Below are 144,179 nucleotides of genomic sequence, written 5' to 3' on the forward strand. Positions count from 1 at the left end.
CTCAGCCTCCCGAGTAGCTGGGACTACAAGCACGCCCCACAACGCCTGGTGAATTTTTATATTTTTAGTAGAGACGGGGTTTCACCATATTGGCCAGGCTGGTCTTGAACTCCTGACCTCAGGTGATACACCCACCTCAGCCTCCCAAAGTGCTGGGATTACAGGCATGAGCCACCACACCCAGCCATAACTTAAATTTTCATCAGCATTAAGGATTAGATAACAGCTGTCTAAGTAGCATACAGTATGGGTAAAAACATTGCCCAAGGCAAACTAAATTTCACTTTACTTCAAATTTGCTTTGTGTTGTGCTTGCTTATTCATCAAGTCATGGTATATTTTAACATGGTATCATTCCTTGTCAACTGTGAGCACAGATGATAGACTTTTAGTTTAAAAGAAATAAAACAAAAGACAAGAATAAATTAAATATATGCAAAGTACTAGATTCTGAAGATAACGAGAAGATGAACAAAATCCATGGGACTTGTAAAAGTATATAAATACATTTTTTTCCTAATTCTTAAATTGGGCACTTGTAATAGAAATAGTTAAAAACAAGCAAAGACAAATATTCTGTTCTTTACCCAAGACAATCAAGAGACAAATGTTCTTTGATTTATGATGGTTTCATAAGAAAACTTAAGCTTCATTTAGTCATTTAATGAGTTCAGCTTTGTCAATTAAAATAATTAAGGAATCAGAGCATTACCTATATACATCTAGAATAAAAAGTTTCTTCCTATTAAAAATGCTTTGAAAAGGTTACTAATATGTTTAAATACCCAAATAATTTGTTACTAATATATCACAAGGAATATCATTTTATTACTGTAATCACAAAATCATAATTTCTGTACAGGAATGTATAAGTGAACATTATTCAAAGCATTGATAATTCACTTCATAAAGAGGGTAAACATACTACAGAACATATTGTAAAGAAAAAAATATTGTAAAATTTTCTGGTCTTGCAGTGCACTATTTAGTGCAAGTATTTAAGACACAATAGTGTTCAATTCAGCAAAGTATTGCAGAATGTCATGCCACAGTCCACTTAATTCAAAGAGGGTCAGGACATGCAGCTTGTAATAAAATGTCAGAGTGTGTGTGTGTATGTGTGTGTGTGTATATATATATATATATAAAACCACATGTAATTCATAAAATATATAGTGGTTTATTTAGATGGTTTTAAATGATTTCACTGTGGAATTCAACATAACTGGAACAACATCGACAGTCTTCTTAACAGCAATAATCTTATTGCTAGGCAATGGCTTTGGCTTCAGGTAGGAATGCTTCCCAGTATTTTATCAGCTGTGAATGAAAATTAAAATAAAAGTTATTCTCATTACCTTTTTGTCATTTATATGCATATATCCTGTACAGCATTAACAAAAATCTACATAGGTCGGGTGGGGTGGCTCACACCTGTAATCCCAGCACTTTGGGAGGCTGAGGTGGGTGGATCACCTGAGTCCAGGAGTTTGAGACCAGCCTGGCCAACGTGGTGAAACCCCATCTCTACTAAAAATACAAAAATTAGCCTGGCAATGTGGCGCGTACCTGTAATCCCAGCTACTCGGGAGGCTGAGGTAGGAGAATCGCTTGAACCCAGGAGGCAGAGGTTGCAGTGAGCCAAGATCACACCACTGCACTCCAACCTGGACAACAGAGCGAGACTCCGTCTCAAAAAAGAAAAAAAAAAAAGGAAAAAAAGGAAAAAAAGCAAAAACAACATAAAAAAACTATACAAATAGCTAACTAACAATGACTAATATTTACTAATGTCTGGGTTTTTTAAATTGTTTTCTTGAGGTGGAGTTTCGCTCTTGTTGCCCAGACTGCAGTGCAATGGCATGACCTCGCCTCACTGCAACCTCCACCTCCCAGTTCAAGCAATTCCCTGCCTCAGCCTCCTGAGTAGCTGGGATTACAGACGCGCCACCTCGCCCAGCTAATTTTTTTGTATTTTTAGTAAAGACGGGGTTTCTCCATATTGGCCAGGCTGTTCTCAAACTCCTGACCTCAGGTGATCCACCCGCCTCAGCCTCCCAAAGTGCTGAGATTACAGGCATGAGCTGCGCCCAGCCAATGCCCAGTTCCTAAAGGAATCATTTTAATTTCCTTATCTAAAGTCCATCAATATAGTTCATATATAAATTATTTAAAACATTAATTACTCCTGGCTACTTTTATTTTTGGTGTAAAATAATAGAGTTCTTTTAATGTTACAATTTTTTATTTTATGCAAAATTTTACCAGAACAGTGTTACCATACAACTTCAATGACCTTTTCCAGCATAAAGTGATAAGATTTCCCAATTCAGAGCATATTGATAGTTTACGTTATTGCTAGACAAGAAAAATGGAATATAAGGAGGAAGAAAATATTGAACAAGAAAAAAAAAACGACTGGATAGAACTAGCTGTCAGTCTTCCTTGAATAGTCCAGAGAACAGACTGAAATATAAACTGAAGTCATGTTTAAAACAATTCCTTTAAAAACAAGGTTATATGACTTATTTTCACATTTTTTTTTTTGTTTTTTTTATTTTTTGAGACGGAGTCTCGCTCTGTCGCCCAGGCCGGAGTGCAGTGGCCAGATCTCAGCTCACTGCAAGCTCCGCCTCCCGGGTTCACGCCATTCTCCCGCTTCAGCCTCCCAAGTAGCTGGGACTACAGGCGCCCGCCACCTCGCCCGGCTAGTTTTTTGTACTTTTCAGTAGAGACGGGGTTTCACCGTATTAACCAGGATGGTCTCGATCTCCTGACCTCGTGATTCGCCCGTCTGGGCCTCCCAAAGTGCTGGGATTACAGGCTTGAGCCACTGCGCCCGGCCTATTTTCACATTTTTAAAAATTTAACTTTATGAACTATTTAAATAAAAGTTAAAGACAATTTGAAGATATCATACCACTTAATTCAAAAACAACCTATTATATTTTACACAAATGACATTCTAGATCCACATGTTTTAAAACTGGAAGAAAAATTCTATTCAAGATATTGAATTACTTGACCTGTTACTCTAATTTACATTAAAATATACAGGAAAATTTTCTGCGATTATCTTTTTATTTAATATACCATTAAAATCCATGGCAAAGTAGACAAATGCCACTTGCAGCATTCAACCACCACCAAACCCCAAACAAAATAAAGCAAAAAGAAAACAGTACAGGTTTTTTTTTAATTCTGAAAAACTGTTTAGTTTAAGTTCTATTTGTTATGGAAGAGAAGAACTTATTATGAGAATTTACTCAAACAGGTCTAACCAACAAAGAAAACAAACTAGAAAGACAGTGAAAGAGGAAACTTGCCCATGAGGTTTCTGATGGCCTAAAATTGGGAAAAGTCGATCTCTGCCTTAGTGTTAAGCAGAGGCAAAAAAAAAAAAAAACAAAAAACCGAGATAGTTTCCAATGAGTTTACCCTTTTATCCTTTACCATCACTGGCTTTCTGTCTTCCATTTCTTATTCTTGAGTTTAAAAGCCCAGTTCATTAATCATCTTTTTAAAATAAGGAAGTATACCAAAAACAAATTCTGTAAGTTTAAGTTATAAACAAAAATGGCTTACCTGTTGTTGTGTTTGAACTAGTGATTCTAAGTACTTGATGATAACGGTTTTAAAATCCTTCACTCGTTCTTTCTGTTGAAGTACATTTTTAAAAGTCTGTTAGTAGAAAGCTAAATTCAACTTTACCACAAAATTGCAGCAAAATGTGACCATGTTGTTAAGATAAATGCAAAATTATTATACATGCCTCAAATCTTCCCACTTCTTTTCGAATCGTTTTAGATATCTGTTCAAAATCTCTTTCCCCTTGTTGCACTTTCGCCTCCCACTAATAAAAACAAACAAAGAAATATTTTATGCTTATCTCAAAAAAAAGTATAGTACTGTCATGACTGCTCACTTAATCACAATACCTGAAAATTCTGAGAAAGCTCAATATTGGCAAAGCACAATTTAGCATCAACAGAAATTGTATAACTTTCAACCAATAGAAATGCATGTTAGCTTAACTTCCATTAATATTCCACAGATTTGCTCAATATTAAGATATTTCAATACTGTACTTAACAAACTATAATATCCAAAGCTTAATTAAATATAACTAAGAGGAAAGATTTTGGGCATAAAATTTACCACAAAATAAATTATCAGTGTTACAGTGTAATTTTCTTAATTACTTTTTTATATCAGTAATTATTTCAGAATATATCAATACTATTAAATCCAAGGATATGTGTTCATCAAAATTTATATGCTGATGGAAATACTTTAAATTAGGAAAATTACATGATAAACATTTTAAAAACATTTTTGTAATGGTAAAATGATCAGATTGGAAAAAAATGTGGAATTATGTTCTACTGAAGACCATCAATAAATATTAAATTCAGTACAGAAACAACAAAATGTTGTGATTAGTGAACAATGAAACAACTAAAATAACTGAAGATTTAAGCAATGAAATGATAATTTTTCCCACTGTGTAACCAAAAGACTGGTACATACTCTTCAAAGGGCAGGTACATTTATTTTTAGTAATATAAAGGTTGTCCTACCTCTTCAATTTCCTTATTGAAGCATGGTAAGAAAAGTGTATAAATTATAATAAACTTACACAAATTCACTAAAATACCATATATAATACATATATATGGGGGATAATGTTGCCTGGACAGTTAAATGTGGGAGAGATCTAGCTCCAAAACCATTTTTAGACAGAAAATAATAATCTGAAATAAAATTAACCATCTAATAATAAATGTGTAATTATTAATGTAAAGGTTAATTTTAGCTGTTTCCCTTGTATGCTTCTTTATCCATTCCATAAGTAACAAAGGGCTCTGGAGATTTTAATAATCAAAATGTTGAAGTAATTCTCACAGTTCATAAAAATATGCAAAAATAGCTACGTGTTGAATGGTTTAGAAAAAAATTATGAAAAATTATGTATATATGAATGACTCATGAAAAACTTAAGAGATAAAGCATTTAGTAATCACCTCTCTGATTTCATTTTTAGCTTGCTGTATTTTATCTGGTTTGTTAGCAACCATCATTTTTGCTTCAGCTTCACGTTTTTTAAGCAAAGTAATTTGAGCATCTTCCCATTTCTGCCAGCACTTCATTCGATGGTCAAACACACCCTATAAGTGAATAACATAATGCTATTAAGTAAGAGTAACATTTAAAATACTTTCATAACACTAGAAGTGTTATCATACTGAAAGCAATAAAACCAAGTATTTAAGTTCTATTCTAATATACTAAGATACTGAAAGTATGCCAATATCAAAGAAAATAATCTCCATATTCATTTGCTTAAAACAAAACAAAAAAAAAACCCTGTCACTGCATGAAATATGTTCAGAATAAAACCTACATTCAAAACCCATTTCATCACTAGCCTTTAGGCTAGTGTGGTTTATAAGATTTATAACAGCATTTTACTCTTCGAAGAAAGATGTCTTTAATAGGAAAATGCTAGTGTCATACCTACACTGGAAATTTTCCCGTTAAATAATATCAAAAGCATATTAAGTATTAGAAACATGTCTGAAATTGAAAAGACAAAATGAGAAAAACTCATAAGATATGTGGTAGAATAAATTACCATAGCAAATTAAAAAAGGCAAAGCAATCAAAAAGTAAAATATAACAAAATGAATAAAAAGACAGTCTTATACAAGATGAAAAGGGCAAAAGATGAAAAGAGGACTATATATATATTTTTATATATACACTGCAGAACTAAAGAAATAGACAAAAAGATCCTAATATAGTAAGTCAACCAAATCCATGACTTCTCTCAAGGAGTCTGGCAGAGCAAGAGCAAGTGAATAGAGAAAATAAATGAAATATGGGCAAATTAATTAGAAGTCTCATGAAAAAAATGATGGATAGGATGGGAGAACCCACTAAGAATCCCCTTTCTGGCTTCATGTTAGAGAAATATTAAAATTATTTTAGTAATTACTAATCAAACATTCATGAAGTAAACATTAATAAATTGGGTGAACCAGGAAGCACTAAACCCAAGTTATTTTAATTTATTACAATTTATTACTTATAAAAAACTTTTTGAACCATGAAGTAGTAAAAATACATGTTCCTTTAGGGATCTGCTGAAGAGAAAAATATGTAGTTAGTGTATTTTTAAAAAGCAGGCTTTGGAGAAAATCAAATTTGGTTCTAATTTTAGTTTTGTCACTCTATGACCATGGGTAAATTCACTGAACTTCTCCAAGCTGTAATGCTCCCAAATATAAAAGGTGGGAAGTGATGTTTACATTTATGGATTAGAAATAACATGAGGAGTATATTATTGCATAGTGTCTTAACCTAGTGGATGCTTAATAATCAGTAGGCACAGCCATTATGGATTACTTCTAAATAACATACACACGGAAATGTAGTTAACTGTTAAGCTTTCTATTAAAAGTGCAAAGAATAGCTTAGTATTATGGAAAAAATGTATAATTAGACAGCATTTATATCATATGGCAATTTTTTAAAATGTGATAATAGCATTTAAAAATCCAGTCAACCAGAAACCAAAGTATTTTTCCAAAAGAATTCTTAAAGATCGTGAACATTTTAAATTAACTAGGACAACAGATATCCACGGCAAACTAGCAATCAAAGTACCTTATCTATGGGTATTTAAATCCACTTTGCTGTGTCTTCTCAGATACTTTTGCTTACATTAAGTGAATCTTACTGTCCCCTTTGTCTGCTTTTCTTATATTTAAAGTACCACATTTTCCCTAAAACATCCCTTATTATAAATTAACTTTGCTTTAGTCAAATTCAGTTAGGCTAAAATCCAAAAGTAACACATCTAACATGAATAGATTCAGAAAAAGTTACTACCATTTGAAACAACAGTGTTCAATTCTTTGGCTTTCCTGGGCCACACCAGAAGAATAATTATCTTTGGCCACACATAAAATATACTATCACTAAGCGATGAGCTTAAAAAAAAAAGTCATGAGATTTTTTTTTTTTTTTTTTTACTTTTTTTTTGAGACAGAGTCTCGCTCTGTCGCCCAAGCTGGAGTGCAGAGGCGCGATCTCAGCTCACTGGGAACTCCGCCTCAGCCCACTGCAAGTTCACACCATTCTCCTGCCTCAGCCTCCAGAGTAGCTGGGACTACAGGCGCCCGCCACTATGCCCAGCTAATTTATTTTTATTTTTATTTTTAGTAGAGATGGGGTTTCAACGTGTTAATCAGGATGGTCTCGATCTCTTGACCTTGTGATCCGCCCACCTCAGCCTCCCAAAGTGCTGGGATTGCAGGCGTGAGCCTCTGCGCTCAGCCATGTATGACAGTTTGTGAATTTGTGTTGGGCCGCATTCAAAGCTGTCCTCGGCCGCATGTTGGAAAGGCTTGATTTAAGACAATCTCTCTCACCTCACACACACACACACACAAACACACATACACACGACTAACCAAAAAGTAATGTAAGATTTTAGGCCTAGTCTTGCTTTAGGGGAACAGGGTCTTATCTTTTCTTCATTTATAAATTCCTCTGTTCAGTAACAATTTGATTCCTTAAAATATGTACCAATACAAGGAAAAAGTTAATGTACATGCCCTTTAATTCAATATTGGCTTAAGTTCTCAATGTATATCAACTGGCTTTGCATTGATATGCTAAATCTAAACTAATTTCGTCCCTGTCCAATTTATTATCTTATAGTATTCCAGAACAGGACATGTTTATTGTGGTACACATGTAGGAGCTATGATAAAAGTAAGACTACTAAAGTCAGGTTATTTCAGGAAAAAAAAATTGATCTTAAATATACAAATTAACTTTTTCTTCATTTGTTTTCTTACCTTTGTAACAAAATAACAGAAAATAAAAGAAAAAAAGAACCAGCACCAGTCAAATTTCTAATAATGCTATATTAAACCAATTAAATCATAACAATGTTTCCCTTTGCATGTCAAGATACTAATCCACTCTAGTAGAACCATTATAAGAGGGATAAGTTTACAGGGATCATCCATTTAGGACCTCCATTCCTCTGCTAATTTATGGCATACATTTGTATGCAAGCTGCTCTCAATTAGACAAGATTCCAGATGTCTAACAGTTTTTTTGGCCCATCAGGAAATTTGAAGCTACAATTTCAATTATCATATTATAATTCAGTTAATCTAAAAATATGCTGCCCAGCTTCATGGAGTTCTGAAGAGGTGCTGAGTATCTACAGACAAACAACAAAGCGTTTAAACCCCTTGGGGAACCCATCTTTTAGTTAAAATTTTTTTTTAATATGTTTTATAAATTGGGATCCCCTACAAAAATTATTTATGAAAAGTTCTAGTGCTAAAAACATTAAGAACTATTGCCCTCGCCGGGCGCAGTGGCTCACGCCTGTAATCCCAGCACTTTGGGAGGCCGAGGCAGGCGGATCACAAGGTCAGGAGATCGAGACCACGGTGAAACCCCGTCTCTACTAAAAATACAAAAAATTAGCCGGGCGCGGTTGTGGGCGCCTATAGTCCCAGCTACTCGGGAGGCTGAGGCAGGAGAATGGCGTGAACCCGGGAGGCAGAGCTTGCAGTGAGCCGAGATTGCGCCACTGCACTCCAGCCTGGGCGACAGAGCGAGACTCCGTCCCAAAAAAAAAAAAAAAAAAAAAAAAAAGAACTATTGCCCTCAATCTCTAACCCTACTCTAGTGGTTCAAAGAAGCCCAATACATGACAATGCTTATAAGGATACAGCCAAAACTTATAGTTCTAAACTTCAGAGACCACGTACTATACAAAAGAGGAAAACAGGACTTTCCTGACACAACGCCAAGCTTAGGCAATATTTCGAAATGTGTAAAATTTAGCTTTTTCTTTGGTGTTCCAATTTCTGATGTTCTTTGATCCCAACAATGGCTCTATATTAATCCCCAAAGTACTCCTAATTTGAAGAATTGTCATCAGAAAAGTACACTCGATATGGATAAAACCAAAGGTTAATTAATATTAAGCAGCTATTCAAAATAGATAATAAGCAAACAAAAACTGGGCAAAGGACATTAACAGTTCATTCATAGAAAAAGAAATGTAGGGCCGCGTGCGGTGGCTCATGCCTATAATCCCAGCGCTTTGGGAGGCCGAGGTGAGTGGATCACAAGGTCAAGAGATGGAGGCCATCCTGGCAAGGTGAAACCCCGTCTCTACAAAAACTACAAAAATTAGCTGGCTGTGGTGGCACACACCTACAGTCCCAGCTACTCAGAAGGCTGAGGCAGAACTGCTTGAACCTAGGAGGCGGAGGTTGTAGTGAGCCAAGATCGCGCCACTGCACTCTAGCCCGGCGACAAAGCAAGACTCCATCTCAAAAAAAGAGAAAAGAAAGAAAAAGAAATGTAAAATGGCTTATCATTTGTAAAGATGTCTTGATTCACACTAAGTAAATGACAACTTATAAAAAAAAAAAAACAACCTTCATTCTTGGGTGGTAGTAAGAAGAAACGTGTAGGTTTAGGTAGGTTAGGGTACAAAGCAAAATCTTTTTGAACAGTAATTTGGCAATACTTATTGAAATTTAAAATGCATATACCCTTTGGTCAGCAATCCTACTTATAGAATCTTTATGTCCAAAGACTTACCAAAATACTTGATTTTTTAAAAGACTAGACTATAATTCAAGGTGTATCTAAATGTTATATGATGGAATGCTATACAACCGTTAAAAAGACATCTACCTACATTGATAGGGAGACTGCTCTATTAAGTGGAGTGGGTGTAAAAAGCAGACAAAGAACACTAAACACAGTATATTCCTTTTTGAGAGAGGAAGAGAGGGAGAGAAGGGGATGGAAGGAATAAATGGACAGAGGGGAGAGAATTAGCTTCATGTACATGCATAGCTAATTCTGTAAAGACACACAAGAACCTAACAGTTTATGACTGAGGTCAGAGACTACAGGTTGTAGTTCTGCAAGGAAACTTACCTTGCTGGGCTATTAAAACTATCATGTATGTGCATTATTTTTTCAAATACAAGTGAATTAGTTCAAAACAAAGAATATGACAAAAACAAAAACTGTAAAAATTACCTGTCACCTCATTCCATAATATCTCAATTCCTTTGTGCAGTTGATCTGGGCTAGGTTTCAGTAGAAACCAATCTTAAAGAGCTTAATTTACCTGAAGGCGGCCGGGCGCGGTGGCTCAAGCCTGTAATCCCAGCACTTTGGGAGGCCGAGGCGGGTGGATCACGAGGTCAGGAGATCGAGACTATCCTGGCTAACATGGTGAAACCCCGTCTCTACTAAAAATACAAAAAACTAGCCGGGCGTGGTGGCGGGCGCCTGTAGTCTCAGCTACTTGGGAGGCTGAGGCGGGAGAATGGCGTGAACCCGGGAGGCGGAGCTTGCAGTGAGCCGAGATCACGCCACTGCACTCCAGCCTGGGAGACACAGCGAGACTCCTGTCTCAAAAAAAAAAAAAAAATAAAAATAAAAAAAAAATTTACCTGAAGGCAAATTGACCACAACTCTTTAACTCTTTCAGTCAATGAAATCATTAATTCAGTATTTCCACAAATGTGTTCCATATATGTAAATAGACATTTGTTGGAAAATAATTCTTGTTCAAATGAATTTAGAAGCCTCTGGATTAAAATTTGTTTTCTTTTTCACTCCTAACCAGTTCTGAGCTTTTAAAATGCATTCTGAATCTTGCAAACAGGGATACCATATACAAAACTTAGCTAACTGTAATCCATCTTTTGGTGCCAGTGTTCTATAGAAAGTATTTTGGAAAACATGAATATAACTATAATTTCAGGAAATATAATAACACAGCAAAAAGACTTAGGGTATGAGGAAAGCTGTTTTTGAGGGATCAATATCCATTATACAGGCAGGCCATCACTGCCAGGGGGTCTTTTTCCAGGCTAGCTCTTATTAGCAGATATGCATTCTTTTTTTTCTTTTTTTTTTTTTTGAGATGGAGTCTCTCTCTGTCGCCAGGCTAGAGTGCAATGGCGCGCTCCTGGCTCACTGCAACCTCTGACTCCCCGGTTCAAGTGATTCTCCTGCCTCAGCCTCCTGAGTAGCTAGGATTACAGGCATACGCCACCATGTCCAGCTAATTTTTGTATTTTTAGTAGAGCCGGGGTTTCACCACGTTGGCCAGGGTGGTCTCGATCTCCTGACCTCATGATCCGCCTGCCTCAGCCTCCCAAAGTGCTGGTATTACAGGTGTGAGCCACAGCGCCCGGCCCAGATATGTTTTTTTTTTTTTTTTTTTTTTTTTTTTTTTTTGAGACGGAGTCTCGCTCTGTCGCCCAGGCTGGAGTGCAGTGGCCGGATCTCAGCTCACTGCAAGCTCCGCCTCCCGGGTTTACGCCATTCTCCTGCCTCAGCCTCCCGAGTAGCTGGGACTACAGGCGCCCACCACCTCGCCCGGCTAGTTTTTTGTATTTTTTTAGTAGAGACGGGGTTTCACCGTGTTAGCCAGGATGGTCTCGATCTCCCGACCTCGTGATCCGCCCGTCTCGGCCTCCCAAAGTGCTGGGATTACAGGCTTGAGCCACCGCGCCCGGCCTAGATATGTATTCTTACAGACACTGCCCAATTCCCCTTTTTTGACCCACAGGTTTGTTGGAAGTGTCACACTTTTTTACAACAGCTCTCATGCTATTGGGCGCTCTGGTAAGAAGTGAGAGTAGGCGGCACAAATCTGTAAACTGGATCTCTGTATATCACAAGCTGCCTGTATATAATGAAGCATATATACTCTGACAACTGCTATCTATATTAACATTTCTAAATACTGAAAAATTAATCACCAACAGCATAAGGAACATTTAAAACAGTAAAATTGGTAATTTTACCAAATAAAGCACCATTCTGAAGTGCTAAGAATGCTCTAGTAATAAATGTCACCAGTAGCTTGAGAACAGAACTATCAATATGCTCACTCTAGATCAATAAATATGCTCACTCTAGATGAGTACTAACTTGATCACAGACTTTAGCTGAAAAAATTTTGCATAAGAAAGGAACAAGATCTCATTAACGTTCTAGATGTTTTTTTTTTTTTTTTTGAGACGGAGTCTCGCTTTGTCGCCCAGGCTGGAGTGCAGTGACACGATCTCAGCTCACTGCAAGCTCCGCCTCCGGGGTTCACGCCATTCTCCTGGCTCAGCCTCCCGAGTAGCTGGGACTACAGGTGCCCACCACCATGCCCGGCTAACTTTTTGTATTTTTAGTAGAGACGGGGTTTCACCGTGTTAGCCAGGATGGTCTCGATCTCCCGACCTCATGATCCACCCGCCTCGGCCTCCCAAAGTGCTGGGATTACAGACCTGAACCACTGCGCCCGGCCAACTTTCTAGATGTTTAAATTCAAGGTAAAAGGTAAACACCCAGTACCCACCAAACCCCATGTTGTTAATATCCATAACAAAAATTCAAAGATTCTTAAAGTATCCTCTGAAACATGATACACTGAGTAACGTTCAGTTCAGTTTAACTGTCTGAATACTGCAGATATCTGTAGAATACTAATTTTTGCTAACTGGATCACTTTCTCAACTATTCAGAAATTGCACTATTATATTTAAGTATTACCATTCAGTAACACAATTTATGATCTAATCTAGTCCCATCTCATCTATAAACACATGGTGACTATACATTTGAAGATACAAAGTCTGATTATATCCAAATACATGAAAAAGCCCCCATTAAACACATTCACTGCAATAATCGTTTTTAGTTTTATCCTATTTATTACACAGTCAGCTTTACTTATGACAATAGAGTCCAGTGAGTAGTTTCAGTTAGTGCTAGAATGAGCAAATAAATGCTATTAGTTAGTTCCAAACTTGTATAAGCAAATACGTAAGTAAATGTATGTTTTCTATCTTATCTGTCATTCCTTAGACCTGTTAAAAACATTAATTCTATCTATTGTACTGTGCAAGTTATAGGGAAGAAAGTATTAAGTTATGTATAATTACCTTGAAACCACTTTATTATTGCTAGTATAGGAGGAATTTAGACATTTAAACACATAACTAATAGGAGACAAAATACTTTTTAAAGCACACAAGTGAGAAGAATGCAAGAAAGGGCTTACTTTCACTGCAGCAATAAGTCGAATGTAGTCACTAAGTAGTTCTGAAAACATATAAAAATCAGCAAAAGCTTGTTCTTGATGTAACTGGTCTATCTTCTCCTCAACCTCTGCAAGCTGAGACAAAGCTCTAGATAAAGCAGTATGATCCTCAGAATTACCTAACATGGCAGCACTTTTAGCAAAGGCAGCTGTGTTGGCTGAAAGTTCTGAAATTTAAAAAACAGTATGCACTTTTAGTGTTTGCTAGCAAAATTTTAAAATATTGTATTGATTTTTCCACTTTTCTCTAAATTTTACTTATTCACAAGTTGCTCAAATAATATTTTAAATTAATTAACATGAAACAATTAGTCATTAAAATGCCTCAGGCATAAATGCCAAGTGCTCAGAGATCTACTGAAAACACGGACAAATCACTGCTTATATTCCAAAGGGATGAACTATGTTTAAATTATTTAATATAAAAATCTGGGCCGGGCGTGGTGGCTCAAGCCTCTAATCCCAGCACTTTGGGAGTCCGAGACGGGCGGATCACGAGGTCAGGAGATAGAGACCATCCTGGCTAACACAGTGAAACCCCGTCTCTACTAAAAATACAAAAAAAAAACTAGCCGGGCGAGGTGGCGGGCACCTGTAGTCCCAGCTACTCGGGAGGCTGAGGCAGGAGAATGGCATGAACCCCGGAGGCAGAGCTTGCAGTGAGCTGAGATCCGGCCACTGCACTCCAGCCTGGGCGACAGAGCGAGACCCCGCCTCAAAAAAAAAAAAAAAAATCTGCCTCCTGTTTTTTCTCCCACAATGTTCACTGTTTCTCTGTCCATTCCTAAAAATGAAATATATTTTTAATATGAGAGGAACTGGCAATACTCATAATTGATTTATACCACATTTCTGGCCTTTAAACATTTGTCATTGAAAATAACGTTTATAATTTTTAATGAGAATATTATTTAGCTAACAGGAGCGAAGGTAAAATTATATACACAATTAACATAAATTTTATTTTTTTTTCCTTTGTTGTGCAACAATCTCAGTAAAATATTAGAATTTCTAAAAAGATTTAGAATGTGATCATTTCAGATATTTCAAATAAAGAAAAGTAGATGTTTACAGACTGAACACTGTCAATGACTAACAATTACATTGCCTGGAAATTGCTCTGTTGCTCTACATTATGTAAAGTTCTCCAAAAGAGCCCATTCCCTAAGAGATATATAATTCAAATGGCAAAAGCTATTACAAACTACTTTCAATAATAAATTTATTAGTAAGTTTCTATAATTATTTTAATAAAATGTATTGCTGGTAATGTTACATATTATTTGCTTATTAAATATCTTGGACAATTGATATTTACATTGTTGGATTCTTTAAAAATAAACCAAAAAAACTATAATTTCATTGTGAATTAAAATATTGCAACTCAAATTTTCTAGGAATTTTCAGCAAAACCCCCAGATCTGTCAATATTGTAGTTCAAAAATGAAGAAAATACTTCAAAGGGCATAACAGGAAATAGAGGCACAAAACAAATATTTCCCAAAAAATTTTCAAAAAGCAATTTTCAAACCTCAAATTTTTTATTATAATCAAAGTTACTAATTGATGACATCTTCATCCATTTAACTGTAACTATACTTAACAAAAAGTTAATCAAGTGACCAAGTTTTAATCCAAAATTCAAATATAGTTTTCTTTGTTCTTTTTTTAGCTCACATTTGTACCAGTTAACAGTTTTCTAAGCTCGTTATTTTTCTACTTCCAAACTAGATATTAAATCAAAATAGAACAAAAAATTTTAAATAATAAAGTAGAACTAGAAAATATTGTCTTAAAACGATTGTTTTCTCTCTTCTGCAATGACTTCAGCATATTTATTTTCATAAAATTTACATAAAATATTTTCGTTAGTTTTATGGTGCTAACCACATAAGTAATAAGGCAAACAAACCTTTTCTATGACAGACCAAGGCTTCAACACTGGCATGAAGTTTCCTAAGTTGCTGATCCAGATTCTCAAATTGCTGCTGCTTTTCTTCAAACCACTAAGAAAAAAATGAAAAATGGAGCTAATTTAGGAAGAACAAACCATTGTAAATTAGGTTACCAATACCAAGCTACATTCCTTGTTTTAAAGCAACAAATTAACCATGTATAACCATGGTGGCCAACTGATGTGGCTGAGAACTAAACTCAATAAGCAAATTAATATCCTATTTTCCACTTGTACAGCTTTAAAATGCAATTGTTGGGCTCATTAATTCATCTCATTATTCAAGTCGAAAAATCAGCTCTTACTGCATCCGATTCATTCATCTTGATTGTCATTTTGTTGACAGCGTCGGCAGCCTTGTTCACCATCCTCAATATTCCTGCTCCACTCAGAGCCTGTGTATTAACTGCTCTAGGCAGCTGGAATTGAATGACAAATAAGGGCAAACAAACCGGTTAAAAGCCTGGAGGTTTAACTGGGCACAAAAGTGATCCCCCCTCCTTCCCACCCGCCCCCAACAAATTTAAAAAAGGAGGTTGTATTTTCTTCACTCTCATACATTTCAGTAGTGAGATCTAATTTCTCAAATATACTACTTGTACATTCTCAAAGGAAAACTTAAAAAATAGACTTTCCATTTGCTTTTCTTCTGCACGTTTACATTTAGATGGAACAAACACCCTGTTTGTCAAAATATATTAAGAAATTGCCAAGTACCCTAACACTGGCCACCTGTTTGCTAACAGAAATAAACTGTTTATAAGGAAAGAAGAAAGTCTTGAGAAAAATCTCCTTATGCTCAGTTAGCATTGTGTGATTTTGAGTTTTTAAAAAATTCTGCAACTCAAGTAAATTAAAGAAAAAAACTCAAACTAGAACTCAAATTGTTCTTAGGAGCCAAAATTATACCAAACATTTCAAACATAAAGAGCATCATGGTTATAATTTAGGCTCTTTCAAGTCACAAATTTGCATTTCAAAACCTTAATAAGGATACCAAAATGTAGACAAGCAAACACACATTCAACTTTCTCTTTTTCTAAAATGAAGTCTGAATAAACTTATTTCAACATGATGCCTGAGGAAAAACTTAGGGCATTCAGAGTTAGACTACTTACAAACCACTCTCTTAAATCTTATTTTAAGTGTTCAAGAAAGGGACTAATCATCCTACAAGTATCAAAGCAAAGATATTTTGCTACTAATTTAGCAGGGTAATTAAAGCACTAAGGAAAAAAAAAATAATAATTGCTTTATTCCATCTATTGACCCAATTATTTACTATATATAGAGTCATATAAATTACAATGACAAATAATGAGAACATTCATATACAAAAATTTAATACAGAAATAATACCTCTGAACTTTCCAAGAACTGCCTTAAATCAGGATCCTGTAGTAAAGTTGGATGTTTTACTGTTCTTTGAAGATACCTAGATTTAAGAGTAAAATTGCTCCTTTATTAGTAGCATCTTGAATTATATTTCAACAAAATGATAAAAAATAGAAATACTAGGAAAAAAGGTGTCCTCACTACTTCCTATTAGTCTGATCTCACTGTAATTACTTAGAATCCTACAGCAATTTAATAATTAAAAAGGTTTTTGTTCATCTTTTGAAAATTGATATACTATCCAGTTTTCATAATTATGTAAAAAGAAAAATGGCAAGGGGTGGGAGTGGGAGAGGATAAATAACTTACCAAACTTCTCATTGCAAAGCATTAATGTTGTAAAGGGGCATGTGAGTTTGTTGAATAATTTTATCTTTAGATGGAGTCATTACATTCTCAACTATAATTTTAGAGTTCTAAGAAACATATTATTATTACTATATATATTCCACTCAACCAAGTTTTAAATTGCTATTATCACCAAAATGGGGAAGAGTATACCAATTTTTTTGCATGTCAGCATATTTAAATGATCACAATTAGCTTGAGTCCTCGCTTGACAAGAACTAAATTTTCTTCAATATTTTCCCCATACCTCAAACAAGAAATGGGGAAAGGATTCCCTATTTAATAAATGGTGCTGGGAAAACTGGCTAGCCATAAGTAAAAAGCTGAAACTGGATCCCTTCCTTACACCTTATACAAAAACTAATTCAAGATGGATTAGAGACTTAAATGTTAGACCTAAAACCATAAAAACCCTAGAAGAAAACCTAGGGAATACCATTCAGGACACAGGCATGGGCAAGGACTTCATGTCTAAAACACCAAAAGCAATGGCAACAAAAGCCAAAATTGACAAATGGGATCTAATTAAACGAAAGAGCTTCTGTACAGCAAAAGAAACTACCATCAGAGTGAACAGGCAACTACAGAATGGGAGAAAATTTGTGCAATCTACTCATCTGACAAAGGGCCAATACCCAGAACCTACAAAGAACTCAAACAAATTTACAAGAAAAAAACAAACAACCCCATCAAAAAGTGGGCAAAGGATATGAACATACACTTTTCAAAAGAAGACATTTATGCAGTCAATAGACACGTGAAAAAATGCTCATCATCACTAGCCATCAGAGAAATGCAAATCAAGACCACAATGAGATACCAGCTCGCACCAGTTAGAATGGCAATCATTAAAAAGTCAGTTAACAACAGGTGCTGGAGAGGATGTGGAGAAATAGGAACACTTTTACACTGTTGGTGGGACTGTCAACTAGTTCAACCACTGTGGAAGACAGTGTGGTGATTTCTCAAGGATCTAGAACTAGAAATATCATTTGACCCAGCCATCCCACTACTGGGTATATACCCAAAGCATTATAAATTGTGCTGCTATAAAGACACATGCACACGTATGTTTTTTGCGGCACTATTCACAATAGCAAAGACTTGGAACCAACCCAAATGCCCATCAATGACAGACTGGATTAAGAAAATGTGGCACATATACACCACAGAATACTATGCAGCCATAAAAAAGATGAGTACATGTACTTTGTAGGGACATGGATGCAGCTGGAAACCATCATTCTCAGCAAACTATCACAAGAACAGAAAACCAAACACCACATGTTCTCACTCATAGGTGGGAACAATGAGGACACTTGGACACAGGAAGGGGAACATCACACACTGGGGCCTGCTGGGGGGTGGGTGGGAGGAGGGATAGCATTAGGAGATATACCTAATGTAAATGACGAGTTAATGGGTGCAGCACACCAACATGGCACATGTATACATATGTAACAAACCTGCACATTGTGCACATGTACCCTAGAACTTAAAGTATAATAAAAAAAGAAAAAAAAATTTCCCCATACCTCTTCAAAGGTATTTATTCAATATTTCTATTTTTAAGGCTTTGCTGTTTTTGGTAAATATCTTATCTAAATATGACACCATATAAAATCAAATAAATGAATACCACGTAAAATGAATAAAAATGAAAAAGTGAGAAACACCACTATGAAATCAATTTCCCCTTTATTAGAAAAGCTCACATGTGCCTGTCACCCATAATAAATTACCAATCATGACTTCATAAAAGGAAATAAGGTCAACTATTTGATGATTCTCAATTATTCATCTAATCCCATTAAAAACAACTGCTATCTTTCCCCAAGTTAATAACTATATGCAGTAATATTTCAGTTATAATATTTTTACTCACAATTAATAACACATTTATTTCTTTAGAATAAATGTAGTCAGTAATTTCTTCTACCTTTTTATAAAATTATAAAATATGCCTAAAATTAACGTTTCCAAAAAAGGATAATCTTCTCTAAAGTCAAATTCTATACATTGATCAAAATGACTATTTTATCAGTATCAAAATGGTAACTTCTGTTTTTATATATTTAAATAAAATATACAGCATACTAAACTTCATTTTAAGTCAGTAGTCCACATAAGAAGTCATTATACTAGATCCAGATCATTTAACAGATATCTGCAATATAACCTATGCTATGGTTTAAAAGTTTTTGCTGCCTATATTATGAAGCCAAAAAAATGGATGCAGCAAGAACATTAACCCTGTAGGTTTGAGAAATGTTGGTATTTCCCCACTTGAATTTGACTTACAATTTTAACACTGAAGTTCTGTCACAATATATAAGTTATTTAGTTTTTTAGACTGAGTACTACTTGAAGGCAGTTTGCATAAGTTGCTCATCTCAGTGCATACCACAGCTAGGTAATAGCAGGAACTCAGATACTTGTAAAAAAACAAACAAAAACCCAAGAAAGACAAAACATCTAGTACTTAACCTCTAAGAAATATTCCGGCTGGGTGAGGTGGCTCATGCCTGTAATCCCTGCACTTTGGCAGGTGGATCACAGGTAAGGAGTTCGAGACCAGCCTGAAACCCCATCTCTAGTAAAAATACAAAAATTAGCCAGGGGTGGTGGCATGCACCTATAGTCCGAGCTACTCAGGAGACTGAGGTAGGAGAATCGCTTGAACCCAGGAGACGGAGGTTGCAGTGAGCCGAGATTGCGCCATTGCACTCCAGCCCGGGTGACAGAGAGAGACTCCATCTCAGAAAAAAAGAAAAAAAAGAAGAAAAGAAAAAAATATTCTAATATTTCAAACCTAAGTGGAAATACCTTGTATCATTTATATTCTAAAACAGCTTTCCAAAGTGAGTTCTGTAGAATACTAGTCTCACGTACTATTCCATGAAAAAGACTGTAGAATACTAGTCTCACGTACTATTCCATGAAAAAGACTGATTCCATATCAAGAAAGTTTGAAATATATACATATTCCTGTCTTTTAAAATTAGTATCAAACAGCATTTTATTAAGTGTTGTGAGAACTCCTACAGAAAATAACCCTAGTTGAACTCTGTTAAACCCTATGTTAACAAAACTCAATTGACTATAGATCTTTTTCATTCTACCACGTATTAGCATTCTGAAGAATCAATTTTGAAAAACGATATTCCAGAAAAAGGGGGTAAAATCTTCCTTCTCAAAGGCAACATGAAATAAAGCTAAATACATATACTAAATACATATACTAAAATATACATGTATGTATTTTTTTAGTTTATATATTTTTTTAGTTTAGTATTTTTTAGTTTTTTAGTTTATATATTGTTTATATTTAGTTTATATATGTATTTTTTAGTTTATATATATAACATATATAACTAAAAATGTTAACTAAAAACATAAACTAAACATATATAAACTAAAAATATAAACTAAAAACTAAGAAATGCATACATAAATATGCTTTTATATATATATAAGCCTATATAATGTTGAAATTAAGAACAGAACTATAAAATGGATTTTAAAACAATAAATATTTATAAACGTACGCCAACTCGGAATTAAGACCAGAGATGGTTGTAATATAAAGGAAAGACACAGGACAAAAAGGGTAAATGAGTGTAGGAAGAAGACAGGAAAAGAGGTATAGGGAGAAATTGAAACACTGAAAAGAAACAGAAATGGAATTGATCAATACCATCCAATAAGAGGTGCTCAGTAATTGTTCTTCAAGTTTACTTCAAGTTACTGATGAAAAATCACTCAAGGCTTTCAAATTCTTATTTACTTACCAGAAACAAAACAAAACAAAGTAGGTTATATAAAATGCTTGAGAGCAACAGAGTTACAAATATTTATCTTGCTTGAAACTAAAACACAAGTGCACACAATGGGAGAATAAAAAGGTAGAAAGAGCCTGGGACTTGGATGACATTCACTTGTTCATTCAACAAATACTTACTGAGCTCTTACTACCTATTTAGTACAGTTTTGAGTACCTGGAAGACATCAGTGAGCAAGAGACTAAGATTCCTTCCCTGGTGAAGCTTACATTTTAGTACAAGATAGACAATAAACTATAAACATAATAAACATACAAATGATAAAGTATGTGACAAGGTGGCAAAAGCTATGGGAAAAAAAGACAGAACAATGGGGTAAATATCACCAAGTATTTAAGACGTGGTTGGTGGCAATAAATATAATAGGTCAGAAGAAAGCCAATGACTGAAACAGGCTTCACTTGAAAGGCGTTATTTGAACATATGAACTTGAACAAGGAATGCTATTCAGATACCTAGGAACAAAGAATTCTAGGCAGAAGGAGCAGGCAGTTGCAAAGACTCTAAGATAGGAAAATGCCGAGGGTGTTTGAGAAGCAGCAAAAAGGTTAGTCTGGCCTAAAGCAGAGTGAGTGATCACAGAGGATATGAGATCAAACGGGTAACACAGTGAGGCGTGCAGGTAATATAGAGTCTTGTAGTCCATTAAAAGGACTCTGGCTTTTACTGAGTAAAATGGGGACACGGGGCCAGGGTGGGGAGGGGTTAAAAATGATCTGATTTATATTTTAGAATATAAATATATGTAAAACTACTGTAAGTTCTATATTAAAGTAGAAGTGCCAAGAATGGAATCAGGGACACCAATTAGGAGACTACTGCAGTTAATTAACACCTTTGGACTCAAAGCCAGTAGACTGGTGAGAAAAGGTTGTATTATCAGTTATCAGAAAGAAGCAACAGAATTTCCTGGTGAATCAGATAATCCTGAACAGCTGCCTACCTCAAACTCTCTGATTTGAAAGAGTGGATTAATTAATCTACATTAACTGTATAGGCCAGTCGGATTTTTAGATGCTTGAAATGAACACAATCCTGACACACTTACATTTTATTTATTTATTTATTTATTTATTTATTTATTTATTTATTTAGAGACGGAGTCTCACTCTGTGGACAGGCTGGAATGCAGTGGCACGATCTCGGCTCACTGCAACCTCTGCCTCCTGGGTTCAAGCAATTCTCCTGCCTCAGCCTCCCAAGTAGCTGTGACTAGAGGCACGCGCCACCACACCCAGCCAATTTTTTTGTATTTTTAGTAGGGACAGTGTTTCACCATGTTGGCCAGGATGGTCTTGAACTCTTGACCTCGTGATCCACCCACCTCAGCCCCACAAAGTGCTGGGATTACAGGCATGAGCCACCACGCCCAGCCTCACATTTACACTTTAAAGTGGAATGCATCTAAGTAATTTACCTAAGGTCACACAGAAAGTATGTAGTGTTAGTACAGGTTTCAACTGAAAAGGAATTATAAATCTTATACACTTATTATCAGGCTCTAAATTTCTCCTTCTGTATTTGCAGATGTGTATCCTTACCTATAAAATATACTCAATATGATCTAAAGATCTGAAGCACTCTCAAGAAAACCAAGCAAGTGATGTTAGGGCTACTCTTAAGTAGTAGTCTCTGCTTACACTAGTGAGTGTGGCACAGGGGAATACTTGGGTATTTAACCACTCCTTTTCTCTTCCTAACCTTTAATACCAGATATTTATCCTTTCATTCAAGATAGTAATCTGGATCATCTAAGTTTGAACAAATACATAAATATCACACTATTAAATAAAATAATACAAAGAAAAATACTTTCCTAACCCACCAGATCCAACTAGGTTGAGTATCCCACAGATGTACCTGTTTGATGTTTAAAGTTTAAGAAATACCACAGAAAAATCACTTTAGAAGAGCTGATTATATGAAAGGGCAAGAAAAATGCAGTTTTAAAATCCTGTACAGATTAAAAAATAAATGTGTACAGGAAAATTAGCTTGGGTAGAAGAACTAAGATTAGATTAAAAGAACCATTCCAGTTCCTTTGCTTCTATACCTTTATGCCTATATTTTCTTCAGTGATTTTTTTTTTTCTAATTGAAAATGAACTTTTCCCTCATACTATACTGTTTCTTTTTTTCACTATTGTAAATTCCACTATGGCAGCATTTAACAAGTAGAATTTATCAGTAAAGAAAGTGTCTTTATACACACACTGGGTCAAGTTTCAATATCCCTTAAAACTCTCCTCAACATTTCATACTACATGAAGGTATGGTAAGTACTATGCAATGCAGTCAAGTTAGAAGAAAGGTAAACGTAGAATCAAATTATATGTCCTTGGTACAATAAATCTTCATTAAGTTCCTTATCAAGCATGCCATCTGAAATACTTCAAATTTACTCATAGAAAAATAAGACTTGAAAGGTCTCTCAAAGGGTCATGGTTACATTTTCAGGAAAGACTAAGTGAAATCAAGGTAGACCATTATCTACCTTGATTCTTAAAAATATTCAGTCTATGACCTCTCCTACAATAGAATCAATTCAAATGCCTAACCTAAACTTCTCTTGATGCAATTTAAATCCTTATTCTGGGTAACTGCTGATTCTCACAGACATAATCCCATCTTTAAGTCTTCTCTAATATAAGATTTTAAACTACATATTCTTTAGCTTTTCTTAATGTAAATTGTTCAAATCTAACTTCACTGTGCCATTTTTCTTAAAATTTAAACAATTTACTACTGAAAACAAGAAATAAGTTGCCTTGAAATAGTTTTAAAAAATAATTTGCGACCTAGAGAAATAGATACCACCCCCAAGACCTGTCCTATTCACCTTAACCACTGATTTTAAGCCAGAGAAAAATAAAGAGCAAGCAAACAAAACAAAAAAAAAATGAAATTAGAAAGTTTCAAGCCTAGGTAATTACCAACTTGTGTCTTAAATGCTGGGCTTTAAGATAATTTATATTTGTTTTCTCACTTTGTCAGCACAGCAAGGAAGGAATAATTTTAAGACTATGGAGGTGGGGTTCTTCCCATCTTCCCATTCCTCCCCGTTTTAGTCTGCTTCAATGAAGACAAGTCTTCAAAGCTATAGGAAATGTGTAGAGTCAAGTACTCTAAAGGAAAACACAGCATATATATTAGCCTTTAAGTATAGCTGTCCCTCAGTATCAGTGGGGGACTGGTTCCAGGACATCCTACGGATACCAAAATCTGCAAATGTTGAACTCCCTGATAGAAAATGGCATAGTGTTTGCATAATCATCTGTGGACATCCTCTCATATACTTTAAGTCACCTCTAGACTTATAATACCTAATATAATGGAAAGACTATGAAAACAGTTGTTAAGCTGTATTTTTTAGACAATAATGATCAAAAACGTCTGTACATGTTTAGTATAGATGTAATTTTTTTTTTCAAATATTTTCCATTCACGGTTAGTTGAATCCACAAATGAGGCACCCACAGATATGGAGGGCCAATTGTATACAGTCAACTCAAGCAAAGACTAATACTTTTGTACATTCAAGTAAAAATCAATTATACAAAAACAAAGGGGCACAAACTGTACTTCTCACTGTATTTAATAATGTTCTAAGTAAAAACTCATCAGAAAAATTAATTTAGATGAACTATAATTAGCTATACTATCCAACACAGTACATGAATGTGGCATAACTTCCTAGAAACCTAAATAAGACCAAAGTGGGATTATTTTTATCCAAAAATTTTTATTTTTCCCCCCATTCACAACTTCCATGTTTTCCAAGTTTGGTAGTTTCTTAGTACTCTTGGTGACTACCTATGATATAATTCTATCCCCAGCTAACTCATGTCTTTATATGTTTTCTATTATATGCTCCTGCTTGTAGCATGTAATAGAAAAATGGGTGTTATTCTGTTAGACTACTGATGAGGATTAAAAATTATACAGAATAATTATACAGTATTTTGTTGAAAGAAATAATTTTCTTAAAACAGTTTAAAGCAGTCTTAAGGGCCATCAAGTGGTACCTTGGAAAAAATTTAATCATTAAAACACAATTGTGCCATATAATGGAATTACATTTAAAGTACAAACATGAGAGTAATAAAATATAGCTGTCTAGAATTACCTTTCAAGAGCTGCTCTCCGTTTTTCTACAAACTCAGTGGATGATGAGTCTTCTTTACCCACTTTGACCTTGGTCATCCCTTTGAAGAAGTTGAATGAGATTCATGATTACTTTATATTGCTGTGAAAGTCTTTTACAATCATTTCTTCATAATTTAAAACACACTCAAAATTTGAACTTAACAGCCCTAAACTTGTAACTGGTATCTTACTTAAACAGCAAAAACGTTTTGAGGAATTAAATCTCATATGTTAACATATTTACTTGGTAAATACTTAACACATGAGAGAACAGATAAAATGTTTATAGTTTTCTGATCCGTTCTGCTTTTGTTTACAGAAAAGCTTATATCAAAAAGAACCTTTATCTGTTGTATTTTATACTCCTGGTAAATTAAAAGGTGTTTCTAACCCAATATGCATAATGGAATTTCAAATGAATAAATTTAAGCTCAATTAACATTTTCATTTATCATGAGCAATAATTAAAATTCTTTACTTTGGGATGACAAAAATAAATGTAATCCATGAATTTGTTGTTTTCTCTCCTGCAGATTATAAGAGCATGTTCTTGTTTACTTATCATAGCTAGTTTTATAATGGTTGAAAGAAAAAGCTCTTTCACAGAGTCATTTATAACTTCAGATTTAAAAAATAAGTCATGTTAATTATTTCTGTATGGGAAATTTAATTTTAGACTGCAGATTTTTCTCTTTTATTTTCCTGTTCTTTTTCCTTTCAAAAATGTATTCTGTGGAAACAAAGTATTGAATATATGCTATACCATGAAAGAACCTTGAAAATATGACTCTAAGTGGAAGGAATTTGTCACACACACAAAAAAATCATCTACTGCATGACCCCCTCTACAAGAAATGTCCAGAGTAGGTAAATATTTAGAAAAAGAAAGTAAATTAGTGCCTGCCTAGGGCTGGGGAGAATAAGGACATTAGGGGATGATGGCTAAGGGATCCCAGATTCCATTTTGGGGTAATAAAAATATTCTAAAATTGACTGTGGTAATGTATGCACAACTCTTAATATATTAAAAGCCAGTGAATTGGATACCCTTTTTTTTTCTTTTTCGAAACACAGTCTCATTCTGTCACCTAGGCTGGAGTGCAGTGGCATGATCACAGTTCACTGCAGCCTCTCTATATTCCAGGCTAAAGCAATCCTGAGTAGCTGGGACCACCAGCACGCACCACCATACCCAGCTAATTTTCTGTAGAGACAAGGTTTTGCTATGTTGCCCAGGCTGGTCTCAAACTCCTGGGCTCAAGCAATCCAACTGCCTCAGCTTCCCAAAGTGCTAGGATTACAGGCATGTGCTACCACACCCGACCTAGACACTTTAAATGGATGAATTATATGGTATGTAAATTATATTCCAATAAAGTCTTTTAAAAATGGATTATGTAAAACCATACAATTCTTCAGTTTGGTACATCTTCAGTTTGGCACAGTCATTATTAATCACCTATTAATGTTTTGTTTAAAATTCCAATGGAATGCAATGGCTTGAAAAGGAAAACTTAAGACACCTAAAGCTACCTCTGACTGAACTACCGGATATGGGATGTGAATTGTTTCACAAACTGTATTTCCCTGAAAAAAAATCTCACCACTAGGTTGTTCTTCACTGAAGTTAAAGACCTTCTATCCATTCTACTTTTTAGAGGTAATCGTTAAGGGACATTGTGACCAATAAATAAATAAATAAATACAATCCCAAACAACCTACCTTAACCAGTTAACTTTTAATACTTTTCAACTTTGTTGTTCTTTTCTAATAGTTTAAATGGAATAGCGTTCTTAAGCCAATGAAGGTCCTACCAAAGTAGTAAGTTATGTGCTAATGAAGACTCTTCTCCCTTCAGTGGCAGTTATAAAGCTTCCCAGCAAAGAGAAGTTATGACTTTTTCCACGCCCCCTGCTCTAAGTGTAAGTTACTTGAAAACCACCAGCTATGTAATTAGAAGTTCAAAGATCAATTTGTCACCCACCTTTAATAATTGTTCAAGACTTTACCATACTTCGAAGAAATTGTTTTGCTTGGCTTCATATTACTATTTGACTACATTTATTTTTTTCCTGGCAATTTCTCTATATATAAACTGTATTACATGTAGTTGCCTGAAATCCTTTTTGGAATGGTGGAGACTGTGTGTGTGTGTGTGTGTGTGTGTGTGTGTGTGTGTGTGTGTAAAATTTTAAACAGGCCAGGCGCTGTGGCTCATGCCTGTAATCCCAGCACTTTGGGAAGCCAAGGCTGGCGGATCATGAGGTCAGGATATCGAGACCATCCTGGCTAACACGGCAAAACCCCGTCTCTACTAAAAATACAAAAAATTAGCTGGGCGTGCTGGCAGGCAACTTCTCTTTGCTGGGAAGCTTTATAACTGCCACTGAAGGGAGAAGAGTCTTCATTAGCACATAACTTACTACTTTGGTAGGACCTTCATTGGCTTAAGAACACTATTCCATTTAAACTATTAGAAAAGAAGTAGTCCCAGCTACTCAGGAGGCTGAGGCAGGAGAATAGCGTGAACCCGGGAGACAGAGCTTGCAGTGAGCCAAGAGAGCGCCACTGCACTCCAGCCTGGGCAACAAGAGCGAGACTCCGTCTCAAAGAAAAAGAAAAAAAAAGAAGTTTTAAACAACTTAATCCACGTTAAATGTATTTCAGTTGGGTGTGGTGACTCATGTCTGTAATTTCAACACTTCGGGATCGAACCATCCCTGTAGAGGGGGGATTGTTTAAGCCCAGGAATTTGAGAGTAGCCTGGGCAACACAGTGAGATCCTATCTACCAAAAAAAAGAAAAGAAAAAATCAGCTGGGCATGGTGGCAAACCTGTAGTCCCAGCTACTACAAGAATAAAATAAATTGTATTCTTGCTCTGATACCCAGGCTGGAGTGCAGTGGCTTGATTGTCGTTTACTGCAGCCTCAAACTCCTGGGCTCAAATGATTCTCTTGCCTGCCTCCTGAGTAGCTAGGACCACAGGTGCACATCACCATGACCAGCTAATTTTTCAATTTTTTTTTTTTGTAGAAATAGGGGTCTTACTATGTTGACCAGGCTTAAATGTATTTTAGATGATTCTACAATAACACAAGCATTATGTTATTTTTAAAAATTGGAAAGTTTTCTATTTTAGGTAAAAAATTCAAGCAAACTATAATTGTGGTGAAATAACCATATTGAAATTAGGATGCAGAATAGAATCATGATTAAGAATAGAGGGTCCGGAGTTAGAAAGCCTACATTCAAAGCTCAGCTCTGTCACTGACTTGGACCATGTTACCTAACCTTGACTAACCTTTGTTTCCTTGCCTGTAAAATAAAGACAATAAGTTAACCTCATAAAGTTGCTGAGAGGATCAACTGATAGAATGTACATGAAGTACTTACCACAGTACATCAGCACAGTAAGCATTCAGTGAATGTTAGTTATTCCTACGCTTTAATCCAGGGGTCCCCAACCTTAGGTCATGCACCAGTACTGGTCCATGGCCTGTTAGGAAGTGGGCCACACAGCAGGAGATGAGCTCTGCTTCCTGTCACATCCGCAGTGGCATTGGATTCTCAAAGGAGTGTGAACCCTATGAATTGAGCATGCAAGGGATCTAGGTTGTGTGCTCCTCATGAGAATCTAGTGCCGATGATCTGAGGTGGAACAGTTTCATCCTGAAACCATGCCCCACCCCAACCCCATCCGTGGAAAATTGTCTTCCATGAAACCTGTTCCTGGTGCCAAAAAGGTTGGGAACCACTGCCTTTTTTTCTTTTTTTTTTTTTTTGAGACGGAGTCTCACTCTGTCGCCCAGGCTAGAGAGCAGAGGCGCAATCTTGGTTCACTGCAAACTCTGCCTCCCAGGTTCGAGTCATTCTCCTGCCTCAGCCTCCCGAGTAGCTGGGACTACCGGTGCATGCCACCACGTCTGGCTACTTTTATTTTTATTTTTTGCATTTTTAGTAGAGACAGGGGTTTCACCGTGTTAGGCAGGATGGTCTCGATCTCCTGACCTTGTGATTCACCCGCCTCAGCCACCCAAAGTGCTGGAATTACAGGCATGAGCCACTGCACCTGGCCAGGACCACTGCTATAATAGGCTAGGCTGGTCAGATACATGGATAACATAAATATATCTGTGTCACTGTCCCCTATTAACATCTGGAGCCAGTCAGAATCAGTAACAGAAAAGGATGCTCTTAGGATTTAGTTTCTAACTTCTACTTTGAATTTACATGTGGTATTTATCATACTGTAATAATTCATGGAACACTGAAGATTATTAAGGCAGAAAAGCAGTTGGAAACATAATGACCTTAGGCATGAAAATTTAGTTTTTAAAATTTTTTTGTCAACATATAAAGATTAACTAAGCATATACAGCTACCAAAATGAGATAAAATAATATGTTGTTTTACCTCTTTTGGTATGTAAAAATGTTGCATAATGAAGTCAAAAAAAGACATTAATAAAAAAAACTATGATAAATAAAACTTAAGTTCTCTACAGAGATAACAGGATGCCAAAAATACCACAATAGTTTAGAGTAGAAGAAATACGATTATTAAATTATTAGCAGTTCTAAAGTAGAAGAAATAAGATTATTGGCCGGGCGCGGTGGCTCAAGCCTGTAATCCCAGCACTTTGGGAGGCCGAGGCGGGTGGATCACGAGGTCAGGAGATCGAGACCACCCTGGCTAACATGGTGAAACCCCGTCTCTACTAAAAATACAAAAAAAAACTAGCCGGGCGTGGTGGCGGGCGCCTGTAGTCCCAGCTACTCGGAGGCTGAGGCAGGAAAATGGCGTGAACCTGGGAGGCGGAGCTTGCAGTGAGCCGAGATCGCGCCACTACACTCCAGCCTGGGTGACACAGCGCGAGACTCCGTCTCAAAAAAAAAAAAAAAAAAAAAAAAAAAAAGAAATAAGATTATTAAAGATTAGCAGTTCTAAAATACAGTTCAGAATACCTGGAGGGTTTCAGAGACCCTTAAGGGGGACAGGTGGGTGGGTACAAAGTCTATTTTCATAATACTAAACTATTATTTGGATTTTTTTACTCTCATTATTTCATGAGTGTTCAGTGTAGTTTCACAAAGGTAATATGATGTGTTATTTCAAAACAAATTGAGTGCAGAAGCAGATATAAGAATACAATTATCCTCTATTAAGCCAGAAATTAGAGATTTGCAAAAATGTAGAAGAAAAAAAAGTAAGCCACCCTTATTAAATTTGTCTTGCAGAATTTATTTCACAAATGTTTCACATATGATGAGTTTATTGTTATTTTTAAAACAATAAATAAAAATTTTTAAATGTTTTCAAAGGAAATGTCCATAAATATAGCCCACATAAACAAAAGTTCCTTAGGGTCCTGAACAAATTTTAAGAATACAAAGGGGTCTTGAAAGATCAAAAAGTTAAAGAACCACTAAACTCAATTTTTGAATTAAAAAAAAAAAAAAGAGGCCGGGCGCGGTGGCTCAAGCCTGTAATCCCAGCACTTTGGGAGGCCGAGACGGGCGGATCACGAGGTCAGGAGATCGAGACCATCCTGGCTAACACGGTGAAACCCCGTCTCTACTAAAAAATATAAAAAACTAGCCGGGCAAGGCGGCGGGCGCCTGTAGTCCCAGCTACTCGGGAGGCTGAGGCAGGAGAATGGTGTAAACCCGATTGGCGGAGCTTGCAGTGAATTGAGATCCAGCCACTGCACTCCAGCCTGGGCAACAGAGCGAGACTCCGTCTCCAAAAAAAAAAAAAAAAAGAATATCACAAATTCATCTAAATACGTTAGGTTTTGAAACCATAACAGGTACTAATAACATTGCTTTATAAACCTAATGTTTAAAAAAGTAAAAACAATAATTTAAAAATCAGTAAATTTTGGCTGAGCATGGTGGCTCCGGTCTGTAATCCCACCACTTTGGGAGGCCAGACAGGAGGACTGCTTGGGGCCAGGAGTTTGAGACCAGCTTGGGGGGAAAAAAACATCAGCAAAATTCTTTTTTTTTGAGACGGAGTCTCACTCAGTTGCCCAGCCTAGAGTGCAATGGAGCAATCTTGGCTCACTGCAACCTCCGCCTCCCTGGTTCAAGTGATTCTCCCACCTCAGCCTCCAGAGTAGCTGGGATTTACAGGCAGGAGCCACCATGCCCAGCTAATTTTTGTATTTTTGTAGAGACAGGATTTCACTGTGTTGGCCAGGCTGGTCTCGAACTCCTGACCTCAGGTGATCCACCTGTCTTGGCCTCCCAAAGTGCTGGGATTACAGGCGTGAGCCACCATGACCAAGCCAAGATCACACCACTGCACTCCAGCCTGGGCAGCAAAGCGAGACTCTGTCTCAAAAAAAAAAAAAAAAAAAACACTTTCAGATTAATCTAAGTATAAAGAAAAGTAATGGTAGTGCTCACTTCGGTAGCACATGTACTAAAACTGTGAACAATACAGAGAAGATAATTACTTTAGAGGGAAAAAAAAGAAAAAGGTAAATAAAAACGTATGACTGAAAAAGCATTGAATAAAATACTACAAAATTTTGAGATGACAGATGTCTGTTAATGGTGGGCCTATGGAGGTTTCCTCCTCTTTTGTAATTTTCTGCAGTTTCTTAACTAAGTCTTTATTGCTTATAGAAATACAAATGTGGCCAGGTACAGTGGCTCACGCCTGTAATCCCAGCACTTTGGGAGGTCAAGGCAAATGGATCACAAGGTCAGGAATTCAAGATCAGCCAGGCCAATATGGTGAAACCCCGTCTACACTAAAGATACAAAAAACATTAGCCAGGTGTGGTGGTGTGTGCCTGTAGTCCCAGCTACTCGGGAGGCTGGGGCAGGGGAATCACTTGAACCCAGGAAGCCAAGGTTGCAGTGAGCCAAGATCGCACCACTGCACTCAGCCTGGATGACAGAGTGAGACTCCATCCCCCACCTCCCCAAAAAAAAGTAGAAGTGTTTTTAAACTCTAAATTGAGGTACGAAATGAACTAAGATGAGTTTAAACAGCTCTTATATGAGCCAAGGCTAGTGTATAGCTGAGGGTCTAACACCTCCATCCCTTAGAAAAATGTTAACATATTAAGAATAAGTATTCTCTGATTGTGACTCAGTAAAATGGTAATCTAATGACCCTAAAAGGTTAGGGTTTCCAACTGCTTTTAACTTGGTGAATTTCAACCCCAATTTTTTTTTGAGACTGAGTCTCACTCTGTTGCCCAGGCGTGATCTCAGCTCACTGCAACCTCCGCCTTCTGAGTTCAAGTGATTCTCCTGCCTCTGCCCACCAATTAGCTGGAATTACAGGCACGTGCCACCATGCCTGGCTAATTTTTGTATTTTACTAGAGACAGGGGTTTCACCATGTTGGCCAGGCTGGTCTCGAACTCCTAACCTCAAGTGATCTTCCCACCTTGGCCTCCCTAAGTGCTGGGATTACAGGTGTGAGCCACCACACCTGGCCTCAACCCAATATTTAACATTATTGTATTACATAAACAAAAATCCTCAAGTGTTAGAAAATAAAACTATTACCAATACATTCTTCAATCCATGCATGATTAGTATAAATGAAATATTTAAATTCAGTTATCTCTATGCATTATAAAATGTTGACAGTGAATGATTAAGAAATCCACAAATCTATACAGTTAAAACTGAACTAGTAACAGTAACAAAAATTAATTTTTGAAAAATTTGTGCTTACCTACTATACTCTTTTCTGGAGCTGGTGGCACAATATAACCAACATGTAAATACTTGCTTGCTAATTTGCTGTGCAAACCAAGAAAGTCACTGAATCTTCTTTTCACTGAAAATTCACTCTTACTGAACATGGAAAGAGATGTCTACAAGTGAAGAAGAGGCATTTCAAAGTTTGAATAGTAAGCAATTATTCCACAAGTTAATGTTATACATAATTGTGAACACACACATATATCTACTTTGAAAAACAATGCAGAGTATCTAACTAATGTGGTATATAGGTTTCTAACTAAAAAAAACCTAAACCATAGATTTTACAGAACCTTAATAGGACAAAAAAGTATTTGCATTATTCTATCTTAACTGATCTTATTCACTCTATGTATGCTAACAATTCTTAAATCTTTACATCTGGCCCAGGTATCTTTCAAAGCTTCAGTCCAATATATCCAAATACCCCTCTACTTAAATCTCACTGGCACTTCAAACTTACCCTATTTCCCCCTGCTGGAACATAAGTTCTATAAGATGCCGCCCTTGTCTGTATTGTTTACTACTCTACCCCAGTGCTTGCAACAAAGTTTGACACCATGGTAGGTGTTTAATGAATATTTACCCAATTAATTAACAACTGTCATCCCCATCCTCACCGTGTTCCTGCCCCTGTTGCCTTTCTGCATGGATTACTCTCACAGCTGCAAAGTCCCTCTAGTCAATAACCTAGGCATCCCTCTCCTTCCTCATCACTTACATCCAAGTCCTGTCAATTCTACCTCCTAGGTAACTCAAAAAGACACTTACTTCACTCATCTCCAGAACCATTTTCTTAGTATAAAGTATTACTGCTCACAGCTAGAATTGCTGTGACAGACATTCTCTTTTAAGATTTGAAGGTATACAATCCTTTAATCATTGCAGTGTCCCTTTAACTGGAAATCCTGACCTCTACTTTGACCCTCCCAATTCATACTGAGGCCAAAGAAATATTTCTAAAACAAAAACCTAATTGTGCCACTCTTCTCTGAACTTCTTTAATGGCTCTCCATTATACTTAGGATGAAGCTAAACTCCTTAAAATGTGGCTGCTCATAATACACGAAGTCTTACTGCTAAACAATTCAATCATGCATCACTTCTAAGAGATTCTAGAAAGCACAATGCTTTCCTGACTTTTGGCTTTTGCACAAGCAAATTCCTCACCTGGAACAAGCATTCTTCTTCTTCCCTTACTCCTCCCCATCATTTTCCACACCTATGTCTTGGCTTAGGCATCTTGAGGTCTGAATTAGGTCCCATCCTGCATACTCTCACTGAACACTACATATCAAACCACTCACAACTCATTGTACCTATTTCTTGGCAATCTTTATTAGGTGGTACCCTTTATAAAGACAGGGATCACTTCTACCTCAATCATAGCCATATCCTCATACTACACATAATGAGGGCTCAATAGTTTTTTTAAAAGCACAAAAAGCTCACCTTTGTTGTTACTCTATATGCCATATAGGCATTCATGCCATCACCTACAAAAAAAGTCAAACACTACTATTAAAATCACGTGCATAAAAATAAAACTCATTTAATACTATACTGATGAAGAAAAACAATACTAAACCAACAAACTAATAAAAAGCAAATACAAAATATCATAAATATTGACTCACCAACTTTCTCTGGATCTGATACACCAATTTCTATGTCAAAAATATCCCCATTTGCTTCTTCTTCAATCTAGAAAGTATAATTTATTTTTTGGCATTAAAAATTATAATTTAAATTATTGTCATGACACTAATTTTTATCATCTATTTTCTGTAAGAGTCACTGTCAAAACAAATAATTTAGCCACCCAGCACTTCACTTTTGAAAAACAATTAAAACTTTCACATTTCCTGACTTCACAAACAAAATACACACACACACACACACACACACACACACAGAGAGACACGATAAAGACCATCTGGAGAAGTAACAAGTTTTTCTTTTTTTTTAAAGACAGAGTCTCACTCTGTTGCCCAGGTGGGAGTGCAGTGGCTCAATCTCAGCTCACTGCAACCTCTGCCTGCTGGGTTCAAGCAATTCTCATGCCTCGGCCTCTCAAGTAGCTGGGATTACAGGTGTCTGCCACCACACCCAGGTGATTTTTGTATTTTTAGTAGAGACAGGGTTTCACCATGTTGGCCAGGCTGGTTTCGAACTGCTGACCTCAGGTGATCTGACCACCTCGGCCTCCCAAAGTGCTGGGATTACAGGTGTGAACCACTGCGCCCAGCCCAAAATCTCGTGTTAATTCCTCAGATGCAGAAAAAAATGTTTTAGTCTTTTTGTACAAATATTGTGGGATTTTTTTGTTCTATATACTGAATCTTGAGATTCAGATTATTAAAAAATTACCTCTTTAATTAATTTTAATACTAGCATTTTTCAAAGTTCTGTCTCTACCCCTTAATATCAAGGAGGTAGGTACTCATTACTTTTATCAGTAGAACCTTACATACCAGCAGAAGTGATTATACTGAAAAGCAACTTTAGTATCAAGATTTCTCGAATTATCTAATAAACACATGTTCTTCTGGAGGCCAAGGAAAGCATTATAAACCTCAATGAAAAAGCAGTAAGTGGGAAAAATGATAACCCTATGTCGAGACTTCAGAGAAGCCCTTGTAAATGCCATTAAAAATAAGCAATTCAGACCATCCTGGCTAACACGGTGAAACCCCGTCTCTACTAAAAAATACAAAAAACTAGCCGGGCGAGGTGGCGGGCGCCTGTAGTCCCGGCTACTCGGGAGGCTGAGGCAGGAGAATGGCGTAAAAACCCGGGAGGCAGAGCTTGCAGTGAGCTGAGATCCGGCCACTGCACTCCAGCCTGGGCGACACAGCGAGACTCTGTCTCAAAAAAAAAAAAAAATAAGCAATTCAAACATTAGCTCTGCAGGAAAGCTTTGTTATTCTCAAGCACAAAGTTCAGAGATTATTCAACTTTGCAAATTTTTCGAGGCAATTATTAATAGTCTAACAGTATCTAAATGAAAAGTGTTTTGAACCATAATTGTTTTATTTCAAGGTCGTCTTCTTGTACAGATATTTTTAAAGTAAAACTTTAAAAAATCATTACATTAGACTATATAAATTTTAAGTGTACAGTTCAATAAGTCTTCACAAAGTGAACACATCTTTGTAACCAGAACCTAGATCATAAATAAGCATCATCACTACAGCTCAGGAGGCCCTCTAATGCTTCCCCTCCAGTTACAACCCATTCTTTACCTGCCAAAATAACCACTACCCTGACATCTAACACTGTACCTTAGTTTTACCTGTTTTTAAAGTTCATATATTAGAACTACATCAGTGTTCTTTTATGTCTTATTTCCCTTAATATTATGTTTGCGAGATTATTCATATTTTTGTATGTGGTTATTTGATCATGGTCATTTTAATGACATTATTTCCATAAATGACTTTTAAATATATAATTTTGCCATTGAAATAACCTCATTTTTCTTTTCCAAATTCACCTTGTCAGAAATTACTGCCAAATCATGAGAATGTTCTTTAACTGATATACATCCTCCCTTCTTTTTCAATAGCAACCTTTAAGTATTAATAGTATTTATTACAAATTTTATCAAATAAATTTACACAAAATACCACTTTATTGTGATTAACAGTTTTCAAAGCACTTTTATATATCATCTGACCAACAGAGAAACCCAGGGAAACACACGCTATTATCATAAAATCAGAAATCACAAACTCCTTCACTTAACAAGGTAAATGATACACCCAGGTCACTGGGTAGAGTGGGGGAGATGGAAGCCAGATCCCATAACTTATTTAGTCCAAAATTCTTTTCCCAAAATGTCTGAAAGGCTTTGATTAGAAATGACTAACAGCAGAGTGATGTTGGGTGGGGAAAAAAAGATATATATTTACATATTAATTTAGAATACATTTTCCTGTACCTCTTCCCTGGATCTATCAAAGATCACGGGAGCAGACATACTCTTTGATTCAATTCTAGGAGCAATTAGTGTCGTAGGAGTGACAGGTGTGACTGCAGGAGAAGGTTCCGAGGATAGGATAGGTTCCCTTTCAGGGCTGTCCAAAGAAACTTCTTCTGTGGCTTCTAGACATAGATTAAACAAGTTAGTTAAGAACACTGGCAAGCAAACCCCCAATATTCTACATAGCAGTTAATGGATTATAAAAAATATTTTTATATTACCCACAAATAAAAAATAATATCATTTAAAAATAATTGTGACAAAGGAATTTTATGCATCCTTCCTTAGTTATTTACCACAACTTTAAAATCAACTGTAACTTTGTTGGTTTTAGAAAGAATCCTATTAAGTTAGCTTAATTATACTAGTGGTAGGGATAAGGCTGAAAGAAAAGCAATGATGTAGATGATTCCACATTTGTGTTTGGATTTGTAACATCTTACACTTGCGGTAACTTACCTTTCAAATATTTATTTACACTAATATTATGATTATTTTATACATATAAACACAAATTTTATGGTGGAAGTCTGCCCACAACTATTTTAACTTGGATTAAAAACTGGTTAGGAAAAGCTACAAAGTTAGTAATCTAAAGCAATTAATTGCTAAAGATTACTGGATATTAATTGGATACACAAATATGATACAAAACAAATAGGTGTTTAGGTCTTAAACTAAAATGCCCACTCACTTGAAAAATCTAATACTAATAATTTTTAAAAAATCAAACCAAATCAATACTGAATGTCTACAGGCTACATAACATTGTGCTAAGTGCAACGGAAAAACACACAAAAATGTAAAATATCATACCTGCCCTCAGAGAGTTTATAATCTAGTTGGGGAAAACAAGACATAAGCATGTGGGATGTTAAATAATAATAAAAGACTTAAATAATAGCCAGGCAAACAATGAAAAGAATGTTATAAGACATGTAATTGCTACATAAGCTATAGAACAAACACTGCAATTTGAGTTGAGACAGGAGACAAAAATCAAGAACAGTTTACAAAATGGATCTGAGAAGACTGAAATGGGTAGAGAAAAAATGAAGGAAGAATTCAATGAAAATGGAATAATAGCATATGCAAAAAGCAGAGCCAGGAAAGGGAAAATTACAATTGATGGCCATAATGTAAACCACAACTTTGCTGGTTTGTAGAATTGATACTAGGAAAGGAAGGCAGGACCTCAAGGAAAACACAGGACCAGGCCAGTGGTTTCTAACCTGAGGTTCTTAGATTCTTAGAGGTTCAAGATGGTGGTAATGATAGTCAGTGAACCATTTTAATCTTAATACCTCAAGGTATAGCAGTAATAGCATATTTACCTGAAATAAGGTTATACATGTCAACATTTTATCAAGCTATGTTTACTGGTTATCTCATATTGATGAGATCCTTACTTAGTATAAATGATCTCTTTTTCATATTAAAAGCGAAAATGATCAATAACTAAAAATCTTTCAAACTACCGTAACCAGAAGAAGGAAAATGGACTATAGATGTTGAAACAGGATATAGATAAGCCTACCAAAACAAAATAAAAGCTTATATGCAACTTTAGGCTGTGATGATTAATGGTATTTATTACTCTTTTTGTAAAGAAATGAAACCAGGCCGGGCGCGGTGGCTCACGCCTGTAATCCCAACACTTTGGGAGGCCGAGGCGGGCGGATCACAATGTCGGGAGATCGAGACCACGGTGAAACCCCGTCTCTACTAAAAATACAAAAAATTAGCCGGGCGCGGTTGTGGGCGCCTGTAGTCCCAGCTACTCGGGAGGCTGAGGCAGGAGAATGGCGTGAACCCGGGAGGCGGAGCTTGCAGTGAGCCGAGATCGGCGCCACTGCACTCCAGCCTGGGCGACAGAGCAAGACTCCGTCTCAAAAAAAAAAAAAAAAAGAAATGAAACCAATGAGTAATACGATAAAGTAAAAAAGCAGTATATCAAAGCTACAAGTGTGAGATCTTTACAACAATAAGCAAAACAGCAAGCACCAAAGAAAACAAAAACCCCAGAATCTGAAAGAGACACTGCTATTTGGCAACAGACTCACAGGCAAAATATTGTGAGAGATAGTAACTTTACTGAGAAATCAGTATAGATGAAGTCATTTAAACTTTTTAATAACATTTTACTTTACTGATACTGAGTTTTGTGTTATTTACACTAACAGGCTGCTTCATTCAAAAACTGTAGGATTTAGATTCAACATACTAATATATAATCTGTCTTAAATTTTCTTCATGACACCTTTTAGCTTAATTAAACCAATATATTACAAATTCACAAGGTTTAATTTAAAGCAGACCTAAAGGTTCAGGAAGATGCTTCATAGGTGCTAACTATAAAGATTAAATGTTCCTTGGAGACATGCTTTGAGACATGTATAAACAGATTATGTCAATGTCACTACAGCAATATCTATATTCTTTCCTTTGGTATAGGAGGAACAAATCAAGTATAGTTTTCTCATTACTGAACAATAGTTTTCACCATCCCAGTAACATATGCTGCTTCCTATTACAGTTTCCTAGAACCATACTCCTCCATAGAAGGAGGAATGCTACACCTGTTAAAATGTATTATAAATAAGAACCAAGTGTACTATTCATTCATTCATACAAAAATCATCAGATTAGGTCTTCAGTCACTTAATGATGTCATTATGAAATACAGCTGAGTTTAAGATGAAAGCTAAAGCATAGAAAAGGTTTCTATTTTTAGGTTAACAAAGGAGACAGATGACTATGTTTATTGTTCTTTAGTTACCATCTCTCTCTTTTTTTAAAACAAACACTGATATTCACCATATTTGATTCACAGAATTTAGTATAGACTGCTAGGTAGAATAAAACACTATAAAGATTTTTCTGGCTGGGCTCAGTGGCTCACCCCTGTAATCCCAATAATTTGGGAGGCCCAGGTGGGAGGACTGTTTGAGGCCAGGAGTTCAAGACCAGCCTGGGCAACACAGCAAGATCCTATCTCTACAAAACATGAATAAATTATCCAGGTATGGTGGCACATGTCTGTAGACTTAGCTACTTGAGAAGCAAGGGTGGGAGAATTGTTTGTGCCCAGGAGTTCGAAGCTGCTGTGAGCTATGATGGCACCACTACACACTCCAGCTTAGGTGACAGAGTGAGAACCTACCTAAAAATTGTTTTCAATTTTTATTCTAACCAAGCTAAGTGGGCAAATATCACTGTATAGTGCTCACTTGGCTAACTCTTTGATCAGTTGTGCATACTGTCAAGAAAAAAAAAAACCTCACATGTACACAAACACACACAGACACAGTTCTGTTGTTACAGTAAGGTTTAAACATGCTCATCTACATAGAAATCTGAGATTATTGGGTGAAGGAATCTTTAAGAAAATGAATAATTTAAAACCTCTTTGTATGACCCTATACTATTAAAAGAATACACAGAATTCTAGATTAGTACTTGATAAGTAGAGAAAGAACTTGTGTCATATTTTAGCATAAGATACAAATACCATGAAACAACTTTGAAAGATTGCCTGGAAAAAAGTCCACGAAAGGACATAATAACAAATACTGTAATATTACAACTTTGGTTAATTGTGATTTTAACTCTAAGTTGTTAGGTGGCTTAAAATTTTAAAGAGAGAACATGATGGTGTGTGGTATCATACTTTTAATTTTGTGACACAATAAAATATGTGAATTCATCTGCAGTGACAACTTCTCATGGACTGAATCAAGGTGTAAATTATATGGATTTTTGTGATGGAGGATTGTATCTTCAAGCATGTTTGTACAAAAACACAGAATGGTTTGAATATTGAACCACTATGAAAGTTGAGAACATAATTATTCATTTTTTATCTTTTTTTCTTTTTCCTTTTTCATGTGAGATGGGTAATGTGCCAATACTATAGCAAAGTTTGAGGGAGGCACATCTCACAGATTAGTGTGAAGTCCCAATCTTGAGTTAAAATGTTTAGTGTGAAAATCCCAAGCTTATGAGCCACAAAAGAATCCATTCATATTAAGTTTTAACTCAATGAAAGCCAGTTTAGGTAAATTAGGCTATTAAACACATAAAATAAAATTTACCATTTTCATTTTTGTGTCATTAATTTTAAGGAAGATGTTGCTTTTTAATATTAAAACATTAATTTTAATTTTAAAGCAGATAATTGTTAAAAAGAGTCCTTTTTTCTTAAGTTAGGATGAACTACACCAAATCCTGCCCCTGTATCAAAAACAAATCCCTTAAGCATCAATTTATTCACCTAAAAGTGGGTCAAATAGAACAGATGGTAAATGGCACAGCAATTTATTAAAACAGCTTTCAAACATAAATATAGAATAATTTTTAAATCCATAGTTTAATTTTGCTTTGTGACAACTTGTAAGCAGCAAAAAAGTACAATCATTGCTATTTCCCAAAGTATGAGTATCACAATCATTAGTCTTTTGCATCTAAGTACTGCCCCAATCAAATTATAATATATAATTTATTCTCAAATGCTTACAGCCAGAAAGAACCACATTTTTGCTTCTCTGTGACAGTGCACATTTTTCATACAGTGATGTGACTGGAAATTCCCCATCCTTCTAAGTTGTTACAAGAGCTGCCACTAACACTTTACACAGAATTTCAGTTTTGTTTTAGATATTTTCTATCTAATAGAAAATATACTGCAATTGACCATTATTAAAAAATAAAGACATGACAATTACCTGCAAAAAGATCTTCTCTGTCATCATCTAATCCAACTTCTGTGGGTTTTGGGCCATTGGAGTTTGCACTAATATCTTCTGCAGGAAGACTAGCTGGTTCTGGAGATGATGGACTTGACTGTTACAAAAGAACAATAATAGGTAAAGGATTGGCATGTTTACCTGTTATAACTCTGTCACCATGTACTACAGAAATAGAACATTCTCTTGGTAAGAATGGAGGAAAGAACAAGAACAGCTATTTATATTTCCTCCTCTGAGAGTAAGAATGAACTAATAACACACTTTTAACTCATCATCTTTCTTAACAAAAAGTCACTTAAGATTTAAAAAAGAAAACCTTTTTTTCTTTCTATTTTTGAGAAAGGGTCTCACTCTATGGCCCAGGCTGGAGTGTAGTGATGTGAGCTTGGTTCACTGCAGCCTTGACCTCCCAGGCTCAAACGATCCTTCCACCTCAGCCTCCAGGGGAGCTGGGACTAAAAGTGTACATCACCAAACCTGGTTAATTTTTGTTTTTTGTTTGTTTGTAGAGATGGGGTTTCACCACGTTGCCCAGCTTGAACTCCTGAGCTCAAGTGATCCTCCCACCTCAGCCTCTCAAAGGGCTGGGATTGCAGGTGTGTGCCAACGCCCCTGGCCAGAAAACCTTTTCTAGTCATCCTTTTTAGAGGTACTAGTTTGTCATACTAAGTTATAATTAACAAAAACCAAATTTAATATTTTACACAGTCATATACAGCAGAACCAAAACCATATCATGTCCCTTGATTTTCAAAAATCCCTAATTTTGTTTTTGTTATTGATATGTTTGTTTTTTATCCTGGTGGAGGCAGATATACCCAAACACCAAAATTCCACGTGACTCAACAGATCCTGAAAACATGCTGCATGTCCAAGAAGTTCAAAGCACTGCTTTACTATAAGAGGAAAATTTACTACTAGTTGAATTAAGACCAATTATTCTAAAATTTCTATCGCATCAAACTGAAAATGTGACTTCTCAAGACATTTATATTTCATATAAGCTAATGACTATTCTTGTGCCCTTTTTTTTTTTTTTTTTTTTTTGAGACAGAGTCTCACTCTATTGCCCAGGCTAGAGTGCAATGATGCAATCTTGGCTCACTGCAACCACCACCTCCACCTCCACCTCCACCTCCACCTCTCAGGTTCAAGCGATTCTCCTGCCTCAGCCTCCTGAGTAGCTGGGATTACAGGCATGCACCACCACATCCCGCTAATTTTTGTATGTGTGGGGGGGGGAGGGGGCAGGGGTGGGGGGCAGTCTTGTAAACTGAAGAATGTGGGGAAAATCCCAGAGAAAAACCTAGAGAAGGGGATCCCCTAATTCTGAGACTGAATGTGTGCAAATCTCAGGGTCAACCCTGAGCAGCACACGTGTAGCCAAACAGCACAGCAATTCTCACAGACTGGAAAACTCAATTGATACTTGGGTCACTGTCAAAGTCCCAGATTAAGACCTGAGTGATGCCTGCATGAGACAGACCCGAAGAAGCAAAAGCTTTGAAAACTGAACTGAGATTAGAACCACTGCCCACAGAAGGCAAAACAGAATTTGTAATCTGAACCTAAGCAAGTTGATTGCCTGACAAAACAAAAAAATAAGCAAAAAATCCCAATAGTCTCCAAAGGATTATAACAGGATGCAGAGTCTACACAATATAACATTTTGGATGTTTAAGATATAGTCCAGGCCGGGCGCGGTGGCTCAAGCCTGTAATCCCAGCACTTTGGGAGGCCGAGACGGGTGGATCACGAGGTCAGGAGATCGAGACCATCCTGGCTAACACAGTGAAACCCCGTCTCTACTAAAAAACACAAAAAAATAAACTAGCCGGGTGAGGTGGCGGGCGCCTGTAGTCCCAGCTACTCGGGAGGCTGAGGCAGGAGAATGGCGTAAACCCGGGAGGCGGAGCTTGCAGTGAGCTGAGATCCGGCCACTGCACTCCAGCCTGGGCGACAGAGCCAGACTCCATCTCAAAAAAAAAAAAAAAAAAAAAGATATAGTCCAAAATTATTTGTCATAAAGAGTCCAAAAAATGTGACCAAATCTTAAGAGAAAAAGACAATCAACAGATGTCAACCTAGAAATAACCCAGATGTTGAATGTATTATTTTTAAAACTTTTAAAAGCATTTCTAACTATACTGTATGAAGTAAAGGTAAACATATCTGAAGTGAATGAAATGACAGCTATCAGCAAAGAAACAGAAGCTGCTGCAAAAAAAGAAAGCTGCTACCAAAAAGAAAAGAAAAGAAAAGAAAATGTTAGAACTGGAAAAAAAAAAATTACCTAAAACAAAAAGTTCACATAAGTGCAATAACAGAATGAGCTGTTACTGAAGAGAATAATGGGTTGTTATTGTTATTGACAGAGCAAAGTTAGTGCAATTGAAAATAAATCTATAGAAAATATCCAATCTGAATAACAAAGATAACTTCTCCTGAGAAAAGAAGTTGAAAAAACGAACAAAGCCTCAAAGACCTATGGGAAAATACCAAAATGTTCCAGAAGGAAGGATGAAAGATTGTTGCAGAAGTACTTAAAGAAACAGCAGCTGAAATTTCCCGAATTTGGTGAAAGATATAAATGTACATATTCAAGAAGCTCAGCAAACCTCAATGAGGCTAAAATCAAAGAATACTATGCCTACACACGTTAGATTCAAACTGCTGAAAACAGAAGCTATAGGGGAAAAAATATAAGCAGCTGGAGAAAAACAACATATTTTCACAGGGGAATACCAATTCAAACAACTGTGGATTTCTCATCAGAATTCACAAAGGCTGCAACGCAGTGGAAGAATACTTTCAAAGTGTTGAAAGATTTATTGACCCAGAAACCTATAAGCAGTGAAAACATCCTTCAGGACTGAAGGTGAAATAAAGTTTTCAGATGAAGTACAAATTAAGAATATTCATCACCAACAGATCTGCTCAAAAACTAATGCTGAAGGAAATTCTTTATGCTAAAAAGAAAAATTACAAGAGCAAACCTTGGGTAAAGGAAAAGCAACAAAAATGGCAAATATCTGAATAAATAAAGCAGATTATTTTTCCTCTTAAGTTAAAATAGACACGACCGTTGAAGTAAAGATTACAATACACATACAATACAGCTACAATACATGTAAACTATTCACAATGTATGATGTATTCTTATCATAACTGAATGCTCATATTGCTAATACCTTGGGTACTCATAGTTTTGACACCAGAAACAAAGAAAGAAAAACAAACATGTTTATATAACAAGAACAACCTTTTCACCTCATAGTCCAGAGCCCAAGAGCAGACTGCACAATGGGAATGATGTGGGCAGTGGGCAACTCAAGTAGAGGCTACCGGGGAGCAGTCCTATCACTATGGAGGGACTATGAGGAATCTACTTCCTTCGAGTGTCCAACAATCAGTAGCTTGGAGTGCCCTGCTCAACTGCCAGGGAGCTGTCACTCTTTTTCTTTCTTTTTTTTTTTTGAGACAGTCTTGCTCCGTCCCCCAGGCTGGTGTGCAGTCATGCAATCTTGGCTCACTGCAACCTCTGCCTCTCAGGTTCAAGCAATTCTCCTACCTCAGCCTCCCAAATAGCTGGAACTACAGGCGCGCACCACCATGCCTAGTTAATTTTTGTATTTTTTGTAGAGACGGGGTTTCACCATGTTGGCTAGGCTGATCTCAAACTCCTGACCTCAAGTGATCCACCTGCTTTGACCTCCCAAAGTGCTAGGATTACAGGCGTGAGCCACCACACCCAGCCAAGGGAGCTGTCACTCTTTAAAGGTTGTAAAAACCTACTTATCTTTGTTCTGCCTCTCCATGCCTCTTCAGGTTCCTACTGAATAGGAAAAGAGCTGCTTTCTAATGGATGGAAAGGAATATGGAGAGTGACTGCCAAATGAGAAAGTGATGGTGGAAAAGAATACTGATGGCTTCTCTGCCTGTGGCACAGGTTCTGCATGATCAGAACTACAGTTGTCCAAGATATACAACTGAGTAGACATCTGTATTCTTAATAAATGAATATTCCTTTATTCCCCCACACCATCACCTGGTAGTAGCAGGATAAAAAAATTTAAGATTTTTTTGCTAGTATCTCTTCAATTAAAAAGTGGCACTTTGGATTCCAAACAAGATCAACAAGGACCACTAAAGCCTCCCTCCCCCACAGACTGACACTAAAAATTCTGGATAGAATACAAAAAGCAACAATATAAAAGTAAAAAAATAGCAGGCAGACTAAGGAGGGAGCCAAAATGCAAAAAATAGCCCATCCTTACAAGGATCCGTTTTGCCATTTTCTCCTGTATTCTGTCTTGACTTTTCCTGAGGATGGCGCCAACTGCAAAACTATGCTATTGGTGTGGGCAGCAATGACTTACAAGCATAAAGGAGGGAAGGTAAATGAACTATGTGGTTGTAAAGCTTAGCATTTTACATGAAGTATACTACTAACTCAGGTATGTATATTTTAAGCTGCAGGGCGACCACCAAAATATATATTTAAATATAATGATATTAAACAAATATCCAGTAGATAAAATGAAATAATAATAAACATAAAGTAATACACAAGAAAGGAGAAAAGGAAAAAACTGAGGAGAAAAACAGTAAGCAAATAAAACAGTAGATCTAATCTAGCCACATCAATAATTAAATAAATAGCCTAAACATACCCATTAGGTACACAGATGGCTAGACTGGATATAAAAATAACTACACATATGTTGCCTAAAAAAAACCTGCTTTAAAGACATATTAAATAAGTTAAAAGTAAAACAATAAAAAAGATATGTCATGCAGACGATCTACAAGAAAGCTGTTGTGCTAAACATCAGAGTGTGTAAACTTCAGAATAAGAAATATTATCATCAACAAAAAGGGACATTACATGATAAAAGGGTCAATTTACCAAGAAGACAAAACAATCCTAAGCATCTATGTAACAAAAGAGCTTCAAAATACATAAAGGAAAAACTAAGTGAACTAAAACAAGAAATAAAAATTAAAAATATACAATTACACTTGGAGACTTCGACACTCTTCTCTCAGTAATTGATAAAACAAGTAAATAGGTAACAGGGAAAGACAGAAAAGTATCAACCAACTTGACCTAACATTTATAGGACACTCCACCCAACAAAACAGACTACATACTCTTTTCAAAAGTACAGACAGAACATTTATCATAATAGAACATGTTCTGGGGCCATAAGGCAAACTTTAACAACTTAAAAAAATGAAAAGCATAAAACATTCTCTTACCATCACCAAATGAAACCAGAAATCAGTAATAGCTATCTGGAAAATCCTCACATTTTGGAAATTAAATAATATACTTCTAAATAACTCACAGGTCAAATAAGAGGTCACAAGGGAAACTAGAAATTATTTTTAAACTGAATGAAAGCAAAAACACAGTATCAAAATTTGTGGAATGTAGCCAAAGTTGTGCTTAGAGGGAAATACATAGCTAAACAGCAAGAGTAGGGAAAAAAGTCTCAAGACAATGATCCAAACTTCTACTTTAATAAGAAACTAAAAAACCAGGCTCGGTGCAGTGGCTCACACTTATAATTCCAGCATTTTAGGAGGCCAAGATAAGTGGCTCACTTGGGGCCAGAAGTTTGAGAGCAGCCTGGGCAACATAGCATGACGCTCCGTCTCTACAAAAAAAAAAAAAAATTAATAAAAAAAATTAGAAGAGCAAATTAAAACACAAAGCAAGCAGAAGAAAGAAAACAAAGAACAGAAATCAATGAAATTCACAACAGAAACAATAGGGGGAAAAAAATCAATGAAAGCAACAGTTAATTGTTTGAAAAGATCCTAAGAGGATATCAAACCTCTACCAAATCAAAATACATAAACAAACAGACAGAAGATGTAAATTACCAGTATCATCAATAAAAAGAAAAGTTTACCCTCCACAAACTCCACAAACATGGTAATAGGATAAGTACTATGACAAACAGTATGCCCATAAATTTCACACTGAGACTGAATGGATAAATTCCCTAAAAGATACCTACTTCTAAAGTTTACCATGAAGTAGTCCTGTATTTTAAAAATTGAATTTGTCATTAAAAGCCTTCTCACAGGCCGGGCACAGTGGCTCACACCTGTAATCCCTTCCCACAGGCGCGGTGGCTCACACCTGTAATCCCAGCACAGGCCGAGGCAGGTGGATCACGAGGTCAGGAGATCGAGACCATCCTGGCTAACATGGTGATACCCTGTCTCTACTAAAAATACAAAAAATTAGCCCGGCGTGGTGGCGGGCACCTGTGTCCCAGCTACTCAGGAGGCTGAGGCAGGAGAATGGTGTGAACCCGGGAGGCAGAGCTTGCAGTGAGCCGAGATGGCGCCACTGCACTCCAGCCTGGGAGACAGAGCAAGACTGTCTCAAAAAAGAAAAAAAAAAAAGGCTTCCAACACACAAAACTACAATTCAGATGACTTCATTAGTAAATTCTATCAACATTTAGGGAAGATGTTAAGACTAATTCCATACAACCTCTTCAAGAATATGGAATAAGAAGAAACACTCGCCCAATCACTTAATGAAGATAGCATTTCTGATATGAAAACCAAAGACATATGAAAAAGAAAACACAAATATCTGTCATGAACATAGACATAAAAGCCTATACAAAATCTAGCAAATTGCATCCAGCAATATATAAAAAGGATAAATACATTATGATTGTGTGGGGTTTATCCCAGGAACGCAATGCTGATTCAACCTTTTTGAATCAGTTTGAAAATCATTCTAAGGGTGGGGCTTAAAAAAAAAGAAAAAAATCAATATAATCTACCTTATGAATAAACTAAAGAAGAAAACTATATGATTATCATAATGCAGAAAAAGCATTTGTCAAAATTAACATCCATTCATGGATAAAAACTCTCAGAAAACTAGAAACAGAAGAGAACCTTTCATTTGATTAAGCTCATAAAAAAAAAAAAAAACCTTACAGATAACATCTTATATCCTGAGATCATGAGAAAGGAAAGAATATACACTATCACCACTTTTATTCAATATTACACTGGTGGTCCTACCCAGCCATTAGGACAAGAGAAAAAAAAAATGGTATAAAGACTGAGAGAAGGAAATAAAACTCCAATCACAAACAATATGATTATCTACATAGAAAATCATCGGACTCTACAAAAACATACTAAACCTAGTAAGTGTTTAGAACAGTTGCTATCATAAAGGGTCAACATGCAACCAAAGGGGAAATACAGAAAGAAACAAAAGCACTAAAAACTATGAAATACTCACATACAGATCTAGCACATAACACAATATATGCTAGATCCGTGTGCTAAAAGCTACAAACATCAGTGAAAGAAAATCAAGTAAGATCTAACTAAATAAATAGAGAGATTATGCTTTTAGCTTGAAGGCTCAATATTGTTAATGGGTTAATTCTCCTGAAACTAATTTATTAATTCAACACAATCCCAATTAAAATCTCAGCAGGATTTTTCAGTAGAAATCGACAAGTTGATTCTAAAATTATAAGAAAAAGCAAAAGAACTAAAATAGCCAAGGCAAGTTTTAAAATAACAAAGTCAGAGGAGTCATTCGACTTGATTTCAAGATTCAGATTAAGTAATCATAACAGTGTAGACTGGGAAAGGATTCTCAATAGATGAATGAAACAATACAGAAATAGGTCAACCCACACATACATGGTCTGTTCATTTCTGAAAAAGACAGCCCAATAAAGAAAGGCTAGACTTTCAACAAATGGTGCTGGAATAATTAAATATCTGTATTTTAAAAAAAGAATGTCAACCCATATCTTACACAAAAATTAACTCAACATGAATCCTAAATGTACAATGTAAAATTATAAAACATTTAGAAGAAACTAAAAGCAAAACCTTTGTGACCGTGGGTTAAAGTTAGCAAAGGATTTCATATATGTGACATCTAAAATACTATCAATAAAAAAAGAAAAGTCAGCTTTCCTTTACCAAAATGTTAAACATCTGCTCTGACAAAGATACTGTTAATCGAACAGAAACACACGTCACCAGGCAGGCATGGTGGCTCACGCCTGTAATCCCAGCAGTCTGGGAGGCCAAGATGGGTGGATCACGAGGTCAAGAGATCGAGAATCCTGGCTAACACGGTGAAACCTTATCTCTCCTAAAAACACACAAAAAATTAGCTGGACACGGTAGCGCGTGCTTGTAGTCTCAGCTACTTGGGAGGTTGAGGCAGGAGAATCGCTTGAACTGGGGAGGCGGAGGTTGCAGTGAGCTGAGATCACACCACTGCACTCCAACCTAGCGACAGAGCGAGACTCCATCTCAACAAAAACAAAAAATAAAAACAAAAAAACAAAAAACACAAGTCACCGACTGCGGAAAAAAAAAAAATCAGAACATAAATAATTCTCAAAATTCAGTATTTTAAATGAGCAAAACAGGTCAGGTGCAGTGGCTCATGCCCGTAATCCCAACACTTTGGGAGGCCGAGGCAGGTAGATCACTTGAGGTCAGGAGTTCAAGACCAGCCTAGCCAACATGGCAAAATCCCACCTCTACTAAAAATACAAAAATTAGCTGGGCGTGGTGGTGGGCGCCTGTAATCCCAGCTACTAGGGAGGCTGAGGAAGGCAAATCTCTTGAACCCAGGGGGCAGAGGTTGCAGTGAGCACAGATTGTATCAACTGCACTCTAGCCTGGGCAACAGAGTGAGACTCCATCTCAAATAAAATAAAATAAAATAGGCCAGGTATGGAATAGGCCGGGCGCGGTGGCTCACACCTGTAATCCCAGCACTTTGGGAGGCTGAGGCGGGCGGACTGCCTGAGGTTAGGAGTTCGAGACCCACCTGGATAACATGGTGTAACCCTGTTTCTACTAAAAATACAAAAATTAGCTGGGCGTGGGGCCTGTAATCCCAGCTATTCAGGGGGCTGAGGCAGTAGAATCTCTTGAACCCAGGAGGTAGAGGTTGCAGTGAACCAAGATCACACCACGGCACTCCAAGCCTGGGCGACAGAGCAAGACTCTGTCTCAAATAAAATTAAAATAAAATAATAAGCAAAAGATGTAAAAGAACACATAACCAAAAAAGATAATATTCAGATGTTATGTACATAAAAAGATACTCAGCAACATTAGTCATTAGGGAATATATATTAAAGGCATGAGGTAACACTAAACACTTCTTAGAATGGCTAAAAGTCAGTGGTGTGTTGGCAAATGTTTAGCAATCAGATCTGCAGAGGAGAAGATCCAGATTTTTAGCTTTTGCTGATTTCTGTGGTAGAGCTGGGAAGACGTACTTTCCACCATACAGACATAATTAATCTCAAGAGCATAGGTAATAGGGAAATATAGTAAAGGAATTAGTGAGGAGTTTTGCATATTTATTATTTTTACATATTTATAACATTAATAAAAATTTTACACATTTATAAACTTTACATATGTATATATTTAATTTTAAATTCATTGTATTTAACTCGTAATAATGGCGGTGTATTAACTAGTTCATAAAATTCCTAAAAATGTAACATGCAGTTCTTGTTAGCAAGACCAGCCTTAAGCTCACCATTGCCTAAAACTAAAACTGCTAATAACAAGTGCTGACAAGGATATGGAAAAGCTGTCATTCTTAGTCATTACTGATGCAATGAAAAATGGTACAGCCACTTTCGAAAATAGTTTGGCAGTTTATTTAAAGTTAAGCTTATATTTACCACACAACCTAGCCACCTTACTTTGTATGTACGCTGCAGAACTGAAAACTCATGCTCACACAAAAGCCTGTAAGTACACGTTTATATTGGTTTATTCATAAATACCCCAAACTGGAAACAACTGAAATGTCCTTCAGCTGATCAACAGACAAACTGTCATTAACAACTGATACACAGAACAAACTTAATGACTCTCAAATGCTTTATGTTAAGTTAAAGAAAGTCAAACTCTAAAAGTTTCATAATGTATGATTCCACCTATATGACATTCTAGAAAAGACAAAACTTTAGGCAGAAAACAGATCAGTGGTTGCCAGAGGCTGGAAAGAGGCTAAGAAAATCTCTTCAAGAAAAGTTGAGCATCCTCTTTCAAGCAACTTCATAGAATAACATATTTTTATAGGATCTAAAAATAATTCATTCAAAACTTCTTAAATTTAAAGGTTTCAAGACAAAGTGGTCAACTAGAATCATGCTTCTTCACAAATCTCTTTCTAGTAATTTTCCATGCTTAATGCATTTAAATACCTGTTCGCAAATTTTTCCCTCTGAAACATAGATAATTCATAATGAAATTTTCAAAAAATTCATACATTTAAAGTTGGAGGCCCAAGGGTTAGAAAACAGAATTAAGAAAACAAGGCCGGGGACGGTGGCTCAGGCCTGTAATCCCAGCACTTTGGGAGGCCGAGGTGGACACATCACGAGGTCAGGAGTTCAAGACCTGCTTGGTCAACATGGTGAAACCTCGTCTCTACTAAAAATACAAAATTTAGCCAGGTGTGGTGGTGTGCACCTGTAATCCCAGCTACTTGGAAGGCTGAAGCAGAGGATGCAGTGAGCCGAGATTGCGCCACTGCACTCCAGCCTGGGACACAGCAAGACTCGGTCTCAAAAAAAAAAAAAAAAAGAAAAGAAAAGAAAACAAGTTATATACACTTTTACTACCTGTTGTGTTAGAACAGCAGATATTAAACTTGTTCTCAGTTCCTCTTTATCAAAAGTGTCTCTTGTCTTAATCTACTTTCTCTTGATAATTCTCAACCACTTTTAGGGCCTCAAAGATCATCTCCACGCAATCAAGTCACTCCAGTCTTCTATACTGTTTCTGTACCTTGTGCATATTTTAATTACACATATATCACCTGTTTCTGTACCTTGTGCAGATATTTAATTACACATATATCACCTGGTATGGCAGGTATTTATTCACATGGTTGTATTATACTGACTTCTGTTGGTTCATACACTCCACTAGAGGAGGGCTAGATTTCCACAAAGATCCCGGTTTAGTGTTTTCAATAAATTTAAGATAGACTCCCAAAGCTACATCTCTAGCCCATCCAGCATCCCTAGCTGCCTAATGCTATCTTCACTGATATAACATATCCTTAAGTGAAATAAACTTATTATTCCCTCCCCTAAGAATCATCTGAAGGGAGGCATTATAAGTATTCTGAATATTATCTTTTAATCTGTTATTACATCAGTTCTCTTTTCTCCTTTATTATTTGCACTTTCGTTGTTTAGGCCTTTAACCTCAGACTGTTTAAAGTGCCTCCAACTCAGAACAACACAAACTGGGGCCTGTCAGGGGAGGATGGGAGAGCATTAGGGAAAAGACCTAATGCATGCTGGGCTTAATACCTAGGTGATGGGTTGATAGGAGCAGCAAACCACCATGGCACACATTTACTTATTAAGAAACCTGCAAATCCTACACAAGTACCCCAGAACTTGAAAAAATAAAATAATTTTTTTAAAAAAGTGCCTCCAACTCATCCCATTTTGGGAAACCAGTCTGGCAACTCTTCAAATGATTAAACTTATTTAAAAGTTTAAAAAGTTGATCTTATAGAAGTAGAAAGTAAGTGATTAGTAGAGTCTGGGAAGGGGCCAATAGTCAAAAATGGGTTAACATACAAAATTACAGCCAAATAGGAGGAATAAATTCTAGTGTTCTAGAACTGATGATCTATATCAGAATTACCCAGGGCCTTGCAACTCAATGTTGTCTATGGACCAGAGGCACTGATATCAGGAAAGCTTATTAAAAATGCCGAATATCGGGCTCTACTCAGTCCTACAGAATCAGAATTTGCACTTCAACAAGATCCCTATTTATAAAGTTGCAAAACACGGATCTGGAACACTTTATTAAACATGCTGTTTCCAGTGAGGCACAGCCATCTGCATTTTAAAGATGAATACTGTGGATACTCCGCCACACCACAGTTTGAGAAGCACTGTTTAAAAGAAAAGTGAAGCACTGAAAGAACGTTCCTTTAAAGCAGTTTTGGTATACTAGGAAATACTGCTATATATTCTTTCCAAATTTGAAAAGAAAAAAAAAATCTGACTTTACAAATCTCATAGCCACACCACCTTCTGAAAATCAGTAACCTAAATGAGTATATTAAATAAGGGGCTGAGATGAACAATCAAAAACAAATGTGTTTACAACTTTCACGTGCGTTAACCAAGATAAATTATTCATAAACAAACTTTGCAGACTTACGGAAGAAAGGATATAACGCTCTGGTTTTTAAAAAGTTCCATTCACATGGGAAATACAGATTATAGTTCTTTTTACTCAACTCTAAAAGACCCCCAACAGAATGCTTAGCCTTCACAGTATTCTAGTTCACACTAGGGTCAATCAAGTTTGTTCTGATTCTCGCTGGTAGAAAAACTGTATCCTCCAAAAGGAATACAGGTCTTAGGATCCTGCAGACACTTTCAACACATGTACATGTTAAAGTAGCTGTATAGTAAGTATAAAGGGCTAAAAGGATACTAATCCTCAAAAATATATTCTGCAAAGTAATTTTTATTAATTTTAGGAGGTGCTGGTTTTAACTCAGGTAAACATTTACTATTAGGCTTGTGCAAAAGTAATTGCGGCTTTTGGCTATTAAAAGGGATGGCAAAAAACGCAATTACTTTGTCCCAACCTAATAAATACACATGTTCAAAATTTTGTAAGAGACACAAAGATGATCAGGAAACTAACACTAGCTGCAGGAAGCCTATAACCTGAGGGGACGTGGGGTTTGGCTGGGACACTGCACATGCAATTAGCAGAATGTGATCAGTGCTGAAAACGGTTTCCGGGTTTCCAATTTCAGGTAACTGAATTTCAGATAATGGATATTTTACAGTAATTTCCAATTGATTGGGTGCAGAGTTGAACAAGCCAAGAAAGCTTATTAAAAGTACTTCATAAGCAAGTACAGCCCACGGTAAACAATCCTCTGGGAAATTTCGTACATTTTAATTCACATACACACACTTAAAATTAGGCTGTGAAGTGTGGGTGCTCTCATCAAACGCAAAGCAATTCAAATGTGAACTGGATATAGGAGGGCCCAATACAGTTAAGTTTACAGAGGGTGTTTCCTTTGACAAAAACAGGAACACACAGCTTCAGAGATCGCTGATCAAGCGAGAAAAGAGGAAAAAGGAGTGGACATCTGTTTCTATTTCTCCCTAGGTAACTTAGAAAAAAAAAAACCACACACACACACACACACAACAGCAGTTTCCTGGACTAATCCTGCCTTCAGTTTTACATTTTATAAACACTATGACCTTTTAAAAGTCTAGGAACTAAAGACAAACAAAAACAGGCAAACGCATTTACCTAATTAACAGTCCAAATCGAAAGCAGTCCCTCAAGAGGAACCTCAGTCCGTGAAGAGCCATTCCTGGGAAAGGGCACCCATTCATTTCCCACAGACCCTCAGCCCCTCAGCGCTCACTTCACTGCACTCCCCTGGCAGCGGCACACCCTTCCTCGGGAAAGGAAAAGCGAGCACCTCTCCAAAAGGGCTACTGAAGCCCCCGGAGAGCTCGGTGGAGGTTTACTGGGATGCAGAGCAAGTCTTTTCCTGGCTTGAAGAGGAGGAGGTGCAAGTGACACCGAGGAAGGCCAGCTGAGCTGGGAAAGGGCCGCTGCCATTCTCAGTTCGGTCCCGGCCCCTCAGAGGATTAGGTCGGCACCCCCGGGTCGCAGGCTGCTCTCCTGAGGAAGCCTTGCGCTCAGCCCAAGACACAGACCTCTGACGGGCACCGGAGGTGGGGCTCGCGTCACAGGTGTCACCCCTAGACGGTCCTTGCAAACCCGGGGGGTGGGGAGGGAAAAGTCAGGGCAGGGGAAAGGTGAGACGAGCGACAGCGACGCAGCGCAGCACCCACAGCGACGCGCTCTCACCTCTAGGGTGGAGACAGTGCTGGTGAATAGGTCCTCTCCGTCCTCCAGATCCTCAAAGTCGGTGGGCTTCCCGTCCCCCAGCGGAGGAGGTTCCCTCTCGGCCGCCATCTTCGCTCTCCCGGACTACTGCGCGAGCTGGGCCTCGCGGACCCGTCACGTGAGCACGCACGGCTGGGCCCGCGCCGACCCGCCAGCTGCCCCGCCCCCGGCCGGCCCCTCAAGGCCCCGCCCAGCCGCGCTCGGCCCCGCCCCCGGCTTCTTGACAGCGCCCACCCAGAGCGCGAGGCTCTCGCCCCGCCCCTTTGTCCCGCCTTCTCTCAGCAAGTCCGGGACGTAGCCCTCTTTTCGCCGCCGACTTGCTGACCCGACTTATGTGACAGAATCTTGGACTTTATTACCACAGCACCTTCTTGGCGGGACTAGGCTAAATGACTTCTGTTGGCACTACCAGTTTTTAAATCTTCTGTAGAAAGTGGTAGAGCCTGGGGACCAGTCTCTAGGCTTGGATTGCACACAGGCTGAGGGCGAGATGGAGTATTGGTGGGCGAGAGAAACATACTGTCTCTCAGATCTCTCTAGAACTGTCCAATAGAACTTTCTGACATGATGGAAATGTTCCCTATCTGTGCTGTCCAATACAGTAGCTACTGGCCACCTGTGACCCCTGAACACTTGAAATGTGGCCGGTGTGTGGAACTGAGTTTTAAAATTTTATTTAATTTTAATTAATTTAAATATAATTAGCCACATGTGGCCAGTGGTTACCTATTTAGTGATTGCAGCTCTAGATAATGAAAGGGCCCTGAATAATTTATCGTCTGCTATTCACTCCAATTTTATCATGAGCCACATAATTTTTTTCACAATAAGTCAAAAGGTCTAGAAAAATGATAGGAAAATCAATGGATGATTCTTAAGAGCACATAGTCACATTCCCTGTCCTGCACTCCACCACCTTATGGAAAGTCTGGAGTCTGTCATGGGTCAGAAACGTCAACCTCTTAATGAAAGCTCCCAGCCTGACTTGAGGTGATTATTATACACATCCTTAAGTTTTATGTGTGCCTCTATTTATTGCTTACTGCTTTCTGTCTTACGCTATGGTCATATATATTCCCAGCTTATCTTTTTTAGTGGACATCTGAAATAGGTGAAATATAGGTCCTGATGCTTGTTACAGAGACCCACATTAAAAGTGGTTTGAAAAATGAACAAGTTTAATTGTCCCTCATGTAGGACTAGGGCTGGTGTGAAGGTTCTATGAGATCATTCAGGGATATGGGCCCCTTCTGTTGTTCTGCCCTCCCTAGGATGTAGTCTCTTCCTCAAGGTTCAAGTCAGCTCACCACCACAGTTACACCACATTCCAGCCAACAGAAAAAGAGTGAAAGGAAAACAATAATGTCACCTTCCTTTTAAGGGCACAGTTCAGAAGTTGCACACACCACTTTTGTCCACATTCCTTTGACCAGCTCGTTAGCTACATGGCCATCTCTAGCTACAGGAAACATTAGGAAGTGCAGTTGTTATTTCTCCCCCCAAAAATTAGGGGTTCACTTACCCTAGAAGAAAGTAGGGAATTAGTGATCTCTGCTAGTGCATTCATGGTTTTCATGGTAGCATACCTGAACTTTCTTCTCAGCTGTGAGTTTTCTCCACCTCAGGGAGGGAATACATCACCTAGGCTTAAATCAAACACAGCATTGGCTCTTTAGTCTCAGTTATTTGTGGGGGATCAGAATCAGGTGCCTTTTCCCTAAACTCTCAGAAGCTTTGATTATCTTTCTTTCCCTAGTCAGTCTAAACTCTATGAGCCAGAACTGCAATAATTGTCTTGCTGTTTTTCTCAGCTCATCTTCCTTGGTTCCTTGCTTTTCTGTTTCACCTTCTCTGAAATCCCAAATTCAGCCATCAATTTCTCTAATCTTATATCCAGATTGCTAAAGTATTTAGCATAATAAATCCCAACCTCAGATTGAAGATCATATAAGTCCGTTATTTCCAGTCCCTACTTCTACACTACCTAAATACCATTAGTTGTTTCGTTTCCAATTCCTTCAACTATTCTTCTCAGCATAGGTGCAAAAAACTCATTTTCTCCTCAAGTATCCCACCATCTTTTTCTCTTCATATTCATCAAATGATTTAGCCTTCTCATTCAATGACAAAATAAAATCCACTGCGTGAATCACTTCACCTTCAAGTATGATTGAAATTCTCTTCTCTTTATGCTCCCACCAGTTGTTGTGTATATTGTAACACCTACCATGTTGTACTGTGGTTACAGACACTGTTCCATCACCCCTAATGGATGAGGGATCATTTATGTCAGGGAGCATTCATTATTTGAGGATGGATCCTGAGTAGCCAGCCCTGTATAAGTTATTTATTGCTATAAAACAAACTACATAAACACATAGCAGCTTGTAACCATAAATATTTATTTTCTCATGGTTTTTGTGGATCAAGAATCCTCACGGTTCAAGTCAACTCACCCAAACAATTACACTGCATTCCAGCCAGCAGAAAAGGAGTCAAAGGGAAACAATGATGTTACCTTCCTTTTAAGGGCACATTCCAGACGTTGCACACACCACTTTTGTCCACATCCCTTTGACCAGCTCATTAGTTACACAACTTAACTGGGTGCCCCTGCCTCAGGGTCTCTTAGAAGGCTGCAATCAAGGTATTGACCAGGTAGGCAGTCATCTCAAGACTCAACTGGAGAGGACCTGCTTCCAAACTCACTAGCATAGCTGGTGGCAGGCCTCACGTTATTTCTGGCTATTGGCCTGAAACTTGAGTTCCTTGCCATGTAAGCCTCTTCGTAAGGCTTCCCACACAACATGTCTGCTTGCTGCTCCCAGAGCAAAGACTTTTGAGAAAGACACAAGGAGACAGTTCTAAGAGAGGGTAAGATGGAATTAATAAGAAAAGGAGCCAGAGTGTTTTTGTAACCTAATCTCATAAGTAACATCTCATCACTTTTGCTGTATTCTATTCATTGGAAGCCCACACTCAAAGGGAGGAGTAAAACAAGGGTGTGAATAACAGGAGGCAGGGTTTTGGGGGGACATTTTAAAAGTTGCCACAAGGTCCCATAGTGCTTTGCATTCATTAAGATAGATACCCTATTAACACCCTCAGTGAAAGAATGAATGAAATGAAGCTCAGAAGAGCGAGCTAAGTGGAAGATAAAGATTTGGTAGCTGGAGCTACTGTTACATGAGAAGGCCCAGATAGTCTGGGAAGCACAACCGTAAGTCTCTAGCCTGCTAGCCTTCATCATCAGATTTTAAATTTACTGAGCCTCCACAATTGCATAAACCGATTGCTTAAAATAAATCTCTCTCTATAAATATATACATCCTGTTGGTGCTACTTCTCTGGAGAACCCTAACTAATGCACTAGTATAAATTATTATCCTTTCAAGGAATATAAATGAAAAGAATGACAGAATAGGTCCATAACTTGTGGAAGACACAGGTTTATTTTTGTGTGTTTTATTTTAATGGGAAAGATTTGAACATGCTTATATTAATATATAAGGGAAAGAGGTCAAAAGGGAGCAAGAGGTTGAAAATGCAATATATGGAGAGATAATCAAAAGGATGAGATCTGAAACGCAGGAATGGGATAAAGGGCAAGTAGATAAATAAATTTGTCTTAAAAAGGAGAAAGGATTCTTCCTCTGAGAGTGGAGAGTTGGAGGTGAGAGTTTGTATTAGTCAGCCATTGTTACATAACTATCCATCCCAAAATGTAGTGGTTGAAAACAACCACTGCTTATTATTTCTCATGAGTCTGCAGATTAAGTAGGCAGTTCTACTGGACCAGATTTGGCAAATCTTGTCTTCAGGCTTGTTCATGCTCCGTGTCAGCTGATAGATTGGCTGAGACTGGCTGGACTAGGAAGGTCTTGGCTAGGACAATTCAGCTGTGCTCCATGTGCTCTCATCCTCCAGCAGGTTAGCTTGGGCTTCTGTTCAAGGTCCTAACTGAGCTCCAAACAGAACGCAGAAATACGCAAGCACTTCTTCAAGCCTCCACAAAAGGAAGTTACATGGGCAAGCACAGGATCAGAATGAGAAGGGACTACAATATTGTAGGGCAAAGGGTGTGGAAAAGGGAGGTCATTAACTGGGGCAATGAATGCAATCAGTGTAATTCAGTGGATGTATTTATAGACTTGTTTGTAAATATAGGGGCAAGAAATGGAAAAAGTCAATACCCAAAAGCAATATTTTTCGGGGGTAGGGGGAAAGTTAATTACTAAGAGAAAAGAAATTAGTGTCAGTATAGATGGTATAAGGAAGAGCATTTTCAGTAGATTGTGTGTAGAATTGGAGAGAACATTCACTAGGAACATATAAAGGATTGACAAGTAGTATTGAAAGCCCAAATGAGGTGGAGACAATATGATAGAAATAATCTCTACATTTATGAGATTTTCTCCAGTAGCCTAGCAATGTTGGTGTAGGACTGGAGGTGGATAGTTGGATTGATTCAATGTTAGGCTTTTTAAGGATGATCTTGGTGGAGAACAAGGGAACTAAGGATTTTAAAGCCTCTCAGTAGGAGTGAGCAGAAATGTGTGGTTTCCAATGACAAGGAGAGATAGCAGGTGTCATATATTTCAAAGAAGGAGGATTTTTTTTTTCCAAGACTATTGATGGATTAGCCAGGTGTAGTAGCACGCACCTCTAGTTCCAGCTACTTGGGAGGCTAAGGCAGGAGGATCCTTTGAGCCCAGGAGATTGAGTCTGCAATGAGCTATGATTGTGCCACTGCACTTCAGTCTAGGCAAAACAGCAAGACTCCATCTTTTAAGAAAAAAAGTGACAGTATAAAAGTGGTATTTGGAACCCATCACAAGCTGTATTTAGGGGGTAGAGTGACCTATTACTCAAGGCAGGAGGGTTGAGGGAACTTTCTGTGAAAAATTAGAGAATATATAGAAAGTGAAGGGAGGGGCCTTATCTTTGAACATAGCTCCTGGTGAGTGAGGTTACATATAGGACAGCAGCCTTGAACAAATAAGAATTTATTATGATCTTCTTTGCAATGGTATGGGGAAAAATAATCATTTGATTGCTTAAATAAGTATGATTGGTTATCATTAAGTGAAAATATTTTAAGATTCTTACTGGAAAATAATGAAAGGCTTCACAATTGTTTGAAAGAAAGCAAAGGAAGGAAGGAAAGGTGAAAGGAAGGGAGGAAGAGAGGGCAGGAAGAAAAGAGGGCTGGATGAAGGGAGGAAGGGATGCAGAGAGGGAAGAAGGGAGATAGATGGCCAAGTATAAAGTGTGGGCCAACCCTTAATCAGTGACATTACTAAGAACTGTGAAATGGTTATACATTTGACCCTTCAACAGCATGGGTTTGAACTTTGTGGATCCACTTAATCTTGGATTTTCTTCTGCCTCTGCTACCCCGAGACAGCAAGACCAACTCCTCTTCTTCCTCCTCCTCCTCTACCTACCCAACAAGAAGATGATGAGGATGAAGAACTTTGTGAGAGTCTACTTGCACTTAATAAATAGTAAATATATTTTCTTTTATTTACAATTTTCTTAATAACATTTCCTTTTCTCTAGCTTACTTGATTGTAAGAATACAGCATATAATACATATAACATACAAAATTTGTGTTAATCACCTGTTATGTTATTGATAAAGTTTCTGGTCAGCAGGAGGCAATTAGTAGTTAAGTTTTTGGGAGTCACAACTTATATGCCAATTTTGTATTTTGGGGGAGGAAGGTCAGGGCTTCTAATCCCTGCACTGTCCAAGGGTCCATTGTATAGTGCGACTCCTATGTCTCAGTGCCTGAATGGCAGAAGAGTGCTGTAGACTAAAGCATCTTTTCATAATAACTGTTTCTTCTTCTTCTTCTTTTTAGTGCAATGGCACCATCTTGGCTCACTGCAACCTCCGCCTCCTGGGTTCAAGTGATTCTCCTGCCTCAGTCTCCCGAGTAGCTGGGGTTACAGGTGCCCACTACCACGCTCTGCTAATTTTTGTATTTTTAGTAGAGACGGGGTTTCACCATGTTAGCCAGGCTGGTCTTGGACTCCTGACCTCATGATCCACCTGCCTCGGCCTCCCAAAGTGCTGGGATTACAGGCGTGACCCACTGCACCCGGCTATAATAATATAATAACTGTTTCTTCTTTTGCATTTCCTTTTTTTTTTTTTTCTTTGAGAGGGAGTCTTGCTCTGTTGCCCAGGCTGGAGGGCTGGAGTGCAGTGGTGGCGGGATCTCAGCTCACTACAACCTCCACTTCCTGGGTTCAAGCCGATTCTCCTGTTTCAGCCTCCTGAGTAGCTGCGATTACAGGCACCCACCACCACACCCGGCTGATTTTTGTATTTTTAGTAGAGACAGGGTTTCCCCATGTTGGCCAGGCTGGCCTCGAACTCCTTATCTCAGGTGATCCACCCACCTCAGCCTCCCAAAGTGTTGGGATGACAGGCGTGAGCCACCGTGCCCGGCTGCATTTCTTGGACACCATAAAGGGGGACATGCACATCATAGGAACACTTCAACAAACAAGGAAACAAGAAAACCCTGATTCCCCCTCTGTTAAAAAAAAACAAAAACAAAAACAGAAAACTCATACTGTAAACTGCCGCTGTGCTTCTGTCACCCCAAAATTCCCTGGAAACAAAAACTTCACCCTACATCTCTGAGCCTATGTTTTCCTGCTGCCCACCTGCTCCCCACTCCCCTGGCCAGAAGTGTCCAGTGGTGCACCACTACAGTCACCGCCAACTGTGCAGCAACACATGACCCACACTCAGAAGCGCTTCATGCTTAGCTTAATGCTCTGCTGTAACCGACTTGAAATTCTTAATAATTATGAACAAGGGGACCCACATTTTCATTTTGCACTGGGCGTTGCAAATTATGGAGCTGGTCCTCACTCCCATCTGCCAGTTATGACAGCACCAGAGGACACCAGGAATGTTGAGTGACTCATCACCCTAGGGCAGGGGAAGACTAGCTGGTGTTCCACTCACTGCTTTTCCAAGAGAATTTGATGGGGTGACTTTGGTCTTTGCCACCAATACCTCTCACTCTCCACTTCTGGGAGGAGCAGGAATGAATGTTATAGACATTTATATATTAATAATTTTTGTCCCATCACACATCCTTTTGAGGACAATAAGTCAAGTTCTGACATAAATTATGATATGTATGTGTATATGGTTAACTTTACAAGGACTAGCACATGTAAAGAAAGGCTTGGCCGGGCGCGGTGGCTCACGCCTGTAATCCCTGCACTTTGGGAGGCCGAGGCGGGCGGATCACGAGGTCAGTAGATCGAGACCATCCTGGCTAACACGGTGAAACCCCGTCTCTACTAAAATACAAAAAATTAGCCGGGCGCGGTGGCGGGCGCCTGTAGTCCCAGCTACTCCGGAGGCTGAGGCAGGAGAATGGCGCGAACCCGGGAGGCGGAGCTTGCAGTGAGCCGAGATGGTGCCACTGCACTCCAGCCCGGGCGACAGAGTGAAGACTCCGCCTCAAAAAAAAAAAAAAAAAAAAAAAGAAAGGCTTAAAACAATTTTTTTGTCAACCAAAACATTAGCAACAAAATAAGGAAGAGAAGACTCAATATTTCCAAGAGATACATTTTAGAAGTACAGAATTCCAGGGACAGATTCATTTACTTGAGTGAGTTAAAATGAGAATGGAAACTATTAAACATTGAGAAAAGGCCTAAGGAAATAAGACACAGTGTTAGGGGCTAGGTAAAGAAACTGGAGCAAAACCAAAACAAAATGAAGCAAAACTAAAACATAGTTTACTGCAACCTCTTTTTTTCAATTCTAGTCATGAACCCTGTCTCCTACATCAGAGAGTTTCTTGTTCCAGTGAAAGATTATATCTTTCTGTCCTTCGTCACCCTTGACATGGTACCTTATACACTGTAGTCCTCAATCAATATTTGTTGTTTGATTGAAAATAGTAAATCTCAAAGAGAAACAGAGTCCATTCTTTTAAATCAAAGGAAGTAAACTGTTAGCCTGTAGGCTTGACACAGATAGGTTTTATTTGGTCTGCACTTTTTTTTATATTTTATTCAACTGGCAATATTTAAGAATCAAGAAATCTCACATAAAAATTTAGATTTCTGGCTTCTCTTTAAATCTAGCTGCATGTAACCCATATCTCTGTGAGCATATGCTCTCCAGTATTCCATGGCCCCCAGTTCACCCTGTGTCCATCCAATGTGAATGCATTTTCCTCTCCTGTGGCAAAGACTGGGTTGATTCCCCAAATCCATTCCTACCCCATTCTTATTTCACCCAGGTTTTGGCAGGCATCATGGCAACCCAGAACAAAGGGAACTTTTCCTCCTTTCTTACAGCCAGGGGTGGCCATGTGAATAAGTATGGCCTGTCTATTTAATGCAAACAGAGTTATACGTGTAACTTCTGGAAAATGTCTTTAAAAAAGGAAGGCTTGCCTTTCCCACACTTTCTCCTTCTGCAGGCTAGAATTCAAATGTAATTGCTAGAGCTCCAGCAGCTATCTTGGACCATAAAGTAAACCTGGTCCCGGTATAGCAACAAAGTAGGCAGGGCCTGAGTCCCCGGTTCTGAGAATCTGCTGCAGCAGCCCAGAGATGCCTGCCTTAGGCTATTACATGATATAGAAACAAACTCCGATCTTCTTAAGCTATCGTTTGAGAACTTCTGTCACATGCAGCCAAATCTAATCCTAAATAATACAACTACAAATCACTGCTGAGAAACAGAATTCTTCTTTATCACGGTTGCTATTATTAAAATGTAAATACTATTTTAAAAAATCAAAGTCTGGAAAGAAGAGTGTATGCAGGCCATTCCATAGTTTAAAACTGGTAGTTGTGTATTCCATGAACGTAAATGGGTTGGGGTTCCTCTATCTCTGGTAATATTGCCTGGTGGAGAAGCATGCAGGCTTTGGAGTTTCTGTGACTCAGTCTCATCATCTATAAGGTGAGGATAATAAAAATAGTAACTTTCTTAATGGATTATTGAAAAAACTGACAACATAATGTGCATAACCAGTATGAAAATCTCAATCCTTAAATTCTGGACAGATGAGACAGAATGGTGGCCTGGAGGTGGTAAGGCATATGGAGCTAGAGGTTCATTGTTACTTTCTGCTTAATCTGCTCTTCCTACACCATAAAGTATTCATTTTTTTTTTTTTTTTGAGACAAAATCTCACTCTGTTGCCCAGGCTGGATGCAGTGGCAGGATCTCGGCTCACGACTGCAAACTCTGCCTCCCAGTTTCAAGCGATTCTCCTGTCTCAGCTTCCTGAGTAGCTGGGATTACAGGCATGTGCCACCCATGCCCGACTAATTTTTGTATTTTTAGTAGAGTTTCATCATGTTGGCCAGGCTGGTCTTGAACTCCTAACCTCAAGCGATCTGCCCACCTTGGCCTCACAGAGTGTTGGGATTACAGGCGTGAGCCACTGCACCCAGCCCCACCATGAACTATTAAAATGGGTGGAAATAACAGTGGTATGTTTTTATGTGATCATGAAAGAGCTCAGTATTTCAGTATTGTTATTTCAAGCCAGCATGTATAAGATCTATTGGAAGGTTAAAACTAACAAGGGAATCTCAGATCTTACTGTTTTTATATCACACTGAAATCAGCTCGAAAATCAGTGAGCCTGATGGCATTTGAATGGGAATTATGTTTCTTTCAAGGCATCATTATTAGACAAGTAAAATTTCAAAATAGCTCTGAGTTTACCAAGAAGTTTAATTTCTGGTATTGGAGTGAGCTCCTTGTCAGAACAGGGTTCATGAAACAAGAATAATGAACATAGATATTTCTCCTTCTATTAAAAGAATCATTTTCATATATTTGCATACCTTTAAAAAAGCCAGTGCACTAGCAAATTAGAAGCAGAGAAAAATTGTATCCATTGGAAAGAATTTTCATAAAATTATTTTTTAAAGTTTCCTAAGGCAATATCTAATTCTTTCATAAAATAATCTCCAGCAAAGCCTACAACTTAAAAAGAAATTATTACTTGAAAGTAAATATAGGCATTCGAGGAAATAAAGAAGATGGTATAATTTTAAGGAGGTGGTGTAATTTTAAGGAAGTATTTTTAAAATGGTTTTATTTTTGCAAATATGGAGTAAATGGAAAATATTTGCATAAATGGAAAATGAATGTTATACATAGAGTCAGTATGTTATTTACATAGATTTAGACTGTGACTTTTTACTTTTCTGGGTTTTTTTTTGTTTTTTTTTTTTTTTTTTTTTTTTGAGACAGAGTCTCGCTCTGTCGCCCAGGCTGGAGTGCAGTGGCCGGATCTCAGCTCACTGCAAGCTCCGCCTCCCGGGTTTACGCCATTCTCCTGCCTCAGCCTCCCGAGTAGCTGGGACTACAGGCGCCCGCCACCTCGCCCGGCTAGTTTTTTGTATTTTTTTTAGTAGAGACGGGGTTTCACCGTGTTAGCCAGGATGGTCTCGATCTCCTGACCTCGTGATCCACCCGTCTCGGCCTCCCAAAGTGCTGGGATTACAGGCTTGAGCCACCGCGCCCGGCTACTTTTTACTTTTCATAGAGATGAGGTCTTGCTCTACCACCTAGGCTGGTCTTGAAATTTTGGCCTCAAGTAATCCTTCTGCCTTGGCTTCCCAAAAATGCTGAGATTACAGGTGTGAGCCACCATGACTGGCCTAGACTGTGACATTTTTGTTCATTATTATTTAAAGTGTTCGTAGTGAGAACATCTTATTCTTTAGTATGTTTTTGTATTAAAGTTGTCATTTAACCAATGAAGAAATAGCCTTGACATGTTCCCTAGCTGCCCTCCATATTTAAGGGCATATTCTAATTAAATAATCTTTATATTTGGCCGGGCGCGGTGGCTCAAGCCTGTAATCCCAGCACTTTGGGAGGCCGAGACGGGCGGATCACAAGGTCAGGAGATCGAGACCAGCCTGGCTAATACGGTGAAACCCCGTCTCTACTAAAAAATACAAAAAACTAGCCGGGTGAGGTGGCGGCCGCCTGTAGTCCCAGCTACTCGGGAGGCTGAGGCAGGAGAATGGCGTAAACCCGGGAGGCGGAGCTTGCAGTGAGCTGAGATGCGGCCACTGCACTCCAGCCTGGGGACAGAGCGAGACTCCGTCTCCCAAAAAAAAAAAAAAAAAAAAAAAAAAAATCTTTATATTTAATTGTGACATAATGTTTAATGAATGCATTACACAAAATAGGCCTAAAATGATCTGAGAAATTATATTGTAATTGATAGAGATTATACTAACAATTTTTTCCCCAAATTTTAAAACTCTATTAAGGTGCAATTATGGGCATATTCTTTTATTACAGTTGCCAATTTGCTTTTATGAGGATTTCCTAGGACAGCCACTTTGGATGGGGCTGGGGCATGCCCCTCCAGACAAATACTAATTGTAATGACTCTTCCTTAAAATGTTTTAAACCATATCCTTTAGATAGAAAACAGGCAACTGGAACTCAATTAAATGCAGCATTTTAAGTACCAATGTTCTGTTTAAAATGTTAGTGTGTGATATATTTTTAAAAGGGAGAGTCCCCTTTGCCTGGCTGCCTTTCCCTGATGCCTGATTTCTCTTGATGTGACTGGGCAGTGCCTCTAGTTTCCTGTCCCTGTCAATAAGAGGACTATATCTAGCCAGCCCAAAGGGAGGAGTGTCTAATAATCGCCTCTCTGGGACAGCATCACACAGTAGAGCACATACCCAGTTGGCTACCAGTTAATTCGTGTTGACCTTTTTTTTTTTTTTTTTCTTGAGACAGAGCCTCACTCTGTCGCTCAGGCTGGAGTGCAGTGGCATGATCTCAGCTCACTGCAATCTCCACCTCCTAAGTTCAAGCAATTCTCCTGCCTCAGCCTCCCACATAGCTGGGGTTATAGGCACATGCCACAATGCCAGCTAATTATTATTATTGTTATTATTGTATTTTTAGTAGAGATGAGGCTTCACCATGTTGGCCAGGCTGGTCTTGAACTACTGACCTCAGGTGATCCACCCACCTCAGCCTCCCAAAGTGCTGGGATTACAGGTGTGAGCCACCGTGCCCGGCCCATGTTGACCTTTTTGTTATGGCATGGTCAAGCTCAATTTTCCTGAAGACTTGTTGGCTGTAGACCCATCCATCTTTTCCATTTGCCCAGAGTGGTGAGAGAAACTAACCCTTAGTCTTCTCTTAGTTAAGGATTCTTTTGTTTCTGTCCCAGTTGTTCATGAGAGCATGGGGAGATGACAATTTGTTTATGCTTTTTCCACACTCTGTGGGACTACGTCTTTGTGTAGAAGTCAACTTATGGTGAGCAATGATTCTCAAACTTCAGTGGGCATCAGAATCCCCTGCAGGGCTTGAGAAAACACAGATTTCTGGGCTCTATCCTCAGCATTTCTAGTTCAAATTATCTGGGGGAGGATAGGGCCAAGAATGTAATTTTCTTAAAAGGTCTACATAAGATTGATGCTATTGGTCGGGATATCACACTTTGAGAACCACTGATCAAGAGGAAAAACAAGCCCATTTTTTACTCTGCCGCTGGAACTAGAAAAGTCCATTTTAAAATCAGCAGATATGTAGTCCTATGTCTTCCAGATCCTTGGATGTGTAAGTATAATTTTGTTTGTTTTTATAATGTACATTGTATGGATGTTATTCAAATAGGTGCTCTTGGATAAGACTCAAAGCCTAAAGCTCCAGATGGAGACTTGACTTTATTCATAGTGGGAGTGAGCAGCTACCCTCATATACTTAAAGCTAGCCTCTTTAAGTATTTAAATTTTAATTTCCAAACACAATTAAACTATGTGCATACAAATTAGAAAATGCAGAACTCCTCCAGACCCACATACCCCTACCCATAATCTTGCTATTAAGGAATAATCACTACTCACATATACATTCTCTCAGTCTTTTCTATCTATCTATGTATCCGTATTATCTATTCTAATGCTATTCTAATATACATATTGTTGTACAGCCTGACTTTTTTCATTTAAGAATATATTGTTAACATCCTCTTGTGTCAATAGTTTTCTACAGATGAATATTTGTCACCTGTGGAGTTTTCCTTCATAAGGCTCCACCATGATTATTTAAATCTGAAAGGGTGAAAGGGGATGGAATTCAGCACACAGGTGAGGGATTGGCTTTAGGTTGCTGGAGAAACATCTCTCCCACTTTCCACTGTAACAAGAAGAAAGGCTGTGTGCAGATGAAAGTAGATTGTAAAGACATATCTCTGCATGTGTGTGCATGTTGTATGTGTTTGTGTTTTGTTTTGTTTGTTTTGTTGTTGTTGTTCTTTTGCTTTGACCACAAGTTAAAAGAAGTAAGAGGATAGCAAAAGAGATTTTTCTCTGGAGGTTTGAAAGCAAAAAGCAGTCAAATCTCCTCTTCTACGGGCACATTCAGAGGGAAATATGGCAGCAGCTTGAATGGAATTTTGTGGATGAACCTAATTAAGAGACTAGGAGTCATCTTACAAAACAAAACAAAACAAAAAAGGGAAGGCCTACTCAAGACTGGAAATTCAACTTGATTTAAAATGTCAAAATAGGCCACACATGGTGGCTCACGCTTGTAATTCTAGCACTTTGGGAGACCAAAGCAGGGCAACGGCTTGAGCCCAGGAGTTTGAGATCAGCCTGGGCAACATAGTGAAACCCTGTCTCCACAAAAAAATTTAAAAAATTAACCAGGCATGGTGGCTCATGCCTGTAGTCCCAGATACTCAGGAAACTGAGGTGAGAGGATCACTTGAGTCTAGGAGGTTGAGGCTGCAGTGAGCCATGATTGTGCCACTGCACTCCAGACTGGGTGACACAACAAGACTCTATCTCAAAAAAAAAAATTTATATATATATATATGTAGATTTTTTATATGTCAAAATATGAAATTATAACAATTTAGCTTAAAGGTCTTAATTGGCTTTAGTCATCATTCTAGAAATGGGCAACACTCATTCTAGAAAATAGAAGAAATTTCCCCATGAGCTGTGAGTAGAGGAGCTTGGTTTTATAGACAGAAAAGGGCTGAAAGCAAAAACAAAGAACAAACAGCAGATTGGTTGTTTCAAAGTTATAGCCCTTGTAAGGCAGGAACAGGAAGACAGAACAATCGAAAAATAGCTGACTGACTAACACTGGTTACTTCTGGTTATTTATTTATTTATTTATTTATTTATTTATTTTGGTAAGGATTAAAGCAGAGGGGATTTCATTTTTATGCCCATTGAAACTGGCCTGTCTGGGAAATTTGGCCTGATCTTTCTCTACCAATTTCTCAGAAGGCCAGATAAATCAGTTTCAGTTTGGTGACATGAAACTTTGACATGAGTGACTCTTTTTTTTTTTTTTTTTTTTTGAGACAGAGTCTCGCTCTGTCGCCCAGGCTGGAGTGCGGTGGTGGGATCTCGGCTCACTGCAAGCTCTGCCTCCCGGGTTTACGCCATTCTCCTGCCTCAGACTCCCGAGTAGCTGGGACTACAGGCGCCCGCCACCTCGCCCATGAGTGACTCTTTTGGTTTTTAGTTTCATCTGATGGAGCCTGGTGTAGGAGCTCAGTCCAAAAAATGGGCTCCTACAATTTCTATTTGACAAAAGTTAGCATTTATTTAGGATATTATAGTGAGTGATACCATGTAATGGTATCTAGGAATTTGCATTTTGCTGTATTCTTATATAGTATTTAGAAATAATCCTATTTAAAATAAGCTTCATAAATTTAATAAATTTGTGTAAAATCCTGTGGAGTGGAAAAGCATTCTATATAATTTTACTCAGATTAGCACTTGTATGAGAAATGCCAGTTCTCTATTCTAGCTGTAACTCCATCTGTGGGGAAAAGAAAGATCAGACTGTTACCATGTCTATATAGAAAGAAGTAGACATAAGAGACTCCATTTTGTTCTGTATTTGAGATGCTGCTAATCTGTGACCCTACCCCCAACCTTGTCCTTGCCAGAGACTTGTGCTGTGGTGACTCAAGGTTTAACGGATTTTGGGCTGTGCAGAGTGTGCTTTGTTAAACAAGTGCCTGAAGGCAGTATGCTTGTGAAAAGTCATCACCATTCTCTTAATTTCAAGTACCCAGGGACACGTACACTGCCAAAGTTCGCAGGAACCTCTGCCTAGGAAAGCTAGGTATTGTCCAAGGTTTCTCCCCATGTGATAGTCTGAAATATGGCCTCGTGGGAAGGGAAAGACCTGATCGTCCCCCAGCCTGACACCCGTGAAGGGTCTGTGCTGAGGAGGACTAGTATAAGAGGAAAGAAGGCCTCTTGGCAGTTGAGATAGAGAAAAGCATCTGTCTCCTACCCATCCCTGGGCAATGGAACATCTTGGTGTAAAACCCGATTGTATGTTCTGTTTACTAAAAAAGGAGAAAACTGCTTTAGGGCTGAAGGTGGGACTTGCTAGTGCAATGCTGCTCTTTATACACTAAAAAGGTTTATGGAGATGTTTACATATGCATATCAAGGCACAGCACTTTTCCTTAAACTTATGTCACAGAGATCTTTATTCATATGTCTTACTGCTGACCTTCTCCCTACGATGATCCTATTATCCTGCCACTTCCCTTTTTCTAAGATGGTAAAGATAATGATCAATAAATACTGAGGGAACTCAGAGACCGGTGCCAGCGTGGGTCCTCTGTATGCTAAGCACCGGTCCCCTGGGCCCACTTTTTCTTTCTCTATACTTTGTCTCACTTTGTCTCTGTGTCTCATTTCTTTTCTCAAGTCTCTCGTTCTACCTAACGAGAAACGCCCACAGGTGTGGAGGGGCAGGCCACCCCTTCACCATCCAAGCTCTTTGCTCTAAGTACCCAAATGTTTGTAATGTGCTCTGTTTCTCCCCAGTAAAGAAGGGTGATCAGGCATTATATCTCTCCCTGATAATAAGGAATTTGAAATATTGCTGCAATTGCTACTTAATCGAGATGTGAAGCTCTGAGCATTCTGGCTGTGCTGTTGGCTGTCAGCCATGTTGTTGGGCCCCACAACACGTCTGAGGAGATGGCAGGATTGCCTGGCCTCCTTATGCTCAGGACTCTCAGGCACCTGTGTTCTCCTTCACCTTTCCTAAAAAGAGAAACTCACCTTCATCCCCACTAGCCAGTTTTTGGTGTCATTCCTGCAGCCATTTCCAGAGAAATGGGCTCTGATTTATCTCTTCCACATAGTTATTTTATTTTTTTTCCACCTACTTTCTTGGCTCTGTAGGGACCTTCCACTATCTCCATGGCAAATCCCTGAAACTGTACCTCTTATCAGATCCTAGATCAGGCCTTCCTACTCACTACTCTTTCATTAGATTCCCAATTACCTATCTGCCTTGAAATCTCTCCAACCTCCCTCAAATCACCCCAGGACATTTTGCTAAATGGATCATAAGGCTGCTTCTAAATTTCAGGCCAAATGCCCATTAGGAAATATCTTCAGGAGCGTAAGTGTAGAGATGCAAATGCATAAAGAACAAAGACACAAGACTCATCAGAACAGTGAAGCATCACACAGCAAACAGAATCACATGCACCATGACCAGGAGATCTATCCAGAAACATTGTGAACAGTGCAGTGATGTATGGGACACAAGAGTGATGTATGTGCTTGAGTTGCATCAGAAATGAAGATTAAAGTGTCTGTATTTATGCAAAATTCAGTCTATTCAAATTAGTGTTAAATGAAAAGGGAAAATCTCCAGCTGAATAAGGAAAGTCTACAACAATAAAATGTCCTCACCCTCTGTTTTTGTCACTCCTGTATCCCAGGAATTCTTTCTGTAGATAATGTCTACATTACTTGCTTATTTGACTGCACAATGAATAGTTTCAAGTGTAAACATGTGAGATAAGCAGTCACATGGTTAAAGGTCTTAAATGATAACGTAGTTCTTTAATGACATTAGGTTTGTCAAATGTAGCAATAAAAAATAAAAATCAACCAACAGATATTCACGCAAAAAGCAAAACCAGTTTTTATGTTTATGAATATTACTCCGTAAGTAAATGTGTTTATTTCTTAACAAAAGATTTGCATTTGATCTGTAGAAATGTAGAAAGCATCATAAATCACAATAATTACATACCACTAATGTAAAATGATACAGATGTAATCAATTAAATGGAAAAGGCTACCTACCTCACAGTAGGTGCTTAGGATAAACCAATAAATAAAATGTATGGTTCTTGCCCTCAAAGAATTTACAATATGAAATTTATGATATGTGAAAACTTAAACAGAAGTATAACAATGTTGAAAGTGCTGGAAAGTCAGCTTAATGAGCTAAAGGCTTGTCCAGAGACGTTTTGGAAAAAGAAATGATGGTGGGAGTGGAAGGATTAGCCAGCAAAGGACTTAAGGGTGACAGAGAGAAAAGATGAACATAAATTCATGTTAGCAGTAAAAGATGCTAGATAAGCAGGCAAAAGCAAGTTAATATGTAGTCATCTAAGAGTCACAAGGCCCAGAGGTTTCAAGAATAGGAATTTATAGAGCTTGAAGGTCAAGTTACAAGGCCAAAGTAGAGGGACAGCCTTTCTGTGGTATTTGCTGATATCCAGAAAATGTTACATTTCTAATAATGTCACTGCCTCATTCAGGTCTGTAATTAGAGTCCAGAAGAAGAGCTATGACTGATGAGATTGTTTAATCAGAATTTTATAATGAATATGTTGGTGACATAATTTTATTTTTTAAATATTTATTTATTTTTTATTTATTTATTTATTTTTTTTGAGACAGAGTCTTGCTCTGTCACCACGCTGGAGTGCAGTGGCGCAATCTTGGCTCACTGCAACCTCTGCCTCCCGGGTTCAAGCAATTCTTCTGCCTCAGTCTCCCAAGTAGCTGGGACTACAGGCACGGGCCACCACGGCCAGCTAATTGTTTTTTGTATTTTTAGTAGAGACGGGGTTTCACCATGTTGACCAGGATGGTCTCAATCTCTTGACCTCGTGATCCACCCGTCTCAGCCTCCCAAAGTGCTGGGATTACAGACGTGAGCCACTGCACCTGGCCCATTTTTTCTTTTTTCTTTTTTTTTGACAGTCTTGCTCTGTCACCCAGTCTGGAGTGCAGCGGCACTATCTCGGCTCACTGCAACCTCTTCCTCCCGCGTTCAAGCGATTCTCGTGCCTCAGCCTCTCAAGTAGCTGCGACCACAGGCGGGCGCCACCATGCCCAACTAATAAAATTTTTTTTTTTTTTTTTTGACACAAGGTCTTGCTCTGTCATCCTGGCTGAATGCAGTGGCATGATCATCGTGCACTGCAACCTCTAACTCCTGGGTTCAAGTATTGTCCCAATTCAGCCTCCTGAGTAGCTGGGACCATAGGTGTGTGCAACCACACCTGGCTAATTTATTTATTTATTTATTTATTTATTTATTTTTAGTAGAGACGAGGTCTTGCTATAGGTGTGTGCAACCACACCTGGCTAATTTATTTATTTATTTATTTATTTATTTATTTATTTATTTTTAGTAGAGACGAGGTCTTGCTATGTTACCCAGGCTGATCTCAAACTCCCGGGCTCCAGTCATTCTCCCACCTCTGCTTCCCAAACTGCTAAGATTACAGGCATATGCCACTGTGCTCTGCCCAAATTTTCCCTTTTTATAAGGAAACCAGTCAATTAGGGGGCCACCCTAATTAGCTCATTTTAACTTTATTACCTCTGTAAAGACCCTATCTCCAAATAATGTCACATTGTGAGGAACTGGGGTTAGGACTTCAACACATGAACTTTGGTAGGAATATAATTCAGCCCATAACACTACATTTACCCACTTGGTTTCGTATGTACTTCACAGTTGCATAAAGATAGGGAAAAAACTCAACACATTCTGAAGCAGAAAGCTGATCATATTGTCATTGTGTTAAAATATTGGGCATAAAAAGCCGGGCGCGGTGGCTCACGCCTGTAATCCCAGCACTCTGGGAGGCTAAGGCGGGTGGATCACGAGGTCAGGAGATCGAGACCGTTCTGGCTAACATGGTGAAACCCTATCTCTACTAAAAATACAAAAAACTAGCCGGGCTTGGTGGCAGGCGCCTGTAGTCCCAGCTACCCAGGAGACTGAGGCAGGAGAATGGCGTAAACCCGGGAGGCGGAGCTTGCAGTGAGCGGAGATCGCGCCACTGCACTCCAGCCTGGGTGACTGAGCGAGACTGCGTCTCAAAAAGAAAAAAGAAAAAAAAAATATATATATAGGGCATAATTTACATGAAAGTCGAGAAGCAATTTGAAAATGAATCTCCTTTCTTTGCAAGGAATGCCACCTTCTTGGTTTTCACCGTGTAGCTGACGTGGCCTATACCGAGGCCCAAAAGAACTTCTCCACTCTGTGGAGAAACACTTTAATATGAAGAAAGGCAACGCAGAGGATGCTGTGTTCCTCGGCAAAAGAACAAAGCAAACTCATTACGATAGTTCTGCTCAATCTTGCATGAATATTTCTTCTTTCCCAGGCAGAAATTAATGTAATTGTCCATCTACACCTCCTATCCCCAAAGCAGTTGAGAAGCCACACAGATATTCAGTAGACTGTCAAGTCTGTTAATAGCACGAATTGTTCTGCAGAGCTAGGTATAAAATGCCACCAAAATTTAAGTTGTGGTAAATTTAATGGCTTACTGAGGTTGTGTGAAGAGTTACAAATTGCGATTCACATTTTTCCAACTTATCTCACTAGGCATTCATAGACTTCTCTGTGGAGGAGTTGGTGGCTTTCTAGGTGGGACAAATGCCAGGCATGGCCAGGACAACCATGGTGGTTCGAGTGAAAGAGCTCCAAGCAGCTAGGGCACAGTGGCATGAAGCACAGCTCACTCTTCTTCTTTTGCATCCCTTTACTAACAAAACACCTAGCCAGAGAGGAAAATAAAAGTTAGTGACACTACTTCTCTCTTTTTTTTTTTTTTTTGAGACGGAGTCTCACTCTGTCGCCCAGGCTGGAGTGCAGTGACCGGATCTCAGCTCACTGCAAGCTCCGCCTCCTGGGTTTACACCATTCTCCTGCCTCAGCCTCCCGAGTAGCTGGGACTACAGGCGCTTGCCACCTCGCCCGGCTAGTTTTTTTGTATTTTTTAGTAGAGACGGGGTTTCACCGTGTAGGCCGGGATGGTCTCGATCTCCTGACCTCGTGATCCGCCCGTCTCGGCCTCCCAAAGTGCTGGGATTACAGGCTTGAGCCACCGCGCCCGGCCGACACTACTTCTCAAAAATCTGTTTTATAGTTAGGGGCTCAAGGTGCCAAACCCAAATAGCCTAGTTTACATACAAAGGGCTATTTATGTAATTAATATTAAAAGTATCTTTATTAAAAGTGGGAAATAAGGCCCAATTTTTGAGTCTTCATGATGACAAGTAGCCAGTTTACCTGTTTCTATTATTTTTTCAGCCAGTGATTTGACCGCCTTCACCAAACAGATCAGATGTTTGGGGCTACATAAAACACTGCCCCACATAAAACACTGTTTAAAAGTCTTTTTATAAAGCCAAATCAGAGGGTTATGAAGATAAACAATTCTTAAGAAAAATTGACAAAACATTCCATTTAATTACAAAGACTCAAATTCAAAATTCTTGGGGCTGTTGATGCAATTCAAGGGAACTAAGTAGGTGCTAGAGCAGCCAAATGATTCATTTCCTCCCTCATGACATGGGGGGCTGAAACCTTCTTTCATCAGCATTAGTGATGTAGAAATCGTTTCCTTTGGTTGCCGAGCTGCTGAGTAGCTGAATGTAACTGTGTAGAATTCTGTAACTCAGCATAAATTTGATACTCAATGACTTCTTAGAAACAATGATAGGAAATAGCCCATCATCTCTTCTCCATACTTTTTCTCTATTTCATTTACTTTTAAGGAATAGACTTTCCTTAAGAAGCATGTGGTTACATTCTCCTTTAACTCAACTCTCTGCTGCCTGGGGGTTCTGAAGTCCTTCATCCTTTAGTTACCCTTTCCTACAATATCCAAATAACGTGGCCCAAGCCTCCATCCCACTCACAGCAGTCAGAGCCCTGTCTAATAAACCAAGGATATTTTGGAGAGGGGAGTGCTCTCTGCATCTGCATCAACTTACATTGCTGCCTGCATCAATGCTTACATTGCTGATGCTTCCTTACATCCCTTACATCACTCTTGGCTATCCAGTTGTCCTCCTTTTATGTTTCAAACATGACTATATTATACTTCTGCTAAAGGATGGATGACAACAATACAGAGTAATTACAATACAAAATATCACACATTCCCGTCCTAAAATTCGTCAGCTTCTTTAACCATATAAAATTTATTTTTGTACAAGGTTCTGGGCTCTGCCTGCCATCATATTACTTGGGCCTCTCTTTCTTCTAGGTTATTCCATACACGCTTCCTTCAGCTGCCACTAAGGCACCAAAGGCCAATTCTCTTGATATAGTGTCTATCAAATTGGGCATGACTTGTCACTCACCAGTATGAGATAAGTTGTTCTGAGTGTGTTTCTAGTTCTAGATCTCAAACCCTGGCCAAAATCTCTTATTGGTATGCATTTTCATCTAGCGAAGAAAATATTTCCCCAAACTTGCTCTAGAAAGCAAATCTCAAATTATGTTTGTTTGACATAATTTTTCTTTAGTGGGCAGGTGTATTTTTAGCTCAGGGAAAATTTGGAATTAAATGTAAAAATGATGAAGTAAATCAAAACCATGCTATTAATTTTTTTTATTAAGGAATGATCTGTCCTTAGATGTTTATAATGTTTTAGGTATTTTGGCCTATTAGAAGGGGCCCATGATTCCAATTTAAAATGAATAGCCCGGTGCGGTGGCTCACACCTGTAATCCCAGCACTTTGGGAGGCTGAGGCAGGTGGATCATGAGGTCAGGAGTTCAAGACCAGCCTGATCAACATAGTGAAATCCTGTATCTACTAAAAATACAAAATTAGCTGAGTGTGGTGGCATGCGCCTGTAATCCCAGCTACTCAGGAGGCTGAGGCAGGGAAATCGCTTGAACCTGGGAGGCGGAAGTTGCAGTGAGCCAAGATCACCCCACTGCACTCCAGCCTGGGCGACAGAGTGAGACTCCATCTCTAAATAAATAAATAAATAAAATGAGTAATTGGGTAATGGTTTTATAACTGTGATTTTAAGTTAAAATCTCACTAAGTTCATGGAGTATTAGAACAATTAAGAGAATTTAAGATTAACCTTATTTATAAATTTAACTTAACTGATTTATAAGAATCATTTGACTAAGGAGTGAGGAATTTCTTTGTGAGGTGATGAAAATGTCCTAAAATTGACTGTGATGATGGTCACATATCTCTAGAAATATAGTAAAGTCACTTAATTGTATACTTTGAGTTGCACACTTTAATTTTATACTTTAAATGGATGCGTTGTATGGCATGTGAATCATCTCAATGAAGCTGTTAAAAAATAATTACTTGATTCGTGAGTCAATTATAATACTAAAAGGTAAAAAAAGTAATATACTTTTAAGTTCAGTTAAAAAATATTTTAAAGCATTAGATTAACTAACATACAAAAGCTCCCTTAAAAGTGAGTGTTAGGATTCACGAAATAGAATATAGAATTTATAACTTATAATTAAAAGCTTAAGGAAAAAGTAGCTTTTTAAATTTTAACTTTAACAAATAATATAAAATAAAATATCTCATGCAGCTTAGAACTCTCCTATGGAATGAAGGATGAGATTTATGCTATATAGTTAGTCACTACAATATAAATTAGCAGTACTGGGATTATTGCTTGATGGATTAATAAAAATTCCAGCAAAATTTCCCCTAAATTAGCAAAATTGGTGTTGAAAATCTAGTAGTTCTGATATTTGAGTGAAACCTCTAACCAGATCCATCTCTAGTCAGTTATAGTTTACAGGAGATGTTGGCAAAATGCCAACTTTATCTATCTTCACTGTAAAATAGAGAAAGAAAAGTACCTACCTCCTATGATCATTGTGTGGATTAAATATTATAGTACATATAAATTGCTGAGTTACTGGCACAGAGAGGGTGCTGGATAAATGTTGTCTATTATTATTAGCTAGCCAGTGATACAGAACATAGTGGGTAAATGCATAGGCTGGACACTTGATGTTCTTGTTATTTTTGGCCCCTTAGCATCTATTCCCCTTTCTCTAGCCTTAATTTCCTTTCCCAAGAGTTACCTATTTCTCAATATGCAATCCCTTGTATATCAAAGTGCTTGTCCTCACGGAAAGGCAAGTAAGCCAAGCTAGACTGACTGAATTCCCACTCCCTACCTCGAGAATTTGATTCTTGAGTAAGGTGGTACAGGAGAAAATATTTTCTCATCCAAGATATAAGCTGTGTTAGTCCACAGGCAAGCATCGCATGGTGAGCCTGGGGCCACAGCTGGTCAGCAGTGCCAACAGTTGGGCAGATGAGCAGGACGAGGCATGCGGGACAGAGAGGACAAGTTGGGATCTGCTGGGCACCTCTGCATCTGTTTCTTATTGTGTCTGACAGTCTCCCAAGAGTCACTGTTGTTGCTTGCTCTGCCTTCCAAATCTTAAACAAGTTCTTTGCCCAACCCTAATTTGGAACAATACAGAGAAGGGGATTCTGAGAAAGAGAGCGTCCAATAAGTTGACAACTGCACATTCCAGCAGTTTTAAAGAAAATAAATGGAGATGATATACATGAACACATCAGCACAGGGCCTGGCCTATCATTAGTGTTTACTAAAAGCTCATTTATTTATCATAGTGTTCATAAATCAAGTGACCTACGCTAATAGTATTTAGACTTGAAGTCATTGTTTATGACCATTTCAAACATGTGAATTTCTGACACACATATTGTTAGAATGAATAATATTGCTAGTTCACTGTATCTTTTCCCAGGAACATGTTTAGAAACTGTTTATGTGGATACAATAACAGTTAATTAGGCTAAATGTCAAAAACAATAAATACAAATCCATTTCTTGTATTTAGATTTCTTTTGACTAGCCTTGTAATTGTATCTTCAGCTTTAGAAATAAGAATGATCTTTATCTCATTTCCCTATCAAACTTTTGTCTTGTATTTATTAGCTCAATTTCTTTCTTTTCATCTTTCTTTCTTTTTCTTTCTTTCTCTTTCTTTTTCCTTTTTCTTTCTTTTCTTTTTCTTTCTTTCTTTTTTCTTTCTTTTTCCTTCCTTCCTTCCTTCTTTCCTTCCCTCCTTCCTTCCTTCCCTTCTTCCCTCTTTCTCTCCTTCCTTCCTTCCTTTCTCTCTCTTTCTTTCCTTTTCTCTTTCTTTCCTTTTTCCTTCCTTCCTTCCTTCCTTCCTTCCTTCCTTCCTTCCTTCCTTCCTTCCTTCCTTCCTTTCTTTCTCTTTCTTTCTTTCTTTCTTTCTTTCTTTCTTTCTTTCTTTCTTTCTTTCTCTCTCTCTCTCTCTCTCTCTTTCTTTCTTTTCCTTCTGTTCTTCCTTCCTCCCTTCCTCTCTTTCTTTTCTTTTCTTTTCTTTTCTTCCTTGACAGAGTCTCACTCTCTCCCCTAGGCTGAAGTACAGTGGCACAATTTCCGCTCACTGAAGCCTTGACCTCCCAAGGTCAAGCAATCCTCCCACCTCAGCCACCCAAGTAGCTGGGACTACAAGTACATGCAACCATGCTTGAGTAATTTTTGTACTTTTTATGGAGACAGAGTTTCACCATGTTGTCCAGCTTGGTCTTGAACTCCTGAGCTAGAGAAATCCTACCCCCTTGACCTCCCAAAGTGCTGGGATTACAGGCATGCACTACCATGCCTGGCCCAACCAATATCTTTTTCTTTTTCTTTCTTTCTTTTTTTTTGAAATGGAGTCAAGCTCTGTCACCTAGACTGGAGTGCAGTGGCACAATCTTGGCTCACTGCATCCTCAGCCTCCCAGGTTCAAGCATTTCTCCTGCCTCAGCCTCCCGAGTAGCTGGGATTATAGGCTCCCACTACCACCCCAGCTAATTTTTGTAATTTTTGGTAGAGACAGGGTTTCACCATGTTGGCCAGGGTGGCCTCGAACTCCTGACCACAGGTGATCCACCCACTTTGGCCTCCCAAAGTGCTGGGATTACAAGCATGAGCCACAGTGCCCAGACCCAATATCTTTTTCTTATGATATACTTTCTTCAACCTGATTATTTCTTTCAGCTTTCCAGCATAGAGTTCATTAATTAAACTATGCTAATTTATTACTTGTATTCTTTTTGCCTGTACTTTTCTTACAAAGGAGGTAGGTGATTAGCTGTTAAAAGACTATCTGTAATTGTAACAGAAGGAATGCTAAATTGAGATTTTGAAGATAATTTAGTAAAAGGGCTATTTACAGTGATGTACGTAGAGCTAAGGGAACCAGCAAGGATTGTTGAGGCATTCCAGGGACTAGCAACAATGGAATGTTATCACTGCCCTGCCTGAAGGGACCAGGGGAGGAAACGGCCTGCTAGGTGCTCAGGCAAGCAAGAGGAATCGCCCACAGGAGCTATAGTTATAAAGGGACAGAGTCTCCACAGGAACTTTCTGCTGAAACAGGACAGGAATGAAAGAAGAAATGATCCTTTGTTTTGTTTTGTTTTGTTTTGTTTTGTTTTTTGGTCCACTGATCTCCTGCCAATGCCTCTCATTGGGTGAACACAATTAGCCAGAGGGCAAGAGGGGGTGGGTGATGCAGTCTCTAGAGGGCAGCTCCCCTGGGGAGCAGAAGGCTCACACATGTGCGGTTGTATTGTATTCGGTTGTATGGTTGTATTCAGTTGTATTCGTGTGAGTGCTAAGTGAGTTCTGTGAATGTCCTCTGCGATGGTGTAAGAGAGACACCAGGATAGGGAGTAAGAGGTACTTAAAACAGGCTGAGGTGAGGTGCTATTGCTGATAGGCTGAGCATGAAGGTGGTAGAACTTGCTACTGGTCACCAAAGCTGTGACAGGATTAAGAGGCAAGGCAAAGAGGCTAAGAAGTGGTACACAGGAGGTGTCTCATACAATTCTCTAACAGCTCTCTCTAACCATGAGCTATGGTCTTTCTTTCCAACTAGGTGACTATAAATTGTGTTAGTGGAGAGATCGTGTTTGTTTTGTTTATTAGTGTATATCCCATTTGTCTTTTGATGATTTCTTGCACTGGGTGAAAACTACAAACAAACAAACAAACAAAACAACAACAACAAAAAAACCCCATAAACCTTAAAAAAACATTGTTTTCTATTAGAATAGTCTTAACCTTTTCACCATAAAATCATTCTTAGTAGAATAGTAGTCAATTAGCAGGTAGTACACATTTGTTGTCTCTCTGGTTATTAAAGAGTTAACCTCAGCAACAGAAAGGAATGGGGAAATAAAAGAAGCAATGGACAGGATATTTCCACAACTGATTAATGAACTGAAAAGTTGAAAGTTATTCTTTAAATAATTTTTAGCCAATAATTTAAAACAGTAGTGTTTTACATATTTATAAATTCAATAAATGTTTCTGAAGCAGCTTTTAGGTTTTTTAAAAAAGATCATTTTATTTTACCTTGGAGAAGCTTCTAGTCATTTTGCTTTCTTGATACAGTTCTGCTTATCTCTTTATATTTTTCCCTAAGTTTTGTGATCTAATTCATTGATTTTCTGCCATATCCAACCTGCTTTTAACATTCTGTATTTGTAGGCAGAAAAGCATCAATGGTTAAAAAACCAGACTCTGGCTGGCCGCGGTGGCTCACACTTGTAATCCCAGCACTTTGGGAGGCCAAGGCAGACAGATCGCAAGGTCAAGAGATTGAGACCATCCTGGCTAACACAGTGAAACTCTGTCTCTACTCAAAATACAACAAAAATAGCTGGGCGTGGTGGCAGGTGCCTGTAGTCCCAGCTACTTGGGAGGCTGAGGCAGGAGAATGGCGTGAACCTGGGAGGCGGAGCTTGCAGTGAGTTGAGATTGCGCCACTGCACTCCAGCCTGGGCGACAGAGCGAGACTCCATCTTAAAACAAACAAACAAACAAACAAACAAACAGAAACAGTCTCTGAGTCAGGCTACTTTGGACTGAATTCAGGGGGAACCACTTCCTAGTCTGTATCTTGGGCAAGATATTTAACATAATAAATGGTTAAATTTATCATTTACAGCCTGAGGAGAAAATGGAGAACATGGCTTGCCTACCCTATAAGGATGTTGAAAGGATTAAGTGAGCTAACAAATGTTAAGTGCTCAGCACATTGACTGGCACATGGTAAGCGCTTAATAAATGGTTGATGCTATTATAATGAGACTTTCAAGTCATCATTGATGACTTTAATTTGCTCCCTTTTAATTTATCATGTCAATACATGTTTGAAAATAAAAATCTGGAAAACATGCCAGGCATGGTGGCTCACACCTGTAATCCCAGCACTTTGGGAAGTCAAGGTGGGCAGATCATCTCATGTTGAGAGTTTGAGGCCAGCCTGACTAACATGGAGAAACCCCATCTCTACTAAAAATACAAAAATATTAGGCAGGTGTGGTGGCACATGCCTGTAATCCCAGCTACTCGGGAGGCTAAGGCAGGAGAATCCCTTGAACCCGGGAGGTGGAGGTTGCGGTGAGCCCAGATCGTGTCATTGCACTCCAGCCTGGGCAACAAGAGCTAAACTCCATTTCAGAAAGAAAAAAAAAAAAAAAATCTGGAAAACAAAGGGGATAAAAACCTCACTCCAAATCATAACATCTAGGAAAAATTACTGTTAATAGTTTAGTGTGCAGTGCCTTATGCTCGTAATCCCAACATTTGGAAGGCCAAAGTGGGAGGATTGCTTGAGCCCAGGAGTTGGAGACCAGCTTGGGCAACATAGTGAGACCCAGTTTTTACAAAAAGTAAAATTATTATATCTCGGCATGGTGGTGTGTTCCTGTAGTCCCTATTCTGGGTAAGGTGGGAAAATTTCTTGAGTTCAGGAGGTTGAGGAAGCAGTGAGTTGTGATCATGCCACTGCATTCTAACCTGGATGACAGAGTGAGACCCTGTCTGAAAAACAAACAACAAAACAGTTTGGTGTTATTCATATGTAACAAAAAGTTATTAGAGGCTGGGCATGGTGGCCCACGCCTGCCCGTAATCCCAGCACTTTGGGAGGCTGAGGGGGGTGGATCACTTGAGGTCAGGAGTTCGAGACTACCCTCGCCAACAAGGCTAAACCCCCGTCTCTACTAAAAATACAAAAATTAGCAGGCCGTGGTGGCGTGTGCCTATAATCCCAGCTACTCCAGAGGCTGAGGCAGGAGAATCGCTTGAACCCTGGAGGTGGAAGCTGCAGTGAGCTGAGATCACGCCACTGCACTCCAGCCTGGGTGACAGAGCGAGACTCCATCTCAATTAAAAAAAAAAGAAGTTATTAGAGAGTTTCCATGCTGCTTTATTTCCATACTACTTTTAAATTTAGTATTATCACATCATGAACAGTTTTACAAATAAATATTATTTCACACAATTATGTTTAATGACTATTCAATATTCTAAATAATAACTAAACAGCATAACTTTTTGGAGGATGGAGAACAGGTTCTTGCTCTGTTGTCCAGGCTGGAGTGCAGAGGCACAATCACTGCTCACTGCAGCCTTGACGTCCTAGGCTCAAGCGATCCACCCGAGTAGCTGGGATTATAGGTCTGTGCCATCACGCCCGGCTAATGTTTAAATTTTTTTTTGTAGAGACAAGGTCTCACTATGTTGCCCAGGCTGGTCTTGAACTCCTGGGCTCAAGGGATCTTACCACCTTTGCTTCCCAAACTTGGGATTACAGGTATGAGCCACTGTGCCTGGCCTAGCATAATTATTTTTAATGATTATCTATACAGACACACAATTTTCTCTCCTAGCTAGGTCTCTGATTTTGAACATTTAGACTGTATTCAATTTTTCCCTGTTATAGACTATTGTGGTGAGCAGCTACTTAATGAATACTTTTGCATCCTTTGCATCCATGTTTACCTATTTTTTTCTTTTTTCAGGATAACTTTCAAAAAACTGGGTTGTTCTTTCAGGCTATCAAAAATTGATGTTTTATACTTTAAAATTATTACCCATTATTAAAATGCCTTTCATATGAGGCATATCTTACTGGTAACACCACGTAAACCCCACAAGGGCAGGAATTTTGGTCTATTTTGTTCACAATTGTATTCTAAGTACATAGAAAAGTGTGGATTAAAAAACGCTTTTCAGTGAAGAAAACAAACAAAATATTGTGAGTACATAATAATATGAACTAAAATGAGTGAGATAATTTTGAAGACTTCTGCTAACAATACAAAAAGAGAAAAGAGTGAATAAGCATTTTTAAAACTTTTTTTTAGAAAACAACATCTTAATTGTTTCAGAAATGTCTTCCTACATTATAATAGGGCAATTAAGAATATTGCTGGCTGGGCACAGTGGCTCATGCCTGTAATCCTAGCACTTTGGGAGGCCAAGGTGGGTGGATCATCAGAGGTCAGGAGTTCTAGACCAGCCTGACCAATATGGTGAAATCCCGTCTCTACTAAAAATACCAAAATTAGTCAGGTGTGGTGTAACGGGCCTGTAATCCCAGCTACTTGGGAGGCTGAGGCAGTAAAATCACTTGAACTCGAGAGGCAGAGGTTGCAGTGAGCCGAGATCGTGCCACGGCACTCCAGCCTGAGTAACAGAGCGAGACTTCGTCTCAAAAGAAAAAAAAAAAGAAGAAAATAATAATATTGCTAACCTCTCTTTGCCTGCTGCCATCCACATAAGATGTGACTTGCTCCTCCTTGCCTTCCGCCATGATTGTGAGGCCTCCCTAGCCATGTGGAGCTGTCACTATGGCTATAATATGAAGAGCAGATTGTGGAGCAATAGCAAGAAGATTAGTTAAGAGATACCAGCAATAGTCCAGGAAGAAAGGATGGATCGTTCCCCGGGATGTGGAGAGAAGTTGATGGATTTGAGACACACATTTTGGAGGTTCCTGCCAGTGCCATTGAACCCTGACCCTTTATGCAACATCCAGGGTGATCTGAGGCTCCCAGCCACCCCTAGCTCCAGGGTCCACACATGTCGTGCCTCCCATTGAACCCCAGGGAAGACAGAAACTCAAAGGAGACCAGAGAGTTTCTGCAAGCCAGAAAGGTGTAGAACGGATGCTGGGGTGGGGAGTGCCAGAAGATGGAAACAGACACCTGCAAGTTTCTGCCACCAGCACCTACTTGTGGATTCAAGTTTGAGCCCTCATTTGCAAATGTCTGTGTAAAAGACTGCATCTCCCATGACCTCAACGGGACATGACTTGGCTGGCAGGACAAAGCATACTGAGGAGAAAAGTAACTTGCCCGGGACTTCACAGGAAACTTACAGGAGACCTAAATGGGCCACACTGCTCAGAGGGAGGAGGACTGTGTGGAGGGCAGGGATCCCACAGTCACACCAAGGAAGCCCCTTTAGACCCCGAGAAAGAAGAACTGGAGAGAGAAAGCACAATGGGTTCCTGAAGGATTGCAGAGCGCTGCAGAGGCACTCCTTGTGCTGGAACAGCTGAACCAGGAGAGGAGTTCCCTGAAGCTCTTGCCTTTGGCCAAAACTGCTCAAGTGACACATAACACATTCCCAATTCCCTCTTTCCTTGCCTTTTTCTTACACATACAGGTGTGTGTGGGTGCATATGTGGGTGTAGGTGCAAACGTAGATATATAGTATATAAAATCCTACCACACAACACAGTATAACATAATAAGAGATAATATCATACAATATAATATCCTTATATGCCACCATTGAGATCAAGACTCTTGAGACCAACTTTTTGACAACATTCCATTTTACCAACCCCAGCCCGCTGGAAGTCAGTTCAGAGCAGGGTTGCTCTGAGATCTCTGCTCCTACCATTATTCTCTGAGGAGACACCACTTGTACTTCCCATTTGTACTTCCAAATGTTGTGGGTAGATTTTTTGCTCAATTCACAGAACCAGAAACTTCCAGGTTACATGTACAGCCAATAATCGGCAGACTCCCAAGGTTGGGCAAACAGTTCATCCCAGATCACGTCTTTTGTCCAGCAAAAGCCCACTCACACTTGCAGATGGCAGAAGAGTCTCCTCTAAGTGCCACAGGCCCTTCTGCCTCCGTTTTTTGACCCCCTATTTGCCTTCTCATTTTCTCCTGCTGCTAATATTATAAAGAATGAGCTGATCTCCATAGTCTCACCTCCATCCATGCCTAGATGTTGACCCCAACTCTCCCTATATAATAAAAAGATAAAATTCTGCCAAAAAAGAATATTGCTAAAAATTTAATTGTGACTAATGTATTCATTATAATTAAAGATTTAGGAAAGCTGTATTTTTACTCCTGTAGTAGATGCATTGAATGCCTGCCCAATGGCCATTCTCCTTCCTCCATCTTTGTAAAATCCTCATTTTGTTCAAGTGTCCTTCTCTTCCACCTGGCCACATATTCTGCATCTTGGCAGGTGTGGGAATATGGTAATCCTGATTGCTCTGAACCACCAATAGCAGTATCATCACCATTCACAATAATTGGTTCAGGAAAAGCATGTGACACACTTCTGGCCAATGAGACTTGTGGAGAAGTTTGATGGATGTGTGCATGGTGGATTCTGGGAAAGTTTTCCGTGATCTTAAAGGGAAACTCGGACTTTCCCTTCTGTCTCTGAATGTTCTATTAATTCCTGGAATTATCCATTGGCAGGGGTTGGGGAGTTAGTCTGAGGATGAGACTGATATACTGAAGAGGCAGAGCAGAAACATGAAAAGAATCAGCATCCTTGGAAATATCATTTGGCTGCTGAATTTACCAGCCCTGAACCCACCCTACCTCATGACTTCTTACCACGTGAAAATGTTTCTTCTTATTGTTTTAACAAAGTAAGACAAACCTTTCTGTTCCTCGCAGCTGAAAGCATTCTAATCAATACAATGTGCTACTGACATTATCTCAGATATTTTGGTGTTAGCCATGTGTGTAGTACATTTACAATCATTTGATAATTGTTAGAGTATGCCTTTAAATAACAACAAAGGCATATAGCTACTTATTTCGCGTATATGCTATATAGTCATACACCATGTTGGTCAGTTGGTATGCTGACCAAAAGTTGCCAACACAGTCCTCTACTTGGGAAACATAGGTGGGAGGCATGGGAATGGCTGAACACTGAACTTTCAGAGCAATAAAACAGTTCCTCCAGCAATATGCCTTGTGGTAAAATACTACAAGGTGTGAATTCCTGGACTGGGCCTCATGGCACAACACAGGTTAAAAACATTTATAAAACACTTGTGATATGCCAGGCACTAGCCTTAGCTTTCAGAACTCAAAGCTAAATAAAATATTGCCCCACTTCTGGGAGAAAAACATGATTATTTCATAGCAATTTTAATTTTTATCACATTTCCAGGAATGAAAAAATGAGCTTTGTTTAAAGAATGTTGATGCTGTTATACTGTTTCTTTCTTTCTTTAAGATCTTTAAGGGATTATAAATAAATTATGCTACTTTAAAATCCTAGAAAGAGAACTAAAGACAAGTGTGAAAGGCTCAAGGATAAATCCTTGTTTATGAAAACTGCCATATATATATATGTTTTTTTTTTCTGCAGTTCTATGGTAGAATGCTACTTAGAAAAGACCAAAGGAATCGTCTTGTGTTGGATTCATAGCTCATCCCACTAGAGCGGTAAGCTTATATGTTAATATTCTAATACATTTTTTTGCATATATTTTATGAGAAAGGTGAAATATTATAATACTTTTGATGGCTTATCAATAAGGTACACATTTAATTTTACTACTTTCCAGGTTATTAGGCTGTCGAGTAAAAGCAATATAGCTAGGTAAAGGAGGTATCCATTTGATAACAGGCGTGTAGAATGCAAATTGGTCTTTAAGATATATTTGCCAGGTGCCCTGTCTGATTTCCTTAGCTTGACATTTAAAAAATTAAGTTCCAAAGTTCTCAGGCATCATTCTCCTTCCTTTATTGATCTTCCTTTAAATCTATCACTGACCAACATTTAAAGAGAACACATAAATCATACATGTAAAGTTATAAGGTTGCAAGAGTAATATAATAAGTAATAAGATAAACCTGTCAGCTGGGTGCAGTGGCTCATGCCTGTAATCCCAGGACTTTGGGAGGCCGAGGTAGAGTTTGAGATCATGAGGTCAGGAGTTTGAGACCAACCTGACTAACATGGTCAAACCCTGTCTCTACTAAAAATACAAAAATTAGCTGGGCATGGTGGCACGGTCCTGTAATCCCAGCTACTCAGGAGGCTGAGGCAGGAAAATCACTTGAACCCGGGAGGCAGAGTTTACAGTGAGCTGAGATTATGTCACTGCACTCCAGCCTGTGCAACAGAGCAAGACTCCATCTCAAAAAAAAAAATAAAATAAAAATAAAATAAACCTGTGAGACCCTGGTCAAAGCCCTCTTTGAGGGAGGAGTTTGCCAGTGACCTGTGCCATACTGTGAAGCCCAGTCTAGGAATTCACACCCTGTAGTATTTCACCACAAGGCCTGTTGCTGTAGGAACAGTTTTATTGCTCTGAGAGTTCAGTGCACCGTTCCCATGCCTCTCACCTAGGTCTCCCATGAGGAGGACTGTGTTGGCACCTTCTGGTCAGCATACAAACCGACCAATGGATATTTCAGAGGTCTTTCAGGGTTTTACCCTTTGACCCTACCCCGAATCTCCCACATGACTTAGTGGAAGACTCTTGCCTTCCAGGCTGATTCTTGATTCGTTAGACTCAAGACTCATTGCAGTAATTACAGTAAAACTGATCACTTCCACAGAGATGACAGATTAACTGCCCTGACAGGTCACCTTAAGCTGGCTGTTACAAGGGTCACAGCTACACCTTAAGCTGGCTGTTACAAAGGTCTCAGCTGCTCAGAAGGCTGGGGTGGGAGGATGGCTTCAGCCTGGGACATGGAGGTTGCAGTGAGCTGATATTGCACCAATCTACTCCAACCTGAGTGACAGAACCAGACCCTGTCTCAAAAAAAAAAAAAAAAAAAAAAAAAAAGACGAAAAGAAAGAAAAGCAGCAGCCAAGTAAATTTACTAAGTGCCTAATTATTTAATGAGAGAAGTCTGGTGATAAGCAGCCCTTTTTATTTAACAAAGTCTTATCTTCACTATTCCATATATTACATGACAGATCTTACAAAACCTTTTTGCTCTTCTGCTATTGTCTATAAACTTGTTCCCTGTTCCCAACGAACAGGGAGTGAAAATAAGTGATAGGCCACTAGTTCTTTTTTTTTTTTTTTTTTTTTTTTTTTGAGACGGAGTCTCGCTTTGTCGCCCAGGCTGGAGTGCAGTGGCCGGATCTCAGCTCACTGCAAGCTCCGCCTCCCGGGTTTACGCCATTCTCCTGCCTCAGCCTCCCGAGTAGCTGGGACTACAGGCGCCCACCACCTCGCCCGGCTAGTTTTTTGTATTTTTAGTAGAGACGGGGTTTCACCATATTAGCCAGGATGGTCTCGATCTCCTGACCTCGTGATCCGCCCGTCTCGGCCTCCCAAAGTGCTGGGATTACAGGCTTGAGCCACCGCGCCCGGCGGCCACTAGTTCTTTAGCTCCCTTATTATTGTATAGGTTGTGAATTTATTTCCTATATCTGTAATACTCACTTGCTTCATTTAAAAAATCTGTATGTAAATGTTTTATTGACAAATAATCATAATTATAGAGCTATTAAAATTTTCATCTAAATGCTTACATAATTCCTTTATTCTTCTGGTCAACAAATATTTGCAGATATGTACTGTGTGTTAGACAGTTTTCTGGGAACCAGACACCAAGCAGTGATTAAACATGAAAAAAAAAATCCCTATCCTCATGAAGCTCACATTTAAGTGGGGCAAGACTGATGCTAAATAAAACAAACAAGTAAAATATATGCAATGTTAGTGGCATGGAGAAGAAATAATGCAGAGGAGAAGGATACTGAGTGCTGGAGGCAGGGCTGCAATTTTAGACTGAGCAATCATAAAAGGAGTGGTGGCTTTGTAATGTGTAACTTGACTAGGCTGAATTATGTCTTTCTTGTGTGTTTTTTTGTGCAATATTTGGAGGGAAGACGTGAAACAGCCACCATTTTGTTTTTCATGTTTAAAAAGTCAGGACAGGTAATGCTGTGGCCCTTCTACTGGCTCACTTCATTAATATAGCACAGTAGCAGGGCCTGCAACTGCTCACCTTCCCCGGCATTCTCCTTCAGATTCTCTGACTCCTGGGCCAGGTGTGTGTTTAGTTCTGTGATGAAGTGGGCTGGCTTCTTATGTAGGATAGCCCCATCAACAGGTTGGAGGCAATGAGAACTGTTACGGGGTCCAGTGTGCCCTGTTGGATTCCAGCCCACTGACCAGGCTCTCCTCAAGTTTATGTCCATCTCTCCTTCCTACTCTCTAATCTATGGACTTCAAACTCCAGCATCAAATGCAAAGAAAACAGCCTGACAGAGTCTGGTTAATAAGCTCCTACAATTGGTTAAGTCAAATCCGTGTAACGAATTCATTTTCTCTCTCTACTTCTCTCTTCAACTAATTCTGCTTCTTTGATTGAAACATGTCTAAAACAGAAGTCCTGTCTGAAAAGGTGATATCTGAACAAAGATCTAAAGGAGGTGAGCTATGCATATCTAAAGGAGCAAGCTATGCAGATAGAGATCTGGCAGAGAACAGCAAAGGCAGAGGCCCTAAAGTGGGAGCATGCCTGGTGTGGTTGAAGAATAGCAAGGAATCCAGTGAGGTGAGATCACAATCAGGGTGGGGAGAGGAGCTGGTGATGAGGTCAGGGGGTGGGGATAGCAACTCTAGACTGCATGGATCTTTGGCCACTGAGTGCATTGACTTTTACTGTGAGTAAGATGGGGCGCTATTAGAGGATTTTGGAGCAGAGGAGTGAACAATTTGGCTGACATTTTAGCAGAATGCCTATGGCAGCTGTGTGGAGAATCAACTGCAAAGGGGAAAGAATGGAAGCTGAGGGAACAGTTGAGAGGCTATTGCAGGATTCAGGCAAAGATAGTGATGGTTTGGAGCAGTGGGAGCATTGGTGGTGATAGGTGTTGGGTTTGGAATATTATTCCAAGGTAGAGTCGACAGAATTTGCTGATGAACATTTTGAAGAATGTAAGGTAAAGAGAAGAATGAAAGATGATTCTTGATTTTTGGCCTGAGCAACGAGGTGAATAGTAGGATGGAGGAATGGCCATGGAGGAAGATTTGTGAAAGAAAATTGAGGATTCAGTTTTATATATAATTTTGAAACATTTATTTTACACTCCAATGAATGGTCTAGAGTTCAGATGAGGAAAGATTCAGGGTGGAGAAACACACTTGTGAGATGTCACAATGAAATTTAAACCACGTGCACTCTGAGAATACCTAGGGACCTGGTGACCCTGACAAGAGCTGTTTCAGTAGAGTTGTGAGGATTAAAGCTTACCTGGCATGTATTCAAGACAAAGTGGGAGAAGAGGAATTGAAGGTAGCAAACCTAGACAATACTACTGAGGAGTTCTCCCCCCACCAATGTGAATTTATATCCCCAGTCCAAGTATATTTGAAATACCGCCAGTCATTTGTATCTTACAGATGCATTCATGAGGAATGAGTGATATTTTATTTTTGTTCATATGTATGTCTTTCCCACTAGCCAACCAACACCCAGAGGGAAGAATCTGTGTTTCTCTCATCTTTCTATTCTTACCAAACAAAATGCATGAGCTAGATATTTATTGAATAATAAACACCTTTAATTAAGTGCTTCTCTGAGTTAAATGCTTTGTCTATCTCTATAAGGTTCTTAGAAATATTTAAGAGTTCAGCTGGGCATGGCTTTCAAATGATCATAGCAGTCAAAAAATACACTAACATCTAAGGACTAGGGGGAAAGGCTGTTCATATTCTTCATAATTGTTGTTAGTCGCAGATTGAAAATAGGGAATGGCTTTTTTTTTTTTTTTTTTTTTTTTTTCAAGACAAAGTCTCGCTCTCTCCCCCAAGCCAGGGTGCAGTGGCTTGATCTCAGCTCAAAGCAACCTCTGCCTCCTGAATTCAAACAATTTTCCTGCCTCAGCCTCCCAAGTAGCTGGGATTACAGGCACCCACCACCATGCCCAGCTAATTTTTGTATTTTTTGTAGAGACGGGGTTTCACCATGTTGGCCAGGTTGGTCTCCTGACCTTAAGTGATCCACCTGCTTCAGCCTCTCACAGTGCTGGGATTACAGGCATGAGCCACGGTGCCCAGTGGGTAATAGCTCTTTTTGTTTTGTTTTATTTTGTTTTTTCCCCGAGATAGAGTCTCACTCTGTCGCCCAGGTTGGAGTGCAGTGAGCCACTGTGCCCAACCGGTAATGGCTCTTTTTAAAGAACTATGTAGTTTTGCATTGGAATAAGGAAACAGAAGGAAAGTCAGAAATGAATTCAGAAAGTAAAGGAGAGGATGCTAGATTGCATAATCCTTTTGAAGGTAAATTGCCAGGCGCAGTGGCTCACGCCTGTAATTCCAGCACTTTAGGAGGCCGAGGTGGGTGGATCACCTGAGGTCAGGAGTTCTAGACCAGACTGGCCAACATGGTAAAACCCCGTCGCTACTAAAAATACAAAAATTAGCCGGATGTGGTGGTGCATGCCTCTAATTCCAGCTACTTGGGAGGCTGAGGCAGGAGAATCGCTTGAACCCAGGAGGCAGAGGTTGCAGTGAGCCGAGACCATGCCATTGCACTCCAGTCTGGGCAACAAGGGACAAGAGCAAAACTCTGTCTCAAGAAAATAAACAAACAAACAAACAAACAAACAAAAAACAAAAAAGAAAGAGAGAAAGAATTTTTCTAATCATATATTTAACTTATTTTTATCTTGATGCACTATAAGAAAATGCTTATGAGTGTCGCTTGCATTTCTGGCAATTTATTTATTTATTTATTATTATTATTTTTTTTTGAGACGGAGTCTCACGCTGTTGCCCAGGCTGGAGTGCAGTGGTGCGATCTCGGCTCACTGCAAGCTCCGCCTCCCGGGTTCCCGCCATTCTCCTGCCTCAGCCTCCTGAGTAGCTGGGACACAGGCGCCCGCCACCGCGCCTGGCTAATTTTTTGTATTTTTAGTAGAGACGGGGTTTCACTGTGGTCTCGATCTCCTGACCTTGTGATCCGCCCGCCTCGGCCTCCCAAAGTGCTGGGATTACAGGCTTGAGCCACCGCGCCCGGCCTTCTGGCAATTTATTGACTTATCAAAGGTTTAAGGATTTTAAGAAGCATAAAAACAGTTTTCTGCGGTGGCTCAAGCCTGTAATCCCAGCACTTTGGGAGGCCGAGACGGGCGGATCACGAGGTCAGGAGATCGAGACCATCCTGGCTAACATGGTGAAACCCCGTCTCTACTAAAAATACAAAAAAACTAGCCAGGCGAGGTGGCGGGCACCTGTAGTCCCAGCTACTCGGGAGGCTGAGGCAGGAGAATGGCGTAAACCCGGGAGGCGGAGCTTGCAGTGAGCTGAGATCCGGCCACTGCACTCCAGCCTGGGCGACAGAGCGAGACTCCGTCTCAAAAAAAAAAAAAAAAAAAAACAGTTTTCTAGAAAAAAACAGTTATTCTAGAAGAATAAACAGTTTTCTAGAAAAAAAAGGTAATAATTATTAGAGGAGAGACCCAAATAGACTCTATATTAAGATGGATAAAGAATGCCAAGAAAACAGAAAAACTGAAATAAAGGGAATATCAGGACATTATAGGGCCAAAGAAATAATAGCATTGCTATAAGGAATGTAAATCTGTCTAACATAGAAATTTTTTGTTACAACTGTTAACACTGCAATGCTACGTATTGGAGATACAATGGACTGAATTGTGTCTTCTCAAAATTCAAATGTTGAAACCCCAATGTGACTGTATTTGGATATACAGCCTTTAGGAGGTAATTATGAGTAGGTAAGTTCATGAAGGTGGAGCCCTAATCCTAATGGTTTGGTGTCTTTATAAGGGGAGGAAAAGAGCTCTCTCTCTCTATCTCTGCCATGTGAGGAGAAGGCAAGAAGGTTGACTGCAAGCCAGGGAGAGAGCCCTAGCTAGAACCTGAACTCTGCATGACTTAAGCAAATTAATTTTCTCCCAATTCTGGAGGCTGGAAAGTCCAAGGTAAAAATGTTGGCAGGTTCAGTTTCTAGCTAAGGCTCTCTCATAACAAAATACCATAGACTGCGAAACTTAAGCAAATTAATTTTCTCCCAGTTCTGGAGGCTGGAAAATCCAAGGTAAAAATTTTGGCAGTCTACGGTATTTTGTTATGGCAGCCTACATAAACCAAGACAGGAAGGAGACAACAGTTAAAAATGGAAAAACATAGTACTATTTTATTAATACGTGAAAAAACCCAGACCCCTTAGAATGAAATACGTACATAATGCTAGGTACATTCAGTTTTCTTTAATCCTCAGTATAATTCATTGAGATAGGATTATGATTCCCATTTTAGTGAAGTTTAGATAAATTAAGTAATTTATTTAAGATTATGCAGCTAGTAAGTGGAAGAGTCAGGTTTTCTACTTACCTCAATTTGATATCAAAGGCCATGTTCTTATCTATCATTTACTAATTCTTCAAAAAATACTTGCGTCTCTGCTATGTGGCAGGTCCTGAAATGGATGTAGACATTCTTTTAACTTGTTCCCTGCCCTCAAGGGGCTCACAACCTTAGGTTCTAGGATCTGAGCCAGGATTCATTATCCTGAAAGCCTAGGCCAGGTGTAGTGGTAGCACCTACCTCGGAGCTGGAGAGCATGGCCAAAGAAGAAACATCTCAGAGAACCAGATGGAAACATCAAATAGGTGAGATTTGAAGTGAAAGGTGAGCATTGGAATCTGAAATATTCTTGTGTGTTCTAGAACAATACTTCTCACAATATAGTGTGCATATGAATCACCTGGAGATCTTGTTAAAGTATAGTTTCTGATTCAGTAGGTTTTGAGTAGGCCCTGAGAGTCTGCATTTCTTTTTTTCTTTGAGACAGAGTCTCACTCTCACCCAGGCTGGAGTGCAGTGACATGATCTCAGCTCACTGCAACCTCCACCTCCCAGATTCAAGCAATTCTCCTGCCTCAGCCTCCTGAGTAGCTGGGATTACAGGCACGTGCCACCACACCTGGCATTTTTGTATTTTTAGTAGACATGGGGTTTCATCATGTTGGCCAGGCTGGTCTTGAACTCCTGACCTCATGATCCGCCTGCCTCGGCCTCCCAAAGTGCTGGGATTATAGGAGTGAGCCACCCTGCCGGCCGAACCTGCATTTCTTAAAGAAAACACCTACCAGGTAGCATGGTAGCTGCTGGTGCAGGGGCCACACTAAAAGTGGCAAGAAGTTAGAAAGCAGCAGTAATACTTGTTTTACTGGGTGCCTCCACCCTTCAGCCCAGAGAGAGCACAGATCCTTCATGGCCACACATAATCTGGCTCACTGTGGGGTAAGGAAACAGGGGCCTTTGGTAAGAAAATACAGGTTATTAAAAAAAAAACTGTTCTTTATTGAGCACCCTGGTATAATTAAATCAGGTTTTATGGTTCTATATAGCCCCAAGTGATCAGTTTGACATCATTTTGAATTTTACAACTTGTGCTTTGATTTTCATAGGGGTTCAGATTTTTAACTTCTTTATTTGAAATCATTGTGATATCCTTGTTGTAGAAGGTATAGAAAGAAATTAAAACAAATTCCCCAAACAAAAGCATTATATATACAACAAGGTATTTTTATATGTTCTGAACAGTCATGTAATTAACTTTATTTCAGTTACAAACACTGAAACTTGATAACTTTTCCTCTTCCTTCACTCCCATATTTAATGACAAATTATATCTGAGGCCAACGAACAAGATGATTTGTTTTTTCTGAGCCATGAATAGCTAGGAAACTCCATTCTATTTTGGGATAAAATACAATCTTTTAGTAGCAAGAATTTGATAAAACAATTTCTGTGATGGTTTCTTCTGAGGCTTTCCAATCCCTTAGACAATACTTTATTCTTCTCCATGAATAATTTGGAGGTTTTTTTTAATTGCTAATGTTTCCATCCAGGAAAGCCTGAGAAGAGGTAAACATTTTAAACAACCTTCTAAAATTGGCTCTGAGTCCTTTTGTTCAACTCAAATACAAGTACTTTTAAAATGTGAGGATTAAAAAGTTACAACTTTGAGTTATAAAAATCAAAGTCTTTGTCTTCTTTTGTAATCCCTGCTCTATCCTCATAATTTTCACTTCATATTTATACAGTGACTTTCTCCAACTTTCCCAACATGTATCATATGCTTTAAAAGACTGTCGAAATATTCCTACTGCAAAGATAGATTAAAAGGAAGAGCAAAAACAACTTGTATCCTCTTTCCCTGCCCTGGCCTCTTCAGCACCCTCACAAGCAAACCTTAAACTCTAAACAGAACAAAAAACTTTTATAAAGTTAAGGAAATTGGAGTTGGAACAGTAACAGATTTACTAAAAGGCAAAAATAAAGCGTTGCTCCAGGAAGGGAAGTTACACAGGAAGTAGGAGGATCTGACAGGAAGCAACTGCAGATTATTGTAGGCTGTGGCCACTCACCAGTTTAGGATTTTTCCTTCCTTTCTAGTTTTGCTGCCACTTCCCCACAAGAGACCATTATCACCAATTTGTGCAGACTTTTGCAATTTACTCCCACTTGACCGCCCTACCTCCCCCACCATTCCCTTGCATCGCAGTTCATCTTCTCTCCTGCCACAAACTCTAAGTTCATGAAAGTTTAGAACCACGGCTGCAGACCCGCCTCATCCCGAAACACAGCTAACCACCTTGCAGTGCCTCTAGGTACTTCTGCGTAATGCTAACTGCTGTGACTAATCCCAAACTTTCTGTGGCTTAAAATTGTGGAGATTTTAAAAACATATTCAGAACTAGAAAAACTGATAAAATGAACTCCCTTTACCCTGTCAGTCAGCGACGACAATTTTTAAATTTTTGTCAGTCTCGTTTCATCTATTCCTCCATTTGTTATTTTTGCTGAAATATTTTAAAAGAAATCTCATTCATCACAGCATTCCAACTGTAAATGCTTCAGCATATAAGAAATAAGGATATTAAACACAGCCACCCACAATGCCATTATCCTCCTGAACATGCCTAACAATTCCTTGACATAATCTAATATCCAGTCCTTGACATTTTCACAGCTGTACAGAAGAAGTATTTTCCAATTGGTTTGTTTGAATCGTTATCATTTGGTTGTTACATCTCTTAAATCTCTTTCACTCTGTAACTGTTCCCCACCTTCCCCTACCCCCATATCATTTATTGGCTGAGGAAATCAGATCTTGCTCTTTATTTATTTATTTATTTTGAGACGGAGTCTTGCTGTGTCGCCCAGGCTGGAGTGCAGTGGCACGATCTCGGCTCACTGCAAACTCCACCTCCCAGGTTCACGCCATTCTCCTGCCTCAGCCCCCCGAGTAGCTGGGACTACAGGCGCCCGCCACCACGCCCGGCTAATTTTTTGTATTTTTAGTAGAGACAGAGTTTCACCGTGGTAGCCAGGATGGTCTCGATTTCCTGACCTCGTGATCCACCCGCCTCAGCATCCCAAAGTGCTGTGATTACAGGCATGAGCCACCGCGCCCGGCTAAGATCTTGCTCTTTAAATAGTCCCATATCGTGGAAGAGACTGATTGCTTCCCTGTGGTGGTGTTTAATTTGTTCCTCTACCCATTCCTCTTGCCTCCCATTTGCTATAACTAATGGGTAGTTAGACCTACAGGTTGGATTAGATCCCAGAATTGTTTTACAGAGGATGGGGCAAGAATACTTCATAGGATTACTTCCTATTTGTGGTAGCCAGCCTCCAAGATGGCCCCGGTAATCTTCACTTTCTCATATTCATGTCCTTGTGTAGTCCCTTACCACAATGACTAGGAAGAATGACTTGTGAATCAATAGGACATAGCAGAAATAATGACATGGGACTCAGGAGGCCAAGTCATAAATGGCATGTGACTTCTTCCTCTCTCCCTGTTGGATCACTCAATCTAGGGGAAGGCAATCAGGACAGCTGCAAACTCAAGCAGCCTTATGGAGAAGACCATGTGGTGAAGAACTGAGGCCCCATGCTGACAGCCATATGGGTGAGCCATCTTGGAAATGGATCCTCCAGCCCTAGTCAAAGTCCTCAGATGACAGTTACCTTAGCTGACACCTAACCTGCAACCTCATGAGATTCCTTGAGCTAGAACCACCAGCTAAACTGCTCCAGAATTCCTAACACAGAGAAATTGTGGGTGATGATAAATGTTTACTGTTGTTTCAAACCACTCAGTTTTGGAGTAGTTTATTATGCAGCAATAGATAAAACATGTACCAGTTTATCACATACAGTTTGCTTGACATACTTTTAATAATGCTGAGATCAATCAATATGTTCAGGTATTATCAACCTGATCTATCCATTATGAAGTTCCCCATGAACATTTCACCTATGGTATTAGTACACATTGATGTTTCAATGACTAGATTTATTATTTTGTTGGGGGCTGTGTTATCATTTCTTCTGCCTTTATTAGTTGAGATTCTTCTGCAAAGCGCTTTGGGAGGCCGAGGCGGGCGGATCACGAGGTCAGGAGATTGAGACCATCCTGGCTAATGTGGTGAAACCCTGTCTCTACTAAAAATGCAAAAAATTAGCTGGGCAGGGTGATGGATGCCTGTAGTCCCTGCTACTCGGGAGGCTGAGGCAGGAGAATGGCTGGAACCTGGGAGGCAGAGCTTGCAGTGACCTGAGATCACACCACTGCACTCCAGCCTGAGCGACAGAGCAAGACTTCGTCTCAAAAACAAACAAACAAACGAACAAACATAATAAAATTTAAAAAAATGACAGGGGGATAAAGGAAGAGACACTTATGCTGCTAAATTGTTAATCTGTCCTGTTTTACAAAGATGTAACTGGCTGTTTTGATGTTCAGTAGTAGATGAGATGTGAGATTCAACGAAAATGTTGCCAGGTTGTGGTTGCTAGTGAGTGTGGACTTTTATTGGAGGAACAGGTCTCATATGACTACCAACATTTTTGTTCCATTCAGCTTTAAAGAGTCTCCTGGGCAAAGTGTTCTGCAGAGCAGCAAACATTACTGCCTACGTAGTTCTTATTATAATCACTTTAACATGATTTTATGTAATCACTTCTGGGCTATAAAATGCTATAATTCCCAACACTATAAGGCCATCTGAAACCGTAGCTAAAAATATACACAATTGTTCACAATTCCAGAAATCATTCCCCAACCAGATCTGGTTGTGAGGATGGATTTTTTTTCCCCCTCTCCTCAAATACATCACCTACCACAGATTGTTTTTTCCAAATAAATGAGTCTGCTAAAATATTTTATTTTTTAGGATCAAGAATAGTTAAATGTCAGTATTTTGCTTTAAATGGTTTCCAACCATTTCCTCAGGGAAAGCTTTTATGTACATTAGATTTTATTTCCCATTTTGTGAAAACATATTGTTTGGGGAAAGGAAACTTGGAGTTCTCACATTTTAAATGTTCATCACAGAAGTGTATATCCTTAACACATAATTAGCTTTTGTACCAGTTACTACCATCATTTAGTTTACCATTAGATTTTGCCCTCCATTCCATATTGAACATTTTCCTTCCTTCCTTCCTTCCTTCCTTCCTTCCTTCCTTCCTTCCTTCCTTCCTTCCTTCCTTCCTTCCTTCCTTCCTTCTTTCCTTTCTTCCTTTCTCTTTCTTTCTTTCTTTCTTTCTTTCTTTCTTTCTTTCTTTCTTTCTTTCTTTCTTTCTTTCTTTCTTTCTTTCTTCCTTCTTTCTTTCTTTCTTTCACAGAGTCTTGCTCTGTCACCCAGGCTGGAGTGCAGTGGCATGATCTTGGCTCACTGCAACCTCTGCCTCACAGGTTCAAGCAATTCTCTGCCACAGCCTCCCGAGTAACTGGGATTACGAGCACCCCCACCATGCCTGGCTAATTTTATATATATATATATAAAAATATATATATAAATATATATATATAAATATATATATAAAAATATATATATATAAATATATATATATATATTTTTAGTAGAGATGGGGTTTCACCATCTTGACCAGGCTGGTCTTGGACTCCTGATGTCATGATCCACCTGCCTTGGCCTCCCAAAGTGCTGGAATTACAGCTGTGAACCACCGCGCCTGGCCCATTTATTGAACATTTTCTAGGGACAAAGCTTTATATACTCATAACATACAAGCTGTTAGAGTTATAAATGAAAATAATGAGAATGTAATACCCAGTGTTCATGCAAAGCAGCCAATAAGTTTCATTTTATGAGCAAACTTTGATTGATTGATAGGGACTTCCAGGAGTGCTCTATGGAGAAGAAATTTAGGATCATATTAAGGTCAGCTGGCATGACTTCCACCATGAAAATAATATTGTCCATGATCTAGAGAGTGGGAATTTGTAGCAAATTGCAAATTTTAACCTAAAAATTATGAGAAAATGTAGGAGAAAAGGTCATTATTTCTAAACTGCTTCATAAAGTAGCTATGAATCAGGCTTTGGAAAAGGATAATTTGGATATTAGAGAATGAAGAGGGGAAGGAACATTTCAGGCACTAGAAATTGGGAAGATCAAGGTATAGAAGTAAGCAATCCAGATCAGCCAATGGATGAGACTAGAGCAAAGTTTGCATGGATGGATGTTGTGGGAGAAAAAGTTGAAAAAAACACACAGAGAATGAAAGAGCAACAAAATCATTATCTCATTAGGTATCAAAGTGGCTGGGCTGAATATTTTTTATACTTGCATATCAGACCATCTTATAAACCTAAATGACTTTACTTCTCATTTAAACATATACAAACAATACTCAAAATGTCTTTTACTACTCTTACACATGACTGGAATGTAAATTAGTATAGCCATTATGGAAGACAGTATGAGGTTTTCTCAAATAACTAAAAATAGAACTATCCATATGATCCCAGCAATCCAACTACTGGGTATTTATCTGAAGGAAATAAAATCAGTATATTAAAGAGATGTCTGCACTTCCATGTTTATTGCAGCACAATTCACAATAGCAAAAATGTGGAATCAGCCTAAGTGTCCAGAGATGGACAAATGGATAAAGAAGATGTGATGATACATATATATATGATACATATGTAATGATATATATACCATGGAATACTATTCTGCCATAAAAAGAATAAAATCCTGTTATTTGCAGCAATATGGATGGCACTGGAAGTCATTACGTTAAGTGAAATAAACCAGGCACAGAAAGACAAATACCACGTTCTCACTCACATGTGGGAGCTAAAAAAGTTGATCTTATGGAGGGAGAGAGAATGATAATTATCAGAGGCTGGGAAAGGTGTGTGTGTGGCAAGGGGAGATGAAGAGAAGTTGGTTAACGGATACAAACCTACAGTTAGAAGGAATAATTTCTAATGCTAGATAGGAGAGTAGGGTGACTAGTTATCAACAATGTTTTGCATATCTCAAAATAGCTAGAAGAGAGGTCTTGAAATGTTCTCAACACATAGAAATCATAAATGCTTGAAGTGATGGATATCCTAAATATTCTAACTTAATTATTTCACATTCTATGCTTGTAATGAAATAGCACATGTACCCCATAAATTTGTACACATATTATGTATCAATAAAAAATGTCTCATACTAATATCTGATACCAATATATTATAGTGGACACTATTGCCTAACAAACATTCAGGCTTTTGAGTATGTTAAATTTCCCTTGGGAAACTACCCTGCTATGTTCTGCCGAATTTGTGTGGGTGTGACTGTTTCCTCGGTTCCGGGGAGAAACTGGGACAACCAATGAGCATAACCCATTCTTCTGGTCAAGTAATGGGGTTGATGATGGGCATCTAACCCTGTCAGAGACAGGGAGACTTGGGCAGACCTTGGCTGGGCTCCTGAGAAAGAAGAGCATTCACATTTCCACAGAATTCAGTGATGTAAGGACATGAGGCTTGACACTGCTACTGTCACAATGGGAGATAGCCTAGGATGAAGCCAACACTCAGAGAATGACAAAATTAAAATTTGGAGATTAACTGACCTTATATAGCATTGCATAAGCCCCTGAATCAAGTTATTCCTGAAGCTTAGTCCTTGAGCCTTCAGCTACATGATCTGATATATTTCTCTAATTAACTAGGCAAGTTTGAGTTGAATTTTCCATCATTTACTACAGAGTGCTAACTGGTACAGTTATTTTACATCTTCACAGTTTTCATTGTTTTTTTTTTTGGGGGGGGAACCCAACAAAATAATTTGTTTGTATCCTTATTAGCTCACTCCTGAAATTACATTTGATGTGCAGCCTGTAGGGAAACAGACCAGTTACTCTGTCACCCAGTGACTTTTACATCTTTGTATATTGATAGATTTCCTCAAATGTTCTTGGAAGTCCTTTTTACTTTCCTAATAATGAAAGCCTAGTTTCTTTCTTTCTTTTTTTTGAGATGGAGTCTCGCTCTGTCGCCCAGGCTGGAGTGCAGTGGCCGGATCTCAGCTCACTGCAAGCTCCGCCTCCCGGGTTTACGCCATTCTCCTGCCTCAGCCTCCCGAGTAGCTGGGACTACAGGCGCTCGCCACCTCGCCCGGCTAGTTTTTTTGTATTTTTTTAGTAGAGGCGGGGTTTCACCGTGTTAGCCAGGATGGTCTCGATCTGCTGACCTCGTGATCCGCCCGTCTCGGCCTCCCAAAGTGCTGGGATTACAGGCTTGAGCCACCGCGCCCAGCCGAAAGCCTAGTTTCAAATCCTCTTTTTGTTTGATTTTTGATTCACACTGTATCAATTCTCCTTATCTGGTATTGCAATAAGAACAAAAAATCCAGTTGAAACTTGGTTTACAGGGAAATACATTCATGTTTGCTTCATATTTGAGCAATATTTATAAACACTCAATAGTTATGTTTATCTTTTTAACAAATAGCACCTTGTGATATATTTTCCCTGCTATCTCTTCTGACTCACAGCTACACTTCTGGGAGTATCACAGAGATTTGACTCAAAAAGGCTACTTGGTTCATTATATTCTAAAGTTAAACGTGCTCGCACCTAATCTGCGTTTGAATTGGTAAACCAGAGGGAGTTTCTCTGGGATTTGAAACATCTCTCACTGTTTTCACTCAGGAGAAATGGGCTTTCTTTAAATCGTTAATCTTTAGAAACATCAAGAGATGGTGGTCTTCAACAAATGAGGAGGAATGAAGGAGAATGAGCCTATTTTCCAGTCAATTATCACTTTACTTTGGAGACTTTGTGGGAAGACTTACTATGAAAGTTCCTTTTGAAGAACTGAAGTAGGACCGGGCGTGGTGGCTCACGCCTGTAATCCCAGCACTTTGGGAGGCCGAGGCGGGCGGATCACAAGATCAGGAGATCGAGACCACGGTGAAACCCCATCTCTACTAAAAATACAAAAAAAAATTAGCCGGGCGCGGTGGCGGGCGCCTGTAGTCCCAGCTACTCGGGAGGCTGAGCCGGGAGAATGGGGTGAACCCGGGAGGCGGAGCTTGCAGTGAGCCGAGATTGCACCACTGCACTCCAGCCTGGGTGACAGAGCAAGACTCCGTCTCAAAAAAAAAAAAAAAAAAAAAAAGAACTGAAGTGATCTTATTCTTGTCTGAAAATGTAACTCTCCTTATCTAGTAGTATAATGACCAGTGAAGAGTGTTATTTCAGCTGATTAAAATAGCTTTGTTGTAAAACTTAATTGCTAAATATAATTATTTCCAGGATAACTACTTTCACTGCCACTAATTTAAAAGGGCATTTATGGTTCCACTGAAAAAGAGATACTTAAACATAGAAAATTAAATCTGTAAAACATCTTCAAGTAAGTTAAAACAAGAGGCTTAGGCATTCATAAAAATGTTTGATAGCCTACTAAAAAGTTGTTAATTTTGCTGTTATATACTATTAACTTTTTAAGTAGTCATTATTTTCAAGAATGATATGTTTGGATTTTAAGGTGCTGACCTTGAAGTAACGGTGTGTGTAAGAACCTCTTCTTGGAGAAAGAAAGAGAAGTGGTGGTCAACAACGTCACCACTGAGAATGAGGACAGAGAAAAGATCACGTGGGGTTTGGTGCAAAGAGAGCACTTGAAACCCCTGGGAGAGCAGATTCAGAGGGTGGCAAGGAGATAAGTGATGTCCGGGAAGCTTGGGGGAGGGAATGGCTAGTGAAATTTTGACCATGAAGGTTTTCACTGTGAAAAATGTCATACCAGAGCCAAGTAATTGAACTTTTTGGGTCACTTGGAAAGATTGATTATCTCAAGCTTAATTTTATTGTTCTAGTTATCAATCACAGAGGAACAAATCAACCCAAAACATAGTGGTTTTTGAACTATAATTCATTTTGCTTACAAATGTGCAATTTGGAAAGCGCTCTGTGTTCATTTTCTATTGCTGTGTGACAAATTGTCACAAATTTCGTGGCTTGAAACAACACAAATTTGTTATCGTACAGTTCTGTGGGCAAGCAATCCAATGCAGTTCTCATTGAGCTAAACTCAAGGTGTCAGCAGAGGTGTGTATCTTTCTGGAAGATCCAGGGGGAGAATCTGTTTTTTTGCCTTTTCCAGCTTCTAGAGGATGCCTGTATTCCTTGGCTCACAGCCTCTTCCTCCATGTTCAAAGCCAGCAACAACTGGTCAAGACGTTTTCCCACTGAATCACTCTGACTTTCTCTCCTGCTTCTCTTTTCCTCTTTTAAGCACCTTTTTATTACATTGGGTCCATCTGGGATATCCCAGGATAATCTCCCTACTTCAAGGTCAGCTGATTAGCAATTCTCTCTGCAACTTGAATTCACCCTTGCCATGTAATGTAACATATTCATAGGTTCTGGGAATTAGGATATGTACATCTTCCCATTATTCTGCCAACCACAGGCTCATTGAGGATAATGGCTCATCTCTATGCCACACAGCATCATCTGGGGCAGCTGGAGTGGGACTGGAACATCGACTTCCATGACAGCCCATCTATGTGGCTGGCAGGTTGGTGAGCTCAGTTTGTCTCTGTGTGGGCATCTCCAGGGGGCTGCTTTGACTTTTTCACAACGTGATGGCTGGCTTTGAAGAACTATTATTCCAAAGGACATTAAGTGGAAAATGCCTGTGTCTTAAGTCTTGGGTCTGGAAATTGACACAGTGTCACTTCCAACATATTCAGTTAGTTAACATAGTCACAGAGCCCATCTAGACTCAAGGGGAAGGAGCATCACGCCCCAACTCTCAATGGAAGGAGTGTCAAACAATTTGCAGACACCTTTGCTGGGCGTGGTGGCTCATACCTGTAATCCTAGCACTTTGGGAGGCCGAGGCAGGCGGGTCACAAAGTCAAGAGATTGAGACTATCCTGGCCAACATGGTGAGACTCCATCTCTACTAAAAATACAAAAATTAGCTGGGTGTGGTGGCACGTGCCTGTAGTCCCAGCTACTCAGGAGGCTGAGGCAGGAGAATCACTTGAACCTGGGAGGCGGAGGTTGCAGTGAGCTGAGATCATGCCATTGCACTCCAGCCTGGGAACAGAGTGAGACTCCGTCTCACAAAAAAAAAAAAAAAAAAAAAAAAAAAAAAAAAAAAAAAAAAATTGAATTTGTAGACACCTTTAATTCTCCATATTCTCCATTGGTAAAAAAGGGATAATCTTTACTTGCAGTTTTGCTGGCAGAATTAGAAATGATGTTTGTAGAGTGACTAATAACATTCCCACTGCATGTATAACAATGCACGGAGGAAAACAATTCTCAAGTGTCTATAGAATGAATATGTGTGAATACATGAATACTGTGGTTCTTAATATTTATGGGTTTGGATGAAGATTATAGTTTCTTTCCCCAGAAAACTGCACATATGCAATTATGTATACCTTTTGGTATATTTCAGGGCATTCCCGGACAAGGTTAAGATCCTTAGGACTAAGATACCAAGTAACAGTGGATTAAAACACTGCAGGGCTATTGTGCATGCGCTGTGAGACACAATTTGGATTTATTTCCTTTTTAGATATGGGACTGGGAAGCATTTTTATACTTGCTTCCAAGATAGCCTGCTTTGCATTTTTTTATTTAGTTAGAGATGTTGGGAAAAGATATTCCATTATAACTGCTTGCCTCTGTTGTTTTATTTTTATTTTTTATTTTTGCTCATATTGCTCACATAAAGGAAATGCTATCAGACAGCAATAATCTTTAAGAAAGAAAGGGGCTGAATATTTTCATTATTCTTGCCAAAGCTCTTAGTCTTTCGTAATGCTGAATAATTGTACTTTCATGCAATTGATCTTTATTTTAAAAGTTTTTTTTATTTTACTTAAAAAAGATTTATTTTTTCCTAATGATCAAAATCTGAGAATTTAAATAATACTGAAATAACATAGAAAAGGAAAGGTCTTTATTATGTGGAAGGATAACCAATGCTAATGATCTGGATGATGTCCTTCCAGACTTATTACCATAAGACTTATTATATACATGAAACAAAAATGGGACCGTGTTGTAGATAACACACGGCACCTTTGGCCCCTAAATATCTTGGACACGCCTTTCTATCCTAGTGCTTATTGGTCTACTTCAGACTTTTTGGTGGCTGGATAATCTTCCATTATGTGATATATCAGAATATATTTATCAAATAATAAAACCTTCATTAGAAGATTTGTGTGATGTATATAGCTATAATAGCCCACTGAACCACGAGAAAAGGAGCTTATTTTGTTTTTCCTTCCCTCCCTTGCCCCTCACTTCATTCTCATACTGGTTTCACTGAAAGACTCTAGTGGGAAACACACCTTGATGATTTCCCCCTTGATCATTTATTTGTTTTGATACTGCCGCAATCTGCAGTGGAAAGAGTCCTGACAGTCCAGAGACCTGGGATCTAAATCTGCTGCTCCATACATTAACTGCACAGTTTCCTCACTTCTCAGCACTGGTTCCTCAACTGCATGAGAGAAGTGGATTAGATGGCCTCTGATTGCTTTTGCCCATCTCTAGTTGGATTTATTGAGTTGATCATATGCTAAGCATTGCACCAGGAGCTTTCCAGGTTGCCCTTACACCAATTGCATTAGGTAGATAATACAATTCCCATTTCTTACACAGGGAGAATGAAGGCAAGGAGAATATAAGAACTCAGAAGGCAAGAAGAGAAGCTGGCATTAGAATGGGGTTGAATAGGAGAAAGAGTTGGAGATGCTGAGTTCTGAAGGCAGCTCTACCTAAGCTGAGGCCTGGATTCCACTGGCATTTGAGAGTTTATGGTACAGTTTCACATGCATTCTTTCAATTTCCATGTAGATGAGAAAAGACATTTTATTTTTTTATTTTTATTTTTTAATTTTATTTATTTATTTTTTTGAGACGGAGTCTCGCTCTGTCGCCCAGGCTGGAGTGCAGTGGCCGGATCTCAGCTCATTGCAAGCTCCGCCTCCTGGGTTTACGCCATTCTCCTGCCTCAGCCTCCCGAGTAGCTGGGACTATAGGCGCCCGCCAGCTCGCCCGGCTAGTTTTTTGTATTTTTTAGTAGAGACGGGGTTTCACCGTGTTCACCAGGATGGTCTCGATCTCCTGACCTCGTGATCTGCCCATCTCGGCCTCCCCCAAAGTGCTGGGATTACAGGCTTGAGCCACCGCGCCCGGCCTATTTTTATTTATTTATTTTTTTCAAGATGGAGTCTCGTTCTGTCACCCAGGCTGGAGTGCAGTGGCGCGATCTTGGCTCACTGCAACCTCCGCCTCCCAGGTTCAAGCAAGTTTCCTGCTTCAGCCTCCTGACTACAGGCGTGTGCCACCACACCTGGCTAATTTTTTGTATTTTTAGTAGAGACAGGGTTTCACCATGTTAGCCAGGATGGTCTCGCCAGGATGGTCTTGATCTCCTGACCTCGTTGTCCATCTGCCTCGGCCTTCCAAAGTGCTGGGATTACAGGCGTGAGCCACTGCGCCCTGCCTTATTTTTAAAATTTATTTAATGTAATTATTATTATTTTTTGAGACAGAGTCTTGCTCTGTTTCCCCAGGCTGAAGTGCAGTGGTGCTACCTCGGCTCACTACAGCCTCTGTCTCTGGGGTTCAAGTGATTCTCATGCCTCAGCCTCTGGAGTAGATGGGATCACAGGCATGTGCCACCACACCCAGCTAATTTTTGTATTTTTAGTGGAGACAGGGTTTCACCATGTTGGCCAGGCTGGTCTTGAACTCCTGGCCTCAAGTGATCCGCCCGTGTAGGCCTCCCAAAGTGCTGGGGTTACAGGCATGGGCCACTGCACTCGGCCTTTATTCCCATTTAATTTATTTTTTATTTTATTTTAGTTTTTTGAGAGGGAGTTTCCCTCTTGTTATCCACGCTGGAGTGCAGTGGCGCAATCTCGGCTCACTGCAGCCTCTGCCTCCTGGGTTCAAGCGATTCTCCTGCCTCAGCCTCCCAAAGTAGCTGGAATTACAGGCACCTGCCACCTAGCCCAGCTAATTTTTGTATTTTTAGTTGATAAGGGGTTTCTCTTTGTTGGCCAGGCTGGTATCGAATTTCTGACCTCAGGCTATCCCGCCGCCTTAGCCTGAAGTGCTGGGATTACAGGCATGAGCCACCGTGCCCTGTTTATTCTCATTTTAAATGTAATAAAACAGAGAGGTTGAGAAACTTGTACAAGACCATATAGATAGGAAGTAGTATTAGAGATAATTACTTTCTTCATTAGCAGATAGCAAATTGGGCCTTCTGATTCAGTTCTACTGACCATTGAGAATTCATATAGCATTACTTAAATTCCCTGTGCTAATTTTCCAGTTAATATAGATGAGGAAAAGATCCCGAAACCCAGAATTGAGAAGCAGTCATTAGGAAGAAAATATTTCTAGGAATCAATATACAACATCTGCATATACTATTTCCATCTTACAGTCTTAAAATTCACTTAAAATTTTATTGACCTTTTCCAAAAATGCACTCATCTTTTAACAATAGTATACTTAGGAAACTGGCAATGAGCATCCTTTAAAATGAGTAACGGACTCTGTCAAACAGGCAAACATTTGTCAAGGGAATAAGAAGAAAAAGATATTTACCAATACTGTGAGTCTCTAGTTTTAGTTCTGTTGGTGAACAGCTAACAGGCCCTGAGTCCCTGAGGGGATTGTCTTCCTTCGTGGGTATTTAAGGTAATCCAAATTACCTTAGTTAAACAAACTCCCTAGTGAAATAAAACTTATTGTTTCTAGTGCAAGACTTTAACAGTTGCTTCTTAATTTCATTTCCATAGTTGCATTTCAAAAGAAAACTTCAAACTATATAAAGCACATGGGAATTTCCCATCTGATAGGAAGATCAAATGGGTTTGTACTTACTCATTGCCCTCAAGTGTCCCTGCTGGGCATTAGAATGAGTCTTGCCTAGAAAACAGGCAAGAGATCTCCTAAGGCTCTTAGGATCTATTCCATCTCTACATATAAACACTGTGGCTACTTGGAATTGGTTTTGTGATCTCACTTTTAAACTTGTACTTTCATCCTAACCAGTTCTGGTTTCAATTACACAGTTGGCTCAGCTCTCTGAATCAGCTTCCACCACGCCTCTCTCTCTTGGTAATAGTCCTGCTTACCTCTTCCTCTTTTCCCCCTTCACTTAATCACTGGTAATTGTAGAGACTCTTTCCTTGCCTTGGGTTTCACACTATTTTCTCCAATCTCAATAAAGTACTCTTTGTCATTTCCAAATGTGTTTTTTCCTCCCTCAATGCTCTTTGTATGCCAGAAAGAAAAAGAAAATCACTCTTTGTCCCCTCAAAGAAGGGAGAATTTGCTGTTTGCCCAAGTAATTCTTAGTTTTAGGGCCATGCTGGGCCCTTTTTGTGTATGAGACCACCTCAGTTTAGAAGCAGAAAGTAAGTATCTGGTAAGTACCTGGATTGAGTAGCTGATAGGTTCTTTCACATTCAATTCCAATGAGGAAATGTCTAGAGTTTTCATATCAACATATATTTGCAAAACGCTCCCAAATGGTCATGGTCCTGGAGAGTGTTCTGGGTGTGAGAGAAGGCATAGTCATCTCTAAATCTTGAGTAGGTTCCTTTTTCTTGGCTTTCTCCAGGGTGACTGCATTTCCTGTTCTCTTTAGTTACATCCTGGTTTAAGTATTAGTTAAGGTAGAGGTTTCAGCCTCTGTAATGTATACTCAAAATAATTGAGACTTTTTCTTTTATTCTTTTTTTTTTTTTTTGAGACAGAGTCTAGTACTGTCGTCAAGGCTGGAGTGCAGTGGCACGATCTTGGCTCACTGCAAGCTCCTCCTCCCGGGTTCATGCCATTCTCCTGCCTCAGCCTCCCGAGTAGCTGGGACTATAGGTGCCTGCCACCACGCCCAGCTAATTTTTTGTATTTTGTTTAGTAGAGACGGGGTTTCACCGTGTTAGCCAGGATGGTCTCGATTTCCTGACCTTGTGATCTGCCTGCCTCGGCCTCCCAGAGTGCTGGGATTACAGGCGTGAGCCACCGTGCCCGGCCTTATTCTTAAATAACATCCAAGAATAAGTAGTCTGGGGATAATTGTGGTTTCATAATGTTGGGACCTGTGTTTCATCCATTTCGTTGCTCTGCCATTTCCCACATGCGGCTTCTACCTATAGCCCGATATGACTGCTCTTACTATTGCACATGTCCGTCTGCATCATAGCCAGTAGGAAGGAAGAAAAGAGGGAAGCAGAGAGCATTTCCTTTACTTTAAGGACATAAGAATGAATTTCAACATTACTACTGCTTAGATGTTATTGGCCAAGACTTAGTCAAATGACCAAAGTTGGTTGCAAAGGAGACTGATGGCCATGTGCCCAGATATAATTTTGGGATTCTATTTCTAAAGAAAGATGGGGAGAACAGATATTGAAGGATAATTAACAACCTCTGCCACAGTCAGTGCCTTTAACTATGTAAATATCTGTGCACATGCTTTTTCTCACAAACGAAGCATATTTATTTCATTTCCTCTCAAAGAGGAGATAACTCAAAGGTCCTATCTAATTACCACATCTTCAGCAAAGTCTATGTGTAATGCTCTCATTTTGTCTGGGTATGTTTCCTCATGGCCTAGCAACTTATGAACTGAAAAATAAGTTATGTCTCCTTCACAACAAAATAACCACAGTTAAGACTCCCATTTGGAAAAGGAAAGAGGCAGCTACTGGTCCAGATGAACAGAAACTGCTAGAACCCCTTCCCTGGGAATGGATCTTCACACGGCAACATCTTGTTCTGTTTTCTAGGAGGAACTCTCCATTCATCGTCTTCTATGGCCTTATCTGTGGTGGATATTGGAGAATAAACCTTTCTTAAAGGCTGCATAGCATTGTACCCCATTTTCCTGCTGGTGTAGGTGTGGGGATATGTGGAATATTATTTATTTACTACTCTAGATTATTTATTTTTCTCCTTCTCTACCCTAATCTTTTTTCTGGGAGACTGACAGGATTACCTCAATAGAACTTCATTGTTCTGTTCTCAATCGGGTTCCCCCAATGGGGAGCCCTGGAGGAAGATCAGAGGAAGGGAAGAATGAGAAAGGTTGGGGTATTTCTTCCCCTGGCTCTCTCCTTCACAGGGTTGCCCTAGGCTTGTGGTGTCCCTCAAGCAAAGGTCTTGTTGCCTGCCAGGCATCTCTTTTTGTCTGCTAGTTTCAGTAACTGTTTTCTCTCCTCACTAAAGGGTGGTAATAGCACCCCTCTGTTCCAAGCTGAAGGGGCGACCCACTCTCCCTTTCTGTCTGCTACTTCTTCTCACCATGTACAAATAATTCCTTAATTAAACTTTCCTTAAATTACAGAATTTGAGTCCTTCCTAATGGGACTCTGACTAATACAGGAGCAGAAGCCAAAAAACAACAGGCCTATTATTTCCTTGGAAATAACATATCCCCCTCCCTGCCCGCCCAGTTAAATTTTCTGGTTTACCTGCGACATTAGTTTCAGGTACAAATAAAGACAAACATAGATCTGACCCTAATGCAGTTTTGAAACTAAAGTATCTGACCTATTTATTGCCCTCTGTGCTCTGTCCATTTGCCCTCTCAATTTTAATGTTGCTATCTTCAGGCCATTTAAAACAATGGACTGGCCCGGTGGCTCATGCCTGTAATCCTAGCACTTTGGGAGGCTGAGGCGGGCAGATCACCTGAGGTCAGGAGTTGAGACAAGCCTGGCCAACATGGTGAAACCCGGTCTCTACTAAAAATACAAAAATTAGCTGGGCGTGGTAGCACACACCTGTAATTCCAGCTACTGGGGAGACTGAGGCAGGAGAATTGCTTGAGCCCAGGAGGTGGAGGTTGCAGTGAGCTGAGATCGTGCCAATGCACTGTAGCCTGGCTGACAGAGCAAGACTCTGTCTCAACAACAACAACAACAACAACAACAACAACAATGGACTGAGTGGGAGGCCACAGCCATCATCTGATATTTGGACTGAGTTGGCACTCACTGACTGTCAGGGACTTTATCAAAGGTGCTTGAAAAATGTTTACAGGCCACATTCTCCTCCCCCTCCTCCCTCCCTTCCTCTCTCCCCTTCCTTCCTTCCTTCCTTCCTTCCTTCCTTCCTTCCTTCCTTCCTTCCTTCCTTCCTTCCTTCCTTCCTTCCTTCCTTCCTTCCTTTTTCTTTTTCTTTCTTTCTTTCTTTCTTTCTTTCTTTCTTTCTTTCTTTCTTTCTTTCTTTCTTTCTTCTTTCTTTCTTTCCTCTCTCTTCTTTCTTTCTTTTTCTTTCTTTTCTTCTTTCTTTCCTTCCTTCCCTCCCTCCCTCCTTTTTCTCTTTCTCTTTCTCCTTCCTTCCTTCCCTCCCTCCCTCCTTTTTCTCTTTCTCTTTCTCCTTCCTTCCTTCCTTCCTCCCTCCCTCCCTCCCTTCCTCCCCCTCTCCCCTCCCCTCCCCTCCCTTCCCCTTCCCTCCCCTCCCCTCCCCTCCCTTCCCCTTCCCTTCCCTCCCCTCCCCTCCCCTCCCCTTTCCTCCCAGAAAATCAGAGACAGGTCTCAGTTAATTTACGAAATTTTGCCAAGGTTGAGGGCACGCCCATTACACAGCCTCAGGAAGTCCTAACAACATGTGCCCAAGGTAGTCAGGGCACAGCTTGGTTTTATACATTTTAGGGAGACATGAGACACCAATTAATGTACGTAAGAAGTACATTAGTTTCATCCAGGAAGGCAGAGATAACTCAAAGCAAGCCCCGCCCCCTGTCGCCGCTGATTGGGTGCTCCCAGGTCACAGGTAAGTGAGAAACAGATGGTTGCATTCTTCGGAGTTTGTGATAAGTCTTTCCAAAGGAGGCAATCAGGATACGTACCTATCTCTGTGACCTGAGGGATGTCTTTGAATAGAATGAGAGGCAGATATGCCTGAGCGGCTCCCAGCTTGAAGGGGCCCAAGATACTTTCCCTTCCTTCCCTCCCTCCTTCCTTCCTTCCTTCCTTCCTTCCTTCCTTCCTTCCTTCCTTCCTTCCTTCCTTCCTTCCTTCCCTTTCTTCCTTCCTTCCTTCCCTTTCTCTTTCTCTCTTTTTCTTTCTTTCTCTTTACTTCCTTCCTTCCTCTTACTCTTTCTTTCTTTCCATTTTATTTCTCCTTCCCTCCTTCCTTCCTCTTTCTTTTCTTTTCTTTTCTTTTCTTTCTTTCTTTCTTTCTTTCTTTCTTTCTTTCTTTCTTTCTTTCTTTCTCTCTCTCTCTCTCTCTCTCTCTCTCTCTCTCTCTCTCCCCTTCCTTCCTTCCTTCCTTCCTTCCTTCCTTCCTTCCTTCCTTCCTTCCTTCTCCATTTTATGGGGGGGCCACATTCTAATTTCCACTTACAGCTGTTCTTGAGACCTACCTCTTATTCTTGCTTCAGTGTTCGGTAAAGAAGAATTGGCTTTTTTGGCTGGGCACAGTGGCTCACACCCATAACCCCAGTACTTTAGGAGGCTGAGGCAGGAGGATTGCTTGAAGCCAGGAGCTTGAGACCAGCCTGAGCAATATGGTAAGAATATGTCTCTACCCCAAAAATTAGCGAGGTGTGGTGGCACAAGGCTGAGGTAGAAGGATCGCTTGATCCCAGTAGGCTGGGGCTGCAGTGAGCTGTGTTTGCACCATTGCACTCCAGCCTGGGTGACAGAGTGAAACCCTATTTCCAAAAAACAAACAAACAAAAAGCCAAAAAGACTTTTTTTAAACCTTTGAGCACCCAAATTACTGCACTTTCACTCAATTTGTATTTCTGGCAAGACAGAAAATGCCTCTTTTCATAAAATAGAATTATCCTTCCTTAGGGGAAACTATTTCAGACTTTATCTCTTTTGTAAGATTTTGCTTCAAGTGGCAGGAAGCAGCCAACATACATCAAGATTCTGAATTTTTCCAACTAGTTGCCTTAGAGCCACAGACTCTGACAGTTTATTACTTACTGTCCAATGTATGGCAGGTAACAGTTTAGCCAAAGTTTTGTTATGACATAGCAAGAGTCACCAGCTTTCCACCCTGACTTATCTAAATATTTGCTGTTTCCTGTTCATTGCTATATTAATATTACGTATGTCTTTTGTTACAGAAGTCCCCCTTCCAGATACTACTTCTATTTTAGTTAGATATAGCTTTAACTGTTATAACAAAGATCCCCAAATAAGTTAGATATAGCTTTAACTGTTATAACAAAGATCCCCAAATAACAGTGACTTAAGAGAAACAGAAGTTAATTTTTCTCATGTTTCAATCTAAGTGTAAGCTGACCATACCTAACATGGCAGCTGCATGATGTCAAGGCTGTAGCTTGTCGTCTTTAATGTGTGACCTCTTTAGCATGTGACTTCCATGTTTTTGCCTAAGATGACTTCTCTAGCTTTTGTCTCAGTCACGAGGAAGAAGAAAAAAGGAAAGTGGTGGACATGACCCATTTTTTTAAGAATATCACTGGGGAGTTATAAATGTCACTTACTCATCTCATTGATCAGACCATGGTGACACTGTCACACCTGGCTTTAAAGAAGCTTGGAAAGTATAGCTCTACTACTCTGGGTGGCTATGGTACAGGAAAGGGGTTCTGATCCAGACCCCAAGAGAGGGCTCTTGGATCTCACTCAAGAAAGAATTCAGGGTGAGTTGGCAGTGCAAAGTGAAAGTAAGTTTATTAAGAAAGTAAAGAAATAAAAGATTGGCTGCTCCATAGACAGAGCAGCCCTGAGGGCTGCTGGTTGCCCATTTTTATGGTTATTTCTTGATGATATATTAAACAAGGGGTTATTTATGCCTCCCCTTTTTAGTGTTATAGGATAACTTCTTGACATTGCCATGGCATTTGTAAACTGTCATGGTGCTGGTAGGAGGGTAGCAGTGAGGATGACCAGAGGTCACTCTCGTCGCCATTTTGGTTTTGGTGGGTTTTGGCCATCTCCTTCACTGCAACCTGTTTTATCAGCAAGGTCTTTATGACCTGTATTTTGTGCTGACTTCATCTCATCCTGTGACTGAGAATGCCTTAACCGTCTGGGAATGCAGCCCAGTAGGTTTCAGCCTCATTTTACCCAGCTCCTATTTAAGATGCAGTTGCTCTGGTTCACATACTTCTGACAAATTTTGGGGCTTTACTAATTAAGAAAGAAGAGGAGCAGGCACAGTGGCTCATGCCTGTAATCCCAGCACTTTGGGAGGCTGAGGTGGGTGGATCACCTGAGGTCAGGAGTTCGCGACCAGCCTGGCCAACATGGTGAAACCCTGTCTCTACTAAAAATACAACAATTAGTCAGGCATGATGGCAGGTGCCTGTAATCCCAGCTATTTGGGAGGCTGAGGAAGGAGAATCGCTTGAACCCAGGAGGCAGAGGTTGCAGTGAGTCAAGATCACGCCATTGCACTCCAGCCTGGGCAACAAGAATGAAACTCTGTCTCCAAAAAAAAAAAAAAAAAAAAAAAAAAAAAAAAAAAAAAAAAGGAGAATGAATATTGGAAAGAGCCAGCAATCTTTATTACATTAAACCTGAGTCTAAATCATATTTCTCTAAAAAGTCTGATGTCTGGAAACCTGCAATAATGAGTTATGTTGGCTCCTCAGTTTTCTTCAGTGGGTCTGGAATATTTTATCCCCCAAAATACTCAGACTAGAGATCTAGCTAGCCTTTTGGAACTCTCTGAATGTTGAAAAATCTCCCTTAAAAAGAAGACTTTTGTTACTCTCTACCAAGAATCACATAATTCAATATTTTGTTAAAATGGTAGATGGAGTTCTCCAGTCTCCAAGGGAACTTTATTTCTGATGTATGTGGAACTATAATAACAAGGAGACCAGAAGTTAGATGTGGAAATTACATCCGAGTTTGCCTCAGCCAAAGTTTAAAAATGGTCCTGTAAGCCTTTTAAATTTTTTTCAAATAACTTACGTTCTGGCAAGTATCTCCAAGTAGTAGAATCAGAAAGAGACTTGAAAAAGCCCAGGACTGACTCTAGAGTTAAAAATATTCTGCTTAACTCTCTTCCTTTCTGCACAAACAGAAAATGGTTATTTGAAGAAGCGATTGACTCCAGAGCAAGAGCAAGAAAAGTACAGTAAGAATTTGAAACATCTTCCACAGCCAGAAAGTAAGAAGTATTCAAAAGGTGATGTGGAGTCTTACCAAAAGGATATAGGAGCTAACTGGGAAAATACTCAATGGCCAAATCTGAAACAATTGAACAAAAAAAAAAATTTCTTTAGGTAATTGATTATAAACCATAAAATAAAATAAACATTCATGAGTCTATATTGATATAAATAAATACTAAATAAACAAATAAGTAGACAGTTCTTTCTTTTTTCTTTCTCTTTTTTTTTTTTTTTTTTCGTTTTTGAGACAGAGTCTTACTCTGTCACCCAGGCTGGAGTGAGGTGACACAATCTCAGCTCACTGCAACCTCCACCTCTCAGGATCAAGCAATTATCCCTGCCTCAGCCTCCTGAGTAACTGGGATTACAGGTGCCCGCCATCATAAGGAAGGAGACCACTACTACTCCTGCTGCCCTCCTCCCCCCACCTTGCCTAGTTCACAAGACAAGAGGAAAGAGAGAAAGAAACAAAAGTAACATAAATAGCCAGACAACCTTGGCACCACCACCCGGCCCTAGGAGTTAAAAAAAAAAGTAGTAATAATAACATCAACCCCTGACCTAAACTACTTGTGTTATCTATAAATTCCAGACACTGTATGAAAAAAAGCATTGTAAAACTTTTTGTTCTGTTAGCTGATGCATGTAGGCCCCAGTCATGTTTCCCACACTTGCTCAATTTATCACGACCCTTTCACGTGGACCCCTTAAAGTTGTAAGCCTTTAAAAAGGCCAAGTATTTCTTTTTCGGGGAGCTCGGCTCTTAAGACGCGAGTCTGCCAATGCTCCTGGCCGAATAAAAAATCTCTTTCTTCTTTAATTCAGTGTCTGAGGAGTTTTGTCTGCAGCTCGTCCTGCTACAATCATGCTCTGCTAATTTTTGTATTTTTAGTAGAGACAGGGTTTCACCATGTTAGCCAGGCTGGTCTTAAACTCCTGATATCTGATGATCTGCCTGCTTCAGCCTCCCAAAGTGCTGCTGGGATTTCAGGCGTGAGCCACTGTGCCTGATCCACAGTTTTTTCTTATTTCAAAATCCTGTTGAAGCAGGCCTGGTGTGGTGGCTCATGCTTGTAATCCCAGCACTTTGGGAAACTGAGGTGGATGGATTGCTTCAGCTCACAAGTTTGAGACCAGCCTGGGCAACATGGCAAAATCCCATCTCTATGAAAAATACAAAAATTATCTGCGTGTCGGTGGCATGCACTTGTAATCTCAGCTACTTGGGAGGCTGAGGTGGGAGGACAGCCTGAGCCTGGGAAGTCAAGGTTGCAGTAAGCTGTGATTGTGCACTCCAGCCTGGGTGATGGAGTGAGACCCTGCCAAAAAATGTAGAAACAATGAGGAAATAGAAAATCATCGTTTGACAAACACCTCAGTAATAGATAGTCTAGGTAAGACTTATTAATGGATGCTTAAAATGAATGAGTGAAAGAGATGAGAAAAAGGATATTCACAGAAGCTCAAAGTATCTTTCCATGAAATACTCATTAGTTACAGTGAGTAAGTATTACAGAGGGGAAACTTGGTAGACCTTGACTTTAAACAAGAAATCAAAGTTATCATCAGTAATGAGACACATTGGCATCATGTTCTTTTAGATAAGATGCACTGAGAAGGGCTCAACAGAACTTCTGTGGGCATTCTTTTTTGTAATTTTTCTATATATATATTTCTACCTTGCAGCCAGGTATTCTTGCCAAAAATGTATAAACTGCATTTAATCATGAGGGAATGTCAGACAAACTAAGGGTAAGAGGTTTTTAGAAAAACAAACAAACAAAAACAAAAAACAAAAAAATACTAGCCAATACTCTTAAAAAATGTAAAGGTCAAGAAAGATAAAGGCTACAGAAGTCTCTAGACTGAGGAGACAAAGGAGATATGACAACTATGTGCAGTGTCAGATCCTGGACCAGAAAAAAGGGTATTAGTGCGACAATTGGTGAAATTTGAATAAATACTGTACACTAGTTAATAGTATACTATCAATGTTAATTTTCTGGGTTTGATAATTTTACTATGGTTAGGAGAGATATTAACATTTAGGGAAACTGGGTGGAGGGTATATGTGAAGTCTTTGTACTACTTATATACATTTTTTCTATTTTAAGTCTAAAACCTTCTCAAAATAAGCTTCCCTCCCCTCCCCTCCCCTCCCCACTCCTTTCCTTTCCTTCCTTGATTGAGTCTCACTCTGTAGCTCAGGCTAGAGTGCAGTGGCATAAACTTGGCTCACTGCAACCTCCCCGTCCCAGGTTCAAGTGAGTCTCCTGCCTCAGCCTCCTGAGTAGCTGGGATTACAGGTGCCCACCATCTCACCCGGCTAATGTTTGTATTTTTAGTAGAGATGGGTTTTCAGCATGTTGGCCAGGTTGGTCTTGAACTCCTGACCTTAGGTGATCCACCTTCCTTGGCCTCCCGAAGTGCTGGGATTACAGGGGTGAGCCACCTCACTCCACCCAAAATAAGCATTTTTCTCAAAACAAATAAAATGCTGATAAGGCTTGGGAGGTAATCACAGGTATTGAGTAGGTTCTTCCTCCCCTCATATGTAACTGAGTTGGATTTTGAAAGCATTCTGATTGCATTCATATGCTTTATTGGCAAAACTTATATATTGCTAACTTCTTACTCACCCTTCCCTGGAATTTTATTTTCCTTGACTCTGTGTTGTAGTTTAGCAACCAGAACTGTATACAGTATTCCATATCTGACAATACTGGAATGAGCTACTGTTTTGTGTTCAATACCTTATTCTGACAAAGCACAGCTTTACCTTTTGGCTACAGCACCACACTGGCTCCACACTTTTAGAGAACTACAGTGTTTTTAAGATCCAGCTTCAGTCAGGCACAGTGACTCATTCCTGTAATCCCAATACTTTGAGAGGTTGAGGCAGGAGGATAGTTTGAGGTCAGCTGTTGGAGAACAGCCCAATCAACATAAGCAAGACCCTGTCTGCACACACAAAAAAATTAAAAACAAAAAAAATCAGTCTCCTGATTATGACAAAAGAAGAGCATTAAAATTTTGTTAGGGAGGGCTTGGATTATCTGTGCCTCACCAACACCCCATGGATAATCCCAATGTACATGAATTCTTCTGCCTTAATTTTTTTTTTAATCTTAAAAAATTTTTATAGATGTAAGGGGTACATGTGCAGGTATGTTACCTGAATATATTGTGTAATGGGGAGTTTGGGCTTCCAGTGTATCCATCACCTGAGTAGTGACCATTGTACCCAATAGATAATTTTTTAAACATCACTTGTTTCCCACCCTTTCTCCTCTTGGAGTCCCCTATGTCTATTATTTCTCTCTACATGTCCGTGTATAGCTGCCTCTTATGAGATAGAACATGATTTTTTGTTTTTCACTTTTTTGTTCACTAACAGTGATTTCTCTGCAGTGCAGGAAGTGGTTGAATCTGGCATCTCAGACACGGTTGGAACTATCCATTTAATAATGGGCTGGAAGCTTATTTGCATAGGGGTTGAAGAACTTCCTGGAAAAGTACTCCTGTGATTCCTTGCTTGATGCTCAGACAAATCAGCATTTCTGACAGTAGAGTGGAGCAATCTTACAGAAGGCTGTTGGCAAAATTTAATGAAAGTTCTTCCAGAAGAGAGTTTCTATGGGTGAAGTTCCAGACATGTGAGCATGACTCAGGATACAAGTTCTAGTTTACGTAGGGAGGAGGATCGACAAATCTGAGTGCCATATGCTGTCAGTCATCAGGATTTGTCTTTCAGCAAAGCCTCTAGCAGAGCAAGAAGGTTTTGAGTAAAATTACTAAGAGCTGCCCTACTGAATTATGTCATATATATTTAACACCATGGCATTGGAGTCCTTGCAATAATGTTACACAAAAATGTAGGGAGCCACTCTTCTGCAGTTTGAAAGCTAAGGGCTAGAGGGTCACTAGGGTAGAATTACAGAATCTGGTCCAGGAATGAGGAAGATCATGACACCCAGGAGAACATTGTATATTTGAGGATAATAAAATGCATCTTTTCTCTGTGTTACTTTTCTCTTCAGCATCTCTATTACCATACTCAGATACGGTTCTTGATTACAAATAATGTTTATTTTCCTTCAGTCAAGTATGTGTTCAGTAATTCTATTAGATTATTTAGTTTGGATGTTAAATTTCATAGTATGTTTTCTCTGCGGTCCTTATTAGAAGTTTAAAAATGAACCAATAAGACTTTTACTTTTTAATATATTACCTTTCTTTACCATGTACTGCCTATAATAGTTGTTTCTGCCATTAACAAACATTTTTCTTAAAGTTTTTCAAGACTTACGGGTACAAGTCATCTCTAAAACATACTAATATAATTAATTAAATAGGATTAGAACCTTATGTACTTTACAATTTGATCTAATATCTCTGACTTCAAAACAGTTTGTAAATATAATTTTGCTTAAGGCTCCTTAAGTGGCTTTCTGTTATCTCTTTTTAATATAATAAGTGAGAGTGACCCTAATATTCTAGACATTTAAATATATTATCTTTAATCTTTTGAGGCATTAGTATATCCATTTTTTTAAATGAAAACAAAAAAATACTGAGACCCAAAGAGGTCACACAAACCTAGAAAATTGCGACTTTGAACTTTGTCTACAAACTTTAGAGTTTGTAGCTTTTCCCGTATGCCATGATTCTTAAATCTTCAGATAATCCCAGAAAATCTCCAACAGATTCTAGCTGACTTTTGCTCTCTGATGCATATAAGTAACTTCTAGCAAATTGAATAGGAGTCCCATTCCCTCTAGAATCAGATATCTTTGAACGTCAATCAAAAAGGAGCAAAATGAGAAGAAAGTATATGCAGTAGCTTTTTTTTTTTTTGAATAATTGATTAATTTTCTATAGATCTCTGGCCTAATTTGGAGTCAGGCGTTTTGGAATTACTTTAGGCTTGAGCATATGCTTATTTTAATGTTTTATTTTTTATTTACTTTTTGAGATGAGCTCTTGCTATATTGCCCAGGCTGATCTTGAACTCCTGGGCTCAAGTGATCCTCCCATCTCAGCCTCCTGAGTAGCTAGGGTTGCAGGCATGTGCCATTGTGCCTGGCTCATTTTCATGTTTTTAAAAAAAGTTCTAAGGAGCCACTTCTAGATCTCAGTTTAAGAAACTACATCCTGGCCAAGTGCAGTGGCTCACACCTGTAATCCCAGCACTTTGGGAGGTCAAGGTGGGCAGATCACTTGAGGTCAGGAGTTTGAGACCAACCTGGCCAACATGGTGAAACCCAGTCTCTACCAAAAAATACGAAAGTTAACCAGGCATGGTGGCATGTGCCTGTAGTACCAGGCACTCAGAGGCTGAGGTGGGAGAATCACTTGAACCCGGGAGGCGAAGGATACAGTAAGCTGAGACCGTGCCACTGCACTCCAGTCTGAGTGATGAAGTGAAACCCTGTCTCAAAATAAATAAATAAATAAATAAATAAATAAATTAAAAACTACATCCTCTTTGACATCCAATAAATAGTACTTTTTGAATCTCTGCATACTGCCTGGGAATGGGAAAATTTAAGCTATTAGACTAAACTTCAAAATAGTTACAAATCAACAAATTATGCTTATTTTACAATATAATCTTTATAGCAGCTTTGGCTTCTATTCAGGTGGCTTGGTAATGTAAGGTATTATGGACTTAAGTAATTGTATCCGTAGCGGGGGAAAGCATTTCCTATCAGGAAATAGTGCTTTTCATTCATGTATTAGGAGTTACTGTGTCACATGGAGCATAGGTATTTATGGAATTTAATTTTGTTAAATAATTTTTTCCAATATTTATATAGTATCTTTCTGTTTTATTCAATTTCTGTGCATCTAGAAGAGAAATATTCATAGCATTTAAGGTAAAGAGGGACCTTAAAATAATTTGGGCAGAAATTAATTCTTATCTAGAAGTTTTCAGTTATTAGCAACATAATCATTGTTTCACATTTCAAACAATGCAATATGATCATTACATACAGGGTGTAGCATACTTTTTTTCTTTTCAAATGTCCAATTTTCTCTGTTTTTATTTTCTTACCCATGGTAGCAAGCTAGAAATACATAAATATATGTATATTTCACCAGACTGGAATGCAGTGGTACGATCTCGGCTCACTGCAACCTCCACCTCCTAGGTTCAAGCGATTCTCCTGCCTCAGTCTCCCGAGTAGGTGGGACTACAGGTGTGCACTAACACACCTGGCTAATTTTTGTATTTTTAGTAGAGACAGGGTTTCACCATTTTGGTCAGGATGGTCTCAATCTCCTGACCTCGTGATCTGCCTGCCTCGGCCTCCCAAAGTGTTGGGATTACAGGCATGAGCCACTATGCCTGACCCCAAGTTATATAGTTTCTTTAAGGGAGCAAGCCCTGTGTAGATCTCTGCAAAAAAGAGAAATTATTTCCATTAATTTGGCAAGACATGGTTGTCACCAGATCTTTGGGAGCTCAGCATGTGGTTTCTAACCCACTTTCCTAAACACTGCTTAGAGTCATGTAAGAAGTAAAGTATATATACACACACACACACACTATAGTGTATATGTAGTAATAGTATATCTTACTATATACACTGTTATATACTATATGTAATATATACTATACTAATAGTATATGATATATACTATTACTATATATACTATACTATATTATACTATATACTACATATAGTGTGTATATATAATACATACTATTATAAACTATATGTACTATATATACTATACTGATAGTATATTATACACTATTACTGTATATAGTATATATACATTATATAGTCTATGTACTATATTATAGTATACTATATGGTATATAGCATATATATACACTATAATATATATTATATATATACACATATATAAATGAGATATATACACTATATATACACTATAATATCTCATATATACAGTATATACTATATCTGTAGTATATAGTGTGTGTATATACATATAAGCAAATTCATGACATCTCAAATCTATAGCACCAGACTCTAACAATTAACAATTCAGGACTGGGCGCGGTGGCTCACACCTGTAATCCTAGCACTCTGGAAGGCCGAGGTGGGTCTATCACCTAAGGTCGGAAGTTCAAGACCAGCCTGGCCATGGTGAAACCCCGTCTCTACTAAAAATACAAAAAATCAGCCAGGCGTGGTGGTGTGTGCCTGTAATTCCAGCTACTCGGGAGACTGAGGCAGGAGAATCACTTGAACCCAGTAGGTGGAGGTTGCAGTGAGCCGAGATCGCGTCATTGCACTCCAGCCTGGGCAACAAGAGCAAAACTTCGTCTCAAAAAAAAAAGAAAAAAATTTCAGATATTTTGTTTTTATCTTAGTAAATTTGCTTTTATTGGTTGGTAATCTGTTACCAAAAGGAACATTTTGTTAACTATTACTACCATTGTATTCACTGTATCTGATATTTTTTGCCTTGGCTTGTTTTCCAATATCTGTTAAAAGCAAAAATTCTGTAATAACATTTGACTGGGACATTAGGAGCTGGAGTTAAAGTACTGAAATATCTTACGTCTTTTTTGGAGAAAAATACTGTGGAACATTTTTCCTGTGCTTTATTTTGTATTTACAGCTATAGCTTAAACTAGAAAATAGAAAAAAAATGTCTAAAACAAAACAAATAAAAACAGATTGAGTCCAAAAGACAGCAATTTATATTTACCTTAGAAATTGCTAATTTCCTGGCCGGGCGCGGTGGCTCAAGCCTGTAATCCCAGCACTTTGGGAGGCCGAGACGGGCGGATCACGAGGTTAGGAGATCGAGACCATCCTGGCTAACACCGTGAAACCCCGTCTCTACTAAAAATACAAAAAACTAGCCGGGCGAGGTGGCGGGCGCCTGTAGTCCCAACTACTCCGGAGGCTGAGGCAGGAGAATGGCGTAAACCCGGGAGGCGGAGCTTGCAGTGAGCTGAGATCCGGCCACTGCACTCCAGCCCGGGCTACAGAGCAAGACTCCGTCTCAAAAAAAAAAAAAAAAAAAAAGGAAATTGCTAATTTCCTTTTAGGATTTCACCAGTTTTTATGGTGCTTAGATAATTTTAGCTGTCCTTTAGAGAAATAGATAAAACTCTTAGAGAAAAAAGATCAATTTGCCTCTCCTATATTTTAATTGCTAGTGTTAATAATTAAGGGAATATGTTCATTGTTAGAGATTATTTAGGTGCCACAGCCCTTGGGGTTTGTTTTAGGAAATTAAGAACAATATTGTGATGTTATAAACAGGATTTTATTTTAATATATACAGTGTTAATATTTTTTAATCAATACTATTTTTATGATCCATTATGTAGAAATGAGTGCTTCACTCTTTTGATTACAATCAATTCTATTGTGATAATACTGTTATTTATGGAAACTTTATAGAGTCCAGTGCTACAACAAAGGTCTTGTTTTGTTTTCTATTTGTAATAGAATCTTAGAGTTGAAAAGGACTTTAGAGATCACCCTACCTTCCTTCTTAGTGTTGAATCTCTTCTATAGAGTCCTAGGTAGATTACCACTGATGGTTTCACTGAATACCTCCAAAAAGCACTCTGCTTTTTCTAGAAGCTCCTTGTCACTCCTGGAGAGCACTAGCTTTTGCGGGTCCTCCACATCTCCTTTTCTCCCCCTCTCTGCAAACACACAAACAAAACACTACTTTGTGGCTTCTACATGTTGGTCTTCTTTCTGTTTTCTAGTCTAGAGCATTTGCGATGAACTCAAATCAATACTAACACAGCCTAAACTTAGATTTTGAAAGTGCTTTGACATCTTTTTGAATTTTCAGAGATTCTAAGCAGGTGGGAAATTGGAATTGTACCCATGGTTAATGATTAAGTCAAAATGAAAGAAGTTAGGAGGGATAAACTATAAAGTCAAGCTCATGAATCTAATAGCATCCTTTGCTGTTTGCTATAGGAATAGTTTTCCTTTAAATGTAATCAAATGAGAAGTGTAGAACTTTCAAGTCAGAAATGACCATAAATTTGGAGTTCAAATTCCTCTTTCTATGGTTGGAACAACTGTAGCCCAAGTATTTTTTAATGTTCCCTAAGTGTCCATGGACTACTGGGGGTCTCAGTGGCCTATGAAATTTTCCACAGACAGTGTGAAGACTTCAGGGGGAAAAATGGAACAATTTTGTTCATATACATTTTGTAAATTTTGAAATTTAACATTTTCACAGGAATCTTTTGTATCTCAATAAGTATGATATTCTTAAAAATGTGCATGTATGATAAGAATTGTGCTAGTCAGTTCATCAAGTGAGGCATATTTACACACAATGTGCTTGTTACCCACGTGCTAAGTTTGTCTTTCTATAATCATTATTATATATTGTCATATGTTTAATTCGTAAAAATGAATAAATGGATCAAAAGTGATAAATACAGCCGTACAAAGGCTCCAGATCTGTGTCACTATAAAATGTGACTCATGGCCTGAGACAAATAAATTAGTAACTGTGATAATTTCACACAGGCAGTTGGAATAAAAGAGGGTGAACCGGAAGTATAAAAAGGCTGGATGCAGTGGCTCATGCCTGTAATCCCAGCACTTTGGGAGGCCACGTTGGGAGGATTGCTGGAGGCCAGAAGTTTGAGACCAGCCTGGGCAACATAGTGAGACCTCATATCTACAAAAAATAAAAAAAAATTAACTGGGTGTGGTGGTGTATGCCTGTAGTCCCAGCTACTCCAGAGGTTGAGGCAGGAGGAATACTTGAGCCCAGGAGTTTGAGGTTGCAGTTAGTTATGATTATGCTACTACACTCCAACCTGAGCCTGGGTGACAGAGTGAGACCCTATCTCAATAAATAAATAAATAATTTAAATATTTGAATATTAGATTTAATCAGACTGGCAGTCCATTTGCTCCTAATTCCTGGCGCATTATCAATTATGAAACTTTTATATAGTGGCATAAAGCCATTGATGTATTTCAAGAAAAATAGCAATTTTGTTGGTATACCAATAGAAAATGCCAAGAACAATGGTAAAATAATATTTCCAGGACAAAATTGCTAGTTTAAGGAGAGGACAGATATACAAATGCTTTATTGAAATCTTCAATCCTTATAGAAAAAGTAAGTATAAATTACACTACTATTAAAGTTTTAAATGCACTTATGATAGTAAAGATAATTATTATGATCAGAAGTAAAGCAGAAAGAACAATTAACAGAATCCCTTTGTCAGCTGGGCACGGTGGCTCACGCCTGTAATTCCAGCACTTTGGGAGGCCGAGGCAGGTGGATCACCTGAGGTCAGGAGTTCAAAACCAGCCTGGCCAACAAGGTGAAACCCCGTCTCTACTAAAAATACAAAAAATTAGCCAGGCGTGGTGGCACGTACCTGTAATCCCAGCTACTCAGGAGGCTGAGGCAGGAGAATCGCTTGAATCTGGGAGGTGGAGGTTGCAGGGAGCCGAGATTATGCCACTGCACTCCAGCCTGGGCAACAGAGTAAGACTCTGTCTCAGACAAAAAACAAAAACAAAAACAATCCCTTCGTCACCCGATAACGTTGGATATTGTATCAGCAGCATATAATATGGAAGAAAAATTACTGTCTGGAGAGTGCTAGCAGATATTTCACTTTATGGTTGAGTGAAATTTGTTTCAGTATATGTGAGGGACATAAAAGAAGGGAGAAATGTGTGAGGTTGCTTGTTTTGTTTATACTGAAATATCAAGCTTCAGAGAAAGTTTTTTCTATTAACATGACAATGACTGTAAATTTTATCATGGAGAATGGAAAAGGCTCATTGGTTTAGTACCCACAAAATTTTATGTGTAGCAGGGAAGGGCATCTCAAAGTTAATGAGAGAATCCACACATTGATTCTGTCACAGAAAAGAGTAGGTGGTTGATTTAATGTTCAGGAAAATTGAAAAAAATTGCAAATATAACTAAATGACGACCACTGAAATTGCATACTTTCAGAAATATATAGAGAAATGAGTAGGAAGGAAAAGTCTGCTTTTCTGGGGAAAGATGCTCACACACATTTTAAAAAAGGATTTGAGTCTTTCCTAGGGACTGATGACTTTCTGTACTCATCAGAGACAGAAATCAATGACATATTAGTAGGCATATTTAAAAATCATATTGAACCTCTATGACGGAACATGAAAAGGGTAAATTATAGAAGAAAGCTATGGCCAGTGCTGTTAATTGACTATCCAATAGTTATTCTTTCCTTTCCCCTCGCTGATAGAGCCATCGTTTGATCAGGGCAGCTCCAAGAGGTGCATAGCAACTGTTTGAGGTGGAACGACATACACAGACTGTATACAACAAAATCATCCTAACCATTTGCCCTTGTCCTGGATCTAAGATAATGATAGTAATTCCATTCCCCTTTGCTTGCAGATACTGGTGGTCATGTGACACTGTTCTGGCAATGAGATACAGGGTGAGGTATTTGGGGCCTCTAGGAAAGCCTAAGGATGAAAAGCTAATGTACTAAGGATAATAGAAGAAAGATAAAGAGTCTCCATTCTTGATAATACCCCTGAGCCACTGAACCAAGCCCAGAACAACCTCTGGAAGAACTGCTTGTTATATGAGAAAAATAAACCACTCTTTGATTAAGCCAGCCTTATTGAGTATTTATTACTTGCAGCCAAAACCCTTTTTTAACAGATACATAAGTGTACCAATTATTTAGGAGGAAAATACTTGCCCAACTGTCTAAATAGAGCAGTTATTATCTATTAATTTTGATGTTTTTATTCCCGAATTTTTCTGTATGTATCATGGTACGTAAAATTAGGTTCATCCTATATCGACATACAGTGGGCAGCTGGGGAGCTGAGACTTTTATTACTGTATCTGGCACTGCTATGTTGTAAGTGGAGAAAGCAAGTCAATATGAAGTAATTTTGTCATAAGGTCAGAATCATTTGAGTAATCTTCCTTTTTTATTATAAGGCAAGATATTTACATTGCTCTACCCAAAGTTTGTAACCACACATTTTTTTTCTCTCTTAGGATGTCTCTTCATCCTGACAATTCCACAATGTGGAGCATGTAGAGAGAGTGTACTGCTTTGCCTAAGAATTCCAGAGCCTCTCTGACAGGGAAGGTATCAAGGCCCCAACTTTTTTTTCCTGAGACTCAAGTTAGGGAAATCTGTTGGGATAGACTGAGGTAGCTCAGACCAAAGCACAGTTGTAAGGAAAGGTAACAAAGCCAGTGGAGTAAAATGACCAGATGCTTAAAATTGACAGAAGCAATGCCTGGGCCCAGAATTAAGAATAAAACAAAGGGGGATGGTGGTAGACCCTAGAACCTGACCTTCCCAGCCCTCCTGGGAGCTCATGTATACCTGGGGAAATAGCTGTGTAAATGAATCAAAATTTCTGTAACCTTGAGAACCCTGGCCAGATTGGTGTGGAGCCATTTTGATCTGAAAAAACACTAAAGAATGAGTATTCTTCTCAAGAACAAACACAACAAAGGCAGGAGTCTTACAAAGGGAATCTGCCGAGTGACTCCTTTTCTGGATTTTTAAAACGCTTTTCTATCCGTATAGGACTAAAGTTTTTGATATAAGTTCATCTGCTAGCTAGATATAAGACCTTGGATAACTTGATGAACTACTCTGGGTCTGTTTTTCTTCAAGTGTAAAATGATGACTCACTGAAGTTTCTCCTGAAATTTTGAAATGAGGAATGCGATACATTTAATATATGGCTTTTTATTGAAAAGTTCTAAAATACAACAGTAAGATTGAGCTGTTGACTTGGTTAGCATGTACTAAGTTGCCATTTAGGACTGAATGGCACAGAACTACAAATGCCTATATTTAATATTTTTAAAAGTTCACAGCATAAACTAGTGTTTAAATTTTGCTTTTGTTTGGTGAGAAATAGCTTGATATGACATATTCCATACAGCCTATCTTTTGAAAGTATTTACTTTTTTTTTTTTTAAAGAGAATTTTGCCTGGTCATAGATTTATGGTTCTCAATTAATATTATAGCACAATTTGTATCCTATTTCATCCATTTCTGTACACACTCCCTCTAGTGGTTCAAGCTACTTATTTATTGAAGATTCCAGAGTCAGTTTCTAGCTGTCCTGTTCTGATGCTTAAATTTGTTCTCTCATAGCCTTTCCTCATCTATTCAGAACCAATATTGCTTTTAAATACATTATTTAAGAAGAGACAAGGAAAAAAAGATGGGGGGGATGATTTTTGTGCCATTTCAGGATGACAGAAAAGGAAACAAGGTAATCAATGAATTCAGCTGAAATTTATTTATCTGTATCTGTAAAGCACTAAGCTAGACAAAGAACAGTAGGATGGTCTGTGTCCTCAGGGAGCTGACAGTCTAGGTGGGGCTTTGTTTTGCCTATCATTTTTTCTTCTGTGTGGCATGTAGTTTATGGACCATTGGAAGAGATGTGGGGCTGGCCTGGTAGGGTTTCACACTGGCACCATGGCCATGGGTTTTGGTAGCTGGCTTCTCTCCTCACTAGCATCCTGTGAGATATTTGTGATCCCAGATGGTTTCTAGTCCCATAGTCTACGCTGCCCTCCACAGGGGAGTCCTTTCAGCATGCCCATGAGACCCCTGGGGATTTTCTGGCCTTACTCTCAGTATTTCCTTATCCCTCTGGGGAAAGGGGAATGAGGACCCTGGGAAACTTCCTGTTGCTTTACTGTGACACTCTGGGGCCATAAAAATTTTTGTTGGAGGCCTGTGTCATCCTGTGATGGCGTTATTTCCAGTTTACTGCTCTTTGTAGATTCAGCCTTGATGGGTGTAGGTGGGGAACATGTTCCATATCTCCTTCCAAAGGGCTCCCATACTTAACTGTCTTGCATCTCCCTCTGGATTTCCTTCCTTCTTCAATTCTGAGGACCAAATTGAGGCAAGGGGTGAAGAATCACACAAACTTTCTGCGAAGACTTTTGACTAAGCTTGGCGTGGTGGCTCACACCTGTAATCCCAGCATTTTGGGAGGCCAAGGCAGGCGGATCACTGTGTGGCAGGCAGATCACTGTGTGGCTAACACAGTGAAACCCCATCTCTACTAAAAATACAAAAAATTAGCCGGGTGTGGTGGTGGGCGCCTGTAGTCCCAGCTACTGGGGAGGCTGAGGCAGGAGAATGGCATGAACTCAGGAGGCAGAGCTTGCAGTGAGTAGAGATCACACCACTGCACTCCAGCCTGGGCGACAGAGCGAGACTCCTTTTCAAAAAAAAAAAAGACTTTTGACTAAAAGACCCAAATTAGTGTCTGTTCCTAGTTCCTTCCTGAAACTTCCCTCTTGCCCCCTTGGAGCAGTGCTAGTGTCAAGTCTCATGGCCTGGGTAGGGAGGGTGTTAGGAAAAACGTATCAATTATTTCCTTCCTTGTCCCAAGACAATGGATGTTCCAGTAAGAGGGATGTTAGCTTTGTCAAAGCTGCACAAAGGTTAAGAAGGTTAAGAAGAATGAGAGGGAAAGTGGGAAATGATGTTCCATTTTGAGATTATGAAGCCATTAGAATCCTTAAGAAATAAATCTCCAGCCTCTGGGGATGGAGGAGGAGTGGCAAGAAGGCGGGGGGTACAAGCAATGGGCGAGGAGACCCACACTTATTGAGCACTTATTATGAACTAAGTAAGCATTTTAGGTTTTAGCTGCTTGGATGAATTAACTCATTTAGTCATAAAAACAAACCTATTCCCTCCCGCCTATGTTACAGATGAAAAAGCTGAGGCACAGACAGGTTCAGTGATTTGTCCAAGGACACACAGCTGGTAAAGGGAAGGGGAAGCCTGATTCCCGATCCCTACCTGCTGCTGCAGTTGTTGGAGACCTGGTGGCAAAAGATCAGAGTACTAGCTCAAGAGGAGAGAAGAACCCAGAGATGTATTTTAGAATAAGAATACTTGAAGAACTGTGGAGTGGAGAAGGAACTGGTGGAGTGGGAAGAAAACCTACATTAATAAATATTCATTAACTTACTAACATACAAGAGATAAAGAAAATAAGATATGATAGAAACATCAGGTGTGAGACAAGACCAAGGAAGGAAGGAAGGAAGCCTGGGTACGGTGTAAAGATGCCTCTCCCTCTGAGACAGCTACAAGGACACATCTGAGTGAAGGTGCTGGGCAGCTCTGGGCTTTGAGGAGGGTGTCGGGACAGCAGAAGGAGGAGGCTAGGAACCACGCATGAGATGGCTGATCTCAATGTGTACTGATCAAATGGGTTGAGAGTGAGAAAACTGAGAATCTTAAGGCTATGAAAGCTTTCTGCAGTAGCTTCTTTAAAATTTTTTAATAATATTTTTATTTCTAGAAAAGGTGTGTCACTATGTTGCCCAGGCTGGATTTGAACTCCTGGGCTTATGTGATCCTCTGGTCTCAGCCTTCTGGAGAGCTGGGACTATGGGTGCGTGCCACCACACCTAGCTCTGGAGTAGCTGCTGTGAGAAATGCAGTAAGGAGTCAAACAGAAAGCAGGGGAAAAATTGGCCAAGTCATGTTGAAGTTTTTCTTCTTCTTACTCTATGACGTCCTAGACACTATACTATGTATACTATATATAATTGTTTCCTATTAGCCTTGCATAATAAAGATTATTACCCTGATTTAACTGAGGAGGAAAGTGACAAGCAGAGAATTTAATAATTTGCTCATGGTTATTCAGCTGGTAAGTGGTGGAACTTATACTCAGATTTAGAGGTTATGACACTCAGGGGACTTTCCAGCTCAGTACAGGCAGCTGTGGCATAAGGCACCAAGAGAAGACACTTGAGGCTGTGAGGATGGATGAGATGGCCAGGGGCAGCCTGTAAGAGCCTGGAGATGAGAGCCTGCGTGTCGCCAAAGCCCAGGAGTGTCTCCTACACAACAGCAGAGTGAATGAGCCTGCAGTATGCCCCATCAACACACTTTGTGTCTTTCTCACGAGCGTCTTGGCGACTTGAGAACAGAAAAAGTAGATAAGAGGCAGCAGAGCTGGGGACTGATGTGGAGACAATGGCTAGGAGCGTAAGGCATCCTAGAGGGGAGTCCTGGCAACTTCAAGTCCTCTTGAAGTGTAATAATGTGTTATATCACTTCGGGTCAGTTGACATTCAGCACCTGATGTGATTTGGCTGTGTCCCCATCCAAAATCTCATCCTGAATTATAATCCCTATAATCCCCACAATTCCCGTGTGTCAAGGGGGAAACAGGTGGAGGTAACTGAATCATGGGAGCAGTTTCCCCCTTGCTGTTCTCATGATAGTGAGTTCTCATGAGATCCGATGTTTTTTATAACTGTTTGGTAGTTAGTTCCTTCTGCATTCATACTCTTTCCTGCCACCTTGTGAGGAAGGTGCTTGCTTCCCCTTTGCCTTATGCCATGATTATAAGTTTCCTCAGGCCTTCCCAGCCATGCTGAACTGTGAGTTGATTAAGCCTCTTTCCTTTATAAATTACCCAGTCTCTGGCAGTTTTTTATAGCAGTGTGAAAACGGACTAATATAGCACCTTTGAACTTTAAACCTCTGGTCTAAATTTTTTCATTGTGTAAAGAAAAGTCTTGATGGTTTTGATTCCTTTCTCTGAATTTTTTCAACCTCCTTTGATAGCACACCGCAGAGTGGGACAGCATAGGTTTAGTAGCCGTGTACATTCTTAGTGGCAAAGTCTAAATCTTCAGAACTGGTTGGGAGTATGTTTTTCTAAAAATTCTGTTGTTGATGTCTATTTTCTTCTCACGGCCATGTAGATGAATACATTCTCACCCTTTATTTTACCTTTCTAAACAAAATAAAATATGATATCTGTTCAAAAACATTTAATAAGGAAAGGGAAAAGCCAGTTTGAAAAAAAGGTCAGCAAGACGCAGGAAAATGTGATATTTGCTGAAAGCTCCTGTCAGAAGAGTGTGAGTAATGTAGATGGGCCAAGAGAAATAAGATACAATTAGGATGAAATTTTATCCCCCACGTTTGCAAAAATGTGAGTTTATGAATCCTGAGAGGTAGGAGGCCAAATGAGATCTAATTGTGTCTTATTTAACTTGGCCTTTTGCGTGGATAATCCTTGGCTCTCTCTGCAAATATCACACTTTTGTCAAACTAACCGGACTCCAATATGTTTTTCTTTGTGTAAATGCAAAGTATTTTTTATCATTCAATAGTAACTCAACTAATAAAGTTTTCAACTTTAACTGGAGACTGTGCTCTAATGGAAACCATATTATCAGTGGAAAGAGTCCCATTACTTATGATCATATTCTAGTTCAAATAGTTCACACAGCAGGACATCTAAAGAGGCCCAAAAAATAGTCCAAGAAATACTACTTTTGCAAGTATTCACACACTCAATCCAAATATAATGTAAAAATAAGACACTAGGTTATCCAGATAAATAGATGTTTATGATTAGGAAAGAAAGTTTGAAATATTATCATTCACAAATATCTTCACTAAAGGGATATGAGAAGTGGGCAAAGAGTTGAACTAAAGAAAAATCCCAAACAGACACAGTTCTCAAACTAATTGTCTTAGGGTTTATATTGAAATATATAATATTTGCTGAAGAAGGTTTAACTTCCTAATTTTATTTTATTTTTTTGTCAGGGTGTCCATGAAATTCTTGAGGCCTTGGCTCAAGGTGACCAAGATTCTAGTCTAAACTGGGCCATCAACTCACAGAGTGCACTTAGGTAAATCACGTGTTCTCTCTGGACTCCATTCCCCACCTGAAAATGAATGTTTTGAACTAGATGATTGTCAGGTTCTTTTTCAACTCTAACCACATATAACTTGATTTGAGTTTGAGCCTTGGTGAACAATCTGAAGTTGAGTTAAAGTTGAAAGGAAAATATGTCTTGATGTGTTTAGTTATGTTCTTTTTTAGCTTTAAAAAATCTTTAGGAGAAGACCATTCCCTTAAGATACCATTGTGTCATGTCCTAGGAGAGCTGGAATTGACCTGGCTCCTTGTGGGAAATACTTCAGTGATGGATGGAAGCAGAGGGAGAAAGGATCAAAATGAAGCCAGGAGGGACAAGATGGCTGGAATGTTTGGTTCTGAGGATTCATCATTGTCCTTAACTCACGCGGACTGAACTCTCACTTGCCTGTCTTCCTGGGACTTGTGTTAAGAACATCCCGCAGAAAAATATCAACAACGCGAGTGATCTTCACTGTGTTTGATGATTCATTGATTATAAAAGATGTTTTATCTGGGATAACAATGAGTGTGTATTCCTGGAGCCTAAACTCACTGACCTGGAAGGGGAGCCCTGAGAAGTGTGCTAAGCGGACAAAGGAAGCCTGGCTAGAGTTTATATTTGTCTAACTAGATAATTGAGTGAACTAAAAGGTCTTTTATTATCCTTATGTGGATTACGTACTTTGTAGGATATCCATAGTCATTATTAAAACCATGTGTATCCCTGTCTCACTTCTGAGCACCTTCTCTGAAATCAATCCATATATGCTCAGGAATGCAAACCACACTCATTTCAGAGTCAGTGTAAACAAACATAATTAAGGAGGCAAATTTACTTCATAAGTTTTCTAACGCCTTCTGCATTAAATAGAAATGACTTTTGGCTGCTCCCATCTATTCATGTGTATAATTGTTAAGTTCAGATCTGATTTTCCTGGAAGAACAAGTTTGAATCTCAACAGGCTTGATCTAGTCTCCCACCTCCATGTTCCCCATAGTGACAGGTAATTCATGGAAATTACTGTCTCAGTATTTTAAATAAACCTCCTTTAGGCTGAAATCAAGATCATCTCATATAGAAAACAGTGTAGGTAAAACTCATATTTAAGAAATGGTACAGAGTGAGCAGAAATTTTCACAGAATTTTTGAGTCAGAAATATTTTTGTTATAGGGGAAAAAGGGACTTGCAGTTGTGCTCTTGATTATAAAAATAAAAGAAATCAAATAGCTTTGAAATGTTCCATTAAAACCTTATTTTAATATATTTTTGCCACAACATAAGGACCTGTGTAAGCTAAGTAAAATTTCATGACTCACACTGAGTTGCATATTGTGTCATTTTCTTGTGTTCATTGCTATTTCTTTTCTTTTCTTTCTTTCTTTCTTTCTTTCTTTTTTTTTTTTTTGAGACAGTCTCGCTTTGTTGCCAGGCTGGAGTGCAGTAGCACAATCTCGGCTCATCGCAACTTCTGCCTTCCAGGTTCAAGCAATTCTCCTGCCTCAGCCTCCCGAGTAGCTGGGATTACAGGCACATGCCACTGCGCCTGGCTAATTTTTGTATTCTTAGTAGAGGTGGGGTTTCACCATGTTGGCTGGGCTGTTCTCAAATTCTTGACCTCATGATCCACCTGCATCAGCATCCCAAAGTGCTGGGATTACAGGCATGAGCCACGGTGCCTGTCCCCATTGCTATTTCTTAAAGCTAGAAATGCCCTACTTATTTCATGCTACTACAAAAATTTGACCACAGTACTAATGCTTTCCTGTGGTCAGAGACATTTTAGGTACTTCTAAATACCTAAATATTTGTAATATATTCTACTTAATATATTCTAAAATATTCTTTTAGAAAATATTAATAAATTGATAAAATATGAAAGTGAAACCTATGGTAGTAATTTTTATGAAACCGTATTTTAGGATAATTTAAGAATATTGTATAACTCTTTTAACAGTCACTTATTTAATATTGTTGTTCATTATAGGTATAAAAATTCAACTAGTATGTCAATGTACTTTATATTTTACTTTAAAGGTATTAAAATATTTACAGTTAATTTTTGATCATACAAGCAGTAAATGAATACATTCTTAAAGTAAAAATTAAAACTCTGACAATATAGATACAATCCTTTTTGACTAGCACCTAGAAACTAGGTCTCCTTCCTAGATGATGTTTATACTACTATCTGCTTAGTGTACATCCTCCCAGATCATTGTCTGTACATATATAATTCCTGATAAAATATAGAGTATTTTGAGATATATTTAATATAACTCGTATGAAATGGCTGTTATTCTATAGCTTGTTTTTCACTTAATAATATGTCTTGAGGAGTTTTCCCTGTTAGTACATATAATAAACTTAATTATTTTAACCTGTTGCTTGGTACTTTGTGATACAGCTATTACAAAATTTATTTTTCATTCTAATTTTGGTAGACATTTAGGCTGCTTTTATTTTTTACGATGACGAGGAATTCTGCAATGAATTGTTGTATGTCTCTTTACAACTGTGAAGTCTTAGGATGTGAGCAGCATCCTAAATGGTTTTGCGTTCTTCTGTGTAGCTTTGACACCAGCCAATTCTAAGTTCCTTAATGATATAGTTTGGCTGTGTCCCCACCCACATCTCATCTTAAATTGTGGCTCCCATAATTCCCACATGTTGTGAGAGGGATTCGGTGGGAGATAATTGAATCATAAGAGCAGTTTCCCCATACTGTTTTCGAGGCAGTGAATAAGTCTCATGAGATCTGATGGTTTTATAGAGTTCTGCCAATGAGATATAGAGAGAAGTCTACTGAGACTGGCTTCCTTTCACCAACAAAAAGACAAAGCCCTTCAAGGACAAATCTTTAGGCCTAATTGCCTCATTTTTGCCTGGAACATGGATGTGATTTCTGGAGGTGCACCAGCCACTGCAGGGCCCTGTTCATGAAGGTATGCCAAGGATGCAGAGTGGGGAGAGAGAAAGTTTCTGGTGAGGTTGGACTTGGTGGCTCCAACCTGGGCAACAGAACTAGACTCTGTTACAAAAAAAAAAAGAAGAAATTTCTAGTGGACCTTGGTACATCCACCCTGAAAAGCTGATTTTTTTGTGGTATTTTCTATTATTTGCTACAGAAAGTAATCCATGTATACTGAATGTCTTACTTCCCCTTTTTTCTCTTCCTCCTCCCCTCCCTTCCTTCCCTCTTCCCCTACTTCCCTCTTTTTCTTATTTATTTATTTATTTATCTGAGATACAGTTTCACTCTGTCACCCAGGCTGGAGTGCAGTGGCACGATCTCGGCTCACTGCAATCTCTGCCTCTTGGGTTCAAGTGATTCTCTTGCCTCAGCCTCCTGGGTAGCTGGGATTACAGGCACTTGCCACCATGCCTGGCTAATTTTTTTATTTTTAGTAGAGTCAGGGTTTCACCATGTTGGCCAGGCTGGTTTTGAACTTCTGATCTCAAGTAATCCTCCTGCCTCGGCCTCCCAAAGTGCTGGGGTTACAGGCATGAGCCACCGTGCCCAGCACTTCTTTTTCTTATTTTTTTGACTTTAGGCAAGGCAGTGGCAACCTGAGATCAATTCAATACTTAGTGTTTGGTTTTAACTCTGTGCTTCAAGTGCAGCAAATATTTCTTTCTTTCTTTTTTTTTTGAGATGGAATCTCAAGTCTTGCTCTTTCTCCCAGGCTGGAGTGAAGTGGCGAAATCTTGGCTCACTGTAACCTCTGCCCCTGGGGTTCAAGTGATTCTCCTGCCTCAGCCTCACGAGTAGCTAGAATTACAGGCGCCCCCACCATGCCCGGCTAATTTTTGTATTTTTAACAGAGGCAGGGTTTCGCCATGTTGGCCAGGCTGGTCTTGAATTCCTGACCTCAGGTGATCCACCTGCCTCAGCCCCCCAAAGTGCTGGGATTACAGGTATGAGTCACTGTGCCCAGCCAAAGTGCAGCAATTATTTCAATGGGGAGGGGGCAAAGGATGGTAATGTGGTAGGGGATGAAAGAAACTGTTCCTGTTCTCCATTTTTTCTTTGCAGGTCCTAGGGATTATAATCCTTATCTATCCAGCCATCTTTGTATAATAATTTTAACAGGAAGGCCAATTATTTTCTTTAAAGATCTAGGAATGGAAGTTAAAAAATGAGTTCTAGGTCAGGCGTGGTGGCTCATGGCTGTAATCCCAGCATTTCTGGGAGGCTCAGGTGCACAGATCCCTTGAGCTCAAGATTTTGAGACCAGCCTGGGCAACATGGCAAAAACCCTGTCTCTACAAATAATATAACAATTAGCTGGCATGATGGTGTGTGTCTGGAGTCCCAGCTACTTGGGAGGCTGAGGCCATAGGATCACTTGAGCCCGGGAGGTCAAGGCTGCAGTGAGCTGAGATCGCACCATTGCATTCTAACCTGGGTGACAGAGTGAGACCCTGTTTCAAAAAAAAAAAAAAAAAAAAAAAAAAGGAACAGAATCCTTCGTCTGGTTGGTAGTACATCTTTCCTCACTGGAATTTTGTGAGCAGCTATTTGATTACTTTGTGGTAAACATGAAAAACAACCTCTGCTTCTGAGAGGATTTCTGTCAAATGAGTTCTAAAGGCTTCTTTCTTGGAGGCAGAAATTCTGTATGAGAAGAAGTCATTTGAGTTTGTAAAGTTAACTTGGTTCCTGTGCGTGTGTGTGTGTGTGTGTGTGTGTGTGTGTGTGTGTGAAGCTGTCCTCATAAGCCGTGCAAGGACACTGAGGTAAGGATTGAGAGAAAAGAAGCAGCTAGAACTCATGGGGATGGGAACTGATTCCTCTATGCTTTCAAGGCAGTAAGGCAGTAATCCTTATGTGTTTCTGACGAGGAAAACTCCATGCTCCAATAGAAGGGAATGGCACTGTGCCTGGTTTCTCTTCTTTGGTTTATGTGATTAGAGGTTCTCGGTTTCTGGAGATGGAATCTGGACATTCCACCAGACATACTTCTGGGCAGCCATTTTTGTACCTCTCTCTACACTGCGCATTTGCTCCAGGATATCACAGAATAGTGCTCAGGCTGACAAATGCGGGCTCTTTACCTCAAGAGACTGATTTGGTCCTGGACCAAGTGCGTGGTCAGCTACTTGAATGAATACACTCTCATTCTCTGACTTTTCCTTGTGCTTGTCTTGGTTAAGGAAAATGTCTAAGAAGACACAGTATAGAAAATGCTTTGATTTTCTCATGCATAAAAATTCTCTTTTATTTTGCACTTCAGACAACACATATTCGTGTTTTTCTACATAAGTTGTGGATATTAGGACAAAAAGGAAAAAGAAAAAATGGGCCTAAGCAGAGTGTAATAATAATGCTAGCAAAATACCAGTGCTATTATTTGAGCTCGCAGGTTGTACCCTGCATAACTCTAGGGTGGGGCATTCACATAAGTTTTCCTGTGACTAATGTTCCTTAGAGCTATGCAACCCAGTGGCCCTGCAATCACAATAGCATTTACTATATGTTATGCACTATACTAAGAATATTGTACTTAATTAATCTTTACCACAATCCAGTCGGGTGCGGTGGCTCACACCTGTAATCCCAGCACTTTGGGAGGCCGTGGCGGGCAGATCACTAGATCAGGAGTTCAAGACCAGCCTGACCAACATGGAGAAACCCTGTCTCTACTAATAATACAAAATTAGCCGGGCATGGTGGTGCATGCCTGTAATCCCAGTTACTCGGGAGGCTGAGGCAGGAGAATCACTTGAACAACAGGGACAGAGGTTGTGGTGAGTCGAGATCGCACCATTGCACTCCAGCCTGGGAAACAAGAGCAAAACTCCGTCTCAAAAAACAAAACAAAACGAAACAAAGCAACAACAACAACAACAAACTTTACAACAATCCTAATATTCCCATTTTACAAATAAGGTAACTGAGGTGCAACAAAGTACAGGGTCAAAGAAGTGGCAGAACTGAGATTTGAGACCACATTTGGTTTCAGAGTTGGGGCTCATAACCACCACATCATACTGCCCCTAAACTACTTAGATCAGACCCAAAAAAACATTCTGCATTCACTTATTCATCACTCCAAGACGATTCTTCAGTTGTTCAGGGCATTGTGCTAGGTGCTGGAGTAAAATGGCTCAACAACCAAGTTGTGGGCCCAAAATAAGAACATTGCAGGATTGCCTTTTCCTGAGGTTTTGAAACAGTGTGTTGTCATGAATTTTTGAGGGGACCTAAAGAAAGGAGATGGTCTGGCTGATTGTCAGGGTCCTTCTGAGGCACAGGAGTTATGCGGGGATATGGTTCATGAAACACTAAATGCCCCTCGCTGCAAGACTCTTACAGTCCTAGATTCCAAAGTGGAAAAGCAGGACTCTTACCTTCTTCCTTGTCCATATCTTCCTCCTCTTTCTCTTCTAATAGTGTCTCTCTCTCCTTCTCCTTCTCCCATCTCTCTGTACCCATGTATTTTCGTCTTGTTGCCTGAATGGGAACTCAGAAGAATAACCCATATCTTCCCTATTAGAGAAATGTGTTAATTTAATCATCTCATTAAATTTATAAACAACAATGCTAAATGAGATATATAAACATTTTACTTCTAAAGGTAGAGAGTCCAGTTGTATTTTATTAAACAAATTGAATGACCTAAACTCACTTTTTCAATGGTCAAGTAAGTCAGATATGAGCCAAATGAACTCACAGAGGAGGCAGTGTAGGAAAAGAATGGAAACATTTAAAGAGCCAAAAATCCATCTGTAATCACCGTGTTCCTTGTGTGTTATAGTCACAGGCCAAAGAACTTCTCAGTGAACATATTTTTCCCCTTACATTGATCTATATTGACAGCCACCCATGGACACTAATTTCTTAAGGGTAGACTGTGGCTTGAAAGAGGTGGAGGCAACCATGTACTATATTTCACTGAAACACATTTGCCATGAAAATAACTGTTATTGCTGTTGCCACTCAATGGTCAATGCCTTACAGTATGAAGAGGGGGAGTTACATAAATTATGTTTATACCAGCTTCCTTGAAACTGACAAGGTGGAGATGGGGGGTGGTGGGGAAACCCAGGTTAAATTATCCCCATGTTCAGTAGTTGTTGTTAGGGGGAAAAAGCTGAAATGGCAGCGCACATCAGGGTGCAAATGTAAGCAATCTTTCACCCAGTCTGTTAATAAAGAGCAAAGTTTGCTTGCTGGTGCCCCAGTAAGCCATGCCTCATAAGCATTGTGGTTTCCAAAATTATTTCAAGTTAGGCACTGCTACAAGTAAAATATGCTGCTGGCTGTGAAATAATGAGAGGGATAATAAATATATAAAACTTGGAATCTCCTGATGAAAAATGAAAGAGATTTTATGAACCCAACCAGTCAGCTCAGATGAAAAACCCCCAGTGTGCTCACCATGATTAATGCCCTGGCCTTCCATGGGAGAAGCTCAGATTCAATTTCCTATTCTGATATCTTGTTCTGGAGGCAGCTATAGTTGGGATCATTATAGAGATAGTGAGTTCATCTAGTGCTGGTAAATGTGTGGCTCGAAGGTCCTGGTGGGAGAGATTGAAAGGTCAAAGCTGTGGTGTGTCAGTGTGTACCCAAGAATAATGACCATGTGTCTCTACAGAACCTGGTGCAAATATTAGAAGGGACACTTAGTGGCAGTAATATTGAACTTTGATATATCAATACAGACTACTCTTGTTAATTATCCTTCTGCTTATAATGACCCTGGGTGGTAGCTGAACGGGTCTTACAAGTATCATCTAACAGACGAGGAAACAGAGACGTAGGGAGTTATGCCTAAGCTCACATGATTGGTAAGTGGTAGGGCCCAGAGGAAAAGCTCGATTCTACTGCTGGTGCAGAGCGATTTCCATTAATCTCTTTAGTGTTACTGTTTCCCTAACCTGCTGTTAAACACACATGCACATGCACACACACACTTACACATACACTCCGTGGGGTACTAACAAACCAGGCATCCTGTCTAAATTAATTTATTTCATGAGATCATTTCTCCACACTCCATTTCACATTGCCTGCGGAGACATAAACTTAGTCTCGAGTAAAAGAATGAGGACTTTGGTCCCTAATTTGGCCCTAAATGTCATGCAGAAAATGTTTTCTTAACTCAATGTGAGCCCTGGAAGGCTTGTTTGCTTGACTTTCAAACGCTGCCAGCCAGAAGACACATCACTCTAACAGGTTTTACAGGGAAGGCTGAGTCCTGATGGAAAATTTAAGCCCAGGAGGACGTTACTGCCCAGGAAAGATTTGGGGGATGCATACGTTTTAGGAAAAATTCCTCCTCAGCTGAAAATTTTGGCCCATGGGTTCCCAAGCAAGCTTAATTGTGCAGGCACTAGATTTTATGAATTACCTTAAGGGTTGGTACAACCTCATCTCAAATTTTTTAAGTAAAGGAATGTCTCTTAATTAATCATTAAGTAAAAAAATGGAATAAAGCCAGAGGAAAATTTCATGTTTGTCTTATTCTAGATAACATTTTAAGCTCTTTGACCTGCTGAGCCCACAGAAACAAGTCTGTGACATCAAGAAGTAAAATAAATTGCCAGGTCATCGCACCTTGCCCATATCAGACCTCCTTTCACATTCAATAAATGATGTGTGATTAGAGGTGGGCCATTAACATCCCGAGGGAGGATGTTTTAGGAGCTCTTTTTCTCTGTCTTCTGAACATTGGGGCTGTAGCTGAGCGCCACAGTATTCTAATCTACCTGTCATCTCATTTCAAGTGGGATGTTCTGATGGCTTCTGAATGTACATTCAGAGGTCTTTGTCTGGAACTAGCTTCCCTGCCGTCATTCCCGGTAGCCACTGTGAATTTAACAATATGCTTTGCAATACACAATGGAACACCCTATTCCCACACAGAGGTTCCTGCAATTTTCACACTGTCATGTTTTGAGAAAAAGACTTAAAAGACCCCTTTAAAAAGCAAATACACGACACGTTAAAGCGACAGTCATCATCTTTAGTGTGCCCAAGAATCACCTGACACCTGAAGAGCATATAAAGGCCCTGACTATGAGCCCCCACTTCCCAATTCATTAGGTCAGTTACAGGCAGAGAATTTGCATTGTTACGAATTCCCACCTTATACTGATGCTGCTGGGAGGGGAACAACATGTTGAATAGCACTGTTCTAGAATTAGATTTTCAGATTAACCAGTTATTAAATGGGAATTTGAGAGAATGGGAAAGAGAATGGTAAACTGTGATGCAGAAAGAATAATGAAAAAAATTTCAGAGTGGGAATAGTGTATAGAGGACAAATACGGTTGCGGGTTCCCCAGAAGAGAGCTCTGGGAAGCCCATGGGTGAAGAAAGAATTATAGAGGAAGGCAGAAAGACGAGGACCTTATCAAAATGTCCTCCTTTCATACATTTAACTAAGGACAGCCCTGGAACTCACAAGCATCACCCATAACCCTTGTGTACCCTCCACTTACGAATGGAAGCCTTTCAGAACATTGTGCACCATATCCTTTGACTATAAATACAAACTTTAAGATTG

General features: G+C 39.1%; 1 protein-coding gene and 1 pseudogene across 1 annotated transcript; both read right to left on the minus strand.

Moving 5' to 3' along the window:
- Positions 1-1,160: 1,160 nt before the first annotated feature.
- Positions 1,161-55,417, minus strand: LOC105463140 (sorting nexin 2). Its single transcript, XM_011710094.3, has 15 exons — positions 55,260-55,417; positions 41,295-41,412; positions 36,529-36,692; positions 34,223-34,289; positions 34,038-34,081; positions 32,557-32,698; positions 24,833-24,911; positions 16,482-16,557; positions 15,428-15,541; positions 15,081-15,174; positions 13,130-13,335; positions 5,025-5,168; positions 3,773-3,853; positions 3,586-3,657; positions 1,161-1,320 (listed from the first exon to the last, which is right to left on the minus strand). Exons 1-15 carry the CDS (start codon positions 55,365-55,367, stop codon positions 1,270-1,272), a joined length of 1,560 nt encoding a protein of 519 aa, XP_011708396.3. The 5' UTR covers positions 55,368-55,417; the 3' UTR covers positions 1,161-1,269.
- LOC112423387 (small nucleolar RNA U13) lies at positions 40,457-40,587 on the minus strand (annotated as a pseudogene).
- Positions 55,418-144,179: the final 88,762 nt, after the last annotated feature.

Source organism: Macaca nemestrina, chromosome 6, assembly GCF_043159975.1.
Source record: "Macaca nemestrina isolate mMacNem1 chromosome 6, mMacNem.hap1, whole genome shotgun sequence".
Taxonomy (NCBI): domain Eukaryota; kingdom Metazoa; phylum Chordata; class Mammalia; order Primates; family Cercopithecidae; genus Macaca; species Macaca nemestrina.

Excerpts from the sequence above, each read along its gene's own strand:
- LOC105463140 (XM_011710094.3), bottom strand. The coding sequence starts at position 55,367 with ATGGCGGCCGAGAGGGAACCTCCTCCGCTGGGGGACGGGAAGCCCACC. Across the intron at positions 24,912-32,556 it reads TCCAGAAAAGAGTATAGTAG|GGATGACCAAGGTCAAAGTG; the intron begins GTAAGCACAAAT and ends ACTTCTTCAAAG. Across the intron at positions 15,175-15,427 it reads AGATGAATGAATCGGATGCA|TGGTTTGAAGAAAAGCAGCA; the intron begins GTAAGAGCTGAT and ends TTTTTTTCTTAG.